The sequence below is a fragment of the Nothobranchius furzeri genome, chromosome 6 (genome assembly GCF_043380555.1).
Source record: "Nothobranchius furzeri strain GRZ-AD chromosome 6, NfurGRZ-RIMD1, whole genome shotgun sequence".
NCBI lineage: Eukaryota > Metazoa > Chordata > Actinopteri > Cyprinodontiformes > Nothobranchiidae > Nothobranchius > Nothobranchius furzeri.
The window spans coordinates 60,663,740-60,794,512 of NC_091746.1; the positions used below are offsets into that span (position 1 = coordinate 60,663,740).

Consider the following 130,773-nt stretch of genomic DNA (forward strand, 5'->3'; position numbering starts at 1 on the left):
TAAATACCTCCAGTCAGTACAGACACCAGCAATACTTCAATTTCCATTTGTGGTTGAGTCATGATTCATGTGAAACAATTTAATAATTTAGTCACCATTTAATGTTAAAATTTAAACAACACATTTCCTCTTCCACAAAACAAAATCATAGAAATTTTTAAAGAAACAGCAACTATAAATCTTAGCATTGAAGCATCCTTTGATTGCAGTAAAAAGTAACAGATGAGTAGGCAGCAAAACATAAACTAAAGACTTTTAAAGTATTTTAAAATTTCTCATATACCAAATCTGCGTAATCTGCACAATCTTCCAGCTAAATTCTTGCTTTGTTGCAAAATTAATTCTTACTTTAGAAAAACAGTAAAAAAAAGAGCTGCAAAATAAAAACACCAAATGACTGCAACCCTTTTTGATGTTGCACCTATAATCAGTGAGAACTAATCTATACAATCCATTTAATCAGTCGTGAAAGGATTCGTGTCTGCGTCTCTAAAAGCACTGGGATCGGTAGAGGCTTAAGTGTAAACATATTCCACTAATCATTGAAGCAGGCACACACAAAGCCAAGGATAGAATAATTTCATGCACAGCATTTCATTGCTAAAATGAAGTTTACAAAGAGCAGTTCCAGCATAGCATGAGCCAAAACGGGCATGAACATCTCTACACCGTAGCAAGTTGGACATTTCTTTTATGCCAGGAGCCAACCCAATATCTGATTTCATGTTAATGTATTTGTAGATGAGCATTTGCACATGGGTGCGCTGCACATCATGTTTCAGACCTCATAAGGCAAAATGGCTTAAGACAAAAAAGACAGCTGGGTTGCTCTGCGGCAACGTGCTGCTTTACAAGATATCAAAGATTTGCTGAGAATTTATCTGGCTTTTGTCCAAAAAAGTTGACAGATAGGAGAAGGGGGAAATTTGTCTCTTCTAAACATTTGCAGATTCATCACCACAAAGACGTAGTTTTGATTTCAGAAGGGGGGGGGGGGGGGGTCTTTACAGTAACTTTTAACTGGAAACAGGCTTCAACACAAACGGTTGTTTTCCACTTGGTCCTAGTGGTCAACCAGTGGCTATTTAATGTAGCGTAATATTGTTTTTGGACAGTAAAAAGTGCAGGGGTCAAAAATTTACTTTGGAAACAGTGGGGGGTTATGTGTCTTCCCCACCCCACCCCCAAAGACTATGTCTATGCATCAACAGCAATGATGGGAGAAAATCAGCAAAAAACTGACAGTGCTTTAAAATATTTACAAAGCCAATCTAGTTGGTAGGAAATAGATTACAAAAGTAAACAATTAGATGTTACAATTACATATTTCTCTCCTATTTGATAAATGACAAGGTTTAGGCGTCATTTGACACAAACATTAAGCTGCCACAGCGGCAGGGGGCACAAAGACACCCGCTGCAGCCTCATTACTGTGTAAGTATCTGTGCAGTTGAGTAGAAAACAACACCTCTGTACAGCAGAGCCACTGGAAGACCTCACAATAGCACATCACTATGAGGACCACTGTTCACACTAAAACAAGCATTCTATGGACCGAGTGAACCACGGTATCACAGCAGAAAGGAGTGTCTCTGAAGACAGGAGTATCTTCAAGCAAGCAAGTGAATGTGCTGTGAATGTGCTTCCAAAGCCAAACAATAGTCATGAACCAATGTGATAGAAAAACACAATAAAACACCAATAAAAAACTGGGGTAAATAGAAGTGATAAAGGATCACGTACATCTCCCCGTATGCACGTGGATGATTCCACGCGTGTGCATGTGAAGGAAGTTAAAAATTTCATGTGGCATAGCGTGAAATCCTGGCCGCGGCTTGACGTTGTCATAGTAGTGGTGAGTGATGAAGATGCCAGAGGGGTTCATGGGAAATGCCCAGAAACCGTAGAGGTGGACCTCCTCACATAGCTCCAGGGCAGCAGTCACCAGCATCAGGCCACTACTGAGCCGTTTCGCTCGCACGCCCTGCACTGCCCAGAAACGCTGCACGTTCAGAAGGTACTGCGGGTGGAAGAAGAACACGCCTCTCTGGGAGTCAAAATCATCCAGCATGTACTTGACTCTGAAAGAGACATCGGTGTTGCGGGTGTTGTAGAAGGCGGGCAGCACCACCGAGGAGTTCTCGTAATTCTGGAGGACCTCGTAAAAGGGACGACGCCATTTCTCCAGCTTCTGAAATCTGCGTAGTTAGCGAAACATTAAAAAATGCTTAAAAAAGAGATAAAGTCATAAGATCGTCTCCTTATCATTACCTCTCAGTTATGATGCTTGGATTTATTGTCACCAGGTTGGTTTTTGTACCAACATCTGCTGAGTACTTGTCATTGATGGGTGGTACATTGCATCTGCAGAAGAAAAAAGAAAACCAGGAAATCATCAAAGACCATTACATATGTATACACACTCATGCAGTCATCAGTTTGCTTCAGTTTCACTTAATTGAAAAAGAAGTCTGGAGTTTATTCTCAGAGGCCACTATCTAGAGGTGGAACAATGTATCGCACCTTAAGCCCCTTTCCCTACTTCTGTGACAATGGCTGGAAGTAAAGCCTCTCATTCATGAACACGCACCTCTAACTGTGTAACTGTAACTGTGTAATACAGCATAATATGAGAATGATAATTATTCTGCCTGAGTAATGTTGCTATTATTTTAATTATTGTAGTGTTATGCATTTCTTACAGGGAAGTATTTGTCCTGATTGAATTTTAATTGTTAAGTGTTATGTATTTCTTTCAACTTGCACCCAGGAGTGGCTTCCAAATTTCGTTGTACGAGTGTGTACAGTGACAATAAAGGATATTCTATTCTATTCCATTCTATTCTATTCTATTCTATTTCTGCATCTGTAAATGCTCACAAATCCATGTGAACTTTCAGGGCAGCTTGATTTATGTAGCACATTTAATACACAGAGGCAATTCAATGTGCTTTCCAGGAGACAAAAACAGCAAAACCAACATGACAGCATAATTAAAATAAACAAAAACATTTTGAGTAAATTGATTACATAAATTAAATTCAGCAGTTAAAAGGCAAAGTTAAAGGTTTAGCAGTCAAAGCACACATGGAGCAGCATCAGAAACAATCATTCATAGGCTAATGAATACATGAATGTTTTCAATTTGGATTTAAAAATTACTAGTTAGGGCACATTTGAGGTCATGAAGAAGCTGATTCCATCTGTGTGCAGCATAGTAGCTGAAAGCAGCTTTACCTTGTTTGGTTCTGACCCGGAGTTCTACAAGCTGACTGCTTCCTAAAGATCTCAGAGCTCTGCTGAGAGTCTATGCTGCAAAGACATCTGAATAGTATTTTGGTCCCATGCCATTGGGTGATTTATAAACTAGTAGAAGCACTTTGACACTGAGTCTGTTATTCTGTAAATGGAATAAGCTCGATTCAAATTGATCTGCAGGACGGAGGGCAGCCTTGGCACGATTAAACCTTATTAATTGATTACATTATATCACAGCAAGGTTAGATTATCACTTTTACAGATTTCTAAAAAAAAATCATACATAAACGCTGAAAGGGGGAAAGCTCCAGATTGCTGCTTGTAGAGACACAAAGGGTCTTTTTTAAGACAGATTTTTTTTCTTAGTAAAAGCTGTGTTTTTCTGGTATTTTGATGTTTGGGACTTTTCTTTATGTTGTCATCGTTGAAGCTATTTAACATTTTCCCCACATTGAAAATCAATTTTGTACTTTTACGAACTTTGTAATTTGTAAGATCAAAGTACTAAATAATCATCAACACTTTGTTTTCCAAAAAGAACAAAGCCTGCGATTAAACCCTGCATACCTGAAAACAAAATCTGCTGAATCTATTTCTTTTCCACATTTGCTGTTCTTGATGATGCCACCGTTCCCAATGACGGCACACCTTTTGAACTGCGATTTGGAATACGGCATATCCTGGACAAAACAGATTTTGATGACAAAAACGACAGTTATTTGTTATTGTTATCGATCACAAATATTTCATTTATCAAACCAACAACTTGAAAGAAGAGTAGAAAGAATAGTTTGTAAAAAGACAGCCACCCAGAAGGAGATGATGAACTCACATCTGGAAACATCTTAAAGATCTCGGAGGTGATGGGAAGGATCCCGCTGGTGTCCACCTCATACCTCAGTTTGGTCCCTGCAGGGGTGTTCCTCTTGGTGGTGAACAAAAAGGATGGAGCATTACAGCAGCGGGACAGGGACATCCTTCAGGGGGACAGCACATGGTGATAAATATACTTTAGCTGGAGAAGTAACAGCCTCAAGACCAAAAGTACAACAGCAATCTGAGTGTTTAAGAGGTCCACGGTTAGTCATACAACAAATCAGCTTAGTTTATGTGAAGGAGGGTGTTTGTGTACTAGAGAGATACCTACTAAATGTTCTGGTAGAGGTCAGTCTTTATTGTTATTGTTATTATTATTATTATTAGTAGTAGTAGTAGTAGTAGTAGTAGTCGTGATAGTGGTAGTGGTGGTAGTAGTGGTAGCAGTGGTAGGGGTAATAGTGGTAATAGTTGTAGTTGTAGTAGTAAAAGTGGTGGAAATTGGTAGTAGTGGTAATAGTAGTAGGAGAAGTAGTAGCAGTAGTAGTGGGAGCAGTGGCAATAGTAATAGTGGTAGTAGGAGTAGTAGTAATGGTAGTAGTAGTAGTAGTAGTAATGGTAGTAGGAGTAGTAGTAATAGAAGTAATAGTAGTAGTAGCAGTAGAAGTAGTAGTAGTAGTAGTAATAGTAATAGTGGTAGTGGTAGTAGTAGTAGTAGTATTAGTAGTAGTAGTAATATTAATAGTAGTAGTAGTAGTAGTAGTAGCAGTAGTAGTAATAGTAGTAGTAATAGTACTAGTACTAGTGGTAGTGGTAGTAGTGGTAATAGTAATAGTGGCAGTGGTAGTAGTAGTAGTATTAGTAGTAGTAGTAGTAGTAATAGTAGTAGTAGTAGTAGTAGTAGTAGTAGTAGTAATGGTAGTAGTAGTAGTAGTAATAGTAGTAGTACTATTACTATTACTGCATGATGGCACAGTTGTTAGCACTGTTGCCTCGCAGCATGAAGGTTGCAGGTTCGAAACTCGGCTGCGGCCTTCCTGCGTGGAGTTGCGTGTTATCCCCATGCATGCGAGGGTTTCCTCCGGGTACTCCGGTTTCCCCCACAGATCACAACATGCCCTATAGGTTATAAATTGTAAGTCGCTTTGGATAAAAGCGTCTGCCAAATAAATAAACATAAACATAAACATGGTAGTGGTAGTAGGAGTAGTAGTAATAGTAGTAGTGGTGGTGGTAGGAGCAGTAATCTTTAACTAAAACTGTAATTAATTAATTAGTCTTTTGCTCCAGCTGAGTTCAAATCAAAGGTATTCCAAATGTGTGTTATAGTTAGAGTTACGTGTTTAGAATGAGTCATTCTTACTTAAAGTTACTGGTCTCTTCCTTGTTCTGGTCCCACCTGCACACCTGCAGATTCCTCCACCTCTCAAACAGCTCTGAGGTTTTCACCCTGGAAGACAAACAAATAAGTGCAATCAGGAGGAACGCCCTCAGCCATGATTTCATTAAAAAAATAAAACCTGGACAACACACAAGCATGTTAGGCTTTTTATGAGTCAATAAATGCAGTAACTAGTTTGTAATAACTTTAGTAGCACCAGTCAAAGAAAATCTGTAAACAGAAATGCTTTATCGAGTGTGTCTGAGTTCTTTATCCTTGAACTGACATTTTGTAGACTATATTAATGTGGTCACATTTTCTTTGTTGTCGTTTTTCTGTCTGACAGCATGACAGCAGCTGTTTTTGCTGCTGCTAAAGAGGCTCAAGGTCATTTTTCTAAGGCCAGTGTGGGTTTTGTTTTGAAGTCTGAACGCCTGAAGAATGTGCATAAAAGACGACTGGAAGATGTTTATAATCATAAACCAGGAAGGAGAAGCTTAAATCACTATCAGCACCAGTGGCTTGTTAATTAGTGTAATCAATCAATCAAATTTTATTTGTATAGCACCTTCTACAACATTATCCGAAGCCCAAGGTGCTGAACAACATCATTAAAAGAAAAACATTCTCAATACATGGGCATAAAAGCAGGATAAAAACATAAAGTCATAAAATAGCAAGCAAACAGCATTACAGATAAGAGATATTGGAATAAGACCAATCGATAAAAAAAAACAAATGTCGGACAAAATAAAATCAAGCATCCGGTTTAAAAAGAAGAATAGTTAAAACCATAATGTTAGGGCAATTCAAGTGACCCTAGCGCTGAAACGCAATCAGATAAAAATGAGTCTTTAAACGAGACTTAAAGACTTGAAGGGATGGTGCCTGCCTAATGCTCAGTGGCAATTCGTTCCACAGAGTTGGAGCCAAAATAGAAAAAGCACGACTACCCCTCGATCGAAATTTCGACCGGGGGACCACCAGAAGTTCCTGCTCGGCTGAGCGAAGAGACCGAGATGGAGCATACCTGTTTGTAACGTTCTCAGCAACAGTTCACTTCCATAATGGGAAACGCCATCCATCTATTTACATCGGCTTATCCAGAGTCGGGTCGCGGGGGCAGTAGCCTAAGGCGAGAGACCCAGACTTCCCTCTCCCCAGCCACTTGAGCCAGCTCCCCCGGGGGAATCCCAAGGCATTCCCTGGCCAGGTGGGAGACATAGTCCCTCCACCGTGTCCTTGGTCTACCTTTAGGTCTCCTCCCGGTTGGACGTGTCCAGAAAACCTCACCAGGGAGGCGTCCAAGAGGCATCCTGACCAGATGCCCGAGCCACCTCAACTGGCTCCTCTCGATGTGGGAAATAATGGGAAATGTTGAGGTGGAACATGGAACATTTTAATAAAAAGCTATTAAAAATTAATACCTCCACAAGATGTTTAGAGGTGTGCAGAATGAATGTAGTTTTCCCCTTAAAAGCTACATTAAAAAAATAAATAATCAAATTATAATTTTGTCAGGCATGACACTGGGTTTATGTTTACATCTACCAGCCACTAGAGGGTACCATTGTGCTAAAACGTCTGCTCGGCAAGACAAGGCAGGGACTGTGTAAAATGGCGGACTTGACAAGCAGCTGATTCTAAGCCCAGAAGATGTTCTAACAGTAAATACTGTTAAACGTATTAGTAGAAATTAGTCCTTGCCCTGTACAATTTGTCACTGGGCATGGTGGTGACTGTTCACTTAACGTGTCAGCTGTGAACCAACACCGTGATGGCTGGAAAATGTTGTTGCACTACCAACTTTAAACACTAGATGTCGCCAGAATATCCGTGTTCCATATTCAACCTTTAACAGCCATTTTACTGAAAAATGGTGACCAGTCTTAAAGGTATGTCGGAGGATGATTCTGAATTTCAGGAAAGAACCGCGTTCTCCACGTTTTGAAAATTATTAGCATGAGAGAGAACGCTTAGTTATCCTCATGCACTCTCTGTTTACAAGTAGCTGCTGGCCTTGCAGCTAACTTCTTCTAGCAGTGATCTGAATTTCTCCAAAGCATGCCGAACTTAAGCTCATCTGTCGAGCAGAAAACTGACAACAGCGGCGTCTGTGGGGAGCCCAATCTTTGCTTTGCGCAGGAAGTGAAAACTGCCTAGCAACGAGCATGTATGACGGTGGAATTGCATGAATGGTTCACTGAAATGATTGACAGTTATGCAGACCAATCATGCAGATGATCCACCCGGAATAAAAGGATCCTCCTCTCTACCTTTAAGACTTTATTTCTCTCAGTTTTGCCATTAGTTTTATAATTTATGCTAATCTGTTTTACTTCATTTTCTTCATACAAATTGCTGTTTGTTTGAAAGGTCTCTTAAATCTCCAGAATCAAATCAGTGTCCATTTATGACACTTTTTCAAAATTAATAAAAACTCTAAATGAAATCTGCCTAAAGAATAATTTGTGTTTTTGTTTTTAGTTAGTTTTATTAAAAAATAGAAAATTATCGGTGGTACTGAAAGAAATCATGAGCAGAATCAGTGTTTGGTCGCTGCTATTCCGGCACAAAGTAAGTGTCTGGCAGGTTTTGGAGAGGGGTTTTGCGGATCAGAAAGGAAGTGAGTTTCCAGCCGGTGTCCAATAAGGGCGGTGTTGGAAGGGATGGGGATGGGGGGGGGGGGGGGGGGGGGACGGACTGCAGACAAACCAGATGTTACGGACTGCCAACGCCATCCCTCCCTACAGGCAGATCAGAGTGCCCTGCGATCACAGAGGGGCCCGTCTTGCATAAGAGGATGCATTCTCATCTATGAGGTGCACCGTGCTCTGAGCACCAAAAGACAGCCAGCCCGTGAAGGAGAGAAAAAAGAGGAGTCCAATGCAGTGCATGCAGCAGCGGCGTAACACTCCCTTCCCCTTGGGCACTTTCTGTCACGGAACAAGCCAAAGCAACCCCATCTTGCGCAAGAGGACGCCTTCCCCTCCATGAGGCGATCCACACGCTGAGCACTGACAGAGACAGCCAGCCCATGAAGGAGAGAGGACAAATACAAGTCATCAGCTGACCCCTCCATCCTTTATTGTTTCTTATGGGGGGACTCTAAACAAGTCCCTGCGTAGGGTCCCCGTGCGGCAGGGGTCTCCATGTGGTAGCTTGCGGACTGCAATCGCTGGATCTATCTGGCATTAATTTGTAGTCTGGAAATTCCTGGTAGCCTACATCCTGGAACATGAGTGGTGCTCCACATTCTTCTTTGTTCTTTTTTTTTTCGTCCAACCAAGAAGTTAGCTGTTCAGGCTACCGTTGTTCCGCGGTTAGCATTACCACGACCAACATTTGTATATTGCAGATGTTGAAGTGAGTTGAAACATGCAAATGTAAGGTTGTGTGTGTCTAAGCTTATGACGTGTTAAACCAGCTTTTCTGAGAACAAACCGTTTCTGCGTGGCCAATACATCATTACTAATTTATAGAAAAGCAGATCAGAGATGGTACAGGCTTCTTGGCATGCCACGCTTGACGCCCCAGGCTTTATTTAACAACAAGGTAAATGTTTTAAATTCTAGGAATTATTTAACCAAAGGTAAAACTTTGAACAAAATAAGCTGTCCACCACAGATGTCAGCTTTATCACTCACATTGTCAGGACTTTGACGTCCATAATCTCTTGTCGGAGCTCCCTGCACGCAGTGGAGTTGTATTCAAAACTGCCATCGTAGTTATCCAGATACCTGAAGGGATAAACATAGTCATCGGCAGCCTACGGCAGCACACACAACAGGGTAAACAAAAAATAAAAAAACACACAACAAGGTTTTTAAATCATTTACATTATTAGCCTAGAAGTAATTACACTAGCATAAAAAACAGGCTATTTCTGATTGAGAACAAAACTTCTATGGTGTGACTTAATGACATTCTACAATATAGCAATTTGGGATGACGAATGGCAGACGTGATGCAGCTGATTTTTAGGCATCCCAAACAGGACAGGAACATACTGTTTACTAGACACTTGCACCAGATTCTAAAACATCTTAGACTAAACCAAGAACAGAAATATATCACACCTCCCTTATGTTCATACATTAAACTGGTTTTAAATGAAAACTCTGAGGTTAATGAGTGTTTGTGTACTTTGTATTCATAGAAACTACTTAGAGGAGAGTTAGGAAAAAAGCTGATTCCAGTGCTTTTAGTTTAAATGGTGGATTAGACGGTTGTAGTGTCATGTCTGGTGGATATGAACATGAGTGTGCTTCTGTGTTAAAGTGAACACAAAATGTAATTTGTGCTGGCTGCAGGAAAAGGACATTTTGACAGAAATATAAAATTTTGTAATTATTTTTGATCACTAGTCATGCAAGCAAGAGATCATAACTAGAGATGACTTTGGGAATTTATTATCAGGGATTAAAGAATGTGATAAATTTGAGTTGACATGGATGCAATAACAATTTAGTAAAAAACTACTGAATTACTTTGAGGGCATTTTAAAATAACTTATTTTGGTTGTTTTATTTCTTGCAGTACAACAATTTCTCAACAGATCCGTTTTCATTTAGAATAAATTGACTGTGGTTTGGGATGCAGATGGATGTGGAAACCACTATTGCAGTAATAATCATTTTATGGCTGAAAGGATTTTCCCATAAACCCAAAAAATGAGCTGTTAACTCAAATAACTAAAGTTAACTCTAATAATTCAACTGAGTTTATTTATATAGCACCAAACTGTAACAAGAGTTGCCTCAAGGGATGTCACAAAGTAAACATTCCAACTGAGTTCAGAAAATCCAGCAAACTTTACAGCAATCCTCATAAAAAGCAAGCATGTAGCGACAGTGGAGAGGAAAACTGTCCTTTAACAGGATACTAACTGAACTTCAGTCTAATAACTACAGTTTCTATGAGGTTTTTTGACGTGCAAATCGATTGGTGCATTGTGATTAACGTGTCTGTTATTAACATTCTGGCCCATAATTCCTTTTAAATTAATAATTTTTGAACCGTCTAATACAGGGTTTTAGTTTTAACTCTGCTTCAACACACCTGATTTCAATCAGCAGGTGATTAACAGGCTTCTGCAGAGCCTGATGAGCTGCTGCACAGGTGATTCAACCTGAATCTAGTGTGTTGGAGCAGAGAAACCACTAAAACGTGCTGGATACTGGCCCTCCAGGCCAGAATGGAATATCCTTGGCCTATTATATAGGCTGGTGATTGGGATCATTTAATTTGGGGGAATAATTTTAGCCATATCCTAATATTTATCCTTATATAATTTATCTTTTTTTACAGAGTTTACTGTAAATTATCTTTTAGATAACACACGGCTGCAACTCAAGTCAGTTTTGCAGACACTGAGCTAAAGTGTCATGTGACAGTATATTGGGTTTTTCACAAAACTTGACATGTTTAAGATTCTGCCATGAAATGTGGCAAGTGTTATCCATTTCTTCATAGAAGACTTTCGCTTTTCAAGAATTTAACCAAAAGGCCCATAATAGTCAGATATCAAACTTATAAGACTATCAGGATGTTTATACTCGTTCTAGGTTTCAATCAAATGTGAAACTCAAAATATTGAGTTTCACATTTAGATTTCCCATCCTTTTACAACCAATTTCCACCAATGTATTCAGCAGGTCGTCCAAACAAACATGTTCTGGGCCATTATAAACATTTTGATATGGTTCATAATGTTCATTGTGTTTTGTTGCAATCAAGGTTAGATATTAAATGCAACTGGGGTTTAAAAGATGGAAACGGTTACAGCATATTTACCAGCACTCGTGGAGGTTAATGGGGTGAGCTTTTAAAACAAAACTTGTAATGAAAGAATGCATCGAGCAATGCCGGGGATTATGCATTGTTAAAGTAACAAAACGCTGGGATGAAATGATCCAAAGAAGTGATGAAACTGGTTGTCTACATCCACCTGATGATGCAGCGGTCATCTGAAAAGAGCCTATGTAATGTCCTAAAATGTTCACTTTGTTTTAGCTAAGATGATGAAACCTTTGCAAGTGTTCTCGGTTCTATGATTGAAAATTATTCACTTCATGAGATGGATTCCATCTCTTATGGCATCTGAGGTCAACCAAATTACTCCAGATAGACATCTGTTACTCAAAGAAATGATGGTTGGGAGATTTTCTGAAGATGGGCAAATCTGTCTCATCCTTGTCTTCAAGGGAAGGAGAGTGGAAAAGGGGGGGCTAGGTCCAGTTCAAAGAGAGACAATGTAGATGTGAGAAGGGAAAACAGGGAGAGCAGAGAGAAGTGTCCACACTATGTACATGGCATACACGCAAAGCTGTGCAGAATATATGACACAAAAGTTGAGGAGAACAAGGCATTTCGAGATGGGTGCAGGATGGGACACAACGGGACAAGGAGAAGCCGGTACATCAACAGGAGACTGGGGTTCAACCAGCTTCTGAGAAAAGGGAGGGGGTGGACGGATCAGACAACATGCAAGAGCAAATCTGAAGTGCAACCACCACTAAAAGATATGAGGGTTTAGACCTGTCATACTAACAACAGAAAGAAAAAAGCATTCTTCGGTTTCTGTGAAAGAAAAAGCACTAAAATGCCTTCAAAACGGCCTACCTTTGAGAGCGTTTTTTTTTCTTCTTAATATCGGCTAGGCAGGGTGTGATTACTACGGAGATCTGTGAATCTGGCTGAAAATTCTGACGAAAACATCTGTCAACATGCAGACAGGTTGAGTTAGAGTTAAATGTGTGATGTTACCCCCTGACATCACAACCCCTCCCTAACCACAGAAGAAAATTGTGCTGCTGCTGCAGCTTGTGTTCTCTCTAAAGCATCAGAGGAAACTCAAGAGCAAAATCCCAGTCCATGCATGCAGGCCTGGGTCAAACTCATCTCTCTCTCTCTCTCTCTCTCTCTCTCTCTCTCTCTCTCTCTCTCTCTCTCTCTCTCTCTCTCTCTCTCTCTCTCTCTCTCTCTCTCTCTCTCTCTCTCTCTCTCTCTCTCTCTCTCTCTCTCTCTCTCTCTCTCTCTCTCTCACACACACACACACACACACACACACACATTCTCTCTCTCTCTCTCTCTCTCTCTCTCTCTCTTGTTTCTCTGAGATGTTGTGTCATACGTTCGTCAGACTTGAAAGGTACCTTTTCCTTCCATTTCTGGCAGGCCTCAGAGATCCATCATCGAAGAAATTAACGGGGCCGGTCCAATTTCCGGTCTCGTCCCCTTTGAGTCGGCTAAACTGTTGTGCACTAGTAAGAAAATCAGTCAGTTTAAATGGGATTTACTTTCTTTATTCTGCACATGCACACACACACACACACACACACACACACACACACACACACATAAATTTTCACTCATGAATCTTTGTCATCAAGTCATGCACGTAAACATTGAAGCAGATCGACTCAAGAAAGCTGTCAGAGTACGACACCAAACATTAGTGATCGACACCATGGTCCCAGTGACTGCAGAGCTGTTGCTACTACTCTGAGTAGAGTTCTGGCATTCACACACTGCTATATTGGCTCACAGGAGTGTAAAGACTTTCAAACTGATGTAATGAGGTTGTTGTCGTTTACAGAAGGAGCAGTAATGGGTGCCAGTTTGTTGCTGCAAATGTCACACTGAATCTCAAGAAGAGAACAGATGTGCCAAATCTCTCGTATCCTCTATAAAGAAAGCAATTTACCTTCTCAGCAGGATGCTACTCACAAAAAATCTGCTGACTCATTGTTTAACATCCTACAGGCTGTTGGATAATCCTGAAATCTAAATTGAATGAACATCATTCCTGATATGATTTTTTGCTTTAGCCATACTAAAACCTACTCACTAGCATAAGCCTCAGCATACATAAGTCACATGCTCTGTCCCAGTTGCCTGGTTGTGTGAAGTCCTTGATTGCACTGAGTGGATGCACCTGTGGGTGCAGGATAAAAGCCTGGTGCAGCTTCAGGGAGAGCTCCTGTTTGTTTGCTGTTTTGGTGGGGCCCTTTGATGGTTGTTTTTATTATTTAAAAATGTATTCAGTCTCCATTTCATTTGCCTGACCTGCCAGATTCACCCTCTGTCTACAGGTGCTGGCCAGTAAATTAGAATATCATCAAAAGGTTGAAAATATTTCAGTAATTCCATTCAAAACGTGAAATTTGTACATTATATTCATGCAATGCACACAGACCAATGTATTTCCAATGTTCATTACATTTAAATTTGATATTCATAAGTGACAACTAATAAAAACTCCAAATTTGGTATCTCAAAAAATTAGAATATTCTGAAAAGGCTGAATATAGAAGACACCTGCTGCCACTCTAATCAGCTGATTTACTCAAAACACCTGCAAAGGCCTTTAAAAGGTCCCTCAGTCTTGTTTTGAAGGCACCACAATCATGGGGAAGACTTCTGACTTAACAGCTGTCCAAAAGACAATCATTGACACCTTGCACAAGGAGGGCAAGACACAAAAGGTGATTGCTAAAGAAGCTGGCTGTTCGCAGAGCTCTGTGTCCAAGCACATTAACAGACAGGCGAAGGGACGGAAAAAATGTGGTAGAAAAAAGTGTACAAGCTCTAGGGATAACCGCACCCTGCAGAGAATTGTGACGACAAACCCATTCAAAAATGTGGGGGAGATCCACAAAGAGTGGACTGCAGCTGGAGTCAGCGCTTCAAGAACCACCACGAGGAGACTCATGAAAGACATGGGATTCAGGTGTCGCATTCCGTGTGTCAAGCCACTCCTGAACAAGAAACAGCGCAAGAAGCGTCTCGCCTGGGCCAAGGACAAAAAGGACTGGACTGATGCTGAGTGGTCCAAAGTTATGTTTTCTGATGAAAGCAAGTTCTGCATTTCCTTTGGAAATCAAGGACCCAGAGTCTGGAGGAAGAGCGGAGAAGCACAGAATCCACGTTGCATGAGGTCCAGTGTAAAGTTTCCACCGTCAGTGATGGTGTGGGGTGCCATGTCATCTGCCGGTGTTGGCCCACTCTGTTTCCTGAGGTCCAGGGTCAATGCAGCCGTCTACCAGGAAGTTTTAGAGCACTTCATGCTTCCTGCTGCTGACCAACTTTATGGGGATGCAGACTTCACCTTTCAACAGGACTTGGCACCTGCACACAGTGCCAAAACCACCAGCACCTGGTTCAAGGACCATGGTATCCCTGTCCTTGATTGGCCAGCAAACTCGCCTGACCTTAACCCCATAGAAAATCTATGGGGTATTGTGAAGCGGAGGATGCAATACGCTAGACCCAACAATGCAGAGGAGCTGAAGACGACTATCAGAGCAACCTGGGCTCTCATAACACCTGAGCAGTGCCACAGACTGATCGAGTCCATGCCACGCCGCATTACTGCAGTTATTGAGGCAAAAGGAGCCCCGACTAAGTATTGAGTGCTATACATGCACATTCTTTTCATGTTCATTCTTTTCAGTTGGCCAACATTAGAGAAACAAACATTTTTTCATTGGCCTTTAGAATATTCTAATTTTCTGAGATACCAGATTTGATGTTTTCATTGGTTGTCACCTATAAATATCAAAATTAAATGTAATAAACATCGGAAATACATTGGTCTGTGTGCATTGCATGAATATAATGTACAAGTTTCACGTTTTGAATGGAATTACTGAAATATTTTCAACCTTTTGATGATATTCTAATTTACTGGCCAGCACCTGTATTCTACACAGAGGATGAGCCTGAATTCTCAGAGGCAGAGTGCACCATGAGTGGCGGGGCTAGCCCGCTAAAAAATAACCATCAGAAAAAAGGCAAATGACGACTGTATAGTGCAACACTGTAGTTTTGTAGCTGCAGTCAAAGATGGCGTCTCGCCAGCGCAAACATCTTTTTTTAATCACTTCTCCTTGTTGTGGTTTGTCCAAGTCATTTAGAACAGAGGAAAAAGCTGCAACAAACTCCGTTTCAGATGCCGTCTTCATTGTTTATGAGAAACTGAGTGTCGCTGCTGTGTGTGATGTACTCTGCTCAGTGCTGATAGGTTCGGTTAAAATTCTCAGGGGGTGTGGTCATTTGGATGGGGACGTTACCAGGTCCTTTGCAGCCCATAAGGAAGCATTGGCATGGCTAACCAGGCTACCATTTTATAGCCTGGTCCCACTAGCCAGGTTGCAGTGATGGAATGTAGAAAAAGTACAAGGACTTTGATACTGTACTGAAGTACAATTTTTCTGTATCGATATTTTACTCAAATAATTTTCTTCAGGCCTACATTTTACTTTAACTCTACTACATTTAAAAGCAAGTTTCTGTACTTTCTACTCCACTAAATTCTCTGCAAGGTTTCAAAATGTAAAGTACTTTAATTTGCTTTTTGTCCGACCCCCCAACCCACCCTGGGTCCCCAGCACACTTCTGCACACACACAACGCATATTTACATGTTAGTTGAATATTTTCAGTTTTTAACTTTTAAGTACATTTGAAAATGCATTCTTTGATATTTTTTACTTAAAGCAGTAATCTGGAGTTTTACCATTTCAGGAATTATTTATGATTTTTTTTTAGAAATGTACAAAACTGAGATTCTTAACATGTAATGAATTGGGCAATATGTCTTTGTTTAGCTTTCTTTTTTTTTTTTTTAAAGCCTGTCCCCGTCCCTTAGAGCTCCATGCAATTTGATCTGAGTGAACACAACATTATAATAATAATCCTAAAACAATGTGTTTTAGCTCTGTTGACCAGCTAGTTCATGAACGAGAGGCGTTGCTTCCAGCTGTAAACAATGCATTTTTCAGCCTCTAAATTTCTCTAAGTCAAATATTTCTTGGATGCTTCCACTTTTAAGTAATTTATTTTACCCCTTCATCTGTATTTTTACTTAAGTAAAAAATAAAGTACTTCTTCCATCACCGCCAGGTTGTAACATAAAAGGGGGCTCGTCCAGGATGGACACATAAAATAATTGCATTTTTAAATATTACATTCATATTTTCTAAAATATATCTGTTTATTCAAACTAACATTTTTTGAAATAGTGGAAAATTAGATAAGTTCTCTGAAAATGGCCCAACACATTTGAAAAATTACATTTCCTCCATCAGGACTGGACTTGGGTGCAGGTGTTTTTATCCATCTGACGATTACGGGGGTGTTTGTGTGTGAGTCATTTCTGTGAGAACTCTGTAGGCGTGCTAATTTCAGCTGGGGAGAACAGGACCCAGAAAGCCTCTCTGGATGTATTATGTGAGCAAGCTTTCATCACAGGGGACTTGGGTCAATACCGCTCTGCAGACCCACTAAGCTTCCCTGAGTGCCTCTTCAGCATCTCCATAACGCCCTGCAAGCTGGAACAGAGGAGAGCGCGCTGAAATCAGAGACATTTATGAGGTGGTTTTAGACTTGAGATAGAACTAACCAACGTAGAACTATTATTAAGCACAGATCTTGTTTGCCACCAAAATACTAGACCTACTACTGGTTGATTTGATATTTGCACGTTGAAAACTTATTACAGACAGACGCATATGATATATGAAATTCAGACGTTAGCAGAGCCTTTATTTCCTTTTTATGGATATTTTTAAAGTGCTTCATCCTGCTTAGAGCTGTGGGGGCCAATCAGCTGACCCTCGCACCATTTATCTGCTGCTGACTCAATTATGAGCTCTGTTCAGACAGTAATCCAAGCATCAGGAGACAAACAAGCACAGAGGTGCGCCGCCTGCTCCCATTACACCCTCAGGCATGCCAAGCTGTTAGACTGAAAGCTTGGAAGGACTTTTAATCTGTTTGATCCCACTACTTTGTGACTGCTATTGGTTGTCTAATCTCAAGAGGGTAGGGGGTGGGGTCCAAATAAATATTTTAAACACAAACCAGCCAAAATTCTTGTCAGCTTTTCTTTCTCCATTGTTTCTTTAAGAGTTGGAGTTTGTGAGACCTTGGTCGGTGTTGGACTCACAGACATTTTCATATAGATGTATGACGGTCTAATTTAGGTCATAACACTCTTAACTGGGAAGAAAGCCAAATGGAACTATTTTCTCACATATTGTGCGTGCAATGTTCTTCATCAAACAGTTCATCAGAGGTAGTCTGATTGCAGCTAAGAAAAATATTTGCTGTCATCAAAAACAGCTTGCATCTTGTAAATGTCATACAAAGTTAGTTTATAAATCTTTGCATGCTTGTTAATTTAGCATGGCTTGAATTTCTCTGAGCTGTATGGTGGCACAGTTGGTAGCACTGTTGCCTTGTATCTTATTCAGGTTTGATCTACGCTGTGGTCTTTCTGTGCAGAATTAGCATGTTCTTCCCCAGGCATGCGTGAGTATTTTCCAGGTTCGACGGCTTCCTCCCACAGACCAAAATCATGCATGCTAGGTTAAAGCTGCAATGGCAAATCTGCTAAACAAGCTAGCTTTTAAACATGGTCACAGAACACTCACCCCTCCCATCAGAACCCACATCACCAGAGGAAATGGGATAGTGCTAAACACCAGGCACTGTTTTCTATGCCCAAACATCTGTTGTTTGCCATGACTTCAAATGGTGTTTTTCTTTTTGGGACTCTGGTAATTTTTTCTAAAGTTAAAGTGGTAGCAGCCGGCTGTTTCCCCTTCTCTGATATTACTTAGCAGAGAACCTCTCACACCAGTGGTGGTCTGTTGCTAAATGTGGAAGCATGTAATAAAGAGAGGACCCCGGGAAGTGTGGAAGTGCTGTGGTTCTGTGAGACCAACCACAGGATGGTCAAATAGTTGCTTTCGCAACGGACAGTTTTAAAGTGACAGTGTGTAGTTTCCCTGGCGATAGGGGGCAGTACATTCCTAAATCACTGCAAGCAAGCATTATTTTTGTGTTCAAGTAAGACCTTACCAACAGATGGCCATTAGGGTAAAAAATCCCTGGGAGTGCAACCTCCAGCAAAATAACAAGAACATGAGATCCACTTTCATCACTGGCAACGAGTGAAGAGGTAAATGAGTAAAACAGCAATGTTTATTAATGGTGAAAGTTTTGTAACCATTTGTTACATATCAGTAAATTAATTTTGTCCTCACAGACTTCCGTAGAAGGAAACATGACATCCAGTATGGTGTCATTCAAAGACTTAGACCCGCTCCCATGTATTTTAGAACAGATTTTTATGGTTATATTATGAAACTGCCAATATTTTTCAAAAACTGGGCATCTTTTAAGTCATTTACTACAACATTTAGATGGATGTTTCCACAATGTCACTTTAAGCTAGCTTGTTTTGCAGATTTGCCTTTGCAGCTTTAATTGGAAACCATAAGTTTTCCCTAGGTGTGTGTGTGTGTGTGTGTGTGTGTGTGTGTGTGTGTGTGTGTGTGTGTGTGTGTGTGTGTGTGTGTGTGTGTGTGTGTGTGTGTGTGTGTGTGTCTATGTGGCAATGTGATGTATTGGCAACCTGTCAAGAGTTTAACCTGCCACTCGCTTACACCAGCTGCAACCCTAGAGAAGGAAAATGGCTCAGATAATCAATTTTTTTTTTGTTGTTGTTTGCTTTTTGCTCGAGTAAATAGCATTTCTGGTACATCCTGACGTCAGGTCTTGCAAGAATTTCTTATATTTGCTAAAATGAAAGTGTAATGTAAAACTGTGGAACGGCTCATGAGATAAAAGCTACTTCTTTAAACAACGGCTGTTCAGGACGCCATCCATCCACAAACATTGAAATGAATATAACATTTACACAAATGTGAGAATTCTTACAGTATTTTTAATTTTTTATCATTTTTTATATATATTTTGCAGCATCAGGTTTCACATTTTAAGATAATTTGTCATGAGGTGGTGTAGAAGATTTCTAAATCTAAGAAGACACATTTGTGTGGTTTTAAACTGGTCTCTTCCATTCTGCAGCATTTGCCCTAAATAGTCCAATTCTGCATCCTCCTCTCACAGAAGGGAGTTTCTCACTGATATGTCATTTTACAATCCATCACTCTTCACAACCTGATGTCAGTGAAAGCAGCAAAGATGATTTATCACAATGCCTCATTGTGGAAACTCAGATGTACCAAGCACTATGTCCATGCTCTAGGTTTGACATTAATGGTTAACCTTTTGTATTCACTGAGGTGTCCTTTACCCTTTAAATCACCGGAAGCGGATAAGTGATCTGAAACAATATGTCTGCAGCATTCACAGACTTGTTTCTCTGCATGACACACAGGAGTGTGTAGTAGTAAACAAACGGGGTGTGGTCAGTCCCATGTGGAGGGCACATTGAACGTAGCACAAGATTAAGTCTTCCCTTTTTGGCGTATTTTTCTTCTTACGAACCACAAACTCAAGCAAACACATTCTCTCCATCCCTCTTATTCAGTCTCTCCCTTTCTCCCCCCTCGCTCAGTGGAGATAGACATGGTAAAATGGCTGCCACTGAGCCCACTGGTATCTATTGTGGCCCCCAGATCTCTCTCTCTCTCTCTCTCTCTCTCTCTCTCTCTCTCTCTCTCTCTCTCTCTCTCTCTCTCTCTCTCTCTCTCTCTCTCTCTCTTTCACAGGAGTGAAAACAAGGAGCAAAGTCAGGGCACAGATGGAGAGAGGCATGTGAGTGTCAGGTCTGTATTCATACATCTCTCTGCAGAGATCAGGATGCATGAATCCAAACTGAGTTTCATCAGGCCAGTCCAGCAGCGTGGCAGGTGGGCAAGGGACAGAGGGGGGTTAGCTGTGGAGGGGGCTCTCACATTGCAGCAAATATATGCTTGCTTTGTTGTAAGCATATATGTGCTGTCTGTAAAAAAAAACTCTGAAGATGACGGTTAAAGTTTTGTTCTTGTAGACATCCCAGCTTCTCAGCATCTGCTCCTCTCTCATTCCATTTTTCTGACTGCAATGTGGCCTTAAAGTAAAATCATAACGGCTCTTTGAAAGCGTTTAAAGTGGATTCTCAAGTGCAACATGGTGGTAAAAGGTGTTCAGAAACATCATCTTTAACATGTTGCCTTCTGCTATATCATCATCGGCTCCTGTGGTTTTCAGATACATCTGATGCTTCTAAGATGTAGGCTATACCAGTCAAGAAGGCTGAAACAGAAAAACAAAGAAGAAGAAAAAAGAAACGAAAGAAAGGGGAAACATTACCATACACAGCTGAAGTGCTGTTTATGGTATGAGTCATGATAATCATTTTATCCAAAATTAAATCCAAAGGAAATTTGTTTCTATGCTGCTGGGAACAAAAAAAGATGGATGGTTACATTTTTGGGTACTTCCCTGTTTATTCCCTAGTTCACTCATTTAAATTAAATTTAAATATTTCAGTTTATCATTCATATTTTACTCTTAACCACTAAATTATTCATTTGTATCAACGTGGAGGGATGTTTATGGGCTGGTTTTCCTTAAGGCCTCCGCTTTCATGGCAAAGGGGAGGAGAAATGATCCACACTTACCTCTTGATGTAGTTTTTTCCATAAAGAATTTGCTGCAAAAGCGTGACGAGTCCAAATGCGCAAATAAATATGAAACACAGCGATCTACTGCCCAGTAAATCTTTACCCGACGATGGGTCGGAGTATGCCATCCTGCGGCGCAGCATCCGGGGCTGACTGTCGGTGACACCCGGTTAGGTGTCTCTCTCCGCTGCATTCAGGACCAGAGCTGCAGGCGTCTCACAGCCGCGCAACTGGACACATGCCGTCTCCCTTTCAAAAGGCTGCTCAGCTGCTCTCATAGCATCTTTGTTTATTATGACCTATGAGCATCTGCATCACTGATCTCTCTAAAACTGCTCCAGTTCCAAAAGAACGGTCCAGGCCCGCTTCTGTTGATTTTCTCTCGTGCTTCTTCTTCTCCCCGGCGAGGCGCAGTGGCTCGGTCGGATGCAGGCGCTGCCGATAGTCGGTGAGGGCGCGCTGGGGGTGCGTTCACACAGAACCAGCCCTAAATCAGGACAAAAGACGCGTCGAGGCTGAGGATTGCTCGTTAAAAATACACCAGATTGCTGATTAAACGTGGGGAGGATTAGCGCGCACTTCTTTGTGCTTCATCTCAAATCTGAGCAAAGCGACGTGACTGAAATGAAAAACAGAGGATGCGCCGTTTCCAGGCAGCCGGGGGCGCGCCGCGTTTCTGTCCTGTCTTACTCAGCCAAAACCCAAGGTCATGGTCCGCTTTTCAAGGATGCATCAGCACACCCACAATAGATCCCAGCGCTGAGTTCACCTGAGGCTGCTGAAAACGTCACAACAGCAGCCAAAACGGTACCTTTAATCCGCTTGTAACATCTGGTTAGGAGCGCTGTGGGGCACCAACCTCTCAGCGTATTATTCTTCAGCACACAACTAAAAACACTGGTTGTAACGTTTACCCCCTTGTCTCAGAGCACTGCAGATCACAGTGCTAAATAGGAAAACACTGAAAAGCATCTTAAAGACAATATTTTTAAGAGCACCAATCAGGTTTCAGCGGTGCATTCTCCACTGACTCTTGTCTTATTGATCACATCTTGACCAGAAATCTATTTCTGATCGATCTGCAAAACGCCTTGAGCCATTCTATAAGCAAGAAGCTTAAATTAATGTCAAACTGTCTGAAATGGCTCCAGGGCTGGGTATTACAACTGCTACCTTGCAGCAAGAAAGTCACAGGTTTGCAGCCTTTCCACGTGGAGTTATCACGTTCTCCCCATCCTGTGTGGGGGTTTCCGGGGATTCCAGCTCCTTCGCACATCCCAAAACATGCAAGCTGTGGTTAATTTATGTTGTTACAACCAAAATAAAGAAAGGAATTAATTAATTAGAAACCCTAAATGGACTAGGTGTGATTGCTTTCCAAAACGTTTATGTCAGAATCACATCAGTAGTTAGTTTTGTGTTTGTTTATGTAGTTCAGATAATGAGAGAGAAAGAGAATGAATGATTCCCACCTGGCAAATAAACAAAAGTTGTTGTTTGACCAAAGCAGATCTGACCCCTGGATACATCATTGGGGTTCCCCATGGCTGCATTTTTGGACCTCTTTTGGTGTTATACCAACATGGTTATCAGAATGGTTAAAAGAATGTAAACTGCTTGTCATGGTCTGTGTGTCTCTTTGTGTTCCTTTTGTGTCCCCTGGTCTTCAGCCCTCCAGATATTCCCTCTGAGGTCCTGTGTTCCTTCAGTCTCCATTATTTCAATAGGTCTATTATTCCAGTTTTGTGTGTGTGTGTGTGTGTGTGTGTGTGTGTGTGTGTGTGTGTGTGTGTGTGTGTGTGTGTGCGTGTGTGTGTGTGTGTGTGTGTGTGTGTGTGTGTGTGTGTGTGTGTGTGCTCATGTCCTCCTCCAGCTAGGTGTGTGTGTGTGTGTGTGTGTGTGTGTGTTTATGTCCTCCTCCAGCTAGGTGTGTGTGTGTTTATGTCCTCCTCCAGCTGTGTGTGTGTGTGTGTGTGTGTGTGTGTGTGTGTGTGTGTGTGTGTGTGTGTGTGTGTGTGTGTGTGTGTGTGTGTGTGTGTGAGCGTGCGTGCGTGTGTGTGTGTGTGTGTGTGTGTGTGTGTGTGTGTGTGTGTCCTTTTCCAGTTAGGTCTGGTGTCCTCTCCTGTTCCTCCTCCCTGATTAGTTATCACTTTCACCTGGTTCTCCCATCACACCTGCAGCTCATCATCCTCCCATTATGCCCCAGTGTATTTAAGCCCTGTCTTGTCTCAGTGTCTTATCGGTCCATTGTTGTTTGTCAGCATTGTTTTAGTGCTCGAAGTGAGTTTTTGTCTCGTCCCCAGACTTTGTGCTCTAAGTGAGCTTTTGGTTCAAAGTCTCAGGTTTTTGTGCTCCATTGGAGTTTTTTTCGGTGTCCTGGATCTCAGGATTTTTGGATTTATTGGCTCGCTGCCATTTGGATTTATATTTTGTTTCATCCTACAAATAAACGGATTATTTCTTTATATCAACTACTGCCTCGTGTCATCTGGGGTTCCTGCATTTTGGGTTGTAATCTCCTCCAAACCCTTCATCGTGACAGAATAGACCGACCACCACTGAACCCAGCAGAACTCTGGACTCCACCATTAAACCGCTACCGGTACTGTGGCGAGCCGGAGGGGTGCCGTGCCCTCATTGAAGCATGCGCTCATCTGACCTCGGATCTTTCGGATTACGATAAGCTAACCGTCCTGTTGCTCAGTTTGGGTGGTAGCGCCCTACGTTGGACTACAGACTATTTTGAGAATCGTCCATTTAGATCTGTGCCGTTCTGGACATTTACCAGGGAACTATTACAAACTTTTGGCCGTGATCCTCCTCCATCTGCTCCTCTTCTCCAGTCCCGCTCTACGTCTTCTTGGACAATCAGATCCGGTTTCATCTCCATCCCTCCTGTACATGTTGATGCCGTCTCTGCACCCCAGATGAGTCCACCCTCCACGTCACAGCAGCAAAGAGTCCGGGTTTCATCTCCTGATCAGCGTTGCAGGCGAGGCACGGTTCCTCCTGACGCCACCTCCAGTCTTCTGGTGGGTCAGGTAGCAAAGGGAGCTGAATCCTTACCTCAAGGTCTGCGCTCTTGGTGAGTGGATGTCCCAGAAACCTCCTCTTCTCCCTCCGTTTCTGCCGACGTCATCCCTGCACCTCCTAGGAGACGCACTCGTCACAAACGTCATCACCATCACCAGCAGTCTCCTGAAGCCAGAGCTGTGCCGCCTGTCCAAGAGGCCCCTGTTCTGCAACCCCGGACTGAGTTAAATAAATCTTCAGATGCCAGAGCTGTGCCGCCTACCCAAGAGGCCCCTGCTCTACAACCCACGTTTGAGTTTCTGTCATTTCGGCACCCTGCCTCAGCGGTGGTTCCGGAGGATGCATCGCATCCTGCCTCAGCGGTGGTCCCGGGGGACGCACCACATCCCGCCTCGGCGGTGGTCCAAGAGGACGCATCGCATCCTGCTTCGGCGGTGGTGGATGCACCGCATCCGGACCAGCTCTTCCACGAGGCTCCGGTCCAGCCCCTCCATGAGGTTCCGGTCCAGCCCGTCCACGTGGCTCCGGTCCAGCCCATCCGCGAGGCTCCGGTCCAGCCCGTCCACGAGGCTCCAGTCCAGCCAGTCCGAGAGGCTTCGCCAAGTCCGACGCCTCCAGTCCAAGGGTCGATGCCCCCAGGCCAGAAGTCGACGCCTCCTGTCTCGATGTCAACGCCTCCTGTCTCGGAGTCGACACCTCCTGTCTCGGAGTCGACGCCTCCTGTCTCGGAGTCGACGCCTCCTGTCTTGAAGTCGACAAAAAAAGACGTCTCCAGCTCCAGCTCTGAAGTCGACGTCTCCAGCGAAAGCTCTGAAGTCGACGTCTCCAGCGAAAGCTCTGAAGTCGACGTCTCCAGCCCCAGCTCTGAAGTCGACGTCTCCAGCCCCAGCTCTGAAGTCGACGTCTCCAGCCCCAGCTCTGAAGTCGACGTCTCCAGCCCCAGCTCTGAAGTCGACGTCTCCAGCCCCAGCTCTGAAGTCGATGTCTCCCCGTCTCAAGTCTCGACGTCCCAGCCACAAGTGTTCCAATCTCAAGTGTCCCAGCCACAAGAGTCCCCTGTGTTCCAGTCCCCTGTGTTCCAGTCTCAAGAGTCCCCTGAGTTCGAGTCCCCTGTGTTCCAGTCTCAAGAGTCCCCTGAGTTCGAGTCCCCTGTGTTCCAGTCTCAAGAGTCCCCTGAGTTCGAGTCCCCTGTGTTCCAATCTCAAGAGTCCCCTGAGTTCGAGTCCCCTGTGTTCCAATCTCAAGAGTCCCCTGAGTTCGAGTCCCCTGTGTTCCAGTCTCAAGAGTCCCCTGAGTTCGAGTCCCCTGTGTTCCAGTCTCAAGAGTCCCCTGAGTTCGAGTCCCCTGTGTTCCAGTCTCTCGAGTCCCCTGAGTTCGAGTCCCCTGTGTTCCAGTCTCTCGAGTCCCAAGTGTTCCAGTCTCAGTCCCTGTCTCCAGAGACCCTTCCTCGTTCTCTGAAGTCCCTTCCTCGTCCTCCTCCTCCAAAGCCCCCGATCCCCAGGGTTTCCTGTTCCCGCCTCCTGGTCCCCGTCACCGGCCCCCGAGACTTCCCTGGTCCCGCCTCCTGGTTCCCCGTCGCCAGCCCCCGAGACTTCCCTGGTCCCGCCTCCTGGTTCCCCGTCGCCAGCCCCCGAGACTTCCCTGGTCCCGCCTCCTGGTTCCTTGTCGCCAGCCCCCGAGACTTCCCTGGTCCCGCCTCCTGGTTCCCTGTCGCCAGGCCCCGAGACTTCCCTGGTCCCGCCTCCTGGTTCCCCGTCGCCGGCCCCGAGACTTCCCTGGTCCCGCCTCCTGGTCCCCCGTCGCCGACCCCCGAGACTTCCCTGGTCCCGCCTCCTGGTCCCCTGTCGCTGGTCCCTCTGAGTCTCCTGTTCCCTCCTCGCCCGCACTTGTGGGTTGTTTTTGTTTTGTCCCTCCTCTCTCCCCCTGTGTTTTTTGGTGTCCTGTTTTGTTTTTGTCTTTTGTTTGTGGTTTGTCTTGTTCTCGTCTTGGGCGTCTGGTATCCGCCCCTTAAAGTCGGTACTGTCATGGTCTGTGTCTGTGTCCTCTTGTGTCCCCTGGTCTTCAGCCCTCCAGATATTCCCTCTCAGGTCCTGTGTTCCTTCAGTCTCCCCACCATTATTTCCATAGGTCTGTTATTCCAGTTTTGTGTGTGTGTGTGTGTGTGTGTGTGTGTGTGTGTGTGTGTGTGTGTGTGTGTGTGTGTGTGTGTGTGTGTGTGTGTGTGTGTGTGTGTGTGTGTGTGTGTGTGTGTGTCCTTTCCCAGTTAGGTCTGGTGTCCTCTCCTGTTCCTCCTCCCTGATTAATCACTTTCACCTGGTTCTTCCCCCTCACACCTGCAGCTCATCATCCTCCCATTATGCCCCAGTGTATTTAAGCCCTGTCTTGTCTCAGTGTCTTATCGGTGCATTTTTGTTTGTTGTTTGTCAGCATTGTTTTAGTGCTCGAAGTGAGTTTTTGTCTCGTCCCCAGACTTTGTGCTCTAGGTGAGCTTTTGGTTCAAAGTCTCAGGTTTTTGTGCTCCATTGGAGTTTTTTTTTTCGGGGTCCTGGATCTCAGGATTTTTGGATTTATTGGCTCGCTGCCATTTGGATTTATATTTTGTTTCATCCTACAAATAAACGGATTATTTCTTTATATCAACTACTGCCTCGTGTCATCTGGGGTTCCTGCATTTTGGGTTGTATTCTCCTCCAAACCCTTCATCGTGATACTGCTGCTCTATGCTGATGATAGTGCTATTATTTTACACATTACAATTTGGACATTGTTTCCAACAACTTGAAAAGTACAATTAACTTGTGCCAAAGCTGGTTATTTGAAAGTACAGCCTGCCGCACATGAGAGCAAACTGCTGAGCAAACAGCCTCGAATGACTGTTTGCTCAGCAGATACCTCGCTGTGTTCGCCTGATTTTCACGGAGTTTTCCGCTTCACAAGACGCTGAGGTGACTAGGATTCTGGGTCTTCAAGGTGCATCTCTTGGAGTAGATTGGAATAAAATACTTGCCTGGCCCTTCTTTCCAGCCACCGTACCCATACTTTCCTAACCTTGAAATGACGGTGGCGGCAATGCCTCATCAACAAAAAGTAGAGGCATTTCCTCCATTTCCAGCTCTGTCTCAGTTTTGTTTATTTTCTGACATGCAGACAGGGGGCTGCCATCTTGGGTGGAGAACAAGCTTTGATTGGCCACTGGAATATTTCAGCTCAGCCAGCGCTCACATAGTGCGCACACGGCGAATATCAAACCGGTCAGATATTCACCTCAGCGTCTCTTGAGGTGAAAATCAGGCACACACAGCGAGGCATCTGCTGACCAAACGGTCATTCGAGGTCGTTTGCTCAGCAGTTTGCTCTCATGTGTGGCAGGCAAAAGCCATCCACAAATAGTGTATTTTCTTGGGTCACGTCACAAGCTAAAAGACATCAAGGACACTAGACTCATAGCAGCAGGTTGAGCGGGTTGTCCAGTAATCGGAAGGTTGCAGGTTTGATCCCGGCTCCGGACAGAGAATTCTGCTGTTGTGTCCTTGGGCAAGACACTTAACCCATCTTGCCTGCTGGTGGTGGTCGGAGGGACCGTTGGTGCCTGTGCTCGGCAGCCTCGCCTCTGTCAGTGCGCCCCAGGGCAGCTGTGGCTACATTGTAGCTCATCACCATCAGTGTGTGAATGGATGAATGATACACTGTAGTGTAAAGCGCTTTGGAGTCCTTACTCTGAGCAGCGCTATACAAGTGCGGGTCATTTATCATTTATCATATAGATAGATAGACAGACATACACTAATTTGAAGCAAAACTAAATCTACCATTCTGCAGTAATTTTGCTCAGAGATGAATTTTCTCCCCAGCCTTTCCGTCAGCTGACGCTTTAATAACTGGCAAGGAAACTAGACATCCATCCTAAAAACAGCAGCAAATCTGCAACATAAGGTATGAATAAAACATCAATAAAGTTCTTCCTTAGCCAATTAGAAACCAGACATTAGCCTTCTGAGGCACTTTAAAGAGATTTTTCTTCATAAAAGTGCTGCTTGGTAAAAGTTCTAAATAATTACATTCCCGCCCATTTTAGCCAATTCCCTTAGCAGTGATAGCTTTCACATTCTTCTGGACAAATGAGCTAATGGTGAGTCCAAGTACAGCAAACACCAAAGTGCATAGCTGCCATCTTTAAAAAGCTCCAACTTCAAATACCACTGGACAACCTTATTTCTACATTTACACTATAACACATCACACAGTTATGGATTTATGTGGTCATTTAAAAGCTTAAATAGCATAAGTAGCGAGCAAAACTTGAGATTGTTGTACACACCTTCTTCTCATGCTAGGACTACTGCAACTTGCTACATGTCTGAGCAAAACCTCCCTGTACCATCCACAGGTGGTTCAGAATGCCTGTGCTCAGCTTCTGAGCAAATCATCAAAGTACGGCCACATCACCCCGCTTTTTTTAGGGCCTTACATGGACAAGCATCATCATACATTGGTGATCTTCTCAGTCCCTAGACCCCCAGCAGGTCCCTGTGGTCCAATGACCAAATCCTACTGGTTGTGCAGCGTACCAGGCTAAAGACCAAAGTTGACAGATCATTTGCTGCTGTGGCCCCCCAGACTCTGGAACTCTCTCCCCCTGAGGCTGAGATCAGTGGACTCAGTGGTCTCCTTTAAAAAGCAGCTGAAAACTCGCAAGCACCTCGTGATTTTTATCTTGAGAGGCACCATATAAAAGATTGTTTTCTTTCTTTCTTTCTTTCTTTCTTTGAAATGTAGCACTTCTGTGCATCCACTGGTCAAGACCAACATGCATTTTTTTTTTTACATTTTTGAATTCACATTTTTTCACCTGCTAAACCACTCTTCTGTGTGTACTGTAAGCAGGTGTAGATCTTTTAGTAAGTGTTTGTTACAAATCTATTTGGTTTATTTGACCCTGTGACTTTTCATTTTTGACTTGTTTAATTAAACATTTGTGTCATCTGAGGTTTGTCTTTTGACATTTATTTTGCAACATTATAAAAAACTAAATTTGATTAACTAATTGTTTAATGTTTCTTTAGTAATAAAGTTTAAAATGCACCTGGACACTTTCTCACGTTACATGCCTCGTGAGGATTACATATCAGATTGATCATAAGGACAACAGACTGGTAATTGGTATAATCTCTTGCCTTTTCCAGACTTCTTTTCTGTAGCTGCGCTATAATATTGAAGTCTATGGGCCTGAATCAATATTTTTGAAAGCAAATCAAGTAACTGTGAATTCTAACATTTTAAAATCTTGCCTTTATTCTGGATGTTTTCATTGGAAACTGAGCTCATTTTATTCACGGGGGGACACATTTCAGTGCTACACTGAAAGTAGCACGGATGTAATTTGATGCAGCGCATGTTCTTGTTCCGGTCTCTTTTTCCGCTGCCACCGGACGAAAATGGTGAGAAGTAATGCTCGCTGAACGAAATCCTTCAACATCTGTTTAATAGACGGGTTTTTTGACCTAGACGGGTCGTGTCTTTTGGTCGGATGCACGCCGTTGCTGTTTGGGGAAACCATTTTTACTATGAAACGTTATATTAAGAGGATAATGGATGTTTAATTTCCATCCAGCTAGCAATTTTTTGTACTGTTAGCATCCTGGTTCACTGTTGTGAAGAGTGGCAAAATGACCAGAATATGACGAGAAATTTTCAACATAGCTATATTAGCTTTAGTTTTTAAATACAATGTTAAGTTTGAGGTGAAAATAACAAAGTTGGTCGTGTTGTCAGTTGTGGTTAGCATGCTAGTTACCTGGGTGAATTAATGCGGGGTTTCCATTTGAGATGTTTTTATTCTTCACTTGTCGTTTGCCATATTTTTTAAACAATTTTTTAAATTGTTTTGCTCATTTAAGCAGTTCTACGTGTCGCATCTTGTTTAAGGTCTTGTCAGTGATGTTTTCAAACACAAATGTCTGAACAAATGATTGTATATGATTCATTCAATTTTACTGAGACAAGACCAACTGTTTTCATGCTGACTTGAGCTGTTTGTTGGTTGTTTCTGACCTCTGATCTTTCATCCTTTCAGACGAAGGGGACATCATCTTTCGGTAAGCGCCGAAACAAGACGCACACCCTGTGCCGTCGCTGTGGGGCCAAAGCCTATCACCTGCAGAAGTCCTCCTGTGGCAAGTGTGGTTACCCCGAAAAGCGCAAGAGGAAATGTAAGTTTCTCCAATAATATGATGGCAAAACACTCTTCTGCATTATTGTATTATACTGTTTACGCTTCTTGTGAGTTGAATAACTCTAAGTGTCCAGGTTGTTTTGAGTGATGATGATGTTTGATTTGTAGACAACTGGAGTGCTAAGGCTAAGAGGAGGAACACCACCGGAACTGGCCGCCTGAGACACCTGAAGGTTGTCTACCGGAGATTCAGGTGAGACATTTAGCTACAATAAATAATAAAGGCAACACGTATTTCTATACTCTTTACATATTAGAGTAAGGATTCTTATGAGAGTAAATAATTTGATTTTCACATAGGTGTTGCTCATTTGTATGCCAGAGTTATACTTGAATATCAAGAATGTTTGCCAAAATAATCTTGGTCAGGTTTCTTCATCCCACATGGTGTTGATGTCTTCTCACTTTTGGGTTTCTTAAAGTAGCAAGTTTCTGCTGAATGAATGTAGTGTCGTGATACTATGCATGTTTAAAAGGAAATGAGACTTGAGTGGATTTGGTTTTAAAACCACAAAGGATTAAGTAAATTTTGTCAAACTAAATAGCATTTTATGAATACATTGGATTATTCAGCTGCGGTTATAAACAGTAGTCTTGTCTGTGATGTCTCTAAACACAAATGTCTGAACAAATGATTTTATGATTCATTCATTGTTACTGAGACAAGACAAAACTGTTTAAAGTTATGGGAGGAAATGATTGCTTTTGTTTTGGTTTTGGTATAACTTTACAGGTGAAACTCAATTAAAAACGGTGCAAAACTCCATTATTTCAGTCATTAAACTTAGACTGAGACTACTTAAGGCTAGGAAACCTTTTTAAGTGTTCTGGATGTAGAAGCATCATCACCGAATCTGAAAACTGGTGACTGGAATTTGTCGATCTGACCAACTTTCTTGCAATAGCAGATTTTAGATGATTAATTTTCAAGTTGGTCAGATTTTTAAATTGGAAGTAGGTATTGGCCTTTAAAACTAGAATTAGTTCCTATTAAACGAGGTTCTTTTAGCTTCCGACATGAAGGTGTTTCGAGTTACCTTAACATGTTTCGACCATCGTCTGCGGTCTTCAGAAGTGTCGCAGGTGCAGGGTTTCTCCCAGAAAATGAGGCCCCCTCGTCTCTGTGCATGTTCCAATGTTCCCGTGAACATGAACAGAGATGAGGCGGTCCTATCAGCTGTCTTGCACCCGGGATTCCCTTCTCCAAAGACCAGCCAGCGGAGGTGGGCGTGACCGACCTGGCGGATCTGACAGATTCGGGTTGGTCGCGCCTACCAGAAGAACGGCTGATAGACACGTCACACAAACATCTGTGACACTTCTGTAGAAGACCACAGACGATGGTCGAAACATGTAAAGGTAACTCGAAACACCTTCGTGTCTGAAGCTAAAAGAACCTCGTTTAATATTTAAAAAGAGGACATAATGAACATTGTGAAGGATAGAATCGGTTCCATTCCAGTTCAAAGAGTCCTGTTGGCTGTAGCTGTTGAGTCCATGTCTCTGTTCTGTTCTTTGTTGCATTTATTTGTAAATCTAAGCTGATTCAGTGAGGAAAAGGTTTAAGGCTTACAGTATTTTGATATTTAACACATTTGAAGCTTCAGTAGATAACCCACAGGCGCCTTTTTGCGAACACAACTTATAATGAAAAATGCTAAATGATCATTTTTGCCATTTTGTTTTTCAGGAATGGTTTCCGGGAGGGCACCACCCCCAAACCCAGACGTGCTGCTGTGGCCGCCTCCAGCTCATCCTAAATGATACGTTTTGTTGTTTAAAATAAATGGGACGTTAAACAGGAGTTTCAGAGTCGTGTCGTGATTTTTAAGATCTGGTGATGTTGTTCCAGTGTTTGCTTTAAGCTGATGTTGGTGGACGGCTGTACAGTTTACAATCGGATGTAACTGATATCAATAAAGTTTTTATTGTCAGATTGTTTCCCTGCCTTGAATCTAGTCACAATAAAGGTTTTGACAGGTAATTGAAATCCCTAAAAATGCTTTAAAAAACACAAGAAAGTAGCAAAGCACCAAAATGTTTGACTTTTATCTAATATTCTAGTTTACGGTATGATTTGGTTTGTTGGTAATTAGCTGAGCTGAACTAAGTTACCATTGCTAAGCAAAGTCATCCAGAAAGATCTTGTTTTCCTTCAGAATAAATGTCATGTAAACCTCTAAAAGAGTCTGTATCAGTAGGTCAAACCTAAACAAGAAGTTGGTATTTAACCTCAGAATCAGCTGCAGCTGAATGTGGCATGGAAATGATCGTGAATAAATCATCACCTGTGTAAAGTATTGGGAAATATTTCAAACCAACACCTTGTTCCGTGTTTTATTTAGAATGGACTTTACTTCAGTCACAGAGTTCCAGTACTGCTGACAGACCGTGAGCGTGTTCTAGTGACTTCTTGATCATCAACATTTTGTATTCCCTTTAAACCTCCCCTGGTTTATAAACATGTTTATTCCTGTGATTTTCATCTGAGTAGACCTCGTCCATTAAATGGTGGAGAAGGTTCTCATTCATCCAGGTCATGGTGATCCAAAAGGGTTCAAATGAAAGCAACAGGACTACTTTGGTTTCTTGAAGATGTTTTGCTTCTCATCCGAGGAGCTATGTCATTTCTAATTGGGGAGAGTCAAGTTTACAAGCTGTAGCCGTCTATTATAACGAGCTGAAACTACTCTGGGTACCCCCTCCTCTACCCCTTGATGAGTCGTTCGCCTGTATTGGGAGGGAGTCATGTTGATGCAAGAAGGTGTGACCTAGACTGAAACTGCTTAAGCCTAGTTTACTTATCTGTCAGCTCCACTAAGGAGAGACACGCACGCATGGACGAAGACAATTTGCCCTCATACTTCTCCATCTCCTGGGGAGTGTTGCAAAGCAATTCCACGCCAGGACAACTGAGGGCGTAGAGCTGTTCTGTGGTATCCTGTCCTGTATCCGGTCCAAGATAGCATTTACTATTGAGTTTTTTTGTATTTAAGAGACTTTAACAAGGACAATTTTGTCCCTCATTCTCCTCATCTCTTCATGCGCCCGCCGTCCACTAATAAAAAGCTTGCTGCGCATCTTTTCACTCCTCCAGTCACAGGGGAATAACATTTTCATATTTTTAGAGTTTTTTTTTTCCGCGAGGTACTCTTCTAGCCTCAATGTGTCTACCGCTAGATTTCCCCGGCCCTTTATGTTTTTGAAGGCGCAATGGCGGCTCTGTAAACGACAGCAATGTGCTGACCAATTACAAGCTTGTGTTCTCCGTCTTGATGGATGGATGTTTAGAAAAGAGCTCGACTCCGTCCGTCCTTGCGAGGGCTCTCCAGCAGGCTCGTAAGGACGGACAATGGCGTTGCGTGCATCCGTCCCAACTCGGTATAAATTAGGCTTGAATGAGATTCAAAGCTGCATGATAGGTACAGGAAAGGTGAAATCTAAGTCCTCCTCCCCTACTTAACGTGGGCTTTTCATGTTTGACATAGATAGCTTCTTTTACTCCTCTCAAACATCTATGGTATCTTCTCTGTCCAGAATGTGTACTTTGTCTTCTTCAAAGGTGTGTCCCCTGTCCTTCAGGTATAAGTGGACTACAGAGTCTTGACCTGAAGAGGTGGCTCTCATGTGGCGTTGTGCCATGCTCTTGTGTAATTGTTGTTGGAGAAACTAAACAATTACACAAGCGCATGGCACAGAGGGATTTGATTCTCGCCGGTGAGATATTTTAAAATCAGAAATAATTTGCACAACTCTTAAATAAAAATAAAAGCTCTAGTGTTAGTCAATGAAAGAATTTGTTGACAGGCCATCTTCCTGTTATTCAGACGCTTTTAAAGGAGAGCAACTGACTCAGTAGGGTTAGTACATAAACGGTTTACAGCTGCACTGGTTTTTTTCAGTTAGAACAGCAGATCAGCGCTGCGGCTGCTTTTAGCAACACATAAAAAACCTGTGTGTGTGCAGCATAACTGACCAACATGCCCTGCAGAGACGCTTCCTATGGGGGCAGCTGGAGCTGACCTCAGTGCGTCTGTTTGCATGACTTTAGTAAAATCCAGGCTGATGAGTGGCTTCCCCATCAGGAAATCAAGTAAACATTTAGAAAGAGACAAACGATGTTGAAACTTTATGAGATGAGTCAAATGATTTGAGTTTTATGGTTCCACGACTACGCACCACAGCAGAGGAAACTAGCACTCTTCGTTGTTGAAACCAGATTTAAACAAACCGTTTTAGACCGAGTTTCAAAAGACGTAGGAACACCTTAGTTACACAACGAAAGACAAAACTAGAAGGGATTAACGAAGCATTAAGCCTTTGTTTCAGCATCCCATTTCCAGCAGCGGGCTGTTTCCTTTTTAGCAAACGTAAAGGATTTTATCTCCTGTGAGATCTGGTCAGTCTGGTTTCAGTCACTCACAGATGAGCCTGAAAGGATTTTACAACATTTTGTTTCACAACATTCCTGTGATGCTGAGCTTCTACAGTTCTTCCCGCCAGTAACACTCCTCCACTTCTGTGGGGAAAAAAAGTCATTTTTCTCAGCATTCAAAGCTTTTAATCATTTCTGTCACTTCATTTAATAGTAATCTGTTTCACCTTGATGAGGATGCAGAGGTCTAATGGAAATATTTGGAATCAGTTGTTGATGTTTGCGTGTATGAAGTGGGATGTCTGAGTCAAAGACAACAAAAACAATTCTGGATCATGCTGGTTTTGTGAGGCATTTGAGGTCAGGGCTAGTTTATAATACTGTTAACTCAATCCCAGATTGTAGGTATCTACAAGATTGAATCATGTAATTCTTATTAGTGCAGCATTATGGGATTTAACAGGATTTTTCTATAATGCAGCCTTATAATGTAATCTAGTGTAGCAGAAGTTCTATTAAAAAAATACTGACTTTTCAAAGAAAGAAAAACGACCTTTTCATTAAAACAGGATTTTTTTAAGAAGGCAGGATTGAAGATACACTTTTCATCCACCAGGAGGCAATAAAGAGCAGCATTTAGCACCATCCCACTCCCCTCTGATGCCAGATAAAGACTCACTGGGAGAACTGCAGCTCAGACCTGCTGTCTCTCACCCAGCCCACATCTCTGGTCCAGGATCAACTTCCCTTTGGTTTTATGACCTGGAATGACAGTTCTTTCTAACTGAGGCTGCTGTGATGAGAGGTAAGTGTTGGATTTTAACCTCTCATGTAATCCGATCCAGTTGTTCCTTCTACTCTGGTCTAAAACCTTTTCCCACCCTAAAGCCTCTGTCCTAGGATCAGCCTGTGCCCTTCTCCTGCTGTTGCGACAGCCTGCATGCCAGGGGGATGAGGTCACGGCCAGCACAGGTAAGTGAAAGTTTTGTGAGCTTAAGCCTGGAATTACCAACATAATGTGACATTCTTGGTGGTGGAAGAGCAAGGCAAGGGTTTGAAATAGAAATATGTTTTTCTAATTTTCCTCTGGATATACCGGGTCTTCCTCTGACTGAACATAACGGATCAGTAGTTAAATAAACATTCCTTCAGCTATGATAACAAGACAAGCCTTGACAGGATGTGTGCAGGCACTAATAGCAGAACTTCATCAGCAAACACACCTTACAGACATTTGTTTTCCTTCTATAGATTAAAACACTAAAACCAGATCATTTCCCTTTTACACAAAGCCCAGCTGGAACGGTTTCAGCGTTTAGCACATGCTTGTGAGTTTGGTTTATTTCTTGCAGCAGAGCCAAACTTAACTTTTCTGACTTGAACAGACACATCCTCTCACACCACTCATGCTTGCCTTACACCCTCAGGCACATGTCCCCCTCTCCCTTTCTTTATTTTCACTCTTACCTGATTTTGACTTCCAGACCCTGAGCTCTTCTTCCTTTTTTCTTTTCAAAAGGAAAGTTGTGTTATTGTCTGTTTTTTTCCCACACTGGATATTTTTGTCTCAAGAGATTAAAAGTTCATCAGAAACTCTAAACCCAGATACGATTCTTCACGTTTAAATCTACTGAGGGTCAGGTCGGATGAAACGAGACGGGAACTCCTGCGTGAAATCAGAAACCATGTCTGCAGTTTATGGAGACTTTCTGACGCGGGTTTCAGGACCATTGCAGACAAAGAAAAGAGGTCATGGACATGCATGCTTCTGCACGTGCACAGACGTTTAAAAAAGCTCTTCGAGGAATATCTTTTCATCAGAAAGGATCTGATGTTTTCTCATCTGTCATCCGTGCAGATTTATCAGGGTCTATCCTCAAACTGATGGATGGATGAACTCTCTTTTTGAACCCATCCTCTGCGTCTCATTCATTTGTGTTTGCAAATAAGAAAATCCCTAATGAAGGTTTTGTTGACAGTTTTGCTCTGAAAAAAATACATATTTGTCACCGTCCATTAGCAAGCAGCTTGTCTCAGCGTACAGACCCGTAGCTGTTAGAGAACAGTATGCCTGTCTGCTCCTCCAAAGTTCACTAATCACCCCATTATGTTCTCATCTGTTCCACAATTAACCCAAAGTAGAAGAAACAAATTCCTTTCCCATCTACAGAAATGTTTTTGGAGACGTGAAAAGTTGCCAGGCAACCAGACAAGACTTGGGTCTGTTAAATAAAACCCTTTAAACCGTTTGTATAAAAAAAATACATTTAAAGTGTTAATCGGTGAGGTTGCAGACTCATTCCCCTTTCATGGCTTGAAAATGCATCTCCACAATGACACTCTTATGCACAAAAGCAAGAGAAAAGACAAGTGACACCACTGCTTGTTATTTTTCTCAACTTATCTGTTTTCTCAACATCAAGTGTCTGCATGCAGGTGTTGTAATCTAGACAGTTTGTGTGTTCTGCAAAAGGGCAGCAACTTTTAGAAGTTGAAAAGTAAAAATGTTTTAAATATCTGCAGAGTTAAACTGTAAGCTCTACAACAATGTTAGACACAATGTAAACAAAGATAGAAACAAAATTTCACATTTTTTTTCCTACATTTTGGAAAATACCATTTTAAAGGTCGAACCCCCTTTCTTTAGGCTCCCCCCTAGAGTCACAGGTTCTGATGGTTACATAAAATGTTGTAACATTGGGCGGACACAACAGATACTGTTAAACAACAATAAAAATATATCCTTATCTTGCTCTGTTTTGACCCGTTGTTGGCACCTACTCTGCCATCATTACTAACGTAACACACACACACGTAACCGTACAAAGACTTAGTTTGCAGGCGATGAATAAAAAGCTGTATTTAAAAAGTAAAAATACCCCCACTGGGTGTTTAGAGGTTACAGTTTTTCCTTTAAAATATAAATAAAAAAATAATGATCAAAAAAAATTTTGACCGGCACAACACTGGGTTTATGTTTACATTGACCAGCCACTAGAGGGCACCATTGTACTAAAAAGACCGTTCAGCAAGGAGAGGCTGGGACTGTGTAAAATTGTGGACTTGACATGTCAAGCAGCTGATTCTGAGCCCACAAGATGCTTTAATGGTAAATACTGTTTTAAATTAGTCCTTATCCTGTGCAATTTGTCACTGTACATGTTGCTGGTTGTCAGTAGTGAACCAACATCCCAACGGCTGGAAAATTTGTTCTGTTGTTGTGATACCACCTCTGAACACTAGAATTCACCAGAGTGTTCGCCAAAGTGTTTGTGTTCCTTATTTGACCTTTAAGCAGTGGCGGTTCTACATCGAATTACTCCCCGGGCGAGGCCCCCTTTGAGCGCCCCCCCCCAACCCCCCCCCACCACCACCACCACCACCACACCACCCCACCTGCATGAACACACGCATGTTTTCTACAAACAGGCATGTTTTATTAGAACGACTATTGAACATTCATTTTTCTAAGTTGCACATATTTACATTAATTACTATGAAGTTGTCAGAATGTAAAGCACTATACATTATATACTGTATCAAAATATATAGAATCAAATATACAAAAACAAACAATAACTAAATATTAAGAATATATGAACATAATAGATAATAAATATTCTAAATAGCAAAAATGTTTCACACGTAACAAACTAAAGGTAATCACTACAGCATTGCACTTAGAATAGAAAACACAAACTAAAATGAAAACCTAACCTTGATGCAAAGTCATCAATAATGTCATCACATGAAATCTGCTCCCCTACTGAGTGATTGGTACTAATCAGAGCCAGGTTAGTGAGCCGCCCCTGAAACATAGGTGACCTCAGGTATGACTTGATCAAGTTTTGAAAAGCTCCTCTCAGCTTGAGCCACAGTGACTGACAGAGCAGTCCAAAAGTTGGGGTAGATCTCCAATAGATCTTTATCATGATCCATAATATTTTAGAATTGCCTCTGAAATTGTAATTTAAACTGACATAAAAAACTGTAGACTACCAAAAATGCCAACTTTTACAGAACAAATCATGTAAAAAATAATCAGTGCAGCCATCTGCAATAAATAAACAGGATAGTTAGTGGTGACTGGGGAGTTTTCTTCTGCTTGAAGAGTTGTTTTATTTATTATTATGTGAACATGATCAACATGTGTTTGTTGTTGTTCAGGCAGGCCACAAGCTGCAGTGAGCATTTAACAAATCCTAGTTTGAATCAGTAAAAAACGATTCAAGGACTTTTTTCAAACCATTTGAATATTCGTTTAAATATTTCAGCCCTATTAGCTCTGTTAGCAATTAGTTGACCGCATTTAACCGTTAAAATCCCAGTTAACTGGTTCAAAAAATTGAAAACATGCATCATGAGAGCTACATACCTTTATCTTTCTGCTCTTTTTTCTTTTTTTCCCCTGAATGGGGCACCTGGTGGTTTTAGCCTTTTTATGTTCATCTCTTCTGTTTGTCTCCTGACTCAGTAAGTTTCCTTTAGTCAGGACTAATCAATTTGACCTTGATGGGGGGTGACCACAAAATCGTTTTGTTTTTCCTTTTTTTATTCGGCCATTTCACACAATTCAGAGAAACCTGAAAGAATTATAGGCCTGTGTTTATGATATTATGAATGAAATATGGAAGAACGTTAAGATGTGATTGACTTTAGCAATGCTAATACAGTTGATTCAGCCCCTGCACGCTCATTCATTTGGGAAAGACGCAGAGGTGAATTCCCCCGCCGCACCCCTCCCCTTCCTGTTCTTCATAGACACACGGTGCACGTGAACGTTCTCAGTCAGCAGGAGCGCCTGCAACTGCAGGGGGCGCCAACTTGCTGTTTCCAATCCAGACACTGTCATATGACAGATAATAGAAAACCTCGGTGCGGCGCAGATTTCCTTTTTTTTTTTTTACTCCGCGCTTGTGCGCCCCTTTTGTGTCATGAAAAAATGCCGCCCCGGGCAACTGCCCTGTCTGCCCGTGCCTAAAACCGCTACTGCCTTTAAGTGCCCATCTTGTAACTGGAGGACTGTGGGTCCACACCCCACTCAGTCCATTGCAGTCATTGTATCTTTGGGCAAGACACTTAACCCAACTTGCTAGCTGATGGTGGTCGGAGGGACCGGTGGCGCCTGTGCTCAGCAGCCTCGCCTCCATCAGTGGGTCCCAGAGAAGCTGTGGCTCATCACCACCAGTGTGTAAATGTGTGTGTGAATGGATAAATGAATGGTTGTGTTGTAAAGCAAGTTGTGGAGTTGTGGAACTTTAGGTGCTACATAAGTCATTTAAAATGTTAACATTTGGTATGCTAGCTAATGTGGTGTGGTGTTTTTATGGAGAAAATCAAGGCCAGTTTTAGCCTTCTTGGCTTATTCAAAATCACAGCAGCTCCGTGCCAACACACACACACACACACACTCACACACACACACACACACACACACACACACGCACGCACGCACGCACGCACGCACGCACGCACACACTGCTCTGCCAGCCAACAGAGGATGGGCATTGTTCACAGACGCCAGGTCTGTCACCTAAACATTTACCAACACGAACAGAACTTTACAGATTATAACAACTCCTTAAAAGAAATGTGTCAACAGAACGGAACATCCCATCTGTTGCACCAGGCAGCTCAGCTCTGGCTTAGCTTCCTGTTCAGCTGCTCCAAGCTGAGAACGCACAATTCATGCACAGAGGGGTGAAAGATGGCCAGAGGGCAGTTTGATGGATGAATTATGATCTAATCCTTAAGAACAGGGCGTTAGCAATGATTGGATAAGGGGTTTCCAGGAAGTTTCAGAAGTGATTTAAGTAATTGTTATTGTTTTTTTTTTTGGTTTTTTTTTTTTTGATGAAAGCATTTAATTTATTGGTTGTGATTAACATGTGAAATGCTCCACAAACACCATCTCATACCCCACCTTTAAACTACAATTTCAGATAAACCGTTAAATATTTGAACAAGCAGATTTGGCTCTCAATGTCTCATCGTCTGTCTGAAGGGTGTGTCCTGGTGGAATTAGTTACCTTTCACGGAGCACATTGTTTTCTGAAAAAATGGAGGATTTACGGAGTTCCCCACACATTTCTAACAACTTAGCCAACTTTGCAAAAGATTTAGAACCTCAAAAAACAAAATAACTGCAATTACATTAGTCACAGCTGTGTCATCCTCTCTGCAGTGATGGACTTAATCACCAGTAAGTGGAGCTACTTAAAGTGCTGAAATTAATGCTTGATTTAACTGTGTAAAGGCTGACGCCACACTTACGCTATCAATTATTAAAATTGCCACAATCTTTGGGTTTGTCTGGCAGAACAAATGGGCTGGGGTTGATTTTGAGACAGAACCACAGACCATTAAATAGCATTTAGTGGTTAGCAGCACTGGTACCCATTAGTCAGCATCCTGTGTTGCAGAAGTTCTTTCAGTTTGAAGCGTGCATCCTGGCCAGAAGGTAAAACAGGAAGTTGGACAGCGGTAAGCCGGAAACTGATATTGTTTTTTATTAGTTTGAATATAAAAACATCCCATTTTATTAGAATGGTGATCATGTTTCACTTTCTTTGATAAGGGTCAGCCTTAAACCCAAAACAAATGACTGTTCCATTATGAAACCACTTTTGTTTTGTTTACCTATCTTTTCTGCTTCTGTGGACCTTTAGAGTCTGCCTCTTTGGGAATGTGTTTATATTATGACATTAGTTTTCTCCTAACATCAACTAATGTTGCACAAAAGCGTGAAATTCACATGCCTGAGATTCTTAGAAAACCATCTAGGCTCTTTAAAACGTAAATTATCCTGCAGGCGGCTGCAGGCTTTGGCTATCTCACCTTGGGGACTAAAAAGTACGATTTATACACAAATGCTGCTGTTTTAAATTTCTACCACACTTCAAGAAAATAGTTCCAGGCCTGTGTCAGTTATCACTCTTGCATATGTCAGTAATATTTGAGGCGTCTTTTACTGTTAAGATTTTCTTTTTTAATCTGTAAAGAATGAAATCATCATGAGATAATTTCTCTGCTGTTGGAGGACGTAAGGCGGAACTCTAAAGCTCATTATGAGACATCATGTTTTAAAAGTGTTTGTGAACAGATGTTTTTGCTTTGGAAAGTTCCAATCCAATCCAGTTTTATTTATAAAGCACTTTAAAAGACCCAGCACAGGAACAAAGTGCTGTACAGAAAATACATTAAAACAATTGACTAAACAGAAAACAGCAAAGATAAATAAATAAAACACATGATACATACAATTAAAATAGCCCTATATTAAAAAATTAAAACTTGATAAAACCGCATTGAATCACCTAAAACAGCTAAAATAAAATAAAAAATTGAAACCAACATCTCACAAAAGCCAGGGTAAAGAGGTGGGTTTTCAGGAGTGCCTTAAAAACAGATAAGGAACTGGCCTGGAAAGTTGTCACAGTGCAAGAATGAGCGCTGCAGTCACACGAAAACCATTCAAAGTCAACATTTCACTTTGCTTTCTGCTTCTTTTTTATGCCAGTTTCACAAATGAGCTCCCTGCCTGTCTCTTGTGTTTTTTATTCACAGTGAACCCATGCTGTTACTTCCCCTGCCAGCACTGGGGTGTGTGTGTGCGCTATGGCAGAGACAAATATGAGTGCGACTGCACCCACACCGGCTACTATGGAGAAAACTGCACAATCCGTAAGTCCACGATGTCTCCTCGTATCTTCTTTTGTTATTACGCCCCTCAGGAATTTCAAACATTCCTAAGACAGATGGACGTTTTGGAAAAGGTTGTTTTATGTTGTTAATATTAAATCAGGAAATGGTACAACATAGCCTCTGGCTCACAGAGTTAAAGTTTCTTGCCTGGATCCAAATATTTGGAGAAAAACTGGTGGAAGTGCCAGCGAGGGGGAGCAGCTGGATTCGAGGTGGTCCGGGTGAATCTCTCCCAGCAGTACTACTGGATGTCCCAACCCAAGGGAATGGCTGACAGTTAGATAAAGTGTAATAATATTAAGGCGGGAGATGAGCTCATTGGATGGGATAATGTATGTATGTAAATCTTTATGAAAGAAACATGCGTGCTCCAAGTGTAAGACATGTTTATGGAGCACATGTTAAAGCTGTAGAGCCTCACAATCTAAAAGACTGGATTTAAAATCAAAGAAGGCTCCATTTTTTTGTTGTTTTGGGTTTTTTTTTTTTGCCTCCAGTGAAGACTAACGACGTCTGGAGTCAGAATCTTTAGCCTCTTTGGACTGAACTTATTCCAGCGGATCCCACAGATTCTTGATCCAAATAAGATCCTGGAAGTTTTTGGATTAAGATGGATAATTCTTGTAATTCCTCGGATAGAGAAATCTCCTTAATAATCACAACATGTGCAGATGTGTCTGTTGGGTTTTGAAACTCGAATCTACATTAATGTGTGTCTTAAATTCATCCTTTTAAATATGTTTAAAAGGAGACATGTGATCCCGTCCTTTTGTGCTGCAACCACGTGGGTCGCTGGAGCTTCTCAGCTCATAGCAGCCTGAGGGGAGTGGGTGGGCGTGGCCAGCAACAACTTGTTTACTGAAAGTGACAGAGCCCTGAAGGGGCTTATCCTTCAAGGTATTGAAAATGTCTAGAATAAAGCTGCTGAAATCGCTTCATGCGAGAGGGCTTTTCTTTGAAATACTTCATAAACATGTTTTGTATCCACCGTAGAACTATTATAATTTAAGAAAAAAGTCATATTGTGTCCTCTGTATTCGTTGAACCTTCAGAAAAACATCTGAATCTATTTGGGTGTTCAAATACCCCAGTTCTCTCACTTCCAATTAAAATAAAAATGTTCTTTTCCCTACTACAGCTGAGGTTTGGACTCGCATGCGTCAGTTCCTGAGACCCCGTCCAGATGTGGTCCACCACATTCTGACCCATTTCCAGTGGCTCTGGGACATCATCAACAACACCTTCTTACGGAACGCCCTCATGCGCCTTGTGTTAACAGGTCCAGAACACGTGGTTCTTCTGAAGAATTTCATCACACGTTCTTTATCTCCTGCCTTATTTATTTTCTGTCTCCAGTGAGGTCTAATTTGATACCCAGCCCTCCAACCTACAACTCAAAATACGGCTACCTCAGCTGGGAATCCTACTCCAATCTCAGCTACTACACTCGTCTCCTGCCCCCGGTGCCTGAGGACTGCCCCACTCCCCTTGGGATCAAAGGTCAGATCTGAGTTTTGTATCTTTTATGATGAAGTTTAACAAGAACTCCCAGTAACAGAAATAGATTTGTTACTCACAGGATGTTTATGTAGTTTTTATAAATTGAAGAAACGGTGGCTGCCTGGTGGGTCCTGAGTCCCTGGGCTCTGTTGGGTGCCCGGCAGGGCTGGTCGCCCCTGGGTCCCGGGTTGCTGGGTTCCGGGCTTAGGGGTGGGAGGCTGCAGGCGGTCCTGTGGGCTTGCCGCTGATATCTCCCGGGACTCTGCCAGCTGCTGGTTGTGACCCCCCGGGGCAATCCTCTGCGCCTCTCGAGAGGGGGCAGGGACTTTTCTGGTTACAGAGAGAGTGAATAGGAAAGAGGGAAATCAGTGGATCCTGAGGAAGGTGGAATAGGTAGGGAGAGCAAAACAAGGAGAGGCTGATGAAGGTCGCACCAAAACCAGCTTGAACAGGTGAGACTTCAGCTGCTTTTTAAAGGAAACCACTGAGTCCACTGATGTCAGGCTCAGGGGGAGAGAGTTCCAGAGTCTGGGGGCCACAGCAGCAAATGACCTTTGGTCTTTAGCCTGGTGCGCTGCACAACCAGTAGGCTTTGATCACTGGACCTCAGGGACCTGCTGGGGGTGTAGGGACTAAGAAGATCACCTTTGTAAGATGGTGCTTGTCCATGTAAGGCCCTATAGACCAGCACCAGGGTCTTGAAATGAACCCTGAAGTTGACTGGCAGCCAGTGAAGCTGGAGGAGAAGCGGGATGATGTTGGTGTGTTTGGAGGACTTGGTCAGAAGCCGAGCACAGGCATTCTGAACCACCTGCAGACGGTTCAGGGAGGTTCTGCTCAGACACGTGAAAAGAGAGTTACAGTAGTCTAAGCGTGAGGAGATCAAGGTGTGGATAACTGTCTCAAGTTCAGAGCGGGACAGAATGGGACTCAGCTTAGCAATGTTCCTGGGATGGAAGAAGGAAGAACGAACAAGAGAACTGACATGAGAATCCAGGGTGAGAGCTTGGTCAAAGGTCACACCAAGATTCCTGACAGAGGGTTTGGTGTGAGAAGCAAGCTGACCAAGAGAGACTGACTTTGGGAACCAGCTTGTCTGGGGCACAGATGAGGATCTCAGTCTTTTCTTCATTCAGCTGAAGAAAGTTCCCAGCCATCCAGGTTTTGATAGTCTAAGCAGGTGTGTAACAGCTGCAGCTTAGACATCTCATGGGGCTTAAAGGAGATGTACAGTTGGATGTCATCTGCATAAAGATGGTAGGAGATTCCTTTGAAGGAGCTCAGGATATGTTGAAGAGGAAGCAGATAGAGGAGGAAGAGCAGAAGCCCCAGCACAGAACCTTGTGGGACACCATGGGTAAGAGAGGTAGTGGAGGACCTAAACTTGGAGACAGCCACAGAAAAGGAGCGCTCGGAAAGATAAGAGGAGAACCACTCCAGAACAGATCCCGATAGGCCTACCCAGTCTCCCAGCCTCTCCAGTAGCAGGTGATGGTCAACAATGTCAAAGGCTGCAGTCAGGTCCAGCAGGACCAGAACAGAACAGTCCCCTGCATCACTGTGAGTCAGAAGGTCATTAGAGACCCTACGAAGAGCTGTTTCAGTAGAATGAGCTCTACAAAAACCTGACTGGAAGCTAGCTCTACAAAAACCTGACTGGAAGCTATCATAGATGTTATGTTCATCAAGAGCAGCTGTGAGTTGTTTAGCCAAAACATTTTCCAAGATTTTGGAGATGAACAGAAGTTTAGAGATGGGTCTGAAGCTGCTATGGAGAGAGGGGTCGAGACTCGATTTTTTTAAGAAGCGGGTGGATTACAGCGTTCTTAAAGTTAGCAGGGACCTGACCAGAAACCAGAGAAGCATTAATTATAGAGAGCATGCTGGGACCGATTGACTGAAAAGCACTTTTAAACAAAGATGAGGGTAAGATGTGGAGGGGGCATGCAGAGGTCTTCAAAGAGTTAACTAGTTTGGTTAACTCAGGCAAAGAAACAGAAGCAAAGCTATCTAGGATGATGGGCCTGGTTGGAGTTGGGAGATGCAGAGATAAGGCTTAAGGAAAGATGCTAGATCTGACCGTATTGACTTTGTCCACAGAGGAAGACAGAAAGTTTTCACAGTCTGCAACAGAGTGGATGGAGGCTGTAGGAGAGGCCAGAGAGACAATACTGCTGATGGTGTTAAATAGCACCTTGGGGTTCTCTTTGCTCTGGGACTGCAGGTTGGAAAAATAGGCAACCCTTGCATCTCTGACTGCAGAGTTAAAGGATGTCAGAAGAAGGTGCAGCAGATGGACATGGAGACTGGTTTTCTTCCACAAGCGCTCAATTTTTCTGCATTGGCGCTTTAGACTGCGAAGGCTGTCATTAAAGCAGGGAGTAGGGTTCACTGCAGGAAGTGATCTGGTTCTGACAGGACAGATGTTGTCCAGAATGGAGAGGCAGTGCTCGTTAAACTGAGAAGTTAAGGAATCTGGGTCATTTTCAGAAGAACAGGGTGGATCAAAAGCAGCACAAAATTTGCTAGCTGTGCTCTCATAAGTATAGACTTGGGCATTTTCAACATGTCTTAAGGCTGTGGTGGGCACTAAATGCAATGTGATTTATTATCTTGTGATTGTTCAGTAAAACAATGTTGATTTTATATTTCCTCATCAGGTTGACACAGTGATAGCGTGCTCTTGTTGTATAGTTGTGTCCCTTTTTATGTTTGTTTTTCTCTTTCTGCAGGTCTAGAAGCAGACTCTTGTTCATCATTGATTGTTTATTCTTGTGGAATTGTTTATTTGTTTGTTTGTTTTTTCAATACAACCATGCTGTTAAAAACTGATTTTGTAAAATCAGTTTAGTTGTGTCTGAAGACGGTGTCTGAATGGTTGTTTGTTAGTATGAAGTTTGTCTTTGCTGGTCTCGAAGATCTGGTTACCATTTCATCATCAAACCACGACAGAGCCGCATTTTTCCTCCTTTCATCTTAGACTCATACATTCCAGTTTTGGAAGTTACAGGTTGTCATTGTAGTAATTTCATCTATTGAGTGATCAGTAGCGGTTTTAGGCACGGGCAGACAGGGCAGTTGCCCGGGGCGGCATTTTTTCATGACACAAAAGGGGCGCACAAGCGCGGAGTAAAAAAAAAAAAAGGAAATCTGCGCCGCACCGAGGTTTTCTATTATCTGTCATATGACAGTGTCTGGATTGGAAACAGCAAGTTGGCGCCCCCTGCAGTTGCAGGCGCTCCTGCTGACTGAGAACGTTCACGTGCACCGTGTGTCTATGAAGAACAGGAAGGGGAGGGGTGCGGCGGGGGAATTCACCTCTGCGTCTTTCCCAAATGAATGAGCGTGCAGGGGCTGAATCAACTGTATTAGCATTGCTAAAGTCAATCACATCTTAACGTTCTTCCATATTTCATTCATAATATCATAAACACAGGCCTATAATTCTTTCAGGTTTCTCTGAATTGTGTGAAATGGCCGAATAAAAAAAGGAAAAACAAAACGATTTTGTGGTCACCCCCCATCAAGGTCAAATTGATTAGTCCTGACTAAAGGAAACTTACTGAGTCAGGAGACAAACAGAAGAGATGAACATAAAAAGGCTAAAACCACCAGGTGCCCCATTCAGGGGAAAAAAAGAAAAAAGAGCAGAAAGATAAAGGTATGTAGCTCTCATGATGCATGTTTTCAATTTTTTGAACCAGTTAACTGGGATTTTAACGGTTAAATGCGGTCAACTAATTGCTAACAGAGCTAATAGGGCTGAAATATTTAAACGAATATTCAAATGGTTTGAAAAAAGTCCTTGAATCGTTTTTTACTGATTCAAACTAGGATTTGTTAAATGCTCACTGCAGCTTGTGGCCTGCCTGAACAACAACAAACACATGTTGATCATGTTCACATAATAATAAATAAAACAACTCTTCAAGCAGAAGAAAACTCCCCAGTCACCACTAACTATCCTGTTTATTTATTGCAGATGGCTGCACTGATTATTTTTTACATGATTTGTTCTGTAAAAGTTGGCATTTTTGGTAGTCTACAGTTTTTTATGTCAGTTTAAATTACAATTTCAGAGGCAATTCTAAAATATTATGGATCATGATAAAGATCTATTGGAGATCTACCCCAACTTTTGGACTGCTCTGTCAGTCACTGTGGCTCAAGCTGAGAGGAGCTTTTCAAAACTTGATCAAGTCATACCTGAGGTCACCTATGTTTCAGGGGCGGCTCACTAACCTGGCTCTGATTAGTACCAATCACTCAGTAGGGGAGCAGATTTCATGTGATGACATTATTGATGACTTTGCATCAAGGTTAGGTTTTCATTTTAGTTTGTGTTTTCTATTCTAAGTGCAATGCTGTAGTGATTACCTTTAGTTTGTTACGTGTGAAACATTTTTGCTATTTAGAATATTTATTATCTATTATGTTCATATATTCTTAATATTTAGTTATTGTTTGTTTTTGTATATTTGATTCTATATATTTTGATACAGTATATAATGTATAGTGCTTTACATTCTGACAACTTCATAGTAATTAATGTAAATATGTGCAACTTAGAAAAATGAATGTTCAATAGTCGTTCTAATAAAACATGCCTGTTTGTAGAAAACATGCGTGTGTTCATGCAGGTGGGGTGGTGTGGTGGTGGTGGTGGTGGTGGGGGGGGGTTGGGGGGGGGCGCTCAAAGGGGGCCTCGCCCGGGGAGTAATTCGATGTAGAACCGCCACTGTGAGTGATGCTGGGTTGGGAGTGAGTCTTTGCCTTAAGCAAAGGAGATTTACTATCAGTAAAAGGGTGTTGTCTATCGTGTCAGAGAAGTAGATTAGCTGAAGGGGAAAACTCTCTACTTACAGATCCATCTGCATTCCAGCCATCACCTGATGTCTTAAAGGTGTGGTCGACCAAAAAACCTTTTTTTTAATGTTTTTTTCTGATTATAATCAATCACTCTGAGTTCATACAGGCTGAACATGAAAATAGTCTCCTACACCTATCTCCTGTGTTAGCTTCTGATAGAAAACAGACAAATCTAGCATTTGAAAATCTTCACAGATCTATGTCACACTGTGAATAAACATTCATGGACCCACCCATCTTGACTCACAACAGGAAAGGTTGTTTTTTTAAACATCCGGGAATCAGCAGAGGTCTCTGTTAGTTTGAGCTAACCGCTAGCACTAGCAACTTCACCACACGGCAGAAGCTCCTCCAGGCTTGTGTTTTATGTGGAAATAAAAAAACTTTGCTAGTTGCTGATAGAGTTGCATGGCTGTTATCCAGTCCAGGGTGAGATGTCCATACATCAGGAAATAGGACTCCAAACCCTGCCATCTGAAGCTCAGCTGTGATGTGGGCAACTTTTAAAGTCAGAGGAATGGTGCACCAGTGTATTTTATCCCCCCAAGAATGACGTACAAAGCATTTATTCCTACAAGAGGAATTTTGTGTACATATATATATATATATATATATATATATATTCTATTATTATTATTTATTTATTTTATTTAGTAATTATTATTTTATTTTTCAATTAAAAAAACTCATTTTGTGGTGCTCAAAATCTTGATGATTTTTGCCCTTGTTTTAAAAAGTTTGGACACTCCTGATCTAACAAAAAGATTAGATTATAAAAAGACTCCTCGGTTAATGTTTCTCACTGGTTTCCATCATTGTTTCCAATCAGATCAGGTTCTTTGTTCACAGTTGTTTCAGCTGAGCCTTTGTATTTTATCATATATAAAAGAGAGTTGTGAAGAACGGTGTTGTTGTGTTGGATCAGTTGTGTTTTTTTTATTACACTCACTCAGCGAGGCTGCAAGGTTGTCATGGGGCCCCAAGCAGAAAGGCTCAGGCTTAGGAACTGGGCCCCGTCGGGGAGTGTGAGACGGTCAACAGTGCTCTCGATGGCTTTTCACTATCACTACTGTTGCGGTTCTGGCTTCAAATAGTAATGACCCTCTGGGGCCCCCTTGTGGCCTGGAGGCCCCATGCAACCCCATGCAATAGCTTGGTGGACAAAATCTGCTGTGTAGTACTGAAGTTGTCTTTCTAATTCTCTCTAGGGATTAATGGGCTGCCTGACCCTGATGTGCTGGTTGAGAGGCTCCTGAAAAGACGGACATTCAGACCCGACCCACAGGGATCCAACCTCATGTTTGCCTTCTTTGCTCAGCACTTTACCCATCAGTTCTTCAAAACCTACAATCGAATGGGACTGGGTTTCACGAAGGCCCTTGGACATGGGGTCAGTCTGTGTGAATGAAAAATATGCTATACATCCTAACATGGCTCTGAATTTTGTCTGGAAAAAAAACATTTTAAACTCGTTTTTGTGTGAAGGAATTAAAAAAATCATTAAAAATTGGAACCATTAAAAGAAAATTGAACCAGTAGTTCTGCATAAGTTATTGAAGTGTTTGTGTGACTTTTGTGTCTCATGGCTTGTGCAGGTGGATGCAGGTCACATTTATGGAGACAACCTGGAACGTCAACTAGATCTGAGGCTTTTGAAAGATGGAAAACTGAAATATCAGGTGAACAGATTAAAGCCAGTAGGAGCTGAACAGGAAAATAAATCTGGGGTTGACTTGTGTGTTAATGTCAGTTTGTTTTAATTCCAAATAAATCTGAAAACATAGATTTGTTTAACATGACTTTGAAATAAAAAGAACTGAAGCTTTACTAATGCTGACCCAGTTCTTTATTTTCTCACCAGGTTATTGATGGAGAGATGTACCCCCCCTCTGTGGTTGATGCACCCGTCAGGATGAGCTACCCTCCAGACGTCCCTGTCCAGAACCAGATGGCCATTGGTCAGGAGGTGTTCGGACTCCTTCCAGGATTGGGAATGTATGCTACGCTGTGGCTCAGGGAGCACAACCGGGTCTGTGAAATCCTGAAATCAGAACACCCCACCTGGGACGACGAGCAGCTTTTCCAGACCACTCGCCTCATCATCATCGGTGAGCTGGAGAGTTCAAAAATACAGAAATGAGATTAGGAAGCATAATGTTTTATGGCATCGTAAAACGTTGTGTCGTCCACATTTTGCTTACATGCATCTTTCAAGATTTGTGCTTAATGTTGAAATTAATGATGGCTTCCTGTTTGCAAAATGAGAGTTAGACATTGCCAACTTTGTGTTTGAACCTAAAAGTTATAAGCAGGTAATGGTTTGGACCAGGATGTGCTTCCACCATCAGGATTTCACACAGATCAGCCTCAACAGGAAAAATAGATGGATCTAAAAAAGGATGGATGGATGGATGGATGGATGGATGGATGGATGAGTGAATATGGAGGGATGGATGGATGGAGAAATAGATGGATAGACGGTTGGATGATGGAAGTAGGGATAGATGGATGGATAGATGAGTGAATTTGGATGGATGGATGGATGGATGGATGGATGGATGGATGGAGGGAGGGAGGGAGGGAGGGATAGATGGATGGAGGGATAGATGGATGGATGGATGGATGGAGGGAGGGAGGGATAGATGGATGGATGGATGGAGGGAGGGAGGGATGGAGGGATAGATGGATGGATGGATGGATGGATGGATGGACGGAGGGATGGACGGATGGATGGAGGGAGGGAGGGAGGGAGGGAGGGATGGAGGGATAGATGGATGGAGGGATGGATGGATGGATGGATGGATGGATGGATGGAGGGATAGATGAGTGAGGATGTCTGGATGGATGGAGGGATATTTGGAGGGATAGATGAGTGAATGTGGATGGATGGATGGATGGATGGATGGATGGAGGGAGGGAGGGATGGATGGATGGATGGAGGGAGGGAGGGAGGGAGGGAGGGATAGATGGATGGATGGACGGAGGGAGGGAGGGATGGAGGGATAGATGGATGGAGGGATAGATGGATGGATGGATGGATGGATGGAGGGATAGATGAGTGAGGATGTCTGGATGGATGGAGGGATAGATGAGTGAATGTGGATGGATGGAGGGATGGATGGATGGAGAGATAGATGAGTGAGGATGTCTGGATGGATGGAGGGATAGATGAGTGAATGTGGATGGATGGATGGATGGAGGGAGGGAGGGAGGGAGGGATGGATGGATAGTAGTGATGGGATTTATGGCTCTTTTATGGGAGCCGTTCATTAGTTGGTTGTTTACCTCAAAGAGCTGTTCAAAAGACTGGCTCCTTTGAACGAAGTGAAGCCAAGAGAGCGGGGGGGGGGGGGGGGAGGGGGGGGGTATTAAGAGCAACGTGTTACTGCGGAGTCCGTGAGGGTGCGCGGGGTTGGTCAGCATTCCTCCTACGTCCATCACAGCGGTAGGTGGGGTTTGAGCGGGTGCGCTTGACCGACTTCTGGGGAGGTTTGTTTAAGATAAACGGCTCTCTACAAGGACTCGGCTCTCATCATTCACTTTGAAAACCTGTTCAAAAGAAAGAAAGATAGATAGATAGATAGATAGATAGATAGATAGATAGATAGATAGATAGATAGATAGATAGATAGATAGATAGATAGATAGATAGATAGATAGATAGATAGATAGATAGATAGATAGATAGATAGATAGATAGATAGATAGATAGATAGATAGATAGATAGATAGATATGTAGGTAGATAGATAGATAGATATGTAGATAGATAGATAGATAGATAGATAGATAGATAGATAGATAGATAGATAGATAGATAGATAGATAGATAGATAGATAGATAGATAGATAGATAGATGGGTAGGTGGACGGCTATTGTTTACTTTTTGATCCACTTTCACAACATCTGCCAAACACCTAAATATTCTACAAAAGTGGGATAAAAAACGGGAAAATTAGACTCCATTGGACATCTTGTGTAGGACAACCTGGTGACATCTTAAAAAGCACACAAAAAACACAAGACAAGTTTGTGAAAGTTGTGGCATACCACTCACACACTCCCTCTCTATACCACAAGCCATGAATGTGGGGTTGCAGTGAATTGGTGTTTGTCTCCAGCAGTCACAGTGATTAGGGGCGGGGCCATGGACAGAGGTCTAGTCCATCACAGGGACACACAGAAACAAACAACAAATCACACACTCACTCACACCTAGGAAGAATGTTAAAATCTCCAAAAACCAAAACATGCATGTTGCACCTGGAGAAACCCATTCTAGGCCCCAGCTGGCATTCAAACCTGTAACCTTCTTGCTGTGAGGCAACAGTGATGCCAACTGCACCAACATGCAGCTTGATTTTTCAGATATGTAATAAATAAACTATGACATAAGATTTTGAGTCTGCGTCAGGTTGGTGAATTTATTTCTAGTCTGTCCCCTTTGTGTCCCTCGTAGGGGAGACCATACGAATCGTGATTGAGGAGTATGTGCAGCACCTGAGCGGCTACCTGCTGCAGCTGAAGTTCGACCCAACCTTGCTGTTTCACTCTCACTTCCAGTATGGGAACCGCATTGCACTGGAGTTCAGCCAGCTCTACCACTGGCACTCTCTGATGCCCGACACCTTCCACATAAACGGAGACGAGCTGTCTTACAAGCAGTTCCTCTTCAACACGTCCATTCTCACACACTACGGCGTGGAGAAGCTGGTGGAGGCCTTCTCCCGCCAGCCTGCTGGCCAGGTAACAAACCAAACTTGGAGTTTATGGAAAATAAGGGAAAGTCCAGTAAATCAAAACAGAAACAGCTGATTCAGTCCGGGTTTGTTTTTCCTTGACGTTTCTTTGAACTGGCTTAGCAATCAAAAGGGAGTGGGCCCCATCATGGGTTGTGAAGTGGTCAACGATTATGCCGAAAGACAGCTTTCACTATCTCACTACTATTGTGGTTCAGACTTCAAAGCTTGTCAGCCCTTTGATGACCCCTTGCAGCCTGGGGGCCTCAAGCAACTGCCTGCCTTGCCTGTTGGCATGCAGCGCCTCTGGAAATATGGTCCTAACTCCCCAAAAGGAACTAAAATCTCCCTTTCTCCTATTTTGAATTAAAGAATTAAGGCTTGATGTGCATCAAACAGTGTTTTAACACATCTGGATCTAATGTAAATTATTTAGTTCTGGTTTGAAGATTTTTTTATTGTAGTTTTTAACTAAAGACAATTAAATATGAAAAAATTCTGTGGAACTGTCCTTTAATCAAATGCAGAACAAGACTTTTCTAAAGATGAGTTTTTACAGACTTCTTTTACCTGTTTTTAACTGATCAAGTCAGAAGAAATGGTGAATTCAGTCAGACTGATGAATATTATTGACTTTCAGGGCTTCTGTTTAACGATAGTTACATAGAAACTGTGATTGATTATTTTGCAAAGCCTAGTTTTTCTTCACTAACATTCTTCATGCTGGCTTAGACGAAATGTGTTTCGGACCTTTTATGATCTACATTGGATGGAACCCAACCTGGTACTTTGTTGCAAAAGGAGAAGAGTGTGATAACTGGTTTTGCACAAGTCTGCCAGCATCAAACAGTCCGCAGCACAGTCTTGCAGATCCTTTAAGGGTGACAAAAAAAATAGTCATAATAATAAAAACATTTTCTATTTTATTTAGGGATGTTGTTTTTTATTTAATGATGCACCGATATGAAAATTTGGGGCCGATACCGATATCTGATATTAATATCACTGTTATGGCCGATAACCGATATTTTCCAATACCAAGATACTGACATTAATGCTTCTAAAATCAGCAGATTTTGTATAGGATGAAATTTAATTAAGCTGAATTTATGTTAATATGTACACACACCACACACATTTACGGTTCTGACATGATTACATTCGCTGTTCACATGACTTAACAAATACACATCACCCCCCTCACCCTCTGAAACAGGCAAACAAATGGAGACAAGATGGAAAAAATATGGATTGTTAATATCGACCCGGTTTTATTTATCGAACCGATACCAATATGTTGAAAAATGACTAACATCGGTCGATGCCGATGTTTTTTTTATTATAATTGGCTGATATTGAAATCAAAATGTAATAATAGAAAATGTTGGTATTGGTTTTTACTTTTTTAACAACACAACTTTTACCATTCCATACAGGGAGACTAAGTCACACTCATCTACTTCCGGACCATAGGTCCCCGGAAAAATGAGAAAATGAATGTAAGCCAACGGGGCTAAAAACACTATTTTCCAATCCCGTTTGTGATGTGCCATGGATTTCACACGACGTCCATGAATTTTAAAGACACATTCCGATGCCAAGAAAGCGCATATTTTCAAACGGGAGCAAAAAGTTATTTTAGGTTTTGTGTGAAAGTACGTCCAGGAAGACAAATGTGCATCACCAGAGGGACGTCATTGAACCAAACATGGACAAAAGCAGAGAAAAAATTGTTGTGAGTTTAGCAAACTTTGAATCCTTTTTCCAGGAGGAAAGAACCACCATAAATCTGGCTAAGTAGCAGCTACGCTGGGGCAGAGGAGATTCTGTGGTGACGTTGTATTAGTGACATGCCATATCTCATAGGAATTAAAAATTTATATGATAAATCTCTAAGTACGTTACAGGCATGGTCGAAACGCATCATTACTTTTTATTTCATTTGAAATACAACATATGTGTGATACAGGGCGAGAGGCAAAGCGGATTAGAAAATAGCTCTTTTAGCCCCGTTGACTTGCGTTCCTTTTTTTCGTTCTTCCGGAGACTCGTGAGCCGACTGGAAAGGGAGGAGACTAGGCTTCCTATACACATATTATACATCAAACCCGTCAGCTACTTGTCCTCTCACTCAAAATATCAAAATATGATGAATCCAAAGTATAGTTTTTAGGATATTGTTGCTTGTTTGGCATAATTGATCTAACTTAAAGTATATTTTGCACAGATAATGTTTAAAGTTTAAGAATGTATGATGTGATTTTTATGAGGGAAAAGCTCTGCCTATTTTATTGTGGATTTATATCAGTATCAGATATTAAGAGTTGGATGGTATCGGTTTAGTTGTCTGTAAAAAAAGGCAGATATCAGCAGATAGCAGAGGGCTGTGGGTGCAAGTGGGGTAGTGTGGTGGCATCAGCTGGCGCAGGCCAGACGATGCCTGCACTGCCCGCTCACCACAGCCATGGAATACACTTCATCAACACACACTAACACTATATTGGAGCAGGCGGAGGAAGACTAGGGGTCTTAGCACACCTGTTGTCACTTGGCTTCCTGGGGCTGGAGGCTAGGAGGGAGATCTGGCCGTCTGGTTTGGGTCTGGGGTGGTGGGTTGCTTTGCTCAGCGTTGGGCGGGGGAGCCTGCTCATCAGCACCCCAGCAGAAAGGGTCAAACTCTGGTTACCGGTGATGGTTGTACCCAATGTGCAGCAGTACCGGGACCAGAGTGAATAGGGTGTGTATGGAGAGCATGAGTGGGTGTCCGGCGTGCATTTTTGTAAGTCTTTGGTTGTATGTGTATGTGTGAGCATGAGGGAGGGAGTGTGTGACTGTGTCTGTGTATGACTGTATATGTTAGGTGGGGCGTTTGACTCTTCCCTTCTCCTGGGACTTCTTTTGATGCTATACATCTTCGTCTCCCCTCCCCCTGCCACACCTGGTGTGGAGTGTGGTGCCTTGGTCTGCCTGAATGTCCGTGGCTCCCGGGTCAGGGGTGTACAGGATGAGTTGTTTACATCTTATGAACCATAAAATGTGAGATTCCATAGAAATATGAAATATCAATCTGATGGATCTTTGAATATTTTAACCAGAAGATCAGAACTTTTTATTGCAGGGATTAAGCGACACTTCGTATTAACTCAGAGGAAAGAAAGAGAGTCAGGCTTATAATAGTTAAGAAATTTATTTCTACACAATTTAAACAAGACTAAGTTTAACACTCTGTGTACTGATGGACTAAGGTGGAGTGAGACGTGATGAATGATGATGTGTGTGTGTGGAATGTTATTATCAGAACCAGCGGATCCGGAGAAGCATTTAGTTCTGAGTGGGAGTGAATGTTTCACTCTAAACTTTAGTAGGAGATTTATAACACACATGAGACACCATCTATCGGTCTACGTACCCAGGGGAAGCCTCCGATTAGATCCAGAATGTCGAGGTCCTCTTGGACCCTCCTTGGAACCGAAGCTGGTAGAAAAGCAGCGGTGCCGACCAAACTAGTCTTGAAATGCTTCCAGGTCACGACAGGTTATCATTGGCGTCAGCGAGACCCTGAAGGGGTCGTGAGGTTCAGCTTTTATTCTGAAGGAACCGTTGCGGTCAGATATAACTTGCAACAGATTTTATCCAACTTGTCGAGGTTCATTTGGCTGAAGAGGAAGTCCGGATGGCCCGTCCGAAACTTCTCCAGAATGCTTGAACTAAAGAAAAGGTGGCGTGGAATAGTTTTTATAATTGTCATATTTTGGTTTACTGGCAAATCAGAATTTGACATGCAAAAGAGGGTTTATACAAACACCACAGAAAACCATGCCTTGCTTCAGAAACGAAGGTTCTGATTGGGTCAGACAAAAGGAAATGTGTCGTGTGACTTTAGCATTACGTGTCATTAGTGTCTAATGCAAATGTCCAGGATCATAATTACTTGTAAAATACTACTGATCACAGGATTATAATATCAAGTAATAACATTGTCATTTCACAGATTGATGGATCATAGGGCTCAGATTATTATTGGCAATAACAAACGTTGTTTGATTATGTATTTATCAAAAGAGTTCTCTGTCTTCGTCTTGAGCTGTAACAGAGGTGAGGCAGTTCAGATGAGCAGAGTGCATGAAAGACCTTGGCCAATATCTCATGTAGATTTGCCTGTCAGTGACTTTATGTCTCTGCTTGAGCAGACGCAACAGATCATGTCAAAAACAGGACATTCATGACGCTACAGGGGGTTTAAGATTTTTGGCATCTGCCTGATCAGTCCCGGTGGATGCCTGGTGGGATCTGGGTCCCTGGGCTCTGCTGGGTCCCCAGCGAGGGTGGTCGCCCCTGGGTCCCGGGTCGCTGGGTCCCAGGCTCGGCTGGCTGGGGGGTGGGAGGCTGCGGGCGGGCCCGTGGGCTTGCCACTGATATCTCCCGGGACTCTGCTCACATTATCACTCTGCTGGTTGTGGCCCCCCGGGGCGATCCTCTGCGCCTCTCGAGGGGGGCTAGGGCTTTTCTGGTTGCGGCCTCCTTGGGGTCCCTGTGCTCTGGGGCAGCTCCTGGATCTCTGGGACTTGGAGCTCCTTCCATCTCCTACACATCTTTGGGGGCAGATCTGTGGCCCCTCACACTCACTATTAGACTCTCCTATAGAGCAACCTTACATATACAAGCATGTGTACACACACAGGTGCTCACATGGTGCTCTCGTAAGTATAGACGTGGGCATGTTCAACACATGTCTTAAGGCTATGGTGGGCACTAAATGCACTGTGATTTATTAACGCGTGATTGTTCAGTAAAACAATGCTGATTTTATATTTCTTCATCAAGTTGACACAGTGATAGCTTGCTCCTGTTGTATTGTTGGTTGTCCCTTTTCTGCAGGTCTAGAAGCAGACTCTCATCATTGATTGTTTACTTTCGTGACCCCCCCCCCCCCCCTTTTCTCTTTCACCTCTGTCCGGTCGAAATTACAACGCATTCAAAAAACAATAACAATAAAGTTTTAAGTATCAGGCGTGGCATTAAAAGCAGATGCTTTGATGCTCCACCTGAGAGTAAATCTGTAAGGCTTGTTACCAGCATTCAGACATTAATTCTGTTTGCTTCACAGCCAGACAGAACATGAGAAAAAAAAGAAGCAGATATCAAACCTTCCTAAGTTAGAGGGAAACCTCACTTGTCAGATAAGAGTGCAAGAATGAGAAGATGCATTTTCCTATTTATACATTTATATAAGTAAATGTCTGCTTTTTAAAAATAATAATTATTATTATTGCTTTGCAGATTGGTGGAGGCCACAACATCAACTTTCTAGTGACCAAAGTAGCTGCAGGAACGATAAAGGAGTCACGCGAGCTTCGGATCCAGCCTTTCAACGAGTACAGGAAACGTTTCAACCTTGAGCCCTACACGTCGTTTAGAGAGTTTGCTGGTAAGACACATGGGTTTGTGTGTGTGTGTGTGTGTGTGTGTGTGTGTGTGTGTGTGTGTGTGTGTGTGTGTGTGTGTGTGTGTGTGTGTGTGTGTGTGTGTCTGTGTCTGTGTGTGTGTGTGTGTGTGTGTGTGTGTGTCTTTAGCCCACACATACATGGAAGTACAGATGTGCATAAATGACTTTACAGATGTTTTTCTGCATCTGTGGGAACAATGGACCTTGGATCTGAGAGTAAAACAGTTTTCCTCTGCTTAACGATTTAAAGCAACAGTAAATGGTTTCAAAATGTTTTATTTGTACCACACTTGTGACAATTTGTGAAACTGAATAAAACCTGTGAGAGTCAAAAAGCCAGATTACGTTTATCTTTAGAAGATTTAATTAAACATCTGAGAAAACATGTGGGACTGCCTGCAGATGTTAGCTGTTGCTGCCTGGGTGCGCAACTTCCAAGCATGCAGAATTTTCCGTCAGCATGGAGAAGCTGTTTCTGGAAAAGCCTTCTGTCTGTGCACTCATAGGAAAAACACATTAAAACAAATGAAGGAGAGAAGTTACGTTGCGGCTAAGCACTCCATTGGGAAAATGATTTGGTGAAAAAATAAACCACATTTCATTCTCATTAAAATATTTAATGCAGCACATTTAAAAATATTCCACTAAAACTAAAATGGTGAGGAAATCTCAGCAGGAAGTAAAGGTTTAACTTGGGATCAACTCCAGTTTCTAAAATGTCAAAGCAGTTCATGCTAATTGTATTTATAAACGATAGCACAAGTTATTTTTCTCATTACATGGTTATTCTGGACTATAAATTCCACTCTGGTTTTACTCCAAACACTCTGGAAGTGCTACATTTTGCTGCTGCTGGCTGCAACAACGGTTCATCCATTCAGTATCTGACGTTTATCCGGGGTCGGGTCGTGGGGGCTGCAGCCTAAGCAGAGAGGCCCAGACTTCCCTCTCCCCAGCTACTTGGACCAGCTCCTCCAGGGGAATCCAAGGCGTTCCCTGGCCAAAGTTCCTCTGGCGTGTCCTGGGTCTTCCTTTAGGTCTCCTCCCAGTTGGACGTGCCTAGAAAACCTCACCAGTCTCGATGTGGAGGAGCAGCGAATCTACTCCAAATCCCTCCTGGATGACCGAGCTTCTCACCCTATCTCTAAGGGAGAGCCCAGTCACCCTGCAGAGAAAACTCATTTCGGCCGCTTGTTTCCACGATATTGTTTTTTCGGTCTCTACCCAAAGCTTGTGATCATAGGTGAGGGTTGGAATGTAAGTCGACCGGTAAATCAAGAGCTCTCGATTTACCAAACAAGCAGCATTTTTTTAAATTGGAAGAGTTGCTGGTGAAGCTGAATAGAAGGAAAAGAAAATAAGCTGTTCACACTGATTTAAAATAGACAGAAATGGCAAAAGTGTTGCAAAAGTCCCGCCACAGAGCCATAATTCAGAACATTTTGTGATCCTGTACAGAGCCCGTAAAAAAATGGTGCTTTTCTGGTTTTACATCACACAGCTACCCTCATGGTCCCCCAAATCTATTCGATTGAAGCGCAGAATAAGATTTGGAATGTTGTTAATGTCCATTTTGTGCTGATCAGTTAGCCTGGCCTGCCAGACTCATCCTCTGTTTAATTCTGCACAGAGACAGAGTCTGGGAACTCTCCTATCCAAATAACCCCACCCCCTGAGAATTCTAACCGAGCCAATCAGCGCTGAGTAGCGTACGCCACACACCATAACGCCGAGTTTGTCGAACATGGAGACTGAAGCGGAGTTCGCTGCTGCTCTTTCCTTTGTTCTAAATGACTTGGACACGTCTTTAAAACAACAAGTAGAAGCACTAAAAGCCTTTCATCTAAAGACAGGTGTTTGCGCTGTCACCCGACGCCATTTTTAACTACAGCTAAAAAACGACAGCGTCGCGGACGTCACACACAGCGAAGTTCATTTTCTCATAAACAACTAAGACAGCGGCGGAGTTCGCTGCGGCTCTTTCCTCTGTTCTAAATGACTTGAATGTTTTTAAAATCACAACAAGTAGAAGTGCTAAAAGACTTTCTTCTAAAAAAATAAAATAAAAGATGTTTGCACCGTTGCCAGACGCCTTTTATTACTACAGCTAAAAAACTACAGCGTCGCGTGGTGCAGTCTGCATTTCAGTCTTTTTTCTGATTGGTCATTTTTGAGCTGCCTTGTCCCGCCCCTCATGTGCCTCTCAGCATGTGAGTTACTAGACTCTTTCTCTGTGCAGAATTAAACAGAGGAGGAGTCTGGCAGGCCAGGCTACTGATCATGGACGTAATTTTCACTTGAGAAGTGGGGGGGACACGGGGGGGGAGGGGTCTTTACAGTATGCTCTAATGGGAAACAGGTTTCAACACAAGCGGCTGTTTTCCGCTTGGTCTTAGAGCTCAACCAGTGTCAATTTAATATAGCGTAATATTGTTTATGGATGGTAAAAAGTGCAGGGGTCAAAACTTGATTTTGGTAAAAGTGGGGGGGACATGTCCCCCCTGTCCCCCCCCAAAATTACGTCCATGCTACTGATCAGTGACAATGCCGATGTGTCGCGATATGCTGACGTCAAGCAAAGTCTTGAAAGTAAGGAGACACAACTGACAGGAAGAAGCCATTGTGTTTTCCCAGTTACCTTCCCCCCTCCCAGAACTCCTAAAGTAGAAACACGGGTATTGAATGCAAACTCTATTTCTCAGAACAGAGGCTGTTTAGGAAAGATCTAGCTTAGGTAATAACATCATGATTTATAACTGATCTGCCATGTACCTAAAGTGGAAAATATCCTGCAAAAAATTTACGGATAATTCTTAATGCACTTGTATTGTCAATGTTTTGCAGATAACGAGGAAATAGCCAACACACTCGAAGAGCTCTACGGTGACATTGGCGCCCTTGAATTTTACCCCGGACTACTTTTAGAGAAAACGCGGCCAGGGGCCATATTTGGAGAAAGCATGGTGGAAATGGGTGCCCCATTTTCTCTTAAAGGCCTCTTGGGTAATCCCATATGTTCTCCAGATTACTGGAAGCCCAGCACCTTTGGAGGCAAAGTCGGCTTCGATATTGTAAACTCTGCCACCCTGAAGAAGCTGGTCTGCCTGAACACCAGGACATGCCCTTATGTAGCATTCAGAGTTCCAACAGAGGACTCATTAAGGAAGAATGGTGAGAAGGTTCATCCTGATGAACTATGACCGTGGGCTGACCCCAGAGGGTTACTGCTTCTACAGCTCTATATGAAGGTAAAACGGGCACATCAGTGCTTGTTTTAGCAACACTGGAGAGTTCAATAAAACTCAGAGCTCCACACGAATTCCAACTCGCCTTATCCTTAAACTCGCTCAGTCTGTCTCACACTTGAACAAACATTGGGGAGTCAAACATCTGGTTTTTCTTAAAGGTTTTATCTCTGAAGAATGAAACACTGTCCAAGTTCACACTGTCTAGTAATAAAGGTGTTTTTTATGACTTACATTTGGCATGTCCATTGTTCCGTATAAGTTCTGATTATCCATTAGACTCTGTTCCAATCTGCTGGTACCTTATCTGTTATTTCTTTTGGCTCACAGCTGATGGAAACAGGCTCACCCAATCCGGCTGAACCGTTTCTTTTGTGATTCCCGTAAAACAGAAATATCAAAACATTTTGACATCTTGAAATATTTCAGGGAGCTGGGATCTGTAGGTAAACAAATGGATCATAAATGTCTGTAGAAAACATATAAAACCAAAGACGAGATGTGATGTTTGCTTTGTGTTCTTGGAAAAGATTAAAGTTCTGTGTTTTGTTTTTAACAGGTTGGTGAGTGAGTCCATATCCTGTTATTGTCTCAAACTTTGTACAAATATTTGTTTTTAGAGGTAGAAACTGCATTCAAAGAGCCAGATTTCCTCCCGATTATTGTGAATTCTAGTTTAAATTATATTCCACATGTAAGATATTATGTCATCATACTGTCATCTAGTGGAGAATGTCAGAAATGCACGTCTGGAGTTGCGTGTTGCCTTCAGAATGTTTCATAAAACAATCTGGAAAGGTAAGCGTGAACGAAAATTCAATATTAATACAACAATATAAAAAATACAATATAATATAGTATAATAGTAAAATTGTTTTTGGTATAATTTTGTAACGATAAGAAATAAAACAAGCTGTTTGCTTTCTTGTCAGTAAGAAACTGGAAGGTTTTGGTTTTTATACGTCAAACTGAAACGAAATAGTGAATTTACTTGTTGAGCATGAAGCTCAGTGAGAAAAACTCTAAAAGGGTTGCCTTGTAGATCTAATGATGAGGTTTTAACAAATTTTAAACCCAGACGTGTTTATGAAAACGTGAAATAAAAGCTGGGATATATTTAATCAGCCATAGCTTATTCCTGCTTACATGTAGCAAAATAACCAACATTCATTTGTATCATTACAAAAACAGGTCCTTCTGTGGCCTAGGGGTTTGTTTATCTGGGCCTTCTGCCAGCAGCCTTCTGTCTCTCCCTCTATTTCCTTTTCATCTGCTTCATATCCTGCCTCCTGCTCTTAGAGACGACAAAATCTGAATAAATGGCAGAAAAAGGAGTTCACAATAAATCCAGGTTTTACTGTGATAATGAAAGCAATTTAAAACAATCCACGTCATATTGTGTAGCTTTCTAACTTATGTGGGAATTATGATAATGTGTGGTAAGCTGCCCTTTGCTGTTATGCTTTTGTCTGCTATAGTGGTGTTCTAACAGCATGGCTCAGTAAAAAGAACCACCTTTTTTGGCTCTCAAACCGCTACTCGCATCTTTTAAGACAAGGAGGCTGAAATGATCTATTCTAAATGGCTAAAATGAAATAGGTGCACTTACAGCAAACAGCCACTGGAGGGCAGCATTTTCCCACCTTCTCTTTATTCCTTACTGCTGTTTTTAGGCCAGCACATGGCGCAAATGTCCCATTCTTTTAAGGAAAAAAAAAACAGTGCTTTCTACTAAGGAAGTCTTTTATCTTTACCAACACAGGTTCATCTCCTTCAAATCCTCCTCCTTCTCCTTCATAATATCATAATTCCCAAAATGTTTATTAAAAACATTACGATTTTTTAAAGCTTCATTAAGACAAGGAGGCTGAAATGATTATTCTAAATGGCTAAAATGAAATAGGTGCACTTACAGCAAACAGCCACCGGAGGGCAGCATTTTCCCACCTTCTCTTTATTCCTTACTGCTGTTTTTAGGCCAGCACAGGGCGCAAATGTCCCATTCTTTTAAGGAAAAAAAACAGTGCTTTCTACTAAGGAAGTCTTTTATCTTTACCAACACAGGTTCATCTCCTTCAAATCCTCCTCCTTCTCCTTCATAATATCATAATTCCCAAAATGTTTATTAAAAACATTACGATTTTTTAAAGCTTCATTAAATGAACTACTAATCTACAAACAGACATTATGCCAAATCTATAACTTTTAGTAGACAAACACATACTTTCATTTGCAGCAGCTTAATCTATGTCTCAGAGGTCATGCTGAAAATTTTTTGTTCCATCATTCTGACCGCAGGGTTAAAAATTTGGTCATGAACAGCTTTTTTTTCATCACTTTCATTTTTGAAATAAACATTCAACATCAGTATATTTTCATTTATTCACTTTAGAGTGCCCCGGTAAACAATACAATTGAGAATGCTGCCCCAGTGTGCTAATATAATAATGCTATAACGCTCAGATGGGAATCTTTTCATGGTTGGTTTGTCACCTCCACAATGTTCTCTGTGTGTGGTGTTTACATCTGCACACTTGCATGAGACAGGGATGTTAATTACAATCTGTCAAAATGACTGACAGCCTTCAGATTTCTTCGTCACCATTAAAAAATGATCAAACACGGAAAATATCCTGCTATTGACAGCGTGTGCAGGCCAGAGCCTTTTGTTGTCACAAAATAAACAATCAATGATGAACAAGAGTCTGCTTCCAGACCTGCAGAAAGAGAAACACAAACAAAAAAGGGACACACAACAATACAACAAGAGCAAGCTATCACTGCGTCAACCTAATGAGGAAATATAAAATCAACATTGTTTTACTGAACAATCACACGATATTAAATCACAGTGCATTTAGTGCCAACCATAGCCTTAAGACATGTGTTGAAAATGCCCAAGTCCACACTTATGAGAGCACCATGTGAGCACCTGTGTGCATACAGCTTATTTTTAATAGACTAGCCAGCCGTTTACAGATAAGTATGTTTGTCCTACTTCTCAGTTAAGTTCTCTGTTTCCATCTTGTAACAGCTCAGATGTCTATCATCATAAAATGTGCTTTTAAACCACTGATAGTGTTTGAATATTACTTATTAACACAATAAACTTCAAGAAAATAGAATTTCCAGAACAAATACATTTAGATAAGCAAAACCCTAAACAGAACATGTGTGGAAAACAACACTGTTTGTACAATAAGATTTTTAGTCTCTATCTGTATTTGTACTACTACTACTACTACTACTACTATTATTATTATTATTATTATTATTATTATTATTATTATTATTAGTGTGATTTCACTGAAGCGTCAAAATCAGTGCATGGTTCTAGAGCAGTTTTAGGGTTACTTTATGAAAAGCATCCTGATGGACAATCCAAGGACAATCTTTTGGATTTCTTTAACAGTTGGATTTCCAGGAATTTTTTTCGTTCTGCTTTGCAATCCCTTCTTGATGAGGCCAAGTTCACCCATTAGATGGATGTTGTTGTCTTCATCCCTCACATTCTTGCAACTTCTATTTCCAGGTATTTATACTTTGATAGCTTCTCAAGCTCCTTAAGGTTGAAATTTTTTTCAGATGGGATGGTCAAGCCAATCATGATGCAGGTCTTCTATTCTTTGTTCTTACTTCTTAGTGGTGATGTCCATGATTCCTCTATCTGTATTAATTGGCATGTCCCATAAAACTGTGACATTGTTTTCAGTCACTGTTGGTGGTTAGTGTTCCCACCACTCATCTGCAGGGGATAGATGAAAATGCTTGCAGCTCTTCCAGTGGATGTAGCTTACTGCTTTGGCGTGCCTATGGATGTACTCTGATCTGGCTAGAGTGGGACAGCCTGACAGAATGTGGTCAATGGTTTCTTCATACTGGTTATTATTACTATTAACTTGTTTTACTGGTCATTTTCATGTTCATCTTTTGACATATTGTATTGTGGTAACATTTTAATAAAATACAAATAAAAAGAGAAAAAAATTATAAAAACTAAACCACAAATTTACTCACATTTTCGTGTTTACCTGAATGCATCACAGTCGGAGGAGGCGTGACTTGCTAAACTGCAGATTACCAGTTTAACGCTAACAGGTTACGACGTGATAACGACACTTTTAACCAGAACTAAGGTAAGTAATTGTTAAACATGTATTAGCTGGTTAAAATGTAAGAGTTTGGACACACACGACAGTCTTTTCTTTTCGCTACGCGATGTTACTTCTCGAGTCTAACATCAAAACTATCTAGCTTCCCGGCTAACGCTAATCTAGCTAACTTTAGCAGAACAACCTATTTCTGTTTTTGTTCCACTTCACATATGATGACGATAAACGGATTATTTGTTTACTCTCTAAAAGTACTCGAGCTAGTAGCTGTTTGTTACTCAGTTAGCAAGACAGCTGGTGTATTTGTTGTGTCGGCAGAGGCCTTGTAGCTGTCATTTGCATGTTTAGTATAATAGACTTCACTCGTAGATGCGAAAATGTTATTGTTTTAAAACCAACGATGAAACTAAACAAAAGGGCTGAACTCCAGCTAGATGGGACGCGTCTCAGCTCCTTTGGGCTCTGCGGGGGGGGGATTTGTGGATTAGACGGTAACAGGCCTTTCAGTTTATGCTAGCCTGCCCTTTACAGCAAAGTATAGTGTCCTACTTTTCAGTTAAGCCCTTTGTTTTTCCTCTTATGACGCCATGGATGACTGTCATCAAAATAAAGTGCTCAAATTATCAAATAAGTGACAGCTTAAGGCTAATATTGTGTCATTTATGTATAGATTATTTGGAAAGGATGAAAATAATTCAATCTACTTATGTTATAGTGTTGTTACTCAGAATTTCTGTCTCATAGGCGAATTGCTGTCATGACAACTCTGGATGACAAGTTGTTGGGTGAGAAGCTGCAGTACTACTACAGCAGCAGTGAGGATGAAGGCAGTGACGATGAAGAAGAGGGAGGCAGGAGCACCATCCGTGATGCCAGCGCCAACGAGCCTGAGATCGACTACAGTGCAGACGGGAGTTCTGTCAACACTGGTAACATCACGGTCCTACTAACTTCTAATCTGGGCTAACGTGTTTGTCGACACAAACATTTTTGAATGTGATTGATTTATGTCATTGAAAGTTGAACTCGCAGAGTTTTTTTTTAAATTATCTTGTCCTGTTTCATCACAGGACCGAAGGGCGTGATCAACGACTGGAGGAAGTACAAGCAGCTGGAGGTGGAGCAGAAACAAGAGCAGAAAAATGAGATGGAAAGACTGATAAAGAAGCTGTCGATGAGCTGTCGCTCTGACATCGATCTGCAAAAAGACCAAGAGAAGCAGAAGGAGCTGCAGGACAAAATCAAAGGGAAAGTAAGCAGGGAAAGGTTTTGCACACATTGTTAGAATAAAGTTAACCTAGATATTGCAATCAGATCCTCATTTAGATTACTTTGAGTTTATATAGTAAGGTGTGGATTTCCTAACCTCAAAGTTCTGCTGTGCTGACATTAAATGTGTTGAGCTGAGTTAGCTTTTGACATGCTGCATAATAACACCACCCCCCACCCTCTGTCCCAAAGATGACCATGCTGGAGTACAACATGCTCCAGGAAGACAAGGACGATGAAGACTTCCTCCAGCATTACCGTATGCAGCGCATCGAGGAGATGCGTCGCCAGCTCTGCCGCGGGAAGCGCTTCCAGCAGGTCTTTGAGCTCGGCAGTGGAGAGGAGTTCCTGGAAGCTTTGGACAAAGAGGACAAGAGCACGCTGATCATGATCCACATCTACGAGCCGGACATCCCGGGCTGCGAGGCCATGAGAGGCAGCCTGATGTGTCTGGCGCAGGAATACCCCCTGGTGAAGTTCTGCTGCGTACGAAGCTTGGCCATCAGCACCAGCACGCTGTTCAGAGAGAGCGCTCTGCCCGCGCTGCTCGTTTACAAAGGAGGAGACCTAATCGGGAACTTTGTGAGAGTCACGGACCAGCTCGGAGAAGATTTCTTCGCTGTGGACCTGGAGGCGCTGCTGCAAGAGTACGGCATGCTGCCTGAAAAGACCCCTGGTGTCCCAAAGACGGTTCGGAATGGAGCCATCATTCAGAGCACTGTGGGTGATGAGGACTCAGACCTGGATATAGACTAAAACATGTCTAGCATGCATTGGTTGACTCACACTCACACACACACGGCGTGTGGACTGTAAATATTTATTTGTGAGCACCCCCCTTGTAGTGATTGAAGCCTGTCTCACACAACAACCTAACTATTACTAAAGCAGAATGACACAAACACCAGATCGTTCCTTTATAAACATGAGTTACATTTATTCATAAACAATGTTTCATGTTACACACACACACAGAATCCTGTCAGCTCTTTATTTATGTTGTCATGAAACATTCCTTAACTTTGTGTCATCTCTGCTGTTTTACCCACTTTTCACTCTTCTGAATTTAAAACCTTCAGCCTTTTAGTTTGTTTCGTAACTTTTATATGTGCCGTCAGATTTCCACTAGTGAATAAACTGTAACCTGTTTAGATTTACTGCTTCATATGTTGAGTTAAAACTTTTGCACATTTAGCAACATTTATTTGTCTTGTAGCCAGAAAAGGTTTTGTGCTAATGCTGAGATCTTCCCATCATTCTCAGTGTTTCCTCCACACTGGAGGGGCTGCAGGGGTCATTCAGCTTGATTTATAAACTAAAATGATTTATAACATTATTAGTTTAAATGAGAGGGATTTTGCTCATTCTAACTACAGAAAATTGAATAAATATTCCCTTAATTTGGGATAGACCAACATATCGCATCAGACGATATACCTCTTTAGTAGAGCTGATTTTAGTCGGGCACATCTGCAGGCAGCCCACTGCTGTAGCAGAATGTTATTTAAATATATTTACCTGCCTGAGATGCAGCTGCTTTATTAATGCTCTAAAACGTGACTGTAAACTGAAATTTATTTTATTTGGCTGTTTTATTTTTAATACTAGGTCGGTTTATTGATTTGTTTTATTAACTTTGGTTAAATGTTTGATTAACAGAGCAGAGCACAGAATTAAGATTCAGTTCTGGTTCAGTTATGTGGTAAAAACTGATGTAGGGTCAGAAATGATACTATTAGTGACATATAAACACGTGAAAAACATCTAGATCTCATTCATGAAAACTGGCCCGAATAGGCCATCACCTGACCCCTGACCTCTGTGACAGTATCAGCAATAGAAAACCCTATATCGGTCGATCTTCACTTCAGACTTAATTGGATCTCTCTTAATTAGTTTTAAAACCAAAGCAGGTGTGTTGAGTAAACCTGACAGTGAAAGCAGTTCATTTACGGATAGATCAACTAGATAAATGACACGATCTTTGTTGGACGACTGATCACAAGGAGGGATTATTTTAACGGTTTTGTGTTATCAATATCTTATTTTTTAGAATTGGCTGCACGAAATTTAACAAATCACTAAAAATAAATGCTGTAATTACCAAAAGGAGACGTGTTTTAATACAGCCCGAGAGCTCGGCTCATCCCTCCTGTCGGCTGTAATCGCTCCGAGCAGAACAGGTCGGGTTGAGAGGGCGATGATCCCAGAGACAACAGCAGATTAAAACTGCACAGTGATGTTTCTAATTTCATCCACTGGCTGTGAGACACAAAATTCACATTCCATGAAAGAAAATGAGCATAAAAGACAGCAGTGACAGTTCTGAGTTCAGGAGCAGCAGCATGGCAACGCAGGGGAACCCCAACAGCAGAAGGGATGCTCCATCATGGATCTGGGCAGCTGAGTCGGGGACATCATATCCACAAAAGACGTGCTCCAGCAGCAGGTGAGTTTCTGCACTGATGCCTGGCGTGGAGGAGGAAATGGCGTCATGTCAAAGCAGATCTGATCCTGAGTGAGCTTATTTGTGGGATATGCATGCACACACACACCAAGCTGTGACCATTCGTCCCAGAGATGCTGGACGGCCTCGTCGTGCTTGCGATCTGGATCTGTGTGTGAAACACACACCAGCTTTGTTAGGATTAACGCCATGAAGCTAATTTATATTACATTTAGAAAGCCTGGATCAGCTAAAAAGGGTTAGGGTGAGATTCTAATAAAAATGTTTTAACCACTGATCACAAGTCTGAGTAACGTACTGTTCCCATGCTGCCAGAGCATCCGTTTGAGCTCCCGGAGGGCCTGAGTGAGGTTTTCCAGCTGGTCGTGGAGGTGAATGTTCTCCTCTATCAGGGCGTGGATCGTGTCCTGCAGCTCAAAGCTTTGACTTTTCAACACGAGGAAAGTCAAGGAGACCAAGAGAAGTGCCGGCTTCTGTCTCATGATGCTGCAAGGGCTCCGTCAGATCCTCCCCGACACCGCTGTCTCCATCTGGAAGTCTGAGTCCAGCGGTGATTGGTGTGGCATGTTTCATCAGCTTAGACGCCGCTAGGGAGGGGGTGTGATGATAGTTTGATCCCTAATTCCAAAGTCATGAATGGAAAGCCGCCAGCGGGCTGCTTTAAAATCTATCAAATGATTCTGCACCAGTGAGTCAAACAGATGGCCCGTTTGATTTAAAATGAGCTTATAACACAAACGGTGTAAAAAAGATGGATTCTGCATTTTCTGGGAGCAGCAAAACCAACAGTTAAATTTCCCAAAGCTGTTCGCACAGATCCATATGAAAGGGTTTGATTAGCTGCTGTTCATTCCTTTTAAAGTCAGGTTGATGAATGAGAAGGATAAATGAACTTTAGTCTCCAGAATCAAATGCAGGCTTTAAACGTAAAACCAAAGCTACAGACGAGCCTTTTTCCTCTAAAGCTAATGAGGATGGACCTGGAAATAGGTCAGTAAATCCAATCGCACACTTGCTGACCTATTTGGACTGAAAGCACAGCAGGAAATAAAAACACACCAAGGTGACAATTTTACATCATTCCTCTACTGCCTTTGAGTCATTTCATCTTAAACCTGCTCAAGTAGTCTATAATCTGCATGCAATTGTTAACATTTGAAACCATTATTCTCAAAAACTGTTAAAAACAAAAAACTCATTAGTAATCAAGACACAGATTATCCAGGCAAAAAGCTTTTATTCAGTTTCCATCAGCTATCACTTTATGCTGTCTTGACAGCTCTAGTGCGCTTCTTTTTGACGACAACGGGCTTCTGGCTCTTCAGAATGGCACTGGCTCGACGCAAGGCAGCCTGGGAGTAGAAACTGAGTTAGCCTTCAAAATCATTAAATATTTATTTATTACATAAAAAAACAAATGGGTTAAACTCACCATGCGCAGGTCCCTCCTGTAATTGTTCTTACGGATGATGTGCCTCAGGCTGTTCAGAGTGGCACGGGAGTTCTTGTTGATGGTGACTTTTACATAAGATGAGGCAGGTTTGTGCTGGCCTGTGCAACAAGACAGATTCATCACTCAAACTCACCAATACTGTAAATTATATATATATATATATATATATATATATATATATATATATATATATATTAGTCAGAAAAGCTCTGATGTCTGTTTCTTTGTGTTCTTACTCAGCAAAACAGCAACAAAAGCCAGCAATGAAGGAACTTAAAGACCAACTTCACCCATTACTTTAGTACATTAGCAGTGTTTTCTGCAGTTCATTCTCTGTGGGGAAAAAAGTTCTGGTGCTCCTGTTTCAGGAACTAAAACTGAGTCACAGCAGAGGGGAGCAGAAGATTTATGTTTATGTATTTAGCAGAAGCTTTTGTCCAAAGCGACTTACAAGTGATAATCGGCATGTTGCCCTTGAGGCTAACAACAACAATAACAACAACTTGACATCAGTCATGGAGAGGAGGTAACAAAGGAGAGGACAGTAGAGAGGGGGGACGGGTGCAGGCAGGGTGCTAGCTAAGAAGATGCTCTCTGAAGAGCAGGGTCTTCAGGAGTTTCTTGAAAATTGAAAAGGAAGCCCCTGTTCTTGTAGTGCTTGGAAGGTCATTCCACATTTGTGGAACGATGCATGAGAAGAGTCTGGATTGTCCTGAGCGTGGTGTAGGCACTGCTAGCCGACGATCCTGTGACGACCGGAGCGGCCGGGCCGAGACGTAAGCCTTTGCAAGAGGATTCAGGTAGATGGGAGCCGTACCATCTCGGACTTTGTATGCTAGTGTTAGCAATTTGAATTTGATGCGTGCTGCTAGCGGTAGCCAGTGGAGCTCAATGAACAGAGGGGTGACGTGTGCTCTCTTTGGCTGACTGAAGACCAGACGAGCCGCTGGTTTGGAGTCTTACTTCCTGATATTTGGACATCTGGTCTCTGACTAACAGCAACACAAATAACAAAAGCATGAAAGAGTTCTGTTACGCTGTGCAGTTGCTAATGCTAACAGATAGCTTCTACTAGCAGAGACGTTCTCTGCTCTCTTCTGGATGCTAAATCAACAGCAGTCCTCCCCATTGTGAGCCAAGATGGGTGAGTCCATGAACGCTAACTTCACATGACATCCACTTTTTTGTTGTGATCTGTTTCTTTTTAATCTATTTGTTTTGTTTTTCCTTGCTTGATACCCAGCATAGCAAAGTTTTTACCTTGAATTGCTGACAGTTTTAATGTCACACAGTCACCATCTTCAGAGCCTTGAGAGCGAGGCTCTGAAGATGGTGACTGTTTGGCGTTGAAATGTTTTGGTTGTACCCACAAACCTGGGCCGCATCCAAATTCAGGAGTTCGGATTTTAAAACCAGTGACGTCGCAGCGCAGGCTAGACTTTCCCATTTCACAGCTGTTAGCATCCAGTCATGAAACAACATGTTCTCTTGAGACCATTGAAGATGGATACTCATGAGCACAAAACCCCTGAATTTGGACACAGCCCCAGTCCCCCTATCCGGTCTGAGTTATCTAGTGTGCCCCTTAGTGGAAACCTCCAGTACTACATGCAGAGCTGTGCAGGAGCTGCATGTACTACATGTGAACTGCGCCAACGCAAGGTTAAACAGCAAGTACATTTTGGACCTTAGAGTGACTGATTATATTTTAAAATATGTGCAGCACACTGCACATGGTGGCGCAGTGGTTAGCACTGTTGCCTCGTAGCACAAGGTTGCAGGTTCGAAACTCGACTCCGGCCTTTCTACGTGGAGTTGCGTGTTCTCCCCATGCATGCGTGCATTTCCTCCGGGTACTCTGGTTTCCCCCACAGATCACAACATGCCCTATAGGTTATAAATTATACGTAGTTTTGGATAAAAGCGTCTGCCAAATAAATAAACATAAACAAACAAACATAACATCAGCAAAAAATAAATTAGAACAGCTTCACAGTGATCATAGGTGACATATTAGATTAGCAGCAGAAAAGGTGTGAGGTTTTTACCTGCACGCTTCTTCAGCACCACAACAACACCTTTGCCATCAGCAGCTGGCTGCACACCAACAGTCTTTTTGTGCACCAGGCCATTGAAGCGGAAAGAGTTTCTGGACTTCAGATTGTTTGGCTCCTGCATTAAAAATGTTGTTTATAATCACACTGAACAGCCAAAGTATTCAACTGTGTATTTGTGTTTTTATTAGCGAAGTCGAACCAACCCACAAATAGCCAAACTAAAGCTTGGTTTATGCTTGACGCATTTACTTTCTGCTTGGTGATGCGGAACTTGCAGCGTTTATGTGGATTGTCTCTGCGGTGAGCCAATATTCTCCCAAACTGAACGGGGCAGCATGGAGCTCTACGGCATGCATCCAACACTACACCATAGTAGAAGTAAAACTTACTGTTGTTTACAACATGGCATTCCAGCATTTTTAACAGCGTCCTCGTCTTTTCCGACAGTGCGAGCTATTTCTCTCCAAGAATTATTAACAACATGTTGATCACGGTGATCTTTGAGAGCTGAATCATACAAATGTCTGTATTTACGAACCTCTGCCATACTAGTTCTTGCCAGTCCGCCATGTTTTTCCACGTCCGACCGTCCGCGTGGTTAGAAAATTTCCTAGGTGCGCGGTGCGGAAATTTTGGGCAACAGTATCTGCAATCTCATTCTTTCGGTTACTACCCAAAGCTCGTAACCATATGTGAGGATAGGAAAATAGATCGACCACTAAATCGAAAGCCTTGCCTTTCGGCTCAGCTCTCTAAGTGTGTGGGGGCCAATGCTGGCCTGGGGACACTCAGCCAGCTCAACTTTCAGGCCTAGTCCACACGTAGCCGGGTTTTTTTAAAAACAAATATCCGCCCCTCCAAAAACTTGCATCCACACCACCTCGTTTAAAAAAAAACTGTCCACACGTACCCGGATAAATACGTTGTTAAGGACATGCCAGACCTGTAGGCGGCAGTACTTCCCCCGTTTTTAACCTCGTCCTTCGCCTGTGGTCTTTCGCAAGGAGCAGTAATTCCACTTGCAAAAACAAACAAGCAAAAAGCTCTTGGACAATTGATAAAGCAAACGCAGCTCTGAGGGCATCCATGATGTCGGCTAGTGTAAACACAGGTCGCACACGTGATGTCAGCATTTTTTTGTCACGGAAAGTGACGTTACGGTCCTTAAAACTCCGGTTTTGTCTGTCCACACACAGACACCCAAAACGGAGAAAACGCAGATCTTCACTTTGGCCGGAGTTTTTAAAAAGATCTGTTTTCGTGTGAAAAAACTCCATTTTCGTTTGGAAGACAGGCCAAAACTTAGAAAAATATCTACGTTTTGGCAGATCCCTGGCTACGTGTGGACAGGGCCTCAGAATATGGGCCAGAGGTTATACCAGGCGCTCAGCCAACATTCACTTGTACTGGTTCACTGAGTGTGGGCCAGTACAGGGCCACAGTACACAATGAGTCACCATACAGTGCATGGGCCAGACCTGGGCCAAAGCCATAATGTGTCATTTTTCTGTGAGTGGGCCGTTATTGGGCCGAGGGCCCAGCCAACAGTGGGCCAATATTTATGGGCCATTCCCATTTGTACCAGGTCGGCCCGGGTCGGGTAGCCCCAGTCGACCCCAGCCTGGCCCAGTTGATTCCACACATCCTTGTCTTAAGCCCATGTGGGCTGATTCAACCCACCAATCAGAGGCTTGCTCTAATGGAAGGTGTGAATTTGCTGTCAGCAGTGGGTGTGTTGGCCCTGGTCGGCCTGAAGCAGACCCCCTCGAGAAGAGGGCTGAGAATGAGCCTTGGTTGGCCCGGAAAAATACCAGGCCACCCAGATATGTAAACAACCTACGCTAGCCAGCCTGGGCCGACCCGGTACAGATGAGAATGGCCCATTAGGCAAGGATGTGGGCCAGAGATGGGCCGGACAAATTTTGCTATGTGGGTAACCATTATTTTAACGATCATATGGTGTTGATATTATTAGGGCTGTCGCGGTAACCGCAAAAATGAAATATCGCAATTTGAAGAAGCCCACCGCGCTGCATCATGGGCCACCGCGATTACTGAACTTGGTTCAACTCAATGATGCATGTTGAGAAGGATGGCTGCACTGGTATCAAAACGAAACGTTACTTCGCTCCTTTGGGAGCACTTTGGTTTTCAGTACGTCAGCTGCTGCGCAGCCAGAGTCCTTGGCCGAGACAGAGCTGCCGCCAGCGGCAAAAAATAAATAAATAATAAACGCTCGGAGACCTCCTGAAGTCCCGGACAAGCACTGCTTCTGCAACTGTCCCGAAGAGAGTTTGAGCCGAGCTGGAGCTCACTCGCTACCTGCAGGAGGAATGCATCCACCCTAAAGAACCCCCCTGACATGGTGGAGCAACAACCGGGAAAGATTCCCTTTGCTCGCCAGAGTCGCACGCAAGTTGAGTTCGGAAGCGAGCGGGGCCGGACCGGAGGGGAGCGGAGGTAGTGGAATTTGGGGTAAGTGCAACGAGCGCACCATCCGAGAGGGTTTTCAGCGTTGCTGGAAATGTTGCCACCCCTCTCAGATCCTCACTCAAACCGTATATGGTTAACATGCTGGTTTTCCTTGTAGGTAACAAGGACGTGACCGAGCTATAAATCACAGTCATTTGTGTGTGTGAAAGTGAAATGATAGTGCGCCCGCCCCCCGGCGCGCGCGCGCCCGGTACATGCAATTTTTTATGCTTGATTTTAAACAACTAAACAAAATGGGGACTTGTTTCTTATTTGTTAGATGCTGCAGCCAAATTTGCATTTAAAAGTTTAACCTTCTCCTGAATTTTGTTGTTTTTAAGTTCAGTCGGACTCCAACTGTCGGACAAACAAACGTTACTGCGATCTGTGTTGTTACTGCCCTTTGATCTGCATTCAGTAAAGCGTTATAAAAGAAGGCACGGCAATTTTTAACCTTTTTTAAATGTGTAAACATTATGTTTAGATAGTACTGCAATAAAAAAAAGTGCTGCAATAATATCGCATACCGCAATATTAAGCCACCATGAATCACCGCAGGGGGAATTCCTCAACCGCGACAGCCCTAGATATTATAGTTGATTCTTTTTGTCTTCCATTTAAAATGATTTTCAGGTAATCTTTTCATATCCTAAGGGACGGACACACACACACACGTTACTCACAGTGCTGTAGGTCTGTCCGTTCCTCTTGATGAGAAAGCTGGAGCAGTTCCTGATGATCATCCACTGCAAGTGGGACGACATGATGAACCTAATAAAACACAGGAGGGTGTTTAGTGGAAACCCGGACATCAGCGGCGGATCCGTTTCTACAGAGCGAACATTTCCAAAAGGGTCGTGTTTACTGTCATTATGGCAAAGGTTCCTAATTAAGTGTTGAAGCAAAGGTTAATAATAAAGTGTTGAAAGCAATAGCAAATGTATTAACCATTTAAGTTTAATTGGGTCTGAACTACATTATTCAGGTTTAGCTTGAAATGCTAACGTTAGCTCTTCCACTCATAGATCAGAAAACGATGAGGCCTAAACCACGTTACTGTCTTCAAAATAAGACACAAAATAATCACATTTATTGCCACATCGTGTGTGTAACAACGTGTACAACAATAATTAAGTCTTTTATTAGGGCAGGGACAACTTTAGGCAAGAAATAAATCAAATTTATTGAGCGAGGATTAGCAAAAGAAACGACCACGTTACCTTATGGCGGAGGAAAAGGACCAGAGAGAGCGGAAACCGCGTTACGGAAGTACTTCGCAGATTCTTGCGCACACAAGGATAGCGTTTCACCCACTAGTAATTTTGCCATTCAAGAAAAAAAACCACATAATTAACAGAATAAAAATTGACATTTAACTATTAAATATGAAAGAGGAGTTTATAGATTTCAACGCTTCACTGAATTTTCAGTGACGTTTTAAGAAAGACTAGTTCTGTACCCCAAGAGCGGAGGAACACCAATTTGGTAAGCAAATGTACCACATAATAATAATTCAAAACGAACAATAGCTATGATAATTAAGAAATAAAAATTCCTTTCATTTATTTAGATTTCATGACTGAAAACAAAAATCAGATATCTTAAAGGTAATTTTGAAGATTAAAACAGCTAATAATTAGTTAATAATTAAGAATATCCAGAACCAGCAGTTGAAATTTTCAATTGCAAATTTCTGAAAATATATTTTGACCATGTATTAAAATTAAAACGCATAAAGCTGCCATTGTAACATAAACAAGCTAAATAGAAACTGGCAGGAGCTCCGATGTAAAATGTGAGGTCTTCTTTACAAGGTATCTATTTCAAACTTGTACAATGTTCATTTTAAATGTAGGTGATGATTTCAGATAGTTAGAAAGTCCGGTATATCTGAAATAAACTTTATTTTTGCCATGCAATACTTAATTTTAAACATCTAAATCCATTCACTAAGCATGAAATCAGACAAACACTTAGTCAACATTAAATGCTTAAGTGCCAGTTATTTCCTGATGCAATATTAGGTGTGTAGATCGGACTAACAGGAGTATCGTGTTGGCGAAGGAATCATTTCTGAACTTTGTCTTCCGATTATTTCATAAAACGGCTTGCCGTCAAAAAGGAACGCGTTTGCTCGAATTGTGACGTCATTAATCTGCGACGATTGTTTACAAACCTGCTCCAAACAGTCATACCGGTATTTAAAAAGAATAATCTGACTAGCTTTTATTTCAGTCATGATTTTAAGGACGAAGTTAATAGTAAAATGGCGTTTTGTGTGTTTGTTTTATTAAACCTTTTCTTACGCGAGTCTTTTTAAGATTTGCAACTAAGTGATTGGAGAGTTAGCTGGAAAAACTAATCATCGTATCTTTACGCTTAAAAAAAAGCCCCGCTTTAAATTAGGCAGCCAGGTGAAAGTGGAACTAAATTAAATATGAAAAAATAAAATATGAGTGTGGACGAAGATCTGGAGACACTGGGTGAGCAGCTGTACTCTCTGATTTACCCCAAACATCAAGAGAGCGCTGGTAAACTCACAGGTGAGTAGGACACAAGTGGTCCTTTACATAATCTTATTCAACATTTAAAAGTTGCCAGAGAAATGCTGTTTTGGGGGGATTGCTGTGTGTTTCAGGCATGATGCTGGAGCTGCCTGCTGCTGTGCTGAAGCAGATGCTGCAGGATGAGGCGATGCTGGCAGCAGCTGTGGGAAAAGCCCTCAGGGCTTTGCAGCTGGCCCACAAACCCAGGTACACCCACGTACAAAAGAAAACAAACAGATTAATAGCAGTTTTTACATTTACAGTCAGCTTTTTAAAATGATGGTCACTGACTGGATTCCATTTTTGTTGACATATTTTCTTCCACCTTGCATATTCTCTCCCAGTGAGGTAACCTTTAAGGATGAGGATGATGCTTCTGTGTCCTCCGACTCTCTGGGAGAGCAGCTGTTTGAGTTGGTGGATGTTTACAACACTGGCCAGTCACAGAAAATCACAGGTGAGTGAAGTGTCCTTGTGTTCACTAATCAGAAGGATGACCATTTTGGTGCTTCTATGATTTTATTTATTTATTTCAGAAAAAACTAAATGATGGAAACCAGTGAAAACTGTCTTCCATTTTGATAGGACACTAAATGAATGACTGAATTCCTTGAAATGAGATTTATATAACCAGAGATGTTTCCTAACAGGTAGACAGATGAACACATCCAAAATCATTTTGTTTTTGCCGTTTAGCAGTGATAACTGAATAACACATTAGTTTTACTCAGTTTGATCAGTCCATCAATTTTCAACCACTTACCGGGGTCAGGTCGCGGGGGCAGCAGCCTAAGCAGAGAGGCCCAGACTTTCCTCTCCCCAGCCACTTGGGCGTTTCTCCGGGGGATCCCAAGGCGGTCCCTGTCCAGGCGAGAGACATAGTCCCTCCAGCGTGTCCTGGGTCTTCCTTTGGGTCTCCTCCTAGTTGGATGTTCGTGCAAAACCTCACCAGGGAGGCATCCAGTAGGCAGCCTAACCAGATGCCCGAGCCACCTCAACTGGCTCCTCTCAATGTGGAGGAGCAGTAGATCTACTCCGAGCCACTCCCGCAAGACCGAGCTTCTCACCCTATCTCTAAAGGAGAGTCCAGACATCCTGCGGAGAAAACTCATTTTGGCCTCTTGTAAAATGGTAAATGGCCTGTATTTGATATAGATCCTTCTAGAGTCCTGGAACCCCCCAAAGTGCTTTACAACACAATCAGTCATTCACCCATTCACACAAACGTTCACACGCTGGTGGTGATGAGCTACGATGTAGCCACAGCTGCCCTGGGGTGCACTGACAGAGGCGAGGCTGCCGAGCATTGGCGCCACCGGTCCCTCCGACCACCACCAGCAGGCAAGGTGGGTTAAGGGTCTTGCCCAAGGACACGACAACAGCGACTGACTGAGCGGGGCTCGAACCTGCAACCTTCAGATTATGGGGCGAGCACTTAACTCCTGTGCCACCATCGCCCAACATTATCTGCAATCTCATTCTTTCGGTTACTACCCAAAGCTTGTGACCATATGTCAGGGTAGGAACATAGATCGACCAATAAATCGAGAGCCTTGCCTTTCGGCTCAGCTCTCTATTCAGTTTAATTTTGCAGTTAAAGGTTTAAAAGTTGAAGAAAAGACCCAAAGTACAACCATGTTATTCATCTTTAAGTTGATATCTTGTTTCTTCTAAAAAATCTGATTAAATATGTCATAAAATCATCAGAAACTATGGCCTTCACATCAAACTCAGCTGTTATTTGTGTTTTGTGCTCATGAAAAAATTCATGTTAAACAGAGATGGAAGATGCTACATTTGATCAAGTTTCTAGTGCATCCCTGATTTTTGACTAATTTATTCCTGCATTAACATAAGATTTTCTGTTTTTTCATAGGAATGCTTTTGGAGCAGCACAAAGATACAGTTTTACACCTCATTTCAGACCCCAAAATGCTGGAGGAGAGTGTGACTCTCGCCCTAAAGACCCTGAGGGAGTCAGTAACTATAATGTCTGTAGAATGCATTCAGATTTAATCAAAATCCTGCTTTTATTTTCTTTTGTATACTCTTATATCCTCCTAGTCTTTAACTCATCACAGAAGAACATTTACATTCAGAAACACTGTTAGAAAACATCAAAAAGCAAATTTTAACAGCTATAGTCATGTTTTGACCCCTTTTCAGACAAAACATGGAGGAGACAGATGTCAGCGACTCGTCAGAGGCCGACGACATGGACAGACTGGGAGAGAAAGTTTTTTCACTGGTTGAGAAGTTGGATCCACTTCATGCAAATGACATCACAGGTGAACCGGCACTGTGAACTCAACAGTTAGGATGCAAGATGTTTGGAAGATTTCCCTCCTTATCGGTATATCCTGAAAAGCTTAACACTTGTGATTTTCTGCAGGTATGCTCTTGGAAATGGACTCAGCTGCTCTCCAGCAGCTGCTCAGAGATCACACCATGCTGGAAGCTGCTGTTCAAAAAGCAAAAGAAGCCCTGAAAACACAGCTGAGCTCTCAAAAGAACGTCTTCTCCGCTTTAAAATGATTTTGAGGTGGATGGAATCAAAATGACTGAGGAGTCTGTGAGGCGTCAACCCAGCTGAAAGAAAAACCAAGGATAAATAAATAAATAAATAAATCATGAGAGGAATTCAACTAGAGCTCACATAGTCTGTATTTGCTTCAGTTGTTTGGGCTGACAAAGGTAAGCTGGTGGATTGAGCTTGCTTTTTTTAATATAAGATGTTTAAGTATTAAAAATCTTTTTGCTGACACTTCTGTGTTGGTTAAAGTCAAGTGTGCTGCATTGATGCTGTTTATGTGATTCATATATTGTGATATAAGTGTGCATTAATACAGTTATCTGCATGTCCATTACATCATCATGGCTGATAAGAGTGTAAAAAGCATTTTTACCATAGCCATCACAACTCCGTGACACCTGTGCAGCTCCACACTGACTCTCTACCACACACACACACACACACTCATGTGAAAGTTACATGTTAAATTCTTAAATTCAGTATCTCGATCTTTTTGTTGTTCTGCACATACGTACGCAAACGTGCGCATATATGCGAGCGTACGTATGCACTCATACACTCAACAAAAATATAAATGCAACACCTGTGTTTCTGCTCCGATTTTTCATGAGATGGACTTAAAGATCTAAAATTCATTCCAGATACACAATATTACCATTTCTCTCAAACATTGTTCACAAGTCAGTCTAAATGTGTGATAGTGAGCACTTCTGCTTTGCTGAGATAATCCATCCCACCTCACAGGTGTGCCACATCAAGATGCTGATCCGACATGAGTAGTGTACAGGTGTACCTTATACTGCCCACAGTAAAAGGCCACCCTGGAATGTGCAGTTTTGTCTTACAGCAAAATGCCACAGATGCCACAAGCATTGAGGGAGCGTGCAATTGGCATGCTGACAGCAGGAATGTCAACCAGATCTGTTGCTCGTGCATTGAATGTTCATTTCTCCACCATAAGCTGTCTCCAAAGGCATTTCAGAGAATATGGCAGTACATCCAACCAGCCTCACAACCGCAGACGACGTGTAACCACACCAGCCCAGGACCTCCACATCCAGCAGGTTCATCTCCAAGATCGTCTGAGACCAGCCACTCAGACAGCTGCTGAAACAATTGGTTTGCATAACCAAACAATTTCTGCACAAACTGTCAGAAACCATCTCAGGGAAGCTCAACTGCATGCTCGTCGTCCTCATCGGGGTCTTGACCTGACTCCAGCTCGTCGCCGTAACAGACTTGAGTGGGCAAATGCTCACATTCGATGGCATCTGGCACGCTGGAGAGGTGTTCTCTTCACGGATGAATTTCGGTTTACATTGTTCAGGGCAGATGGCAGACAGCGTGTGTGGTGTTGTGTGGGTGAGCGCTTTGCTGATGGCAATGTTGTGGATCGAGTGGTCCATGGTGGTGGTGGGGTTATGGTATGGGCAGGCATCTGTTATGGATGAAGAACACAGGTGCATTTTATTGATGGCATTTTGAATGCACAGATACCGTGATGAGATCCTGAGGCCCATTGTTGTGTCGTACATCCATGAACATCACCTCATGCAAGATAATACATGGCCCCATGTTGCAAGGATCTGTACACAATTCTTGGAAGCTGAAAATGTCCCAGTTCTTGCATGGCCACCATACTCACCGGACATGTCACCCGTTGAGCATGTTTGGGATGTGCTTGACCGGCGTATATGACAGCGTGTACCACTTCCCACTAATATCCAACAACTTCGCACAGCCATTGAATAGGAGTGGACCAACATTCAACACGCCACAATTGACAATCTGATAAACTCTATGCGAAGAAAATGTGTTGCAATGCATGAGGCAAATGGTGGTCACACCAGATACTGACCAGTTCTGAGTCCCTAGACCCCCAATAAAGCAAAAAAACTGCACATTCCAGGGTGGCCTTTTATTGTGGGCAGTATACACATGCAGAGCATTTCATGATAGAAAACGAAAAGTCGACTTGGCAGGATAATTACAATCCTAAAGTGGGAGAAGGTTTGTCTGTTACAGATGAGCTGCTCGTTTCTGAGATGAAAAATCCAGAAATGGAGGACGATGTCAGTAATATTCAACGGTCCAAAGAGATAAGTCTGCTTCAGAGGGATAGCCTCTCTCGTGTTAAGCCTTCAAGTTCATATAGAAAGCAACACTCACAAATTCAGGATTAAAATAAATTGGTGTGATGCTCAAAGAACAGAACAAAGCTTTGAAGAGGAGTTGTGAAAATCAACATACTAACTCTGAAATCCTTGTAGATGCAACAAAACCAAGCCTAATGACGGTAAAGCGGTCTTTAAAACCAGGGGAGGTGTGCTATGGAGAATTGAGTGAGGAAGAAGACGACAGTCAGTGGTTGTTTATGACAGAAGAGCTGCCGGGTTTTGAAGCAAGCCCTCCACAAGATGAGGAGCCCTGCTGCTCTTATTCACAAGATTCGAGAAGTCAGAACAAAGACGCGCGTATGCCGATGCATTTTAACTTCTAATCAACAATCTGACCTCTCTGCAGTTCCCGCTTAGAAATGATGCAGGGATCTGAAATTCACATTATAGGACCATTCCCACTGGGAGATACCTGGCTTCATACATGTTGGTTTGGCGAAGACAATTCAACTTCCCCCCGGTTTTTAACAGGTCTCCCTGCCCTGTTTTGTAGGCACAACCTGCACTGATTGAGCTTTTATATGGACTTTTAGCTTCCTTGCCTTCTCTGTTGCATATTGTAGCCGTCTCTGATGACAGGTGACCCAGTTTTCTGTAATGAACAGCCGGCATACTCAGGTAGACCCAGCAGACGATCTTGAGGGAGAAATCCATGTCTCCCAAACATCAAACAATGTGGTGTGTATCCTGTAGTACTATGGACAGAGTAATTATATACTTGGATCATTTCAGGCAAATGATTCTGCCAGTTTCTCCTCTCATCTCCCAGGGTACCCAACAGGCCAAGAAGAGTTCGATTTAGCCTCTCACATGCCCCATTACCTGCAGTATGGTGTGGTGTGTTGTGTGGCTCTTTGATATGCCATACAGGTCACACAATTCTTTCAACAGGCTGGACTCAAAGTTAGGTCCTTGTTCTGACAGAAGCCGCTTAAGTGCTCCAAACTGCTGAATGACATGATTTGCCAGTACCTTTGCTGTAGTGGCTGCTGTCTGATCTCTGGTTGGGATGGCCCTGGCAAACTTTATGAAATGGTCCACCATCACCAGCACGTTATGGTAGGCATCCTCCAGGTGTCCTATTGAGAGAAAGTCCAGAGAGAGCAATTCCATTGGAACATTTGACTGTATTGGTACCAATGGAGCCCGTGTTTGATCAGGTGCTTACGCAGTGAACACTGCTGACACTCTGCTCCCCAGTTTGACACATCTTTCCACATTTTTGGCCAGAAAAATCTATGTTGCAACAGTGCATACATTTTTTTCAGGACCCCAGTGGCCAGCATCTGAATGATACATTTGCCAGATATTATGGCGCTCACCTTCAGGGAGTAAGATTTGAAAGATTGGCTCCACTTCTTTTGGGTCGAGTCGCTATGGCTTTCAGAATTGTTTTCCTGCAATTCTACCATCCTCCGTTAAGTAGACCAAGCACTCGTACGTTCTTGCACAAGGAAATACCATCTGATCCTGTGTTTTCTGGAATCTGATAAAAGGACAAACAACTAAGTTCTTCAGCGGTACTTCTGAGTTAAAAAATGCTCATGAAATACGTATGTGGAGTAACCAGGTAGGTAGGTTTTAACTGTTGCAAGTCTGCAACGCCTGCCTCCAGAGGGTTAATGCCTTCAAAGTCACATTATAGAGAATAAAATATCTGGTGCATTTGTTTGAGGACAGAATATGCCGCACTTCCCACAACCAACCCGATCGTCTTGATGTAACTTTTGTGACTGGTTTCAGTAACTTTACAGCAATCCTCATACTAAGCAAGCATTTAGCGACAGTGGAGAGGAAAACTCCCTTTTAACAGGAAGAAACCTCCAGAGGATCCTGGCTCAGTATAAGCAGCCATCCGCCATGACTCACTGGGGATCGAGAAGACAGAGCTGACACACGCATACACCAACACCAGCCCACACACACATAAACACACATCCACACACACACAACATATATACCAAGTAGTGTTTCTATGGTTACATTGTGATTTCTTAGCAAATATTCTATTTGATGAGAGATAAACTTTATTGTATTTATCCTAGAGAATCTATAAATAAATGGGTAAACTAGTCGTAGCACATTCAATGTCAAAGAAAGTAAAATGTTATCAGGAGAGGGAGAATTTTTAAATTGTTAGCAACAGTGTTAAAGCCGATGGCCCCCTCCATGAGGGCACCACAGCTCAGCAAAACATAATTTTAGCTTCTTCTGGGGAGAAAAACAAAGAGAAAATAAAGTTAGCAGCTGAAATAACAGGAAATAATACAGTTAAAGAGCAAATTGTAGAAGAAAGTAGTCGAGTGTGGAACGTGGTCAGTATGTCCTCCAGCTTGGCTGAAGTAAAAGCCAAGGAATAAAAATGAGCCTTAAGGCGTGATTTAAAATCAGAGAGAGAGGGGCCATTCTCACTGCTAGAGGGAGTTGATTCCAGGGACGAGGCGCACAAACTGAGAAGGGTCGTTCTCCTCGTGTCCTCACCCAAACATTTGGGACATGTAACAGGCGGTGGTCTGCTGACCGAAGAATTCGACCAGGTACGTAGGGCTGAACCAGCTGAGTCAAGTACAGAGGCGCGTAGAGATACTTAAAAACAGGAAGTAACACTTAAAACTGGATGCGGTAGCGCACCGGGAGCAAGTGCAGCTGGGCCAGAACAGGAGTAATGGGCTCCCTCTTGTCGCCTCCAAATAAGACTTTCCCTTTCTCGATTGTCTGGGTAAGGAGGGGAATAAAAGCACTCCACTTCTAATGACTGCTCAGAGTGAAAACAAAGCTAGCTTCATCTCGTTACCCATCCATCTTCATCACTGCCGTGGCTCTGCCCTCTCGGTCCGCCAGGCAACACCTACTGATGTTACAATTTTCAAAATTCATTTGTGGGTGGAGAAGGACTTTGAGGCAGGGTTGACAATTCCTTTAAGGTGATATCAGCTGAGGCACTGAATGAGCAACAATGAAATATGAGCTTAGATGTTATGTTAAATAAAACCTAATTGTCTTAGAAAATTGTGATATCTGGGTTGTAAAATAATTCTGGCTGACTGTTTACTTGGTTTAACAAGTTATCAAATTAATAATAAAAGCATCCTGACGCCAGGTGAGAGACTACGATTACCCTAGAGATGGGAGTTCTCGTTAGGTCCAGCTGGCAAGGAAGTCGAGTCGGCCAGGCTACCGTGAAGAGTTGACTGAATGTCAAAGGTCGCAGCTTCCTTTGAATTTGCAGATGGCCGGTGAGATACAAAACTTATGTATTTACTGCTGAAACATTGAAATATACCCTATCACATTTCACTTTGGAGAAAAAAAAACCCACAGCAACTTTATTTTAAAAACACGATTTATGTAATAAATCAAACTAATAGACATCTCTATTAAAATGCTACAAAGAGCAAAAAGAGAAGCACATTTTTGATATATTTTTTCACTTTGTGTTTAAAGTAATTGTTCAGCAAATTTCCATAAGAAATCCCAAAACAGGAAAAATGGCTTCTGAAACCAAACGTGAACTTTAAAGTCAATCCAACAAAGTGAATGAACAAGAAACATTTAAGAGGCTCAGCGACGGAATCAACTTCCATTGGTAAAGTAAAATAAAAACAAGTGTTTAGAAAACAGTTAGCTCATAGTTTACAATGAAAAGGTTTATTTATATGCAGAAGCAGCTGATACAAATGATTAGAATATGATTGTTGTCATTTCTTGAATCATTAATGCATTTCTCACTCTCACACACCTCTGAGCCTACATTTCATAAATACAATCAATCTGATATACAAATATTTGGATAGATTCATTTTCTGCTATATTTAAAAAGCTTCTTTAATTCTGGCTCCTGCTGTTTCGTCTCATTTCATTTGTCTGTTGAGAATTTTGAAAAAAAAAAAAAAAAAAGACAAAAACCTGACAGGCCTTCAAGAGTGGACAGGTAATGGAGGAGGGGGGGGGGGGGTAATTTAAATACAAGCAGCCTCTAAACACTGCAGACTTTCTTTACTGGAGGGCGGCTGAAACGAAAAGCTAACACAGCAACACAAAATATGATGGACGCAAATCCCTCACAAAGATCGACTCCGATTAAGAAAAAAAACAAAAATCTGCACAAACCACAGAATGAAATTGAAAGGTGCCTCTTTCTGTCGGTCCTTCACACATCCAGTCAGACGTACGAACCTCAGACATGGAGCGATCGATCATTTGTTATAACGGGAAGCTGGCAGCTTTAGTAGAGCAACACATTTATTGTACACTAGATGATGCCAACATGAACATTTTGTGAATTAATGAATCTAGATAAGCCTATACACAAAATTAAATGGATTTTTTTTTCCTGTTTATCAGCAGGAATAAGCCCTTTAAGGACACACTGCTAATTACAAATCCACCAGCGCCACCTACTGGGCTTATTAAAAAGAAAAACAAAGGATCCGAGTGGTTAAGCTGTTAGATGAAGACCAAATGAGGTTCTTCTTGTGTGAAGGCAAAAATGAAGTGTCCTTAAGACAGAGAGGAGTAAGTTCATGTGCTTCATTTACTCCCAGAAAGAATCAATCTTCTTCTTGGATGAGGTTTACTTCAACACTGGGTACTGACGCTGCCCGCCCAAGCGGCCGGGCCGCGCTCCACCTCCTGGTGGTGCATTTGTCTGGAAATGAAACAAGACAGACAATTAGAGAGCAGAAAGCAAACACAGCAGGACCCGAGAAGCTTTACCACACCTGTGCAAACTGTGCAGGATTATAAAAAGTGACCCCTCCGCTGGGTGCAGCTCCCTGGGGAGGATGACTCTGTGTGAGAACAGAGCAGATGTTACTGTGGTGTTAGGAGAACAAGAAAACAGAGACAAATGTACACAATCGCTGTAGGTGTGACTGACGGAGAAGCAGGCAGAAGTGAGGAAAAGCAGAAGTAAAAACCAGTTATGTGTATTATATAGCAGCCATGCAAGCATCACGTCAGGTTAGTGAGGCCTTGATCTCCAACGACAACTCGTATTGGTCTTCAGTACAATTAAAATCCAATAATGTACTCGTTATTTCAATAAATCTGCTGTGGTATATACTCTAAATAAATGCCCTGTTAGTTGTTTTCTGTGGAAAAAAAGCTCTTGTGCTTAGGAAGTAAAAGTTAGCTGAAGGAGAGGGGGCAGAAGGATTTAGAATCTACTCATTATTTTCATGATATTCAGACATCTTGCCTCCGATTGGCTAACGAGACTACCGCTGCCCTCACTCACTCTGCAATGTTGATGTTTTATCTCTACTAATAACAACCTGAAGATGTGCCGTGTTGTGCAATTGCTAATGCTAATTGTTAGCTTCAACTAGCTAAGACACTGCTCTCCTCTGGATCCTTAATCAACAACAGCCTTCCATGGTACAAGGCCAAATGGGTGTGGCTTTTATAATCTGAGCGTTCAACCTTTTATTTTCTTATCAGTGGCTAATGCAGGAAATAGGGGTAGAAGACTATCTTCCTGTTCAGCCTGCGCGTGAAAACTTGTTAATTGACAGCCATGTTAAAAAGTTAAATAAACAAACACATCCAATTAAACGAGAACAATAACAGCTTTAACACATGTTGAAACTACTTAATATTTTCTAAAGTGTTTAGGGATCAGAAATGTCATTTCTGGAGATGATCTAATATCTCAGACTTCCTGGGGTCCTAACCTGACACCAAAGTACAGCAAACGTGAAAACCAAAGGACAAAACAAACGTTAAATAAGCTGAAGTTGGTTTCTTTCTTTGACAGGAAAGAAACAAGAATATGTTGTGATGCTTCATGTCAAAATACCAGTTATACATTTAACATGCAAAACTCATGATGGCTGAAACAGAAATGTGTCTTCTTAAGGGCAACGTTCCACAAAACTCATATGAATCCACAAAGTAGATTAGCGGAACAAGAAGGGAAAAAATGAAGTAACTTAAAAAAAAAATACACCAACTGTTTTTTCCCTTACAGATAGTTTTGTTAGTAACGCTGGAGATGAGCAGGCAGACATGATGATTGTAACGAGCAGCAAAGCTTTACCCGGGCTTTCCACTGGATGCGTAAGCGTTAGCTCAGCGGCGCAACCTGTTCCATCGTTTTAGACATGAATCGGCAACGGAAGTGTTCCACGCAGCTGGCCCACGAGGTCACAAAATCACTGGAGAATTATAACACTACGTGTGATTTTGCCAATTCATAAAGCAAAGAGAAAACGGCTGCATATATCTCAAAGTTTATTTTCTGTTTACCACGGCGACAAAGGTTTCACAGGAAATCAGGTTTTTTTGTTTTTTCCATCTAAGAAACTGGAAATCGGCTATTTTATTTTGAAAGTTTCCAGATGTTTTAAACTACTTTTGTGTTTGACTTCCTGTCTGGCACAATCTGAACTGCTAAGATTGATACGTTCTGGAAGAGTAGCTTGTAAAAAATAGACACGTCGCTACGCTGCTGAGATGAATCCAAAATGTGACGCTTTGCGACTGGTGGAAACACACCCATCCACTACAACAGCCGTTAACTGCAGCGTACTACACTTCAAAGACGTTATGCGCCGCTCACGCGTCCGGTGGAAAGTTCGGGTCAGCGATGTAAATGATAATTACGATGAGGTGAGCTACTGAACAAAAGAGGCAGGATGGGGTGAAAACGAACCATTAGAAACCCAACTGGTACCTGGTTTAAATGCTGACTCACTTCTCTTGATAAAGAACTCATTGAGCTAGATCGTGACAGCTGAAGAAAATGTAGGAAGTAGAGGGGGAAGAAAGAGCAGACAACAACCATAAACCCACGTTAATAGTGTTCCATGCACATAATTAGATCGGTTTTGACTAACAGAAAAAAAACTGTTATATAAATGACAAAGACACAAAGTAGAAACTGTAGAAAGTATCCAGCTGTTAACCACGAGGAAGATGGAAGATCTTAGTTGCTGATATTAACATCCTTCCATTTATGTTACTTTACAAATGAAGTGTGCAGGTTAGCCGATAGTTGTCAGGCACCAGCATTCACTGGAAGCATGAAAAGCATTTTACAGCAGCAGCTGTTAGGTCTCACCTCCCCAGACCGAGAGCCATCAGGGACAGGAGGACCTTCTGGGGCTGGTGGTAACAACATCGGATTGAACATCTGAACAGATTAAGAGATTTTAAATTACCGTGGCATCAGCGGACTACAGAATTATGTCAAAACTGCTGACTATTAAAAAAACAGATTACTGATGAGAAAGTGTTTAACAACATTCTAACTAAAAAGGAAACCAGTTCAGAGTAATGTTAGAAACCTGTGAAGGAGCGCCGGTGTTTGGTGAATTCTGCTCAGGAGCTCCTCCTTCATGTCCCTCCAGAGGCTGATGATCATCAGGAGCTTCAGCAAGAAGAAGAGAGTTTTCCAGGTTACGCCTGGTTCACATCAGCCGTGAAGCGCCACGAAGCGGATTGCTCACGAACTATGAGCGCTGCCCGCTGCTCCACTGTTCACATCAGATGAGAATTTTCGACAAGCGCTTCTGCTCACTCCTACTGTTTTCTAAACCCCCATGCCCTTGTTGTGTGTGTGTGTGTGTGTGTAATCAGTTTGCACTGCTTGTTGAAATCAGAAACTGAGCCGATCCTGCTGCTGTTTTGTAGACCAGTTCCGTTCTAAATGGGTACGGTACGTAAATAACCTAGAGCAGGGGTCCTAACATTGCCCGCAGGCTGCCTATTGAGGACCACTGACTTAGAGTTTGTGGTACTGTACAATATTATTGTATATTTACCTTTGAATTAAACATATTTGTTTGTATTCACATTTATTAAATCCATCTTTGCTGCAAAAACGATTTAAAATTATGGAAAAGCTATGTTTCTCCACAGAAGTGTGTGTGTGTCCATTTTCATCTCTTTAGTCTTTTTAGATACATAAAAATGATCACATTCATCAATAGCGGTGCTTTATTTAGAAAAATGTCTTTATATTGTTAACTTTACTGGCCTGCCTCGTGTTTGGGTTTGACGTCCTGCCATGATTGACGAGGCTCCATCACAGCTCACGAAAAAAATAGAGCACACTCCGAAACGATCGCTGCACGGCGCAAGCCTCGTGAACGAGACCATGTGGTAAATGGCCTGTATTTGATATAGCGCCTTCTAGAGACCTGGAACCCCCCAAAGTGCTTTACAACACAATCAGTAATTCACACCCTGGTGGTGATGAGCTACATTGTAGCCACAACTGCCCTGGGGCTCAGTGACTAAAGCGAGTCTGCCGTACACAGGCAACACCGGTCCCTTCGAACACCACCAGCAGGCAAGGACACAACAACAGTGAGAGACTGAACGGGGCTCGAACCTGCAACTTTCTGATTTACGGGGCGACAACTGTGCCACCGTCGCCCCAACAGGTTAAGAAGGGCGCAGAATAGAAGCGCTCGTTGTTCCACCGCGCATAGCAGCGCTTCCGCGTCTGATGTGAACGAGGGGTAAAACAGCTTTGTAGCTTCATCTCTCAGCATCAACCTAAATATTATTTAGAGCCAAACACACGGGCAGCAAGGAAAGCTGCAGAATACTCTAATGTAGATATGAAGCCACCAACATAACTAAATAAAAGTCTATTCTTCATAATTAGATAATCAGGCTTATTCTTTTCATTCCACTTTTCTGACACACACCTGAACTAGGCACAAACAAGTTAGCAGGCATAGACATTGGTGCCAAAGGAGCAAAGATGTCGGCTGGAGGAGGGGCCACCCCGCCTGGATTAGCTTTTCTGTTCGGGTTCAGAACATCCACGTATCTGCTCTTGGTACCTGAAACAGCACAACAATTTAAAGAGATGTTATGATCCTCCAGTCAAAAAGTGTTTAACGTAAATCCACAAATGTGACCCTCTATCTCACCCGCCTTCCTGGAAAACACGTTGAACTGAGAACCAGCGTTTGGCGGAGCAACCGGCCCACCAGGACCAGGCATCTGAGGCATCTTGGGAAACCCAACTGGCGGTGGAGGAAGAGGTTTACTCTGATAGGAGAGAGAGAGGACAAACGCATCAGCACCAGTTCAGCTGGGAGTTTGAAGGTTTGAATCGTTGTCTCTGAAAACATTTACGGACCTCCTCTTCAGGCTCGTTCAAGTCTACCCATCGATTCTTCTTTTCATCCCACACAATCTAACAAGGATTAAAGTGGTTTTAACAACAACACTCACCCACAACACCAGAAACACACAAAATATGGCAAATGTGGAAATAAGACGCATAAATAAGGTTAACTAACAGAGGGGTTTTTGTCGTCTGGCAGGTGAGCCTCATTTTTCTTCCTTCCAAAAGGCCACGGCAGCCAGCTTTTCCCCTGTGTGAAAAGTCACATATAGTAAGTATATAAGTAACGTATTAAATGTCGTGAGACAGATGACTGAAGATCAGAAAGTCTGAGTGAAACCTTTTCCGGTGGGTCTCTTTTGGCTTTCTTGGCCTCTTCTTTACGGGGCTGCTCAGGGATAGAAGGTGGAGGTGGAGACGCCTGCTTCACTGCAGAGTTGCTTCGCTCTCTTCCACCTGAGTGGGTCGATGACTCGGAGGCTCTGCGAGAGCTGCGTCCTGATGCCTGCACAACAGATGTCATCAGTAAGAGCATTGTGTGAAAAACAACAATGTTGCCTTCGGTAACCACCTCATAGCAAGGCTGATTAGTTAGATTTCAGCCGATTCTATGTTTGCTCTTATGTTCTCCCTGAGGCGGTGTGCTTTTAAGGTACTCCCACAGTTCTAACACATGAGTACCTGGGGACTAAATGGGTTGTGAGCTCATGTGTCGGTGTGCCTTGGGGGAATAGTGATCTTCCTGGTGTGTACTACATCTCCCAGCTATTATGCAACTCAGAACTAAGCAGGTAGGGAAGATAAATGTGTGAAGGGACGTTTTTCAGTATCCTTGAACAGAAGAGGCTTCTTATGACATATTTTCCAAACATCTCCAGCCTTTTAACAAAATATATCTTCTACTTACCATTTTATGTTTACCTTATTTCTGAAAGGAAAACATAATACCAACCAGCTCTGGACCGAGCACTTCAAGCCTCCTAAAGACTAAACTGCTAGAATGGTGCACACAGACTACAACGCCCTCTGCATACTTGCTTCTCGTACTCGGACAAGGCACACTCTGTAATACTACCTATGCTGCATAATTGTGTCATATTATATTCTATAGGGCTTTCTGGGTGTTTACTTGCCATACATAACTTACATTTCAAATGTTTTTTAACAGCCTCGATGCTTGACTTTTTAAAATATTTTTCTTTCTGTACGAGTTCCTTGTTTCCTGGAAATGTCCAGTTTTCTTGCTAAAGTGGCAAATGAAGCACCTGGACCCTTGAAATACAAACACTAAAAACCGTTTAAAATACAGTTAAAGAGCAAGGCTATGATCAATAGTTTGCTCTAAGGGCTCGGATCTTGGTATAGATGGATGTTACTTCACTTGACTTACATGCTTATACAGTCTTAGCAACAGTAAACCGCAACAACCCGACAAACTCAAGAACGACTCAGAGTGCAACCGCGAAGTCAGGTTTGATCTATCCTACAAATATTTTTAACCAATTAACACGTTTAGAAAAAACCTGCCAGGCTTCTGCTTGCTGGGAATTTACATCAAGGAAGACCTGACTTGGGGTGTAACAGATTCCCCAAAAGCTGCTGGTGTCCTATCATGAGAGCATCCTGCACTAATGCCTGTGTGTGGTTTTTCAGCTGCACAGGGGAAATGTGTCCAGAAGCCGTGGAGATCACAGGCTGTCCATCACCTTCCCACGTTCCAGCTGTTGACACCCGGCAAAAGATTCAGGAGTATCAAAGCTACCAGACTTAAGAACACTGAAGCTAACCTAGCTAACCTTGGGTGCAAAACAGTTTTTGGTTGAATGATGATTTATTTGGTGCTAACAGACTTCAGCCTGACTGAATTGAATCATACCTTTTCACACGGACTCTTTTATATTTTGTTTATCTCTTGATGGCTTCTAATGTCACTGATCGTGTTTCAACGACAAAGATTTTCTAATTCACATGACAATGTATGTTAGATAATGAATAAAAATGGACTCACAACCAACATGCTATTGCTAAACATCACAAGAACAGCTACCATGTATGTAGCCTGAATGCCCCGTTATCTGGGTGACATACACAATTTTAAAAGAAGAGTTTTAGCATTTTGTCTTGTTTGTTTTACCATTTGAGCATCTTTGTTGGGACAAGGACATACCAAATGTGTTGAAGACTGAGAAATCGTCCGTGTTCTCCTAGAACCCTGTGGTACCAAAAAGATTTTGGAAAATTAAACATTTTAACGTCACATGAAATAAAATCTGACATAGGCGTGGCACTCAGAACGCCACAAACTAACCATGTTAGCCATATGATCATACAAGTCCATCTGAGGTGTGAAGGAGCCCCTGGGCGGGGATGATGAGATTGGCTGGGCCTGCATCTCTGGGGGAGCTGGCATATGGCCAGGAGAGGCTGGCATCAGCTGTGGCATGTGTGGTGGTGGTGGTGGATGAAACATCTGCACAGGTGAATGTGGCACCTGTGGAGGAAGACTGTGAGGTGACAGCTGACCCTCCTGTGAAGGAGGGAAATGTTGCTGATGGACTCCTGGATAGATCTCCATCTGCTCAGGCTGAGGTTGGAAGGGGGGAGGGGCAACGCCGTGATCCTGTGGATGGAATCCTGGCACGGGGACCTGGCCTGGTGGTCCAGTAGGAGATACTGGGTAGAACTGTGGCGCATCATTGGAGGGTAAGAGCTGAGGAGGAGCCATTCTGTCCTGGAGAATGGTGGTGGGAGCTGAAGAAGTAAATAAGAGACATATAAGAAAAGGTTTTGAACACACACGCGCACACACACACACACACACACACACACACACACACACACACACACACACACACACACACACACACACACACACACACACACACACACACACACACACACACACACACACACACACACACACACACACACCTGGGGGCATTAACTGCACTCCTTCTGGTGGAGGTCCAGGTAGTAATGAGCTCATGAGGGGGTTATCAGGGGCGTGGCCATCCACTTCCGTTGGCATGCTGTAAGGTTCTGGTGGAGTTGGTTGGTCCAAGTCAGAACCTTCACTGCTACAATCAAACTGTGCAGGTGTGGTTCTGTTCACATTGTAGATGATCTGGCCAGTCTTTAAAAAAATCAGAAGAAAACAACAGCAGGAAAATAATTATCTTGTGTCTAAAATCTGAAAGTTCACCAAATGATGTAAACGGATTCATTTTTATAAGTTAACACAATCTCTTCCCTAATCTAGCATTATTATTATTTTCATTTGATCTCAAATTACATATTTAACATCTAGACACTGTTTGATTTTGAATTATTTAAAAAAACAAAGAAACTTATAATCGTCCTCACCCTGATCTGCCCATCCAGATGCCTCAGGTGAATCAGCCATTCAGGTTCAACAAACAGTTCCTGCTCAGGTTTCTCCTTTAATTGTGGATCAAAGAAACGCAGCTTTTCTGAAATCTGTAGACAAACAGAAAAATATGCATAAATCACAAGGACACAGTAGAAATGGAGATAAACGTGATGAACATGGACAAAAACAAACCTGAATGATCTGACTAATGAACACTGGAGAATAGTAGGAGGGGTGCACGAGGACAGTCTTTGAGATGACTTCACAATAGTGAAAGGCCTGGGCACACAGGCCTGCCTCAGCCAATCGGCATGCATAGATTAACTTGAACACCTGATGGGAGACGATGCAGAACATTAGAAATATACCAACAGCTGACCCAAGTGTGATCATGTAAACGTGAAAATAGATATAGACAGATGTTATAGCATATAATAAAGCACTTTGTAATGCAGTTTTTAAAACTAATCAGGAAAACCAACCTGGAAGTTGGGCAGTGAACATGGCTGGGAGCCCAGAGACTGAGCATACTCGTAGGCTTCAGTCCTCTGGATTGCTTCATTAGTGGAAAATTTAATAAAGGGCAAACTAAAGTGAAGAGATAAAGAAAAAGTTATGTTTCTCAGTATAATTTATAGAAATATTACAAGACTAATCATGTGTGTGTGTGTGTGTGTGTGTGTGGTGTTCTAACCTGTGGTTTGAGCCAATCAAAACGAGCTTGGTGCTCTTTTTGGTGAAAACTCCTAAGCCAACTTGAGCCATGAGGTAGCAGAAGTGTGCAGCATCTGTCAGCCCCTTAGAAGCTGCACAAAGTAAAAAATAAATAAATAAAAAGATGATCTCGTGAATCAGGTCGGTTATAATCAGAGGATGAGGTAAGTGGATGAACAACCCTACCAAGAGTGTCGCCCATAGTGGTGATTGTGCGAGAGTCCAGGTCCATATTGTGGGTGAGGTTAGACAGTATCATGGCCAAATGAGGGCGCCAGTCACCCCACTTCTCTTCTCCACAACACTACATGCACACAAAGTGTATCAATATAAAAATCTGCACACTAGCCTTATATCCTTCTTATATACACACACAAACAAGGTACAAGTAAAACCTACAGTGGCCGATGCGGGCATCCTTCCGGACATCAGCTGGTACATCGTCTGGAGAGGGTCATTCATAGGCAAACTATTGGCAAACCTAAACAAACACACAAAAATACATTTAGAATAAAAAGAACATTACTTTTAAAGTAAAAAATGATTCCAGATCAGGCATTTTACCTCGTCATGACCCGTGCATGTGTCCTGTTGTCCATCTTACTGGCCAAAAGTAAGGCGTGACCCCAGAGCCCTCCCTTCATGGCTGCTTCCAGCGCATCCTTTCCCATAAACCAAACAGGTTAAAACGCTCCATGTGTCAAAAGTTACAAATAAATCACAGACAGACTTTAACATTTCTTACTTTTTTGCGGCCAAACAGTAGCAGTTCCCTGAAGCGCTCCGTTTCCTTGCCAACATTCTCGGGGACAGTCATGAAGGTGTCCGACAGAAGGGACAGGGGTCCAGCTCCAGGCTCCTCTTCAGCTCGAGCGATGGGCTCGTTATTAAAATCAATCAAGTTGGCTTCATTGGGACTCTTCCCTGGCAGCCACACGGATCGGTGCTCCTTCAGCAAGAGGTCAGCGATGTCTGTGCCAACGACAGTCTAAGGGAATGAAAAAACAGTTTTAGAACATTTAAAAAAAATAACATCTCAACTTTGCTTCTTATCTAATAAATTTGTAGCTACATCTGCATAAACCTACCCCGTTCTGTCTACAGAGCAGCACGATGAAGTCCCAGAGCAGGCGGGCAGAGTCCCTGTCCAACAGGTTGTTATCCCGAGAACACTCCAGTGCTTTGTTCTGGGAGAATTTGATCACATCCACCTTATGGGTATCCTCCCTGATGGCATGATGCACAATGTTAAGATAAAAAGGACTTGCCTAAACCAAAGTCTAGGTCAAGTTAACAGCTGTTGTCATTCTTAAAAATAATCTCAAACAACATGTATGTATTAGCATAAATCTGAAATAAGCGTCATTCATTCATTAAAAACATAATTTATTGTTTCTGTCTTCAGGTATTAACTCAATCCTGAGGTCATTTTACTAAATAACACTGGTAATTACTTCAGATTAATAGGGCTGTAGTGAAGCCTCGATGATGTCGACGGCTCGATTCTAAAAATTTGTCGATGTCAGATCCAGTAGTCGACGCACCGCGCCCACTTGTTGCATCCCCAGGAGTTTGTAAATAGAGGAGGAATCTGCCTGTTTTTCCTCTAGTTCACCCTCTTCTCCGCCTTCACTAACATCTCTGCCAAACACCGAAGACCCGGAACAATGTCCGTCCGCTGCTAGATTCCTCTCCTGTTTTGCCCGCCTTCGTCTCCCGGCAACGGACAACAACTTCTGGGGTCAGATGCACTGCTTCATCTCTACCGCAGATGTAGAAAATCACCGGGAGCTTTTCTCCCTTCATAAAAAGAGCTTCTTTCAGACATTAGGAGAGCTTTTTTGGTGGTAGCAGTCTCCCCTCCGTGCAGGTCTGTTTGCTGCTGGGTACTTTTGGTTTATTTAAACTTGGCAACTTGAACGTAAAGAGCAAGTCACCCCCAAATAAACTTTTTTTTGCTGATAAACTAAATAAACGAGTGTCTAATCGTGCTGCAGACACGTGTAGTCAATAATTTGGCACTTCAGTGCATCTTAGTTAAAATTTAAATATTCTGCCTAAAACTGGCATTGTTGTGCCATTGTCAGGTAAAAACTCTGCACTATATTTGAATTTAAATCTGCCACTGCTATTGGCTAAGAGGTATGCTATGATGTAAACTGGTACATTATGATGTAACAGTGCTGTTGTGAGCCTGTGTGTGTGTGTATTTGTTAGCAGCGCTGCCCTCTCGGTCTGCCAGGCAACAGCATTTATTGCATTTTTCAAACAAGAAGTGGGAGTGGAGTTACTCTGGTAGGGGGTGACTTGCTCTTTAACGTTGGTAAAGCTACTGTTAGCATTTTCGCTAACAGCTTCTTGCGTTTGGATAAGCTGCTACGTTTTGGTTTAGAGTTCATCTTTTTTGTGGTGTAGATCTCCCTTTTATTACATTTAGAGTGTTGTGGGTTTTCGGTTTAGTGTAAAATATCACCTTGAGTTTCGTTTAACCACCCAGTTTAGAGTTTGGACCTTTGGAGATCCTTATTTTGGTCCAGAACCCAGTAATCTTTGCCCAGTGGAACATCCCTACTTATTTGTACTTTTGTTTCAATTCCTCACAGGCAGAATTAGTTTTATTATTCCCAACCTGCGGATGGAAAGATTTATGATTTTTTGTTGTTGTAAATAAACCTGATCATCATTTTAACTTTTAAATCCTGTTATTGTCCCTTCCTTTTTGCACACGAGCCAAACTCCTCAGGAAGGGTCGTAACACCACTCGCCTCACGCACATAAGTGACCAAAACAAAGCAGCATGGAGACACTCCGTCTCCAACCACCTCTCAGGCAGCAGCCTGCACTCCCAAGTTCTCCATGTCACCAGAACATAACCGACCGCAACACAATAAAAGCAGTGTTATGAAAACTGGAAGGCCTGTAGTGTTTATTCTCTTACAGTAACAATTTATCAATTTTTTTGAGGAATTTTTTGGTTTTTATTTTTCTATTGCACAGTTAATAATCATTAGATTGTCTAAATAGTCATTAGAATAGTCAATTATTCACTAAAATAATCGTCAGAATAATCGTTTACCCCCAGCCCTACAGATTAACAAATAAACTTACTTAATAAGGGGTCCAGGGAAGGTCCGCAGTTCAGCCTGATCTGGGGTGTCTTGAAGCATGGTCTAAAGATACAAGAATGAGTAAATGTATTCTTTGTTATCATCCTAACAATTAATAAAGTATCGAATAGTGATGAACACAGTAAAGCAACTTCAGAAGTGTTAAATACAATAATACTTTCATAAAATTACAGTAAAATAAAACCCAAATGTGTTGAAGTGTACCTCCATGTTGTGGATTTCGACCAGAGCGGGCTGTCCAGCTGAGGGGAGATTAGGCAGAACCTGAATCAGATGACCACCAGGGCAAAAGCGGGCACAGCGGTGGGGTACGGTGAACTTTTCTGGGGTTGCAGGACGAGGCGGAGCTAAAGAGAATGCAACAGTCACCGCTTTAGTACACCACACTCATACACGAATAAATGAGAAGAAAAATAATAAGATATTCAATCATATTTAAAGTTGAGGGCTGTTCACGTACGCTGCTCAGGGGCAACCCAGGTATTGTCTACGGAGTACTCTGGAGGATACGTGTACTGGCTGTAGTTCTGAGAAGCATCCACTTGATTCGGGTATTGCCCGTAAGAGTAGTCCACAGGCATTGTTGACTGTGTGGTGTCATAAACCGCAGACACCAAATCAGGCTGGCTCCTATACACCTGGCTCTAAAAAAGACCAAATATAAAAATAACCAAAAAGGGCAAATGACACAACTAATATACAAATATTAATCTGGAAAAAAGTGAGGCAAATTACATTTATTGACATTTATATATAACAAAGATATATTAACTTGTGTAAAAACCCTTTGAGAATGAAACTTCTACAGGCTTTAGACATAAACAGTCCTTCCTTGTTTAATTAGTAACTCTCCTATTAATATCAGAACAGCAACATTTGTAGCAAAAACTATTAAAATTTAGATCTGCTATTGTAAAGACAGAATAAAATGCATGTCTGAGTATCCATTCAACAAATGAAACTGCTGATAAAGCTAATGTATAAATATAAAACTTAAATATTTTAGTTAATATTTATAAAACCCAAATAAGAAGATGAGTCACATGTCCTGATTGTAGGAGAATGGATCTCGATGAAGAGACTAATCCAAGTTTGTTGTAGAGTCAAAGATGTTAAGACAGGCATTAAAGGGGAAACTAGTTTTGGCTTGCTTTTAGCACCCTCTAGTGTCCATTTGTAGAATCAAAAGAAAAATCTGCTCACTGCGTCTGTCTTTTTAACACCTTAATCTAACGTTTAAACCAAACTCTGGTACTGACCAGACCAGCCGATGTAGCTAAGCTAAGTAGCATTGCTAACGCTGAGCACAGAAGATAACATAAGAAGAAGAAGAAAGTATAATTTCTATAGCGCCTCTCAAGATAAAAATCACGAGGTGCTTAAAGCTGAAAGCTGAAGCTCCGTCAGTGGTTTTATCAACAATCTGTCGCAGCTAGTCTGCGTCTCTTCTCAAAATCCATTCGGGGTACAGTTCTGGCTAATCAACCTTAATGGGCGATGGTGGCACAGGAGTTAAAAGCTTGCCCCGTAATCGGAAGGTTGCTTGCTGGTGGTGGTCAGAGGGACCAGTGGCGCCAGTGCTCGGCAGCCTCGCCTCTGTCAGTGCGCCCCAGGCCAGCTGTGGCTACATCGTAGCTCATCCCCACCAGCGTGTGAATGTGTGTGTGAATGGGTGAATGACTGATGCTGTTGTAATGCACCTTGGGGGGTTCCATGATTCTAGAAGGCGTATCAAATACAGACCATTTACCATTCTAACAGCTAAATGTCTCCCCAGCCTTCAATAGTGACTACAGGAGTGATTCATCACTAAAGTAAATAAATCAGATGTGTTCATGACCTAAACGTGCTGGAAACAGACTGCAGCGCCAGGTATGTCGCTCAAGTTTTTCTAAGTCCAACAAACCGGACGGGCAAATGTAAAGCTGCAAATGCAGTTTTCTGGCCACAGGGGGTGACAGGGGCTGGGTGTACTTTCAATAACCCTGTAAAGGTTCATTTTAGCACACACTGGCTCAAAGAAAATTTTAAAATAAAAAAGTATCCTTTAAAAGTGAAGCATTCAACAAGTTAAACAGAACCACAATAACTGGAAAAAAAGATTATATTATTTTGACGGGAAAAGGAGCTCCCTGACAGCAGTACGCTCACTGAAATCTGTCTATGAGTGGCTCCTCAAAGTGGATCTGCGACAAACCTGAACCTGACAAAAAAAAAAAAAAAAAAAGTTAAGCCAAGATGGGAATGACGGACCTGCTGAGATCGAGAGCTGAAGCTGCTCCGTCGGCTGTGGTGACTGTGGGAGCTGTGCACACTGTGTGCCGACCGCTCGCTGTGCACGCTGCGTCGGTCAAAGTCATCACCATACGCATCTCTTCCACGTTGATTATCATCATCAAAACTGGCGTCATATCCAGGATAGTACCGCCACTGGTCATCATACCCATCTTTCCTGCAAGTGAGAAAACATCTGTAAATAAAACACCACTCTGTGGATATAAATCCATGACACACAGCCACAGTTCCTATAATGTTTCCCATCACAGCTAAATTTACAGTAATGCAGCAAACATTTAATGTTCTAGTTCAGGGGTGTTAAAGATGCGGCCCGCGGGCCAGATCCGGCCCGCAAGCGGGTTAAATCCGGCCCGCGAGACGATTGTGTGAACTTTATTTTCATACTTTACAATGTAGAGTGAAAATAAACGTATCTTTGTGAGCAAGTTTTCTCTGTAATGAGTATAAATAAAACAAAGCTGCGCTCAAGGCTCACACAAGAACTTGAATCACATCCTGAAGTTGGCTGCCACTCGGGATGTGACTTCTGATATTGATGTGCTGGTGAAAGCTAAAAGATGTAAAGTAAAATGAGTCAAATATACTTTAAGTGCTGCATGAAACTGATCTTGCCATGTGATCTGTAAGCTCTTTGAATCACTAAGGAATGTTTTTTTATTGATTGATTTTTTATTTATTTTTTTCAAATTTTCAAGTACACTTCAGGTGTTGTACTTGTACTACACTGTCCTCAGGCTCCAGTCTTGTTTTATATTGTTTCAATTAAAACAAAGAAAACAATCTGAAGTTTTTTTTTTATTTACCGGTCCGGCCCACCTGGGACTAGATTTCCCTCAATGTGGCCCGTGAGCTAAAATGAGTTTGACACCCCTGTTCTAGTTGCTGCACCACTTCAGATGTGAAGAACGTTTTGGGTACATACCTGGTGGGATACACAGGTTGATTATAGTAGCTGTTTCTGTAACTCTCATTGTAATATGCATAGTATGACTGATCATAGTATCCTCTGTATCGTGGGTCGTATTGTCCATAGTTGTATCCTTTAATGACAAAATATTGGGAAAAGTAAGAAAATTCATTAGAATGTTATCTTGCTACATTTAAAAGTAAACCATTCAGACTAGCAATACTGCAGCTCTTACCTCCATAATCATAGTGTTTGGGATAACCTCCGTAATAATCACTGTAGGAACTTCGGTTTGCTTGCTGGTAATCATCGGTGTATCCTTGCCTTTAAGGAAAAGCAGGCACAATAAAATTCAAAGAATAAATAATCAAAAGCATGTTTTAAAGCCCCGATTCCAAGCCAGCACAAAGTAATCCCACTAAATAATTTCCCCTCCAGAGAAGTGAAGGTAATAATGAATTGAAATTTAACAACAGTGAACGATTATTATTTTAAAAATGAAAGTGGCGGGTATAAATGGATCATGTGACCTCTGGCTGCGAGCAAATGCTCCCTCTTTAGAGTGCGATTTTTTTCATGTCCTACTCAAGACTCAAAGAAACCTAGCAGCCTTTGTTCAGAAAAAAAAGACGTTTTTTGCTTAAATAAAATACCACAATGGTGGGCACAAAGACGAGGCTTCTTTTTAACACTTTAACCGTGTTTAATCCAGCTGTCACTCAACCAAACAACAAATTCAAAATTAAAAAGAAAAATCAAAATTTACCTTCCAGCAAACATGTGCTGCACTTCTATTAAAAAAAAAATCTGTTTTTGGACTTCTTCTGTGTTGCAAATCAGTACATACATCATGACGTTGCTCAAAGAGTCACATGCACGAATGAATCACCCGTTATTTATTGGACTGATGTTTGGCGATGGGAAAAGTTATACAAATTGCCCAACCCTACTAGGTGCCCGTCTCACAAAAACCATCATTCCAAAAAGGTGCTCTGCTTTTGCACAATCAGCCTTTCCACTCAAAACCATCAAACAGCAAAATCAGCATCCTATCTGTAGGAAACTATCCCGTCATCTGTACACTTTTTCTCAATTTTGCCAACTTGCAAAAACATTTTAACAATAATAATAATAATAATAATGCATAGAACTTATATAGCACTTGTTTAGGACACTCAAAGACGCTTGCATGCACTCTCACATTCACACACTGCTTGTGATGGTAAGCTACGTTGTAGCCACAGCCGCTCTGGGGTCGGTCTGACAGGGCTGCCAATTGGCGCCACCAACACAGGCAAGTAGGGTGAAGTGTCTTGCCCAAGGACACGACAGCAGAATACCCCTGGCAGGAGCTGGAATCGATCCCGTGACCCATGATCATGAGGCAACCCGCTCTACCTCCTGAGCTACTGCTGCCCTAGTAATAATCAACAGGGCCAACGTCAGGCAGCTTATGACTAAATATTATTTTGTTCATTTTTGTTTAATGACTTGTACCAGTGATTTTAATTATAAAGTTATCTAGGGTAATTGTCTTTTTTAGCAAAAGTATCTTATATTAAATATGAAGCAATAACAGCAGTATTAGTTCATTATGTTTTGTTTTTTGTTGCGCAGACTTGCTCGTGGACAGCTGATGGAGATTAGCTTTAGCTAACTCTGGTCCAAAGCATCTTTTCTCTTTTCAGATGAATGTTTATGTACACAGACGCTGGAAAATAATCAATAAACACAATTATTATACATCAATTATTTGTTCAAAATAGCTACATATGTCACTGAATACCAGGGGCAGAAGCTAAAATGTTAACTATTCACAAAACTTAATATAAAACGACTAAAACATTAAATGGGGAATGAATGGCTAAAGTTATCAAAAATGTAGACAATTCAGGCTCATCTTCCAGTATTCTACAGTAAAAAAAAACACAAACAGTTTTTGAGAGGCTGGAAGTAAAATATTCCATAAAGAAATTGAATGGACATCATTATTTTATATTGTTCTGCACATTAAATCATGAAGGGTTGACTGACCTTGATGAGGGTCGATCAGAGTACTGACTCGTCCTCGAGCTGGGTCTGTCTGGTTGTGGCTCTCTGTATTGGTAGTTTGGATCATGGTAGCCTTGGGTCTGCCCCTCATATCTGCCATACCAGGGGTCTGCTCTGCCATGGTATGATAAATCCTAATAAAATAAAGCGTTAAAGAAGAGAACACTTTTTTTTTCTCAAAATAGGATTCAAATGAACAAAACAGAAAGATCCAAACCACCTACGTGATAATATGCCTGTGCTCTTGGATCTCCAGGTGGAGGAGGGTACTGGCTTGGAGGATACGGCGCTCTGCTATCTGGGTATTCTCCATAATTCCCATAATAACCACTCTGTCCTGCCACAGGGAGTGATGGGGGTCCATAAGCATGATGGCTGCCTGCTGAGGAAGGTGGTCGAGGTGGCTCTGCTGAAGATGGGTGGGATGCCCCTGGAGGTGCTGGACCTCTCGGCCCCGGTGGGTATGCGGTTGCAGTGGGAGGAGCGCTATCTGCAGCCAGTCCTTGTGCTGGATTTGATAACTGACCAGTAGGAGGTTGTGCTCCACTCACAGGAACAACTGGGGCATCTTTCTGTCCCTGGGGTGCAGCCTGAGAATCTGATGTCTTAGAAGATTCATTCTGGGACCGCTGTGGGTTTGCTGCAGCTTGGGAGGGTGCGGGTGGTACCTGTGGGGTAAATGAAGAAGCTGTGGTCTGGATAGAGGCATTCCCTCCTCTTGCCACCTGCTGAGCATCTTTGGTGACCTGCAGGTAAAACCCATTACTAGAAGGTAATGACTCATGTAGAGAAGAAGGTCGATCAGATGCTTGGCTTCGAGTCTGTGATTGGTGCATAGAAAAATCAAGCAGCTCATAATTTGATGCCTGATTATGATTAGAGACAGAAGCAATCACAATGGAAGAAGAATGTGAATTAATGTGAATGGCAGCTGGGTTATCTTCACTCAGTGATCTACCTCTTAACAGAGGCGGGTTGACTTGCGGAGGCAGAGACGGGGTTGTGATTTCTGATGTTGGAGCTACAGTTTTGTCTCGAGTCAGATTCAGTGGACCCTGGTTAGCAGTTGAGGAGCTAAAATTTATGGGTCCAGCAGAAAAAAGTGGATTTTGTTTGGAAGGTAGAGAAGGTGATTGAGAGATACTGGCACCCTGTCCCTGTGCAGGTGATCTATCAGGGGGGGTAGCTTCCCTGTGACTACTTTGGGTGGATGATTGAGCGAGGCCACTGGGAGGAATCACACTGTAATTGGATACAGGCGGGGCAATCAAAACAGGCTGATGAAGTGAGCTGGACACGAGGAGAGAGGCGTAGCCCAGGTTGCTCTGAGAGTCGGTTGGCTCTGCATCACTCACCTTTGGTGGGTTCTCTAGATTTTCTAAATGTTGCTGACTGGTTGACTGGATTCTCTGTGGGGGCTGCAGGTCTAGCGGACCATCTTCTGGTGGTTGAATGACATCAGTGCTAGGCTCTCGTAAAGGTGCCAAAACTGTGGGAGCAGCAGGAGCAAGGAGGATGTTAGCACCCAAGCTTGTAGGATCATTCTGAGCCCACAGAGTAGTCGCCGGACTCTCACACGGCCGACTGGCCCCAAAAGCACGAGATGAAGGCCGAGAGTGGGAATGAACTACTGGTTGTGTCAGATGAGGGATTCCACCTCCAGTAGCAGCAGGCTGGGGGTGTCCTGGGCCATAAATATTCTCCATATTATCCGGTGGCTGTTCCAAGTTTCCAGACGTGCAGTCAGTGCCTCTTTCAGCCACCATTTTTGCCCTATCCACCTCAGCTGGACGCACCCCAACCCCATGTGATCGCACAGGTTCAAAGGAGCTGTTAGCACTTGCTTGAAAAATACCAGTTGGTTTTGGAGGGCTAGGTGTGGGTAGCCATATTTGCTCCAGTGGGGTCTGTTGCACACCTGCATCTCCAGCAGGAGAAGTATCAATCTGCTCAAAGTAGCCTCCAGTAGCAGCAGATGGGTTAGCATTTTCGCTGAGACGAGGACTTTCCCGCTGAATAAAGGTGCCTTCGACACCCTTAAGCCGACGAGGGCCAGTTCCACTGTTGTGGCTCAAATTGCTATAATTGGACGACACACTTGCAGATCTCATTGGTCTTGGAACTGAATCTGGAGTCTCTAAGTTTGGCCCACTTTCAAACTGGTCCACTTCATGGGGTGCTGCAGCAGCAGCAGCACTGCCTTGAGTATCGCTGGGTAATACTTCCTGATTTGGGACACACTCCAAATTCTCCACATGGTCAAATTGAGCCTCAGGCGACTTCTGGGCATTTTCCTGTGAAAGGTGACTGCTTTCATTCATGTAGGGAAAGAGTGAGTTATCTTGAACAGAAACTCCTTGGTAATTTAAAGGAACATTTGCGTGGCGACTGTGGGCTTGTGGACTGCTGTGATGCTGAAAAGACCCTGAGACACCATTTAATGCTTTACTCCTCTCACTACAGAGGGTTTCCTCATTTTCCACGTCATCTTTGAAGAACATGGAGAGTGCACCTGAGTCCTGAGGATAAGGATCTGAGGCAGAAGCAGAACCAGTCCCAGGTCTGACACCAGCTCCATTCCCAGTGTTGGACACATGTTGAGATCCAGCCAAGTCTGCATGTGGCTGAGGATGGTTTGAGTCAGTCCCCATTTGGTGGTAGCCTGAGTCCTGTCGAGGTGGAGGTTGATTTAACCATAATTCCTGTGGTGCAGAGCTTTGATTGAAATAACTGTGAGTCTGTAAATGTGAATTGTGTTGCTGGGACCCATGTGGGTCAGACCACATAGGGTTAGAGGGTATTACAGGGTTTTGAAGGGGAAGATGGGCTTGATTCTGAGGAAGTCCAAGTTGACTGGCAGGTGTGGGGGTGTTGTGATGGGGTGATTGGCTGTGGGAAGCATTTCTTTGAGTCTGTGAAGCTATATTTACAGGCTGTGTTGGAGGATCACTAGTTGGTTGGAAATAATTCTGAACTGATGGAGGGCGACTCGAATGATCAGGGACCCAATGGGCAGAGGCGGGAGGAAGTGGCTGAAAGGGCACAGAATGTGGAAGAGGCTGTCCTTGAAATTCCTGGTTAGGAGGTTTAACATTGGCTGTTGGTGCCATATGTGGTGACTCTGTGGACATGGCTGGTGCCTGGTCTCTTGAATTAAAATAATCCTGTTCACTAGTAGAGGATGCATATCCTGTGGGACTTGGTGCTGAGAAAACACCAGAGGATGCTGAACTGTGGAGGTTATATAATGTCACCGCTGGTAGAGAGGATGGTGGGGGGCCAGTTGGGACACCTTCTAATATTTGTGGTTGTGGAGGAAGGCCGGAACCAAGCTGAGAGTACATGGTGTTTGATGGAGTCTGCAGTTGAGGTGGGTTACTGTTTGGTATAGGTGGAAAACCACCTGCAGCCACAGGGGGCTGACCTCTACCAAAAGCAAAAGGATCGGTCATGGGTAGAGTAGGAGGAGGCATTGTGGTAGTTGCTGCTGCTGCTGCATGTTTTTGAGGCCTGGTCCTGCGGAACATATTAGGTCCTGAAGGTGGAGGCCCAGAAGCTCCTGGAGGTCCAGCCCGAGGAGGGGGCTGCATTTCTGCAGAACCAACAGGCCCGGGGAACAGACCACTCTAAAATACGTCACCGAGGAGACTGAAGTCAGATGTAGCTGGAAAAAAGGCCAGAAAAGAGGGAGTGGTTTACAGAAGCTGCATATCCTTTTGATAAAAATAACCACACCTTTGTTTGTGTAGAAAGCACAACGTGGCAGTGTGTGCATTAGCTTAAAGATGTTGTCACACCACATATCTTCTTTTTCCTAAACTAAATATAAATGTGTTAGAATTATTTGCTGCTCATTCAATATAATTTTATAACCAAACTATGTTTGGATAGAATTTGTCAACAAACACTAGAAAAATACTACCAATTAAAAAAATTGATTGCAGGTTAAGCAATTCATCAAATTATTGAAACACATCTTAAACATTATATAAAAATCTCTCTGAAAAACATTCTTTTTGTCCCTGGAAACAGAATATGTTGCATAAACTATTATAAGTTATCAAATTTTGCTCATTTCACCCACAAAACCTATTAAAGAGGTAAAATGATTACAAAAATAGGAACACTTAGGGGGCTTTAGAGTTTTCTATAGTTGTCATGTAATTTAAAAGTACAGTATTCAATCTCCAAAATTTGTATATGATAGGACTGGAACAGTGTTGCCATTACATTATTGATTTTGGCCAGACCACTTTAGCTGAGAAGGGTTTTCTATCTCAAATGCTCCAGTCTGCCAGTGATTAAATTATTTTGAAAGGAAAATTCAAAGCAATCCAAATCAACATCCCGTCGGGCTTCTAATTGCTGGTACCTCTATCAGCAAACAAACCAATAATTAGTGGAAGAAAAATAATTAGTTTTAAGTAGTTTTAGTATACATTCACACACACACGCACGCACACACACACACACAATGTACGTCTGCTGCACTTAAAAACACAATTATAACAAACAGCAATGTGTATGCTTCTGTGCATCTTGATTATTCCCTGTTGATATCGCGTTATTCGTCAGTTACAATCACTGTTAATCTGTTAGTTGGGAACTCAGGGTCTGAAATACAAGAGAAAAGGTCTGAGATCATTCATGCAACCGAGTAATAAATGTACCAGGAGACCCTTCAACCTGGCAACCAAACGAAAGCGATGTCGACATTAACTTGCAGAAGGCAAAAAGTGTGACGTTTATCCGTGACTTTACACCCGTAACATCTTGTTATATAACTTCAAATCACTCTCCTTAGTCTGGCTCGACATTACCTTACTGTTATACACTTAGCAGCCAGAGAGGAAGGGTCCAGAGTGCTCAGCAGCTAACGGGAACGCTACATTGCGTTACATATTCTCAAAGCTACAAATAGCATAACAGACGACTTAGGTGAGCAGATTTAACACGAAGTCACCCAGGAGAAAAAAATGTAGTTTTGTTTTTGTAGTAACTTGATAAGGAGGAACATACACCGGAGGTTACAAGCGTCTTTTGTCACTCGTCGACCGTTTTAAAAAAGGTTCACTGCCTGGTCAGCTAGCTTAAGCATTACTGCTTAGTTAGCACTGCGAGCTAACTAGCTTGCGCTAAACATATTGTAACAGTTAAAAACCTTTTAAAGACATTAAATTAGAACATTCATAGTAAAACATTGCTATTTGTGCTTTACATTTACTCTTACCCTACGTCGGAAATGTATACAGATAAAAATATATCCTTACAAGTATGCCGGACAGTGAGTATGACACACTGCCACCATCTTTACTGAACACATCCTACTAGGCTACGTGTACAAGCACCGTCACGCACACAACGACTACGTTGTAAAGGGGGCGGGGCTTTATAAAGCCCCTACTAAAATGTGTCTTCTGCAGTTAAAAAGTGTAACTGCATCCTTTATAAAGGTTGAAGCATCATGCGTAATCGTCAGAGAGCTACGAGGATCGCTGCTGAGACCAAGAGCACGTTATGTCTCAGAGACCACTGTTAACCCCTTTGTTGTATTCCATGAATGCAGATGGAAGAATAAATTGACTGGTGCCACAGCTGAGCAGTCTCCAGCGTGATTCCTTTACGATTAAAATAAGTCACCAAAGACATAGGTCACATTGGTGCCGTGACTTGTCCAGAGCATTGCCGGACCGGACTGGTGGCTTCTGATCTTCTTTTCTCTGGAGCTTCGTTGTACCCTTTGCCAGTCAAGAAGTAGTGGAACGGAGCATATTGGGTGTTCTTATAAGCTTGTGTGGTGGTATTATTGTTTGTGTGCTATTATTTTTTTGCCAATATGAGCTTCAGTAATTTTGGGCCCCCAAACATGACTCCTTTTGGTGTTGGTAGAGGACGAGGTAGAGGGTTGTTTGCCTCCCCGTTCCGTTTTCCCTCAGTGACCAGAAGGTGGGTGCTACATCTTTTCATGTTGATGACTCTTTTGTGAATGGGAAAAGGGCTGCACCCAGTGGTCAGCCTGATTCTGTGTTACTGCCCCCTCGGGGTTCTAGCACATTAATCCCAGAAACCCATACTGTTAATGTTGGGGTGATTGACCAGATGAACAATATTGTCCAGCACATGGGGCAGCAACTAGCTGAAAGCATTATGTTTCGCATTAACTCAAACAGTCCCTCATTAACCACATACGCACATTCCCCAAATCAATGTGTTAAAGACAGTTCTCCATCTCAGTGCAATTCAGTTGACCTCTCCCGAGTCAAGCTACTCACCCAGACCCCTGTGAGAGACCCACCAGTTTTCAGAGGGGAGAATTCTGATACACTGACTGTTGCTGAGTGGGAGGACTCAATGAGGAGCTACATTAAAAAGGGTGCTGTGCAGTGTGACCAGCAGACTGAGGAGATTCTGATCCACCTCAGAGGCTGAGCGAGGGATGTAGTGAAATGTGGAATAAGGAATGGTGGGATTGATGTCCAACAAAACCCACAGGCGATTTATTGACCCTTTGCACCGACGTCACCTAAACACATGGGTCCACCATGCTGGACGGCAAAAGCATGTAAACAGTAAGCGAGACGAGTACTAAACAAAGGGGAAAGTAGAGCCTCAAATTGTTTTCGCGATCAAAACAAAAACAAAACTCCTCCAGCATTCCTTCAACTAGTTCATGCCCAGTTCAGTTATCAGAAGAAGTAGCACATCTAGCGGGGGCTTACCAACGTTAGCTTACATTCTCTCTGCAGCTGGTCACCAATGTAATCAATCAATCAATCAATCAATCAATCAATCAATCAATCAATCAATCAATCAATCAATCAATCAATCAATCAACCAATCAATCAATCAATCAATCAATCAATCAAAGATACTTTTTTAATCCCAGAGGGAAATTAGAGTTTCAGTGCAAGTCTGCAAAAAAACACCTCAGACAGACAGATATGCAACAGACTTCAGACAACACAACATAAGTGTCCACTAGGTGGGGTGGTAGGTTGGGACTATCCCCACTTCAGTTCCTGCAGCCACAATGAAGCAGCGCATGTCACCTCAGTGTGGAGGCAGGGGGCATTGAGGGTTGGAGGGTTGCAGTGACCCTGGACGCTTCAGCGGCCTTCCCGCAGTCCCGCCCAGGCTGGGAAAGGAGACAGAGTTGAGTTGCCATAGCGACGGCACATTCCACATATCTTCTGAGGGGGGAGTTTTCATTTCCCACTTCATTACAAGGACACCAGATTCCAATTAGAAATTGTTTTGGGGCCAGACAAAGATAATTTCCTCTCTGTCTTACAGTTTGTTGGTTCTCAACCTCTCAGAATCCCTATAATGGACGTTAATCTATCCCAATCCATGTTGATTTGTCCACTCTCTCCTTGATGGCATCCATCTTTTGTGCCAATGAATGAATCTTGACCAAAGTCCCAAGCTTACGATTAATCTCGACAATTATTTGAGTCTGTGAATTCACAGTGCGGTGCAAACCATCTCTGAGCTCCGGGATCAGGCCAATATTCCTCGACAGCTCGTTAATTTTCCGGTAAGCCAGGTAGCCTCCAAGGCCAATGAGCAGGAAACCTGACACCAACACCACAAATATCCACACGTCTTCAGAGTCCTCCACAGACAGCTGAGAAAGACAGATCAAGTTCCACTGTTTCCAGGAGTCCTGGGTCTGTACCGGCAGGACATCTGGGAGCCCCTTCTCCCGTTCTCATCGTTGAAAAATTTTTACCAATCGCGTTGAGGGACCAGCTGACAAGATCCATTTAGGTGTATTTCAGTTTCCAGAAAAATGCAGAAGCAGCCATGCACCCAGCACACAGAGACAGACAAAGGCCTTGAGGATAAGATATGGAGGAGAGGAGGAAAAAAACGTCTGCACTCGCCAAGAGCCGGAAGAAGAAATGCATGTTGCTGACTTTGCTTAAATTCACCCCGCTGGATTTATAACATTATGTTATAAACAGCGTTTCACTTTACACCAAAGCTGATTGTTAAAAAGTCTGGATCCCTTGTTGATGGTGGTGTTACCGGGTTCAGCTGCTGCTCTCACACCGGAATGAGAAGATCTCTGAACGGCGACGCTCATATAAATAAATAAATAACGTAATTTTAACACACGTAATCATACATCAGAGCTTTAATATTGTTAATAATTATCTCGCTTTACACTACAGTGGACGGCGCTCATCAACCGTGGTGAAATACCCATTCATCAGGATTATCAATAACTAGTATAAACACATCACATTTATCCCTGTCCCTGTCTTCCTTGTGAAATAAATGAACGTTAATCTTACCTGGTAAAAACATGTTCGCTGCAAATCTGAGGCCTGCTAGTCCGCTTGATGCGGCAGTTCATCTCCGTCCTCAGTCTCCATCAAAGTTATTAAAAAAACAAAACTAGTTGAGTTTACATCCTTGTTTGTTAGTGCAGTCAACCACGCAGCAAGCTAAAACCATTTTACTATCTAATCAACTAAATAAAAGCGATAAAAGGCTACAAACTGGCTTGTTTTGACTAGCTTCACTGGAGTTTCAATGGGTGTAAACGGTCTTTTTGTCATCCATCATGGTGAAGGGGGCGGTCACATGAGTGGCGTGACGTCACATGCAAAGGGTCAATACACTCCTGCGCAAACACTTTGGCCCCAGTCGGTGCTCCTCCTCCTTGCTGATTTTTTCTCTACCTTACCAAGAGACAATGAAGACCCATTTGAATATTGGCTGAGGCTTAATGGAGCTGCAGACTCTGCCATTAGCTGCCTTAAAGAACAAGGTAAAACATTTGACAATCCCAGCACCAAAGTCACTCGCATGTTCATTAGACACTGCCCGAGCAATGATCTTGCCCTCACCTTCAGATCAAAAACTATTGATAAGTGGTCTGCACGAGATGTACAAGAGGTCTTGGATGAATACCACCTGGAGACCTGAGTCTTTATAAACCTTTCATTCCTGTTTATCTACAATCAAATAAGGTGTTTTAGGTTTGTTCACCATTAAATTTCAAGGTGTTCCTTATCAGTTACAAACCCAAGTGCTTGTTTTGTGTTTTGTCTTTTATGTTAAGCCTCTGCCAATTTTTGCTTCTCCAGTTAAAATTCATGCTAATGGTAAAACTGTCCAGTTTAAAGACATAAATTTAGTTATTTCCTGTTTAAAGTAATACTTTGAGGCATCATCTGGAATAAGTTTGGTAAATTGTGATATGAACATTTCACTGTTGAAAGGTAGTTTATTTGAAAGAGCCACAGTGCCATCCAGTGGTTAATGAGTGAAATACATGTGGGTGTGACCAAGAAAGTTTATAAACCAGAGTTCAGACTTCGTGGTGACAGAGAAAAAGAACAAAGGACACCTTAAGCACAAAATCCCTGCGGGCTGTTTCCATCTGGCCTAGCAGAACTCGGCACTTTAAGGTTGTCAAGTAATTAGCTCTCAAAAGTCACGGTAAAATCTTAGAAGCAACTCCGTTTGTTTTGTTTTGACTTTCTACATGAAACTGGAAGTCTGCATGTTTGGTTGAGTTCTCACATTAAGAGTGAAACCCAATTTGGAACAGTTTCTCTTATTCAATCTCGTTTTGGATAATTTGGACTCACAATCTGAATTCCATGTTTGGTGTAGCTGGAGAAACCGAAAAATCAAGCCACGACTGAGGATTACTATATCCTCCCATTTCCACCACCGACTTTGACCGACCAGGGAGCCACCATTTAATCCAAAAGGCCACAAGCCAGGAGCCCAGGCTGTTGGAGCTGCTGGCCACCCTTCCGGTGATGGAAAGCAGGTCTGTGAGCTTTTCTATCTGGCTGGTTTTCTGCCATAAGCCGATTCGTGAATTCAGATCATTACATTTCTTTTCTGGCGTGTTTATTTCGATCTAAATTCACGTTTAGCTCTGAAGATTTATCCTCTTTGCTCTGCCAACTCTCATTTGCATCCACTCACCTACAGGAGCACACACCCCCTCTTGCTTTCCTACACACACACACACACACACACACACACACACACACACACACACACACACACACACACACACACACACACACACACACACACACACACACACACACACACACACACACACACACACACACACACACACACACACACACACACACACACACACACACACACACACACACACAACCCCACTGTCACTTTGCTCCCTTTTCGAAATCATTCCCCATTTTACTATAATCTTGGTGTCACCAAATTCCCACTTTATTACAAATCAGTTATTCCATATCACTGCCATAAAGCTTTGGGTTAACAATTGTCTTAATTCCATGCATGAAACGATAAGCTGTGTTTGGTCCCTTTGTCCATGCCTTAACTGATGTTTGTAATAAACTCACAAAACGTAAATAACGCCTGATCATTGTCTAGCAATTCTCGAGAATAATCGGCGCATTCTGTCAAGAATTCATCCTTTAGATTAATTTGTGGCGTTAACTCTGAGACTGATTACATTGTGGAGATATAGATATTAAATCCAACGGTCCAGTTCCGAAAACTGGTGGTGCCCCGATTAACTAATATAATATTATAAACAAGCTAAATCTATGGCACATTTGAAATATAGATATAAATCTATATTTATTGCTACAGGAATATTGGTTTCAAAGAACCAAACTGTTGTAATCTTATATGGTATTTATCAATAATTCTACAGGTTTTCTGACTGTCCAAAGCTTTTCTTTGGCCTTTGCTGTATTTTCCCTATTTGTTCCTGATCATGACCACATACTGTATCTTGCACTGAGAGCTTTAAAATAAGAAAAGTGGACAAGTGGAGTGCAGAAGAAGAGGTGCAAAAACCCTTTCCACAAATGAACAATATGAAAGTCATGTTTAAAAAACAACAACAAACAAAAGTATAACTCTTGACATTTTTCATAAAAAAACTAAATGGGTACAACTAAATATTGTTTGTGTTCAGTTTGACGAACCACAATGATCCATGAACATGTCGCATTCCCTCACATGTACTTCAAAAGCCAAACAGGAGTATAACCTTTCGTATAAAAATACAATTGTAGTTTTTCAACTGATAAACGATAATACAAGAAAAGCAACATTAATCAATATGTCAATAAATAAATCAGACATTTAAAAAAGTTGTTTAAGTATGGAGTTAAGTTTTGAAAGCAACTGATTTTCATAGCAACAATAATTCTAACTCCCCAAAATAATTAAATAATCAAACAAAGAATTAAACAAATAATAATTAAACTGGGTCGTGATTTACAGAAAATAAATTTGCAGTATTACTCTGCAAAACCACAAAAACAAAAACAACACTAAAATAAGTTATTGTGTTGCACTTCAAACCATAAATTATAAAATATACCCCCCTTAAAAAACCCTACATCTAACATGATAGTGGCTCAACGTCATAGTTTTGTCCCTAATCCTTCTCATTACCTACAATATTATTTAAAAAGCAGTATCACGTTTTAATTGAAAGCCTATTTAAATAGACTTAAGATAATAAATTCATCATAAGGGAGACCTCACAACAACAACAACAACAACAACAGTGAAATGGTACTTGACTGCTGATTCCAGTGGAGAAGAGAGGCTGATCAACTTTGATGCCCACTAGTGACTCAGGGGGCATCATGACAGCTTTTGCCCACCAGGGGACACCAAAATTTAATCAATACACTCAAAACCAAGTGCTGCTACAGTTTTCTCAGTTGCTTTGGTGCATTTCTCACAACAGTATTAAAGTTTGCACCACTGTTATAGAGTTTCTCAAAACAATTAGTGCAAATTGCAAAATACGATACATAACCTGCAAATGCGAGTTACTTTTTCAAAATGGAAAGTCTACTGCACAAAGACAAGCCAGTAGCTCAAAATGGGTAGTTCAGGCATCAAAAGCAAGTCCCTTAATCAAAATGGATCATTTGTTCTTCAAAAGCAAGTATTCATGTAAACGAAAAAGTCAGTGTTGTCAAAATGACAAGTTATATGACACTAGCATCTTTAAACAATAATGTCAAAAGGTTTGAGCATGTTTTCATTGTGACAGAATACTCTGGAAGTGCTTCCCAACGTCATTTAAAGTCAAGATAGCATTACGTACCATGCATGGCATTTAGAAAACTAGAAGTGAATCAAAATCAAGACACTGAATTTGAACTTTACTTTATACTGTATGTTTGAAGCTGTTCACAGCATTGTGCAACTGACAAACGTTTTTTTACAACAAATATGAACTCCCTTTGGCTCAGTAAACCTTACTGCATTAGTTTTGAAATGGAAAATACTGTAAAACAGATGGTGCTGCAGATCAATCATGGACAACTAGATGCTCTTGTGTGTCTGGCCACATATTTTCATCCACATCACAGCGAATATCAGCTCTGTCAACGCACCGAGGAAAGTATCTTCTTGAGTGCCAAATCCATCCTCTGCAGGACTCTGTTGTGATGTCATGCTTCTAGCAGGGTCATTTGGGTATGTGGGCACCGGTCATATCCCTTCCACCTCCAGGAAGAGGGTTACCCTACCCCTAACCCTAACCTTAACTCCTCAATCAGATTTAGGAAAGGATAGTAGAGAGAGAAAAGGGCCATTCCCATCTGTACCGGGTCGGCCCGGGCCGGGTAGCCCCAGTCGGCCCCAGCCTGGCCCAGTTGATTCCACACATCCTTGTCTTAAGCCCATGTGGGCTGATTCTACCCAACAATCAGAGGCTTGCTCTAATGGAAGGTGTGAATTTGCTGTCAGCAGTGGGTGTGTTGGCCCTGGTCGGCCTGAAGCAGACCCCCTCGAGAAGAGGGCTGAGAATGAGCCTTGGTTGGCCCGGAAAAATACCAGGCCACCCAGATATGTAAACAACTTACGCTACCCGGCCCGGGCCGACCCGGTACAGATGGGAATGGCCCAAAAGATACTCCACAAGCATCCTGTCATGTGCTGCAAACCACTGCCTGGCCAGAGTAGAGTGGTGGAAGCTTATCCAAAACCATTATGCACTTTGTCAGATTTGCGGGGTTCCTTATGTAGGAAACGTTTTACTGATTGGCTTAATGAACTGAACTGTATTGGAATGTTTACTTCGTGATGTGCCGTGAGATGACTCTTGTTGTTTGGCACTGTATAAATAAACTGAATTGAATTGAATTAAATGAGACATAAGTTTACAAATTTGACCCTCTCAAGCTCAAAATAAGTTTTGATAAAAGGACAAACAACTAAGTCCTTCAGGGGTACTTCTGAGTTAAAAAATGCTCACAGTTGGATGAGCCCATGTATCCGGTTCGGGCTGGGCCCGACCGGGCCCCATGAGCGAAAGCCCAGCCACCAGGCGCTCGCTCAGGGGCCCCAACCCCAGGCCTGGCTCCAGGGTGGGACCCTGGTAACCCTCCGGGCCGGGTACTCCGACTCTTTGTTTTTACAACCATGAAAGATCTTCTGAATTTGAACCTGTGAACTTCATGCTGCAAGATAACAATGCTACAAACTGTGCCACCATGCAGCCCCTGAAATAGAAATAATTTACATTAAGTAAAAATGATTCTATGAACAAAACCTACATGAACCATTGCATGAATGCAAGCTTTTTCTTTTTCTTCTTTGTTCAATTGTGTGAAATTATGTTATTAAAATGAATAGAAAAACATAACTTTGTTATATTTTCTGTTTTCTGTAATGAAAACTCAATAAGTAAATGCAATTTAAAATGTATGTGACTGATTTGTCACACAGTAGCAATACGAACAGCATTTATCTGTAAATCATATTGAGGTACAGCAGTGTAAACATGTTATTTGTAGCTGTGTGCCTTAATGGGATAAATTGTAATTTTTTACAAATAAACAAATGAATGAATATGCAGCACAATGCATGTTTGACCTCTGTTTTCATATTGTAATGCAATAGTTATTTTTATTCTCAGTACAACCAACCAAGTGTCATTCACATGAGAGAATCTTTTAGAGTTGAAAATGTGGTCAACTGAAACGAATGAGCCAAACATCCCGCTTTCTGTGGGGAGTTTAAACACCCATGAAACTAATACAACTTTGTCTTGTTCACACACCTCCTTTTTTCCCCTTTCGCTCAGACTTGTCAACCGAAACTTTCCCTCCCACTAGACAGTGACTGGAGACTAGAGGCCATGGGGCAGGTTAGAACAGACGTAGCCGTTTCCACCCCCACCCCCAACACTTGGCATGTTGTGGTGGTGGTGCATGCAGGAGTAGCACGTTGAGTAACCCCTTGGTACACCAGAGTGAAAACGTCTCTGCTGATAATGTAACAACTTATTTAGGTGCAGTGATAACAACAAAAACATGAGGACTGATGTAAAATATATAATATTTTAAATCTACATATAATAGCTATTGTTTGATGTCAGATGATGGTTTTCATAACTGGAAATTTTTAACTTCCGTCTGCTGTTTTTCATTTCAACACTGCCAAATGTGAAACAGACAAATAAATAAATATATTAACTGTTCTTATTTTGCCAATGCAAACTATTAAATGGAAGCTGTTTTTTGTAAACAAGTACTATAAAGTGACATAACATGTGAATAAACATCTCTCAGCATTTTTGAATGGTGATCTGGTGTACTAGGTATATAAAGTAGAACTATTTGCTCTGAGGATTTCATGACAAGACATCATGTCATTGTTCTGTTTCAGTTACAGTAAATAACATGTGCAGCCCCACATGCAGACGCACGCTTGCCTTTCATTTTGTGCTCCATCTTTCTCGCTTAGTTTGCAACAAACAGAAAATGATTTAAGCATTGCATATTTTATACTTTTGTCAAAAAGTCATTTTATTTTAATAAAATGCTTTAAATATACCATCTTCATTTTTGTGTTTTGGCATTTAACAACTGTCTTGTTGTCTCCACTGCTTCTATAAACACTTCAAACTTGAAAAAAAAAAACATCCAGCCATTTTCTGCTAGTGTTTGGTTTTAGGAATTATGTACGTAAAACGAACTACTTGTGATGTCCCAACAGGGAAATTACCATCTAAGCCCTTCTCACATGGAGGACAGCAGCTGCAGTTGAAGAAGCAGCAGCTCTATTCTGAGCCTCTCCTCCATGTCAGAGCTTCTCAGCTTATAACAGCCAGAGATGCAGCATGTGGGCAGGCAGGGCAGGCAATTGCTTGACTCCTAGGCCACAAGGGGTCACCAGAGGGCAGATTAATATTGAAGTCAGAACGTACTGTAGCGAGACAGCGAACAGCTGACAACCCTGTTAGCCACCTTCCACTCCCTGTTTGGGCCCTCTTACTCCCTCCTGAGTGACCTGCCACACATTTCCTTGTGTATACACACTCCCCGAGCTTGGAGTGCCACACATACACACTTGAATGAAGAAATGGTAGCACGCTTCCTCGTCTGCGCCAGATAACAGCACTTTTTGCTTGGGGCATCATGAAAACTTGCAGTGCCATTGATAGCAGCCAGGCAGGGGTTGGGTGGGCGAGGCCAGCTCCAGCTTGTTTTCTTAAAATGATGGACGTAGTTTTGGGGGGAGACAGGGCGGTAGATGTCCTTCCACGTTTTCCAAAGTCAAATTTTGTCCCCTGCACTTTTTACCATCCAAAAACAATATTACGCTATATTATATAGACACTGGCTGAGCACTATAGGACCAAGCAGAAAAAAAACTCTTGTGCTGAAGCCTGTTTCTCCTTAGAACCGTCCACAAGCTCATCTATTGGCTCTGCTGCTACTTGCTAACATGTGAGTGGCTGTTTCTGCCACCTGTGTCCTTGACAGTTCATTCCTGACATTGCATAAAAGTGCCTCTAGGCTGTAGTTTTATATATATATATTGTAAACTACTGTAAAGATCCCCCCGGTCATCATGCCAGTTGTGTAACTTTAGAAGTCAAAACTACGTCCATGCGGAGCCCTGACACAGCTCACTCTGGAAGGTACCTAAACAGACATGAGTCAAACTGCTGAAATTGCTTCATGTGAGAGGGATTTTGCACAAACAAGAACCACACAAACATGTTTTATAGACAAAAGCACGGTCATAACTTAAAGTACTCAAAATGTCAATTTTTAATAGCACTGTTCATCAGACGTTTTCTTTTACATCACCGATCAGCACAATCTATGACCATCACTTCCTGTGGATATCCGGAGATGGTGAGCTTGGCGGCTTTTGTCCTCAGAGACTGACTCTACCCTATCATTAAGGCAATGTTTTCAGAAAAGTTGGGAGAGTGGGTAATGTTTGGTTAACCACCGTCCTAACTCGTGATATGAGTCTCAGCCCTGCGGTTTGCTAATGGCACAGAGTCCCCTGATAATATCTCTGAAGCGAGTTTGTCCTTGCTGAGGCACGTATACTCAGCTGTCATGCTGGGCAGGTGTGTGATGACAGAGATAAGAAAGCAAGGAAGGATCTGTTTGGAGTAGGCAACGTATGGAATAACAGATATTCACAGGAGACGGATATGTTTTGTCTTTGTTATCTCAGTGTCCCGTTCACACTCAGAAACACTTGTGTGGCATAAAGGTCTTTACTATTTGAACCAAACACTTAATCTCAGCTATTAACTCAACTTGGAGCTGACTGTGACTCTAACACAAGATCTAAATCCTCTATGAGGGTGTGTCCCAAAGAGATTGGCCAAGGTCCAATTTCACTCTGATCCTCGCAGAAAAAACATTATAAACACACACACTTGTTAATAGAGTGATAAATGAGATTACAAAGGCAGGTGCAGACTTGGTTGTAGAGACAGGGATGATAGTAGAACACCTCCTATCAGTTAAATCAGAGAATCTCCCACATCTCTTCAGAATGAACCAGTATGAGATGAACAAGAGACCCATTGCCTCTTTTCTTATTGTCTGCATGGATCCAGATTTTTAAAATTAATCAAAAAGGACTTCTTTTTTTTTGGCAAAACTGAAAGTAAACACCCAAAGAATGAGTTGGCAAAATGTAGAGCAATCTTTTATTGTGCAGTTGGTTACAGTGGAGCCAATTAAAAAAACACAGCAGGCTCGAAGATAATGGCAAAGGATTGCAAATTATTTATTTCACTGCAAAAGGTCAATGCCATGAGAAGTGAATTAAAAGTCAATTACATTTACTCATATTTTAATACACTTGTACTGGTCTCTAGTAGAAATCAACACCTTGTAAGGTTTACTCGAGGGTACGGTGTTCCTGTTTCAGGAACTAGAAGTGAGCCAAATCAGAGTTGAGCTTCAGACGGCAGGATTTGGAGTCTTATATCCTGATATTTGAACATCTCACCTCAGACTGGCTGAAATCAACGCGACTACCACAGACTCCGTTTGATCTGCAGCTCTGGAGTTTGTATCTCAATGTTTAGCTTCTACTGAATCAAGATGTTCTCTACTCTTTCCTGGAAGCTAAACCAACAACAGCCGTCCCCGTTGCGAGTCAAGATGGGTAAGTCCATGAATGTTAAGTGACAGTGTGAAGAAGATCAGTCAGGTTTTTCAAAGTGTACTGTCTATTTTCTACCAGAGATAATGCAGGAGATAGGTGTAGGAGACTATTTTCATGTTCAGCCTGCATGACAAACTCAATGTGACTGATTATAATCAGAAATAATCATTAAAAGAAGTTTTCCAGTGAAGATGACCTTTCAGACTATAAATACAAAAGACAGACAGATGGTTAGATGTTACTGCAGTCAGATACAGAGCAGTTTAAAGGTGTGGTTCACTGATAACCCATTTTTTAATGATTATTTCTGATTACAATCTTTCACTCTGAGTTTTTCATGCAGGCTGAACATGAAAATAGTCTCCTACACCTATCTCTCATGCATTGGCTTCTGATAAAAAATAGACGTTGAATCTAGAATTTTCAGATCTACGTCACGCTGACTCACCGCTCTTGACTATTGACGGGGAAGGCTGTTGTTGTTTTACCGTCTGGGAACCAGCAGCGGACATCTCAGCTAGTAGAAGCTAACTGTTAGCATTAGCAACTTCACCACACAGCAGAAGCTCCTCCAGGCTGGGCTTATTTGCGGAGATAAAATATCTTTGTTGCAGAGTCCAAATATCAGGAATTAAGTCTCAGAATCTTTCGTCTGAAGCTCAGCTTTTATGTGGGCAACTTTTAGTTCCAAGAAATGGTGCAACAGTAAGTTTCTCCCCCGAGAACCACTTACAAGACATTCGTTCCCACTAGAGACCACTGCAAATGTGTTGATTAAACGAGTGAACCAAACCTTTAATAGAATCACTCATCTTTAAAGGAACACCACTCATGCAGCTCAAAGAGCATTTAAAACCAACTGTCTCTGTGTTTAAATACAATATTTTAAAAGGCATACACATAAAGCTGTAGGCAACCTGACAGACACCACCAGATGGGGACGTTGTTGCTCTGATTTGTGAGCACACTGCAAAGGTGAATGTTGCTAAAATTATGAGGAAAATGCCTAAAAAGTACCAGAGACAAAACATCTTAAAAGAGTTGCTTTAATTCCTTCTGCTCTGATCTGGTTTTGATGCATATTTTTGAGAGAAAGACATTGAAATTTTCCTATAATTGTGTCACTGAGTGAACATGTTGAGTGAAATGAAATGACAGCTTGGATGGTCTTATTACTGTGACAGTCCTGTATCAGATTCAACCATTAGTTTGGGCTGGGTGTAATCATCCCATTTTGGGATTGGGGATAATCTTGTTTTGATGCCAATTAAAGCGAGAGTTGTGGGAAGGGACAATTGCAGCAGCGAGCTGTGTTTTTACAAGCAGAAGATGGATTGTTTTACAAGCAGCAGAGGGGATAGACTGAAGGTGGGACCGAGCAGGGGAGTGAGGACATCACATCTGTTCCTGTCAGTCCCTGGGGGCCTTGGGAGCATGGGAACATGCACCACCTCCAATGGCTGCAACAGGCTTTAAAATCACAACTTTCATTTATCAATTTTGAAAGATAAATTAACTTTTTTCAAAAGTCTGATTATGTTAGGGACCATCCCCCCAGATGGCCCAGACATAAAGGAAATCAAGTTAGTTTTAACAACAAGGAGAATAAAAGCATCTGCCATCAGTATTTCACTCATGTGATGTGCTCTGACTTTGTTAATAGATCCATTATAAATATCTCTTGAATGCTGGACTTCCTGTCTGCGGCTTGTGGCCTACACCACGCTCAGCTTGCACATGAGGGTTTTGAGTTACCTTTACTGTCGTGTCCTACGTTGGCCCCCCAGAATGGTGACCACCACACTAATAATCCATTTCACAGGGGTCAATTCTCCTTTCTCCACGGCGTCAGCTGGGTCGCCCCATTTACCCTTCTCTCCCCTTCCTCACCCACACTCCCTCGCTGGCATGTGTTCAGCCCAGCGTTGTTTACTGGTCAGAGCATTTAGCAGGGTTTGCGTTTCACCATGGCAGCTGTTGGCACCATGTGCCTCCCACTTCGGGTGGCTGGTCGACAGCACGCACACCTCTGCTTCACACACACTCCAGCATCCCCCCGAGGACGCTGCCCTCCCTCCTTTCTCCACATCTCTTGGCCTTGGTTGAGACCAGTAGCCTTGATCGGGTATCAGATAGCATTTTAATGGGGGGACCCAGTTTTAGCTTTAATTGATTGCTCCCTGTTGGTCCCAACAGTTTACAGATACTACGGCATGGAATAGTGAAATATGCGCCAACATGGTGGATTAACGTTTTATAAGTACGGATTCAAATATGTTCAGACTGAAGTTGGTGCAGCAGCTAATGTCATGAAGCATGTGGTTGATTAAATCCTCGTGGATTTGAATCAACAACTTAAAATCAGACTCTATCATATGACTTCGTAATATTTATAAATTTTCATAGATGGATAAATAGGATTTATTTTTGCTGCAGCAACAGATGATAGAATTAAAAAGGTGCAAAGCTGAAGAAACAGACAACTTAGAAAAAACAAAAGTAAAAGTGTTTTATACTTTTTGGAAATTATGATACAAACTATGCAAAAAAAAAAAGGCAACATTTAATGCAGCTTGAGGTGACAGATTTAGTTGTGGTGTGTAATAGCCTGTGGCAGGAAGCACTTCCTCAACCGGTTGTCACGGCGGCGGAGTTATAGCAGCCTATCAGCGAAGGTGCTCTGCTGTTTATTCAGTATGTGGTGGGGAGGATGTTCTGGGTTGTTTCTCATGGACAAGTTTTTTCAGCAAGTTTTTCTCCACTCTTATTCAAATATTTGGTCGTTGTGGTTGATGATGGTCTTTCTTTAAATCTTCACATAGAGAAACAGGTGAAAAAGCTCAATTTAATGTCATTTTTAGATTAGGTTAAGATTAGATTAATCGTGTTTTTATTTTGAGCCAGAATTATAATTTGACATTAGGTCCTATTCCTATTGTTCAAAAGTGAAGCTTAATGTTCTGGATTCAGAGTTTGCACACGTGGGATGTGGGGAGCTGAAGGTCCCACCTGCTCTACACACAAACAGCATCAACTAACTAATACTTACAGCAAAAGATGTAAGAAATTTGAATGAACAGCATCAAAGGAAGAACTTCATGGTTCAACAGGAGTTTTTCAGTCAGGAACTTGGGGCCGTTTCCACTGTCGGAACCTCCAACTCATTTTACTGGACAGCTTGTCTCCTTTTCACCAGGCTGGCCCAGAAGGACCATCTTCCAAGCCATTTCAGAAACAAAACAAGTACCTATTGAGGTATGAACTTGGAAATGACCAACTAGAATCGCTGGGTGGGACTTCTGGTTAATTCACGGTGACTGGTTGTGAATCAGAGGGAAATGACAACAGCAGCCCTCGCCAAACAAACTGCATTTGCAAATTTTAAATATTTGCTGGTGAAGCAGAATGGAAGGAAAAGAAAATAAGCAAAGTTGAAAATGCTTTAACCCCCCCACTGTCCTAATGGGTGTGACCCCGCGAGGAAAGTTGACCATTGAGCAGGGTTGATGGTTGACCCCGTCCATATGGCAGGGGTGAGGAGTGAGCACCACCTGATCACATTTATTTACTAATTATTTTAACATTATTTTTTAATCTGTGAAATGATGAGCATGGCACACTCCTGGAGAGTAGCTGTAACTCTTGTCATGAGACCTCAACTTCTTCAGGAACAAGATAAGGTCCAACCGCAGGACAAGCATTGTCTCAGTAAATACAGGGTCAGTGCCAAACCATGTTCTGGAGATTCATGCATCCATCCATTGTCTGAACCCGCTTTGTCCCTGGACAGAGAGCCAGTCCATCGCAGGGCAACAATCACACAGGACCAACAATCACACACACACATACACACACACACACACACACACACACACACACACACACACACACACACACACACACACACACACACACACACACACACACACACACACACACACACACACACACACACACACACACACACACACACCTATCTAATAAATGAGTTACCCAGTCACAAACTTCTGCCCGAGTGTGTCCTCTCAGCTTTAATTCAAGGTGAACGGCAGAGAAAGCACACACACACGAACACACATACAAACGTCACAGATATAAACATATTTAAGGATTGACGCTGAAATCCTAACATGTCAGGAAAGTCAAGCTTTCAGCTACCTTATCGTCACCGTGTATCTACGACTGGCAGATGGCCATGTTTTTGGACAGGCAGGGGAGATTGTGAATGTTGGTAATCTCGTCCCACCCTGCCAGAGTCTCGGGAGTCTCTGAGAGTGGCACAACGATGCAAGGTCAGGGTGACAGTTGTCAGACCCCCGTCCATACCATTTGGATGGAAAGTGATACTGCAGACAGCTGAGGCTGCGTCGGACGCTCACAGGGTTAATTTGGAACATCTTAACATTCACTTTGCTAAAACAGATTTGTAATGGACGTGGAACTGGGGTGCGAGTGAAAATCACAGCATCTGTGTCCCCCCATGTCTCGCTCACACACTCCACCGCTGATAATCATCTTCAATAAAAAAAGTCCTGAGGTTGCTTTGAAACCACAGGATCAAGCAGCATCCATAACTCTTCTAGTCGTAATCACCAAGGCTTGGCCTGTCACTTTCCTGCGTGGATCCCCCCCCCCCCCCCCCCCCCCCGGGCATGGATCATAATTAGAGCCTCTAAATGTTCCCTTCTTCTCTGCAGTCAGGAGGACGATCAGGTTTGCTGTAAAAGTAAAAGAAGAAGCTTCATTACATCCATCCATTTTCATCCGTTTATCCAGAGTCGGGTCGCGGGGGCAGTAGCCTAAGGCGAGAGGCCCAGACTTCCCTCTCCACAGCCACTTGGGCCAGCTCCTCCGGGGGAATCCTAAGGCGTTCCCTGGCCAGGTGAGAGACATAGTCCCTCCACCGTGTTCTGGGTCTACCTTTAGGTCTCCTCCCGGTTGGACGTGCCCGGAAAACCTCACCAGGGAGGCGTCCAGGAGGCATCCTAACCAGATGCTTGAGCCACCTCAACTGGCTCCTCTCGATGTGGAGGAGCAGCGGGTCTAGTCCAAGCCCCTCCCGAATGACCGAGCTTCTCACCCTATCTCTAAGGGCCCAGCCACTCTTCGGAGAAAACTCATTTCGTCCGCTTGTATCTGCGATCTTGTTCTTTCGGTCACTACCCAAAGCTCATGACCATAGGCGAGGGTAGGAAAGTAGATCGACCGGTAAATCGAGAGCTTTGTCTTCTGACTCACCTCTCTCTTCACCACGACAGACCAGTACAACGCCTGCATCACTGCAGATGCAGCACCAATCCACCTATCGATCTCACGCTCCAGTTTTCCCTCACTCGTGAACAAGACCCCGAGATACTTAAACTCCTCCACTTGGGGCAGGACCTCATCCCTGACCCCGAGAAGGCATTCTACCCTTTTCCAAATCAAGACCATGGTCTCAGATTTAGAAGCTTAATTGTGAAATTGTAGTCACAAGGATATGTTTTTGGAAGGTGTGAGCTAGTGATGTGTGGTGAGGTCCATGACTGGGGAGGCTCTGACTGCTCTGAAGCCAGACTTGTGATCCGGAAATAGAAGTTTACGTTTTATATTTGACCTTGAATAAAATATTTTATTGTTTTAAAACTTCTTTTTTATGATTTAATCAATTCCATACTATTCAAAATAATATTTGATATTAGGTCAAATTTGACTTAAAAATGTATAATTGTTCTTGGCAGAGCTCTTCTGAAAATTGTGTATGAGCTTACCTTGTCTTTATGAAACCATGAACTTGACATCTCCATCACTCTGCTGTAAAAATCATTCTCTAATATCTCATGTTCTGACTGAAAATATAATTTAAACAAATCCTTCAGTTTTTAGCACATATCTTCCATTTAGTCAGAGCAAATTTAAACTAGTTCACCCCCACAGACCTGTCAGCTCCACACCCCGCCCTGTATGTGCAAAAGCAGCCAGTTTGCACTTGTGTCTATGGGGCTCAGCACAGCCCCCATCTGTGAGGTAGGGTACCGCCTGCCTCTCCCCGGTGCATTTTCTTTGCAGGTTTCTGGTCGCTCAGAAAGGCTAAATTTGTCTTACACAGTGATTAAATATATTAGACAGACTGTCATCATGTGCATCCATCCATTCACTGTCTTTACCTGCTTGCCCATGCAGAGGGGAGATGGTGTCTGTCTCCAGCAATCTCTGGGCAAGGTACACCCTGGACAAATTTCCAGTCCATCTCAAACTGGCTGCACATTTGAAATTCAATTCAATTCAAGTTTATTTACATAGCGCCAAATCACAACAAGAGTCGTCTCAAGGCACTTCACATAATAAACATTCCAATAGAGTTCAGGTCATTAAGCCAATCAGTAAAAAGTTTCCTATATAAAGAACCCAGCAAATTGCATTGAGTCACTGACTAGTGTCAATGTCTTTACAGCAATCCTCATACTAAGCAAGCATGTAGTGACAGTGGAGAGGAAAACTCCCTTTTAACAGGAAGAAACCTCCAGAGGATCCTGGCTCAGTATAAGCAGCCATCCACCACGACTCACTGGGGATGGAAATGACAGAGCAGATACACACACACACACACACACACACACACACACACACACACACACACACACACACACACACACACACACACACACACACACACACACACACTCACACACACACACACACACAAACATATATGTTGGCGACATAAAAACAGACAGCAGTGAGCATACGTCAACTTCCTGTTTCAGTGAGTTTGTGCGATGCTGCTCCATGAGAACGGAGGCAGCTCTCATCTCTGCCTCTAGAGGAGCGGCACCGCACACACTTGACACAGAGGGCTGGTACATGAGATCTGCCTGAGTCAGTTAGTGTGTGTGGGACAGCTCAGAGAGAGCAGAGGCAGGTTCGTCTCTGTCTCCCCTTGTGCTTCTGCGTGTATATTTGATCAGGAAACAGGTAAATTCAGCAATTTTTACCATAAATATGATTAAATCATACAGAAAGCTAGAGAATTGAGCAGTCAGTACACATTGACTTTATATGAAATCATTATTAGTATTTAACTTGTCACAATGACAAAGGAGGCAGTGCCTCCCCTGCCTCCTCTGACCGCACGCCGCTGGTGTGGGCAGCTGTATATGCTAATGTCTGATAAAGCCTTAATAATGAGACCTCAGTGTGTAGGATTTTCATGAGTAAACTACATAGCATATTTTTGCAGTAAATGTTACAAGTGGAAATAGTATTATGGTTATTGGAGCTGGTCTATTGATACTGTGTCATTCGTTTAATTATTTTGACATTTTCAACCAGCTGCAATTACAATATCCATTGTTTTTTTCTTGCTTAATACACAGCACAGCAAAGTTTTACCTTGAATTGCTGACAGTTTTATCGTCATACAGTTGCCATCTTCAGAGCCTCACCGGTGTTGACGGCGTCACCTCCACTGTTTTTCCGCTGACAGTAGGCGACAATGTCACCCTCTACTGCCTGTGCCTTCCCGACCGATCGCCACATCCCATGAATGATTGCATAAACTCCTTGATCCCGATTCATGGTCCATGGTCCACATCTCCTTCTTGCAATCGCTTCTTTTATCCATCTTCTGTACTTTTCTTGTTCTGTTTTTATGACCCATGACATGATTCATGGCTGATTTCTTTATTGTGTTATCTGCTTCTTGTTTGGCTGCTCTTGTGTGTCTTCAGCTTGTTTTTTTTCCACATTCTTTTCTGTGTTCCATTTTACGTGCATTGAGTTGTCATCCTGTTTCTCCTATGTATGTTTCCTTGCAAATTTTACATGTATAAAGCAAGAAAAACACAATGGAGATTGAAAAGAAAGTTTCAGTTGTTTGTCTGAAGAAAGTTCATGATTCTATGCTGCACATACATTTTTCTTCATATATTGCAAATGTTTTAAAGGTGCATTATGTAGAAATGAAGTAAAAAAAATTACATCTTGTGGTAAAATCTGGTTACTGCAACCACTTTAAACAACTCTGGAACTTTTGCCCAGCTGTCGTCAATTGCAATTGTCAGCGCTGCAGCTCGCAGGAGACACGGCAACCTCACACTCACTGATGGTAAACAGTAGTTATGTCTCTCCTTCCTTTGTTATGAAAGGAGAACAACCGTCTATCCCCACAGCCAGCTGGATATGAAATATGTTTCAGTTTAACCTTCCTTCCAAGCATTAGACTCTTTTGGGACTTTCTCACTGTAAAATTTTTGCTATATTCTTACATACTGCACCTTTAATGCATCAATCTGCCTTGTTACTTATTTGCAAAACCTCCCCTTCAGCTCTTAAAATGTTATTTCTTTGTTAGAATATTTTGCACAATAAGAGGTTTCAACTGAAACACTAAATATCTTCCACAGAGAGTCACAGTTAGTACTCAGATTCTGCTCCGGCTTTTATCTTGCACACCCAGTGAGACCGGTATCTGTATTTTTTTGGAGATTCCAAAAAGTATTTTTTTTAATGGTGCAATATGTAGGAATGAAGTAAGACTGACATCCTGTGGTCAAATTTGATTACTACAATTACTTTCTCACTGGCATTTATGAGTTTCTTGGCTGTTACAGAACATTCTAGATGACAAGTAAAGACAAATCATATATGTAAGTTGATGAATAAAGATAAAACCATTGCCCTATTTGTTATTGGCA

General features: G+C 42.4%; 8 protein-coding genes and 2 non-coding genes across 16 annotated transcripts; 6 read left to right on the forward strand and 4 right to left on the reverse strand.

Moving 5' to 3' along the window:
• Positions 1-1,587: 1,587 nt before the first annotated feature.
• st8sia5 (ST8 alpha-N-acetyl-neuraminide alpha-2,8-sialyltransferase 5) lies at positions 1,588-21,159 on the reverse strand. 2 transcript variants are annotated; one of them, XM_015942991.3, is made up of 9 exons: positions 20,877-21,159; positions 12,613-12,720; positions 12,080-12,175; positions 9,103-9,195; positions 5,438-5,524; positions 4,091-4,235; positions 3,826-3,938; positions 2,272-2,364; positions 1,588-2,198 (listed from the first exon to the last, which is right to left on the reverse strand). In XM_015942991.3, exons 1-9 carry the CDS (start codon positions 21,020-21,022, stop codon positions 1,736-1,738), a joined length of 1,344 nt encoding a protein of 447 aa, XP_015798477.1. In that variant the 5' UTR covers positions 21,023-21,159; the 3' UTR covers positions 1,588-1,735. The 2 variants fall into 2 exon arrangements, with proteins under 2 accessions (XP_015798477.1, XP_070408898.1); XM_070552797.1 differs by lacking the exons at positions 12,080-12,175; positions 12,613-12,720.
• Positions 21,160-29,212: 8,053 nt separating this feature from the next.
• On the forward strand, positions 29,213-31,948 carry rpl37 (ribosomal protein L37). Its single transcript, XM_015942993.3, has 4 exons — positions 29,213-29,350; positions 29,986-30,121; positions 30,253-30,337; positions 31,835-31,948. Exons 1-4 carry the CDS (start codon positions 29,348-29,350, stop codon positions 31,902-31,904), a joined length of 294 nt encoding a protein of 97 aa, XP_015798479.1. The 5' UTR covers positions 29,213-29,347; the 3' UTR covers positions 31,905-31,948.
• Positions 29,838-29,917, forward strand: LOC129164512 (small nucleolar RNA SNORD72). The gene has a single exon (XR_008564081.1). It is a non-coding gene; the product is annotated as a small nucleolar RNA SNORD72 (small nucleolar RNA).
• On the forward strand, positions 30,736-30,813 carry LOC129164513 (small nucleolar RNA SNORD72). The gene has a single exon (XR_008564082.1). It is a non-coding gene; the product is annotated as a small nucleolar RNA SNORD72 (small nucleolar RNA).
• Positions 31,949-34,149: 2,201 nt separating the features above from the next.
• On the forward strand, positions 34,150-62,578 carry LOC107374754 (prostaglandin G/H synthase 1). Its single transcript, XM_070552386.1, has 11 exons — positions 34,150-35,324; positions 35,408-35,491; positions 42,086-42,202; positions 43,362-43,502; positions 43,580-43,723; positions 49,801-49,982; positions 50,188-50,271; positions 50,454-50,700; positions 53,052-53,338; positions 58,612-58,759; positions 61,622-62,578. Exons 1-11 carry the CDS (start codon positions 35,318-35,320, stop codon positions 61,975-61,977), a joined length of 1,797 nt encoding a protein of 598 aa, XP_070408487.1. The 5' UTR covers positions 34,150-35,317; the 3' UTR covers positions 61,978-62,578.
• A 3,240-nt stretch (positions 62,579-65,818) lies between these two features.
• On the forward strand, positions 65,819-68,556 carry pdcl (phosducin-like). Of its 2 annotated transcripts, none has more exons than XM_070552392.1 (4): positions 65,819-66,158; positions 66,863-67,063; positions 67,205-67,386; positions 67,596-68,556. In XM_070552392.1, exons 2-4 carry the CDS (start codon positions 66,892-66,894, stop codon positions 68,157-68,159), a joined length of 918 nt encoding a protein of 305 aa, XP_070408493.1. In that variant the 5' UTR covers positions 65,819-66,158; positions 66,863-66,891; the 3' UTR covers positions 68,160-68,556. The 2 variants fall into 2 exon arrangements, with proteins under 2 accessions (XP_070408493.1, XP_070408492.1); XM_070552391.1 differs by having other exon boundaries at positions 66,879-67,063.
• A 458-nt stretch (positions 68,557-69,014) lies between these two features.
• Positions 69,015-70,964, reverse strand: LOC129164431 (uncharacterized). 2 transcript variants are annotated; one of them, XM_054744472.2, is made up of 3 exons: positions 70,169-70,964; positions 69,959-70,018; positions 69,015-69,872 (listed from the first exon to the last, which is right to left on the reverse strand). In XM_054744472.2, exons 1-3 carry the CDS (start codon positions 70,350-70,352, stop codon positions 69,682-69,684), a joined length of 435 nt encoding a protein of 144 aa, XP_054600447.2. In that variant the 5' UTR covers positions 70,353-70,964; the 3' UTR covers positions 69,015-69,681. The 2 variants fall into 2 exon arrangements, with proteins under 2 accessions (XP_054600447.2, XP_054600446.2); XM_054744471.2 differs by having other exon boundaries at positions 69,015-70,018.
• A 123-nt stretch (positions 70,965-71,087) lies between these two features.
• On the reverse strand, positions 71,088-77,198 carry rpl28 (ribosomal protein L28). Its single transcript, XM_015942998.3, has 5 exons — positions 77,073-77,198; positions 76,536-76,623; positions 73,372-73,495; positions 71,303-71,421; positions 71,088-71,222 (listed from the first exon to the last, which is right to left on the reverse strand). Exons 2-5 carry the CDS (start codon positions 76,614-76,616, stop codon positions 71,133-71,135), a joined length of 414 nt encoding a protein of 137 aa, XP_015798484.1. The 5' UTR covers positions 76,617-76,623; positions 77,073-77,198; the 3' UTR covers positions 71,088-71,132.
• A 777-nt stretch (positions 77,199-77,975) lies between these two features.
• LOC107374756 (uncharacterized) lies at positions 77,976-81,184 on the forward strand. Its single transcript, XM_015942997.3, has 6 exons — positions 77,976-78,395; positions 78,491-78,605; positions 78,743-78,855; positions 80,275-80,374; positions 80,565-80,686; positions 80,791-81,184. Exons 1-6 carry the CDS (start codon positions 78,305-78,307, stop codon positions 80,931-80,933), a joined length of 684 nt encoding a protein of 227 aa, XP_015798483.1. The 5' UTR covers positions 77,976-78,304; the 3' UTR covers positions 80,934-81,184.
• A 5,299-nt stretch (positions 81,185-86,483) lies between these two features.
• sec16a (SEC16 homolog A, endoplasmic reticulum export factor) lies at positions 86,484-110,036 on the reverse strand. 4 transcript variants are annotated; one of them, XM_015943001.3, is made up of 32 exons: positions 109,936-110,036; positions 106,021-108,329; positions 104,890-105,411; positions 104,648-104,799; positions 102,849-102,937; positions 102,629-102,746; positions 101,662-101,860; positions 99,869-100,052; positions 99,613-99,755; positions 99,389-99,450; positions 97,369-97,507; positions 97,026-97,268; positions 96,845-96,942; positions 96,680-96,761; positions 96,467-96,584; positions 96,261-96,372; positions 96,049-96,154; positions 95,759-95,899; positions 95,560-95,673; positions 95,128-95,329; positions 94,505-94,947; positions 94,364-94,408; positions 92,537-92,701; positions 92,372-92,446; positions 92,209-92,265; positions 91,997-92,117; positions 91,769-91,906; positions 90,398-90,480; positions 90,172-90,243; positions 89,785-89,844; positions 87,830-87,898; positions 86,484-87,756 (listed from the first exon to the last, which is right to left on the reverse strand). In XM_015943001.3, the coding sequence occupies exons 2-32, from the start codon at positions 108,253-108,255 to the stop codon at positions 87,682-87,684; spliced, it is 6,462 nt and encodes a 2,153-aa protein (XP_015798487.1). In that variant the 5' UTR covers positions 108,256-108,329; positions 109,936-110,036; the 3' UTR covers positions 86,484-87,681. The 4 variants fall into 4 exon arrangements, with proteins under 4 accessions (XP_015798487.1, XP_054600448.2, XP_015798485.3 ...); XM_054744473.2 differs by having other exon boundaries at positions 89,806-89,844; positions 104,890-108,329; XM_015942999.3 differs by having other exon boundaries at positions 104,890-108,329.
• Between the last annotated feature and the right edge of the window lie 20,737 nt (positions 110,037-130,773).

Excerpts from the sequence above, each read along its gene's own strand:
- st8sia5 (XM_015942991.3), bottom strand. The coding sequence starts at position 21,022 with ATGCTGCGCCGCAGGATGGCATACTCCGACCCATCGTCGGGTAAAGAT. Across the intron at positions 2,365-3,825 it reads TCAGCAGATTTTGTTTTCAG|ATGCAATGTACCACCCATCA; the intron begins GTATGCAGGGTT and ends TTTCTTCTGCAG. Across the intron at positions 2,199-2,271 it reads CCAAGCATCATAACTGAGAG|ATTTCAGAAGCTGGAGAAAT; the intron begins GTAATGATAAGG and ends CTAACTACGCAG.
- rpl28 (XM_015942998.3), bottom strand. The coding sequence starts at position 76,616 with ATGTCGTCCCACTTGCAGTGGATGATCATCAGGAACTGCTCCAGCTTT. Across the intron at positions 71,422-73,371 it reads GGTGCTGAAGAAGCGTGCAG|GCCAGCACAAACCTGCCTCA; the intron begins GTAAAAACCTCA and ends CTTGTTGCACAG. Across the intron at positions 71,223-71,302 it reads ACAGGAGGGACCTGCGCATG|GCTGCCTTGCGTCGAGCCAG; the intron begins GTGAGTTTAACC and ends TTCTACTCCCAG.
- rpl37 (XM_015942993.3), top strand. Across the intron at positions 30,122-30,252 it reads CGAAAAGCGCAAGAGGAAAT|ACAACTGGAGTGCTAAGGCT; the intron begins GTAAGTTTCTCC and ends TTTGATTTGTAG. Across the intron at positions 30,338-31,834 it reads GTTGTCTACCGGAGATTCAG|GAATGGTTTCCGGGAGGGCA; the intron begins GTGAGACATTTA and ends TTTGTTTTTCAG.
- LOC107374756 (XM_015942997.3), top strand. The coding sequence starts at position 78,305 with ATGAGTGTGGACGAAGATCTGGAGACACTGGGTGAGCAGCTGTACTCT. Across the intron at positions 78,396-78,490 it reads GAGCGCTGGTAAACTCACAG|GCATGATGCTGGAGCTGCCT; the intron begins GTGAGTAGGACA and ends TGTGTGTTTCAG. Across the intron at positions 78,856-80,274 it reads CCAGTCACAGAAAATCACAG|GAATGCTTTTGGAGCAGCAC; the intron begins GTGAGTGAAGTG and ends GTTTTTTCATAG.
- pdcl (XM_070552392.1), top strand. The coding sequence starts at position 66,892 with ATGACAACTCTGGATGACAAGTTGTTGGGTGAGAAGCTGCAGTACTAC. Across the intron at positions 67,064-67,204 it reads CGGGAGTTCTGTCAACACTG|GACCGAAGGGCGTGATCAAC; the intron begins GTAACATCACGG and ends GTTTCATCACAG. Across the intron at positions 67,387-67,595 it reads AGGACAAAATCAAAGGGAAA|ATGACCATGCTGGAGTACAA; the intron begins GTAAGCAGGGAA and ends TCTGTCCCAAAG.
- LOC129164431 (XM_054744471.2), bottom strand. The coding sequence starts at position 70,352 with ATGAGACAGAAGCCGGCACTTCTCTTGGTCTCCTTGACTTTCCTCGTG. Across the intron at positions 70,019-70,168 it reads GCTCTGGCAGCATGGGAACA|ATCCAGATCGCAAGCACGAC; the intron begins GTACGTTACTCA and ends TTTCACACACAG.
- sec16a (XM_015942999.3), bottom strand. The coding sequence starts at position 108,255 with ATGCAGCCCCCTCCTCGGGCTGGACCTCCAGGAGCTTCTGGGCCTCCA. Across the intron at positions 96,762-96,844 it reads CATGCACGGGTCATGACGAG|GTTTGCCAATAGTTTGCCTA; the intron begins GTAAAATGCCTG and ends GTGTTTGTTTAG. Across the intron at positions 94,409-94,504 it reads ATGATCATATGGCTAACATG|GGTTCTAGGAGAACACGGAC; the intron begins GTTAGTTTGTGG and ends TTGGTACCACAG.
- LOC107374754 (XM_070552386.1), top strand. Across the intron at positions 49,983-50,187 it reads CGAAGGCCCTTGGACATGGG|GTGGATGCAGGTCACATTTA; the intron begins GTCAGTCTGTGT and ends TGGCTTGTGCAG. Across the intron at positions 53,339-58,611 it reads CCCGCCAGCCTGCTGGCCAG|ATTGGTGGAGGCCACAACAT; the intron begins GTAACAAACCAA and ends ATTGCTTTGCAG.